Raw genomic sequence first — 143756 nt, 5'->3', positions numbered from 1 at the left:
AATTAATATTTAATATAATTTTAAATATTTAAAAAATTGGCAGTAGTCTCTCGACGTCGGGCGAACGCCTCGCAGTTAGACGGCGTCAAGCGATGGTCGGCCGCCACCGCTGCGCAGTAAGCGACAATAAGCAGCAAGAGCCCTTTGTAAAAATTAATAGATGAAGAAAAAATTAGAATAAAAAATAATTATTGATCTATATATTAAAATCAATAGATTTATTTATATAAATTGTCTAAATAATAATAAAAAGATTAAATATGATATATTTATAAGTATAGTAATAATATAATAAATTTAAAAATATTATTTTTACTATTTGACTCAGGTCAATTTTGATTGTGATATCAATCTTGATTATGATGTCAAATATAATAAATTTCTATTAATTGAAATCAATTTAAGATTATTTTTCATTATTATCATTATCCTCCGACAAACTCAACGGGAGTTTCTGAACGTTAAGTTTGAGTGCTAACTTGGTGAAGCGACTGTCTGGATAATGACTTGGTAAATATATAAACAATTTGATCTTCAATAGAGATGTAAAAAACTGAAAGTTGTCGAGTCAGCACACGCTCACAAATAAAATGAAAATCAATTTCTACATGCTTGGTGCGGGCATGAAAAATAGGATTTGCCGTAAGATAAATTGCTCCAATATTATCATACCAGATTTTAAGCGTAGCAGTTGGGGAAAAGTGTAATAATGAAAGAAGATATTGTAGCCAAATAATTTCTGATGTCGCGTTAGCTATAACTTTATATTCAGCTTCAGTACTTGAGCGAGAGATTGTAGGTTACTTTTTTGAAAGACAAGAAACAAGATTTCACCTAAGAAATATGACATATCCACTAGTAGAACGTTTATCTATGTGAGATCCAACCCAATCTGCATCACTGTAGGCAATCAACTCTCGTAAGAACTAATGATACAAAAGAAGACCATGTAGAACAATACCTTTGAGATATCGAAAAGAATTCTCTTAACATCTTCCCAATGATGTTCAATAGGAGCATGAATAAATTGACAGTCACGATTCACAGAGAAAGCAATATCGGGTCGTGTAATGGTGATATATTGTAGGACACCAATAATGCTTCGATAGATCTGGGGGTCATACATTGAAAAGGAGGATGAAGGTACAGTGAAACCACATTCAATGATCAGTGTAGAGATAGGACATGGACCGTCCATTTTAGCTCTTTGTAGAAGTTCAGTAATATATTTTCTCTGAGAGATAAGACAACCTTCAGAATGTGAGAGAAACTTTATGCCAAGGAAAAATCGAGCATTGCCAAGATCCTGAATAGGAAACTCCTGACGAAGAAGATGGAGTAAAGTAATAATGTCATTTTGATCACTACCAGTTATTAATATATCATCCACATAAATCAAAACAAATATTGAAAACTCCTCATTATATTTGTAGAATGGTAAAGAATCAGTTTTTGAGCCATAAAATCCCCGAGTATAAAACCAGGTAGATAGACGATGAAACCATGCATGAGGTGCTTGCCGAAGACCATATATAGATTTCTGAAGTTGACACACATGTGCTGGAAATTACGGGTGGATGAATTCAGATGGTTGCTCCATATAAACAGTTTCTTCAAGGTGTCCATGAAGGAAAGCATTGGAAATATCTAATTGTCGTATCGGCCAATTGGAGCTAACAGCTATAGATAGTAGCAATCTGATAGTTGTAATTTTGATGACTGGACTAAAAGTATCATTGAAGTCAATACCTAGTTGTTAATTAAAGCCTTTAACAATAAGGCGAGCTTTATAACGTTCAATAGATCCATCTACACGATACTTAATTCGATAAACTCATTTAGATCCCATAATATTCATAGATGGAGTACGAGGAACTAAGCTCCAGGTTGCATTGCGAAGAAGAGCATCAAATTCTGTAGTCATCGCAACACGCCAATTTGGATCTTTGACTGCCTGTTTAAAGCTCAAAGGTTCAACAAAATTTAAAGAAGCAATAAGAGCACGTGGAAGTGGATAACGAGTGGAAACTAGTTGACATCGTGCATATATATCGCTTAGAGGAAGCATTCGCTGAGGAGTATCATCATCAGAGCTACTCAGAGATGAGTGGTCAGACGGATGAGAATCAGAATTGAAGAGTGGATCACCACTAGCCGTTAAGTCTACAGGAATATATGGAGATGGAGTAGAATCCAAGATACCATCCCCCCTTGTACTTTCAATATGTCCTAATAAATTAATATGTGAGTATTCTAGTATAGTACTCGGTGATATTAGATAGGTGCCTTGATTATCTGAAAAAGGATCCGAGGTAGCAACTGCAAACAGAAAAATAGATTCATCAAAAGTAACATGTCAAGAAATATATATCCGTCCGGTCGAAATATGGAGGCAACGGTACCCATGATGTAAATTACTATAACCAAGGAAAACACATTATAGAGAGCGAGAGTTTAACTTGTGTTTAGAGTAAAGTCTTAGCCAAGCATAATATACGCAACCAAAGATACGAAAGAAAGAGTCATCTGGAAGACGATTATAAAGTCTTTCTAATGAATACTTATTTTTAAGTAGTGGAGTAGGTAGACGATTGCGGTTTGGACAACATCATTCCAAAATTTAAGTGGAACTGAGGTATGATTAAGAAGAGCTAAGGTAGCTTCAACCACATGACGATATTTTTTCTCGACCGATCCATTTTTATTCAGGAGTATAGGGACAAGAGACTCGATGGAGGATGCCAGAGGAAGTAAGATGACGATGAAGCTCTTGATACTCTCCACCCCAATCAGAATGAAAAAAGAGTAATTTACGATCAAAATACGCTCAACATGCATTTGAAAACAACAAAAAAATATTGAAAAGATAAGATTTTCTTTTCATAGGAAAAATCCAAGTGAACTTACTAAAGTTATTGATCCTATCTGAGAGCTTGCGGGATGAAGCGCTGGGCTATGACGAGCGATGATGAACAATAACTCTGATGTCGGCGAATGGAGGAGGATCCGAGAAAATCACAGCGGACTTCACAAGAATAATAGATCTGAGAAAATCACAGTGGATCTGCGAACAATACTTCACAAAAATGTGTTGGACTCCATGGTTGTTTTGATGTGATCAACCAAGTTTAGGTTAGGTCTTGTTTGTCTGATCCCTGCGTCTAAGTGTGTAGGAGCTTAGGAACGCAGGAAGTCGAGCGAAAGACGTAGCTAGCGAGAAGGACGACATAGGAAGGGAGCCGACGGGCTCGGTGCGTCTGAAGGACGAGAGATATGTGGAAGAGTACTCCAGTGGGCGTGAAGAATGTGCGTGACGTTCGAGAGACGTAAAGTCGGGATGGAAGACTGCTCGAGGAGAAGGCCGGGAATTGGGTTCGGGTGAGCCCTATTCCAGTTGGCCAAAATCACCCAAGCAAATCGAACCAGAGCAAGCCAACCGGGAGTTGACTTGACAAGTGTTCGGTCAACCGAACGCCATGATCGGTCGATCGAACCCCTATCTTCGGAAGCCAGCCGTTGCAGCCACGTCGGCAACCAGCCGTTGGCTGATCGGTCGACCGGACCCTCTGATCAGTCGATCGAACCGGAGATAAACCCAAGACTCAGTCAAGCATTCTGATCGGGCCAGCTCAGGGAAAGACCGTTGGATGATCGGTCGACCGAACGCAGGCTCGATCCACACAAACTGCATCTAGACGGAAGGCTGGCCAAGTACACAGGTTCGATCGACCGAACCTGGGGATCGGTCGACCGATCCCTCTCGAGTCAAAACCTGATCCCGAAAATCAGGTGATCTGATAAGTTCTGGAACCCCTATATAAATGAGCCTCGAACAGCTATTCGAAATCAACTCTGTACTTAATTCTCTAAGCAACTACTGTGCTTTCCAATTGTGTAAAAGGCTTCTTCGCCTTCAGAGAAGAAGACTCTTTTAGTGTGCTTTTCCACCGCATTAGATTAACAACTCCTTGGATTAACAACTGTCTTGGTTGTAACCAAGTCAAAACCGCCGAGTCGTCTCTCTTTGTTTCTGTTATTTAATTTAATTACTCTTGTTGCTTTTATTTTTGAGTTGAAGTTCGTTGAGGAGGGTATACTTTTGATTGCAGGCAATTCACCCCCTCTTGCCGGCCCCGCTGCACTAACAAAATGAACTCTGGCGAGCTACCCCTGTGGAAAGGCGAACTCCGATGAGGAACACCGTGGATCAGCGAAGGCTTGGCGGTCCAATGAATGATCTCCTCTTTTAGCGCACTATGAGACCAACCAATAAAGCGTTAACGACTTAAGACCTGGGTGGGAATCCCTGGCTAGGCCCTCCGACGCTCAAGTTGGTCTCTCGGAGAAGAAGAAGTACGGGAAAAATGAAATTAGGGGTTGATTCTGATGCAATGCGTATGTTTGCATATCTTGCCAGTGGAGAGGATTTCCCTTTTTATTCCACCTCATCTAATCTCCACAGTCATGAGGTGGACCCCGGTTCGTTAGAGTTTGTTAGGAGATGATGTAAGCTGAAACTGTAATAATAGTTTAAGAAATCTTTTTCTTACCCAAGATGTACCTTCTTTGTCGTTTAGCATACCTATGGAGACTTCTAGAAGCTATTTATCACCAAATTAATTAAGTTGTCATATGATCACATATTCTTATGGTTCACCTGTCACATACACTTATTTAGTCACATAAACCTATTCTGTTTAAGTGAGGAATATCTTCTGTTGTATTAGTTTTGACCGGTATTTTATACTCGATATGTTATTTATACTCGACCAGGACTCTACTATTATAAATATGCTAGAAACCGTGTAAGATTGAAACCCTTTATGTTTGATCGACTTTCCATGTTTGGCGAGTCTATTGTGCCCGCCGATCACACATTATCGATCTAGCTTAACTAATCGGGCGTGTGCAAACCCTATTGCCCGGTCGACCTTCCCTCGATCGGTTGTATGCTAAGGGTCGTGGGAGACTAAATATCTCTGTGCTTGGCTGGTCTATTGCTCTTGACCGATCACACCTTATCGACCGAGATTAATCGGTTGGGCGTATATAAACATTCTATACAGCTTAAGGCTGAACGCTTCTATGCTCGGTCAGTCTCTTCCACTTGCTCGGTCTTTACTTGCCGAACTCATATGCTCGACCAGTCTATTACGTTTGACCGGTCTTTGCCTGTCGAACGTGCTATGTCTTCATTCTGCATGAAGCTAAGTACTTCTATACTCGGGTGGCTATTTATACTTAACCGATCTTTGTCCATCGAACTCATATACTCGGCCAGGGTTGTTCTACCGACCGCGTTAAGCTGAGTCCTTTCTGGTGCTTTAGGTTCGTACGTCCGCTAGGTCGTCCGGGATTACATTATCGAGCGAGTTACATATATGTTCGTCCAGGCTTGTTCTACCGTCCGTGCTAAGCTGGACCCCTTCTGGCGATTTGGGTCCGTACTTCTGCTCGGTCGCCCGAGATGACATCCTCGAGCGAGGTAATCTTGACCAAGCCTCCTTACTTCTTCTTTCTTCTCCTTATATCCCCTTTCACATTATTACACGAACTCCACTCCTTATAACCCATATCACTAGCCTTCCCTTCAAGTCTAATCGAAGGAGGTGTAATCAACTAACTAGACTTAAGTCTATTTTTGACCTCTTGATACCTTTTGTGGCGACCTCGTGATAACTTTTACAATGATCTTGTGACATTTTTTATAGTGATCCAGTGACTCCTTTTATAGTGATCCTGTGACTCCTCCTACAATGATCTCGTAACTCCTTTTGGCAAGTTAAATAGAGTTGTGCTCTTGCTTCATTCTCTATTCACATTTGCTCCTCGTAGTCTCACTTTCCTTCCAAGATTTACCAAGAGTCATGGCTTCCGAACCCCCTTTCTAGGAGCGACTTTTGTTGGAGAAGGAAAAGCTTCTAAACGAGGTCGTGCAAGCCCTAGATTCACATCATTCCCCTCAACAGGAACCAGGGGTGCGTTTGCTATTAGCTCAATCACAGGTTCAGTCAGAAGTGGCTTTGAGGAATAAAGTCTACTCGGAGTTGAAGCAAAAAACTGAGGAGCTGGATACTCTAAGGGTCCAACATACCTCAAAGGTAGCCGATCTAAACAGAAAAGCTCATGTGGATGATTTACTAATATCTCAGCAGCAACGAGCTCTGGATCGGTAAAAAGCTAAGACGGATCTTCTACAAGCCGAGTTGGCCTAGCTTAGGTCAGAGAGGATCTTTCAGTCACATGTTTATGAGGGGGAACCCCACAAATGCCAGAGGACAGGGCAAACCTCTCCTCTTTGTCCAAGTTGTCATTCTACTTTCAGCCCCCATTTAGTTGGGGACGCACAATGTGACGTCTATAAACGGAAATGAGATTCCGTTGGACGACAGATTTTTTTCGACCTACAACAGTACCAGGCAAAATATTCCCCCTTCCTTACTGTGGATATAAAGTTACTAGTAGTGATATCAGAGTCTCATGTGTATACTTGAGAGCATGAGCATGTGTAAGCACGTAGCTTATTGTGTAAAAAATAACTAAATAAGAAATTTTGTGTATGAGCTCGGGCGGGTTTGAACTTGGTCAATTTCTGAGTTCCGGTCTGTCTATAAGACAGATCGACATCATAGTCTGTTGATATATTTTGAATTTTAACAAGTCATGATTTAATAATGTCATTTTATATTTTCTTTCCATTCTTTCCTTTATTACACCTAGGAAGTCGAATACCTTTTTCAAAATCCTCTCCTCGTTAATTGGTCCTTCAATGGAAAGAGAGTATCGGCGGTGTACTATGTTGCAGTGCTGATCCAAGAAGGATTTGCCCTGTTATGTCCATCATAAATGCCCGTTTATGGATTTTTGACATGTGTGACCCCTACTCTAAGGCCCATGATCGTCGATCACATTTGTTGGGCAATCACTATCAGTTCATAAAAGGTTTGAAATAATTGAGTATAAGAACTGAAAATAAAATTTATTACCGACAAACAAAAAGGAAAATGAAGTCTCTTGTTCCTCGAACTTTGGAGAAGTCTTTCAGTGTCGTTGGAGCCATTTCGGAGCAGCACTTGAATATGAAAGTTGTTGTCAATGTTGTTCTGAAGTAGCTGGTTGAAAGTCCTTATATAGGCTCATTCCAGGTGCTTGGAACCCCTTCGGGAGCTTGGACCATTGCTAACTTGGCGATCTCTTGTCGAAAATTTATCCGTGAAGTTTATCCACTTCCGGATGCCTGGACCCCTTTTAGGTGCTTGGATCGTTGACCTGGGTTAGACTAGTCATTGCGCTCCAACTCAGTTTCGAGATAACTTTTGTGGTTCAGACGCCTGGACCAATTCCAGACACCCAGATTTCTAGGGTGCCTACGACATATGTCCAAGAGACACTGGTCCAGGCACTTGAATTAGCTCTGAGTGCTCGGATCCCTTCCGGGCGCCTAGACTCCTTTTGTCAACATTTTGAATTCTTGCAAAAAGGAGTTAGTCTAGGCAAATAAAATATATTTATCCTGCAAAACAGAGTTAGCACAAAAAAAATAAGAGTAGTAATTAGATTCTATATCTCCGAGACCAGGATCTAGTCAAGGTCTCAACTTAGGTTTTTCAAAAGAACCTAAGTTGGACCAACGCCTACAGTTTCATCAACCGAGAACGCGTCCTCACTAGATCTCTCCTTCAGTTGCTTACCTTCACTTACCACTTGCAGTCGCTTGACTTGTCTTTAACCTACCAGGTCTTCCTGTTAGTTGTCAGGTCCCGCAGACCCAACTAGAGTTCGGCTAGTTGTTAGGTCCCTCGGACCCAACCAAACTTCCCGCCAAATATCGGGTCCCACGGACCTATCTGGACTTCATACCAGTTATCGGGTCCCGCAGACCTAGCTAGATTTCAGCTTGGTGTCAGATCCTTCAGACCAGTTAACTCCTACACATTTGATAGAAAGGTTAGACACACACTACATTTATCTTTAATCTATTTCTCATACATCAAAATCAGATTATTAGTGTATCCTACACTAATAGATGATAGGGTTAAAAGAAAAAATTGGAGGTTTAAGAACCTAGAAGACGATTGTTCTGAGCCGTCTGATCAAGGGCTTTGGAAAACAGAGATTCATCGCGATCGTTGAATTTAAAAAGGTTGTTGTCATATCAAACTCAAACATGCATATGTCAAATCACTCCTATGGCGGCATGCAAAGGCGACACGTGCCATTTAGTTACAGGTGGCATTAATGAGGAGGCAGGGAGCATGATTACAAGGCATGACCAAGTGTGCTTTACATTAATGGGTGAAAATCTGAATGATTTTCGAGAAATTAGGATGACATCGACGACAATTAAAGGGTATTACAGTCAGAGCAGAGATCAACAAGGAGCCAGCAAATTAGCTAAGGGTTGCGTACAATTAAGCTGAACGACGACTATAAACCCTTGAGTCAAAGAACGTTGAGATTCGAATGACGGTTATAAACCTTTGAGCCAAAGAACGTTGACAGCAGAATGATGGCTATCACCATTGGAGCAGTAGACATCACAGTCGAACGACGACTATAAACCCTTGAGTCAAAGAACGTCGACAGCCGAATGACGACTATCAACCCTTGAGTCAAAGAAAATCGACAACCAAATGGCGGCTATACACCCTTGAGTCAAAGAATGTTGATAGCTGAATGGTGGCTATAAACCCTTGAGCCAAAGAATGTCGACAGCCGAGCGACGGCTATAAACCCTTGAGTCAAAGAACGTCAATAGCCGAACGTAGGTTATAAACTCTTGAGTCAGAGAACATTGAAGCCGAACGATAGTTATAAACCCTAGAACACCTGGTCAAGAAGAAAAGAGCTCCTGAAGATACTAATCATCCAGTCAGTCAGACTTGCAGCCTCCTTTAACTAGACTTGAGGGGAAGACTTGTGATATGGTGATGAAAGGGAACCCCATTAGTAGGTGAAAGTAGAAGAAAAGCAATGGATGTGGAGGTCAAGGTCAGAACAGTCAAAGGACTAGGCCCATGAAACAAATCAATTAAGCCGAGTGACGACCCCGTGTGCTCGGTAGGGGTGTGACAACCCGATTGGCCCCAATCGTGCCCGAACGACTGCTCTAGGACAACTCACAATTAAGGTTGATAACCCAGCAACAACTCTCCTTGACCGCTACCCTCGAGCGGGAGGCATGCCCAGTAGGACAAAGGGCAGCACTCCGACAACAGTATAGCCGAACGAAAAGTAGGACAATAGTTTTGTGCATTACGTCTGGACGAGGACTATCCGACTAAGTAGCGGCTGGTCGACCGTGTGTGGACCTACTAACTATCTCATTATATCCTTTTAGGAGTTTGTGCCACTGACAACAAAGCATGCCCAATAGGTAAATTGTACTTTAGAAGCTTCCATGCTATCACATCAGAAAGTTGCATGGTTGTTTAAGGAATGTTGCTAGGGATATTTTTTGACTTATCTTTTCCTAGGATGCCTAGGAAAACATGCCTATGTTTTGAGATGCATTCATGAACATTACAGTGACACTATAAAAGGAGGTTCCTATCTGCATGTAAAGGTATGCACAACTCCATTTTCTACACGCTCTTGCTATAGTTCTTCATTTTTCTACTCACCAGAAACTAACTTGAGTATCGGAAGACTATTGTTGGGAACCCCTTCCCTGCCTGACACTAACGCCTCCTGTGTTATAGGTTTACGCGGAGTCCTCATCTTGTCAACTTTCCAACAACATCTCTAGTTCACCATCATCTTCATTTTTGGACAGGATCCGTTCTTGTTTTATTTTTAATGTAAAATTCTTCATCGTCATTAGGAGGAAGAAATAGGATAATTTACTGCTTTGTTTTGGGAGTATCAGTAAATTAGAGAAAAATCTTTAATCATAACTTTTAAATTTGCATGCAGTCCCTGATAAAAAAAAACTTTGTTTTCACTCTCTGCATGTAAAGTTTTATTTGCTTCAACTATCTCATGCAAATATTGTTACCTAATTGTCCCTCAGATTTTTTTTAGGTATAAAAGATCTAAAATTGAGTATAATTCCTCTTAAAGTCAGTATTTTATACTAGAATCGAGTATATTTTCTATCAAAATTATCCCTCATGTTTTTTAGGTATAAAAAGTCTAAAAACGAGTATAATTCTGGTTAAATTCAACACTTTACATTAGAATCAAGTATTTTTTTAAATTAAATTGAGCACAGATATTTTCCTGCTTAATATAATTTCTCCTAAATTCAGCATCATTTAAAAAAAATCTAGTATATTTTCCATTCAATTGAGTACCATTTAAAGAAAATCTAATATATTTTCCATCTAATTGAGGTGGAAAAAGAATCGTGCTCAATTTGATAGAAAATATACTAAAATGAGTATAATTCTTCTTAAAGTTAACACTTTATACTAGAATCGAGTATATTTTCTATCAAAATTGCTCACCATATTTTTTAGGTACAAAAAGTCTAAAAATGAGTATAATTCTTATTAAATTCAGTACTTTACACTATAATCGAGTATATTTTCTATTAAATTGAGCATGACTTTTTTTCTTGCTTAATATAATTTCTCCTAAATTCAGCATCATTTAAAGAAAATTTAGTATATTTTTCATCCAATTGAGTACCATTTAAATAAAATATAGTATATTTTCCATCCAATTGAGGTGGAAAAAGAATCGTACTCAATTTGGTAGAAAATATACTAAAATGAATATAATTCCACTTAAAGTCAACACTTTATACTAGAATCAAGTATATTTTATATCAAAATTGCCCCTCATATTTTTTTAGGTGTAAATAGTCTAAAAATCGAGTATAATTCCTATTAAATTCAGTACTTTAAATTAGAATTGAGTATATTTTCTATTAAATTGAGCATGATTTTTTTCATGTTTAATATAATTCCTCCTAAATTTAGTAATATTTAAAGAAAATCTAGTATATTTTTCATCCAATTAAATATCATTTAAAAAAAATTAGTATATTTTCTATTTAATTGAGATAGAAAAAAAATTTACTATAGAAAATATACTATATTTAATTTAACATACTGAATTTAAAAATAATTATATTTATTTTTAGATTTTTTATAAGAAAATATCTTTTTGAAAGAAAGATTTTTGTCAGGTGGCTATGTAAATTTTTCATGTTGTCATGTCTTTCGCGCAGCTCCGATTCAGTGGGAAAGCCATCAGTTTTGGGGGAGGATTGCGGAAGGCGTGGAGACGAGGAGGGCGGATTCCTGGCCACCGCCCACCCTCGATATCTCGAGTCTCATGTTGCTCCGGCTAGTTTTCGAGTCCTGAGATGGAAATGAGCGCAGCTGTGGATGATTCTCGCGTGTTAAAATTCTTTGCTGCTTTGGAGCTAGGAGCATCCTTCCTCCGTTCCTCGCCCGCTCGATGGTCGAGGGAGAGACCCGTATCGTGACTGTTCGCGATGTATTTTTGGCTCTGGCACAAGAGCTCTTTGATAGGGTATCTATCATAAAATACCAGCAGCCAGATGAGGACCTCTACGCGTTGGTGTCCATTGTGAACGACAAGGATGCAATGAACATGAAGGAGGAGTACGATAAGCACATATCAGTGATGGCCCAACGTGGCGGAGGATCGTTCTTTTCTCACATTATATTATCGGTATGCACTATGATGCTGACGACCGGGGAGGGGAGCTGAGCAGAGGTACATTGATGCCATCAGCATCCTCAACCGGGGAGGGAAGCTGAGCAGATGATTATATCCGTAGCAGGGGGCACCCACCATCTGCATGAGAAAGATCCTCAGTCTCCACCATCTGCAGAAATTTATTTTGTGGATGCCCACAGGAGCAATTCTTCAAGACAAATCTAGATTTCTAGGTAATTTCTTTCTCAGAGGAACCATGGTAAGCCGGATGCAAATTTTCAGGACACTCACTGGAAGCATGGATCACCAAGTGTCGAGCAACATAAGTAACAGAGATTCATTCATCTCAAACTGAGACATTAATTAGGCCATGGATGTATCTCAATGAACAACATTCAATGCTTAATGAATCACACAATCATTTTAAACATGGGCGGGCATCAACAGCAAGCAGGTTCTACTCAAAGGTTCTACTCAAACACTATCTTGACGACAATATGATGAATGCGATCACTTCTAATTGCATCACTCCAAATTACTTACATTACTACCAGGATGAGCTATATTATTTGCAAATGAAAGTTCGGTAAATTAGAGAAAAATCCCCAATCACAATGTTAACTTTGCATGCAATTCTCATGTCCAAAAAACTTTGTTTCCACTCCCTGCATGCAAAGTATTACTTGTTTCAACTCCCTCATGCAAATATTGTTACCTAAATTGCCCCTTAGATTTTTTAAGTACAAAAAGTCCAAAATTAAATACAAAAAGTTCAAAAACGAGTATAATTCTTCTTAAAATCAGTACTTTATATTAAAATCGAGTATATTTTCTATCAAAATTCTCCATCTTATTTTTTAGGTATAAAAAGTCTAAAAATAAGTATAATTCTTGTTAAATTCAGCACTTTACACTGAAATCCAACACTCTATACTAGGATCGAGTATATTTTCTATCGAAATTAACCCTCATATTTTTCGGTACAAATAGTCTAAAAATGAGTATAACTCCTATTAAATTCAGCACATTAAACTAAAATCGAGTATATTTTGAGGTGAAAAAAGAATTGTACTCAATTTGATAGAAAATATACTAGATTCTAAGTTAATATACTTAATTTAAGAGGATTTATACTGATTTTTAGACTTTTTGTACCTAAAAATATCATGAGCAATTAGATAAATATGTTTGACTGGGGAGTGAAAACAAAGATTTTCATGGATGGGGACTGCATGCAAAGATTTGTTTGCCGATAGAGACTGCATGAAAGTTTTCTAACTCAACGTACATTAGGAATTGGTCCAAATGCAAATGTGCTAGGAGTTGAAGATAATGCGATAAGGTATCATAATCAGCTTTCTACAGATGGCTCCTACCAAATGCCGTATCATCTCATGAGCTTGTCAGTTCAATGATCGGAAATGGGCCAGCCACCGATATGTTGAGTTGATATGAGCAGAAAAGCTTAGGCTGCTAAACCGAGAAGGAAAAGTTGCTTTGGATGAATGAGTTGCTGAAACACTGAGCTGCCAGAGTGCAAACTCCTAAACGCAGAGTCCTGAGTGCAAAAAGGAAGATCCCAAGGCCCGCTTAGGGGTGTAAATGAGTCAAGCCGCTCGCGAGCTATTCGAAGCTCGATTCGATAAAAGTTCGTATGAACTCGTTTAATGAGGCTCGTTAAGATAAACAAACCAAGCTCAAGCTTCACAATATTCGGCTCGTTAGCTCGTGAACATGTTCGTTAAGCTCTTGAATCAACTTTTAAATAAAAATAATAATAATTTTGATATTGAATTTATAGATTTTACACTCTACTTATGAAAAACATAGATAAATATATCAAATTTATTTATTAGAATAAAATTATAAATTTTAACCAGAATATTATAATTTTTAAAAATATATATAATTTAATTTTTAATGAATATTTAAATTTATAATTTATATTTATTAAGTTCGTTTAGGCTCGATAAAAGCTCGAATAATCTCGTGAACAATATATTTGTTAAATAAAACTCGAGCTCGGCTCGATTATAAACAAGTCAAACTCAAACATCCAAAAGTTCGGCTCGATTACACCCCTAGGTCTACTTAAACAGATTGATCCTTCTCTGGCTGGGCAAAACCACTACAAAAATGCAAATCTGGGTCTTCTAACCTATGGATCCACGTGTGAGAGAATCCCTCCCTATGCATTTAATAATATTATTTATGCATATGCAACAATATAAAGCAACTATAATACTTTGAAACTTCCAATGTGGGACTAAACCGATACACAAAGATCTTTCCTCCTCTTCTATTCACATATATCCAACCAAATGCAGGTTGGAAGTCCAAGATTCCCCAATGCCTGGGTTGGTGATGAAATTACGAATGCCCTATCATCTCAAAATAACATTCCCTCGTTCGCTAGACTCCCATTCGAGTCTCAGCGCACTACAAGGCATTTTCCTCGCGTGGGATTAGCGCTAGGCATAAATCCGCTTGTGCTTAGGGCGAATAGAGGGAAGGGCCCCTTCAGGATTAATTGAGCCCAAGCTCCAGACATCTGGATTATAAAAAAAATTGAAAATCTTGTCAAAGCAGGTTCTTCTGGTATACGTGCCGAAGTTCCTTCTGAAGCAGTTTCTTTTGTCATTTGCCTTCTTACCAAATTAACAAAGAACCAGTTGTTTCTGCTGGGACTCAGGTCCACAGGTATGCCTTACAAACGCAAGCTGCGGACCCAACAGTAGACGGATAGGAGAAGAGTTGCAATTTCAGATGAACCTGGTGCAGAAATTACTCTTTCTCCAAAGAGTAATCTGAATCTAGAATATTCCTAGGCATGTAACTTAATGGCTGTAATAACTGTGATCTCTCACGGAGACATCATAGTATTAATTTTATCATTCTGTCATGAGTCATGGCAAGGATACAGTTAATTGTTTGTTGGGAATATTGGTGTTGTCATCTAGTATTCTGTCATGAGTCATGTCCACCATAATATTAATCGTATCATTCTCATGAGTCACGACAAGGATACATTAAATTGTTTGTTGGGGTTATTGGTGTTGCAGTCTACATATTTACAGCTAGTTAAAGCAAAGGTGCATCTGTAGCATGTATGTTGAGGATTATTATTTTTCTGGTGAGAGTAATTGAAGTTTTATCAACCAATCAAACTATGTAAAGTCTTCAGTATCTTGCTGTTACTTTTGCGTAAACCTCTTAGCAATCATATACAGACAGGATCTTCCATCAAGTCAAATCCTGATTTGGAACCTTGTAAATCAATTAGCTAGGTATTTTACCTATTGCTCGTAAATCCTTTTATTTTCTTATTTATTCTCAGGTACTACCTGTTGCTACCTGAGATATGGTATCTTGCAAGTTTCAAAGTTAAATTCTCTTCCTGTTCTGTTGTGAAGTTCTAACTTGAAGCCGTATGCTCTAGCTACTTCAAGAATCAATGTTACTTGGGGTGTATTACTGTTGAACCTTCTTTCTTTCTTTTGCTTGGACTAGAGTCACCCGGAACATCAATATTTTTATCTTTCTGAAATGTTAATTAGATCTCTTCAGAATCATAATAATTTCTTGGTGTTAAATATCTACTGATTACAGTGTGAAATCGTGTATCAGTTCATCAGAGGAAAAGCTCAAACAGATTCTTATATGACAGTTCAGTATATGTAGTAGTTGAAGATAGTGAATGCACATGCTTAAAGAAACAATACTTCAGGATCCAACTACGGTGTTGACTTCACATTGCAAATTTAGTCTTGCGTGAAATTTTTCTTCAATACTTCCACCGTTGACTTTTGTCATTGTTGAAAACCGACCTGGATGCTGGCCATGTCAAGGCAAATTAATGTCATGAATTGTACAGGCTTTAAAATGACATTGTTCCTACAATTATTGTAATTACCTTAGCTGACTTTTCTGGAGTAGCTTACCTGTCCCTATAAAAACAAGAAAGAAATCCAGGTGACCTCATTTCAAAAAGTCAAATGTTAAGGTCAAACAGGTCGGGAACAGAGGAATCGACTACCCAGGCCGCCCATGATCTACCATTGGCTCGACATAGCTGTCAAAATCTGGGCCATATCGAGGTTGATGCTTGGCTTGAATGTCAAACTGGGTCCATGTTTATTTAAGCGGCTATATATATTTTCTTAAAATTATAAAAAAAAACATCTATTTTTTTAAATAATTTTTCCCCTCATTTTTAATTATATTTTGTAGATATTATCTGATTTTTTCTCAATTCAACATAAGTGCTAATCATGGGGATATCTAGGGGTGATCAATCGATTTAAATCGAATCGACCGAATCAATTAAACTAAAATCCAAATTGACTAGACTTTTTTCAAATCAACTGAATCAATCGAACTTTTCTAAAAAATCAAATTAACCGAATTAATAAAATATCGGTTAATTCAGTTTTCGACTGAAATAATAGAATTTTTCAGTTTAGTTTGATTTGATTCCGATTTAATTTGGTTTTGTTTGATTATGTTTAGTTTCGATTTGGTTGAATTCAATTTATAATATTGATTTGATTTGATTTGATTTAACTTAAAATATTGATTTAATCGGTTTAACTGAATTTTGATTTTCAAAATTGAAATCGAACCGATTAAATCAATATTTCAAAAGAAAAAAAAATTAAAATTTTGAATTAACCTAACCGAATTTTTAACTTCGATCAATTTGGTCAGTTAATTTGATTTAACTAAATTTTTACTCATCCTTAAATCTATCCCTTTTATTTTGAGGCTCAATTCATAAGTTAGACAGATTTTAATTATTTAGTTTTTTTTTTGTTTTTACAAGTTCAGTATAAATTTTACTATTAAGATGCTGATGTGCCATGGATACAAAAGTTAACCATAACATTTGTAAAATTGCTGACCTAGTTTTGATCAGACACTCATCACCATCCATGAAAGGCTGCATGTTAGTGGTGTGAAAAGTTGAAACATCTTGTAAAATATGGCAAATCAGATCCATTTTTCACCAAGCTTAAAAGTCCTTGTACATCGGGGTATCGATATTGGAACAACCGAACAAGATATATTGATGTTGTGTTGCATCTGTTGGTCATCCCTAACAACAAAAATGATAATAATAGGAGTTGATCCCTATACTTGTCTTTATGTTCCGAAGCAAGGCTAGTTTATGCACTCCTTATTCAAAGTTTCCACCCCAACATGGTAATGCTTCAAGACAATAGTCTTTCAAAACAACACTAACTCACTTTAATTACGCTCAAGTCATTTTCTATAACAGAGTATTATTTGAGACAACTACCATTAGAATTCTAAAAAGTAGCCAAGGACAAGGAGAAATGTACACTTCCCCTCTCCTATTTTCCTTGCTTACTTTATTTACCTTTACGTTTGTTGTACTCCATCTTTTAGAAAGTTGTCCCCTGAAAGGTCAATGCAAGCTTTAATTTGCTCTCTTTTAAGTGCTCTAGAAATTACACCTTTCCTTTTTCTTATTTTCTTCTGCAGTGCTTAGACAAGGTGTGAAACAGATCATCTCAATCATATCCACTTGTCTCACAAAAGAGTTTTAGTTGTCCGAACCACAAAAAGTGATACATGATGCCCTTTTGGTGGAATGATTGGTTTCATTTTCTCAATTACCAGCTGCAGAAATATTGCATGCATACATGGCCTTTTGAATGCAAGGTTACAAGTTTTCGTTCATATCTGTGAATTCATGCAGTTCCTTTTTGACTTCCATAGGGTAATTTTATATGCAATTGAATATTTACAAAGTTTTAGGGTGGAAAGAGCACATTGGGCTCATGACCTTCCTGATCATAATTATTAATAGTTTGTCTAGCGACTTTAATTGGAAGAGAGACTCGAGCACTAATTCATGGCATGGCATGGACTCGGTCAATAATATGCAAGATTTGAGATCCATTAGACAACTATATTTCACGTTGAAATTGATGCAAAAGATGGCGAACAAGGTGTGTCTCAGCAAGTTTTGTCCTCCCTCGTAAGCATCACATCTCACACTACTGACCATGATTAGTCTTCTTCCCCTTCGAGGTGCCTTCCTATAGCTATAAATTAATCCCTTGCTTGCTTGTTATATATATCGACCCCAAGTTCGGACTCAACATCAACCCTAATTAGTTTCAGCTTTGTTTGCTTGTTTTGTGAAAGTTAGGAAGAGAGCTAGAGGAAGAGATGGGGAGGGCTCCCTGTTGCGACAAGGCGAATGTGAAGAAGGGACCGTGGTCGCCCGAGGAGGATGCCGAGCTCAAGGCTTACATTGAAAAGCATGGAGCCAGTGGCAATTGGATTGCTCTCCCTCACAAGATAGGTACACACACATATATGCATATTTACACTCCATTTTAGGATCTTCATGCATTCATTATGCACAAATAAATTCGTTACAGGCCTGAAAAGATGTGGAAAGAGCTGCAGATTAAGATGGCTCAATTATCTGAGGCCTAATATTAAACATGGTGGCTTCTCTGAAGAGGAAGACCAAATCATACTCAGCCTTTACATCAGAATTGGAAGCAGGTAATTGATCTATCATTATATAAGCCATTAAGTTAGGCCAACTATTGATCAGTGCTCTTTGCTTCAATTATATGCAATATTAGGTGGTCAATTATTGCAGCACAGCTGCCAGGGAGAACAGATAATGACATCAAGAACTACTGGAACACAAAGCTGAAGAAGAAACTTCTTGGCGACTACAAGCAAATTAACAGATCAAAAATACCTCCTCAGTACTCTCCAACCAATTACCAAGAACACTCCAATTTTCCTGAAGCACACTCAGATATCCTAACTCGTGCGTTAGCTGCGGAGGCGATGCAACTCCATATGTACTATAACAACGACGACGACAAGAGCCGTGCGATGGTTTGGCCTGTGTACCACCATGTCGAAGAGAGCCAACTTACCAATTCGATCACCTCTGCCAAGTTCGTGCAACAACACGCTTATCCCAACGATACTGCGAGTGAATCATCTGGTCCAGTTTCTGTCGTCGTCACGAGCGGTTCGACGATGGGGTTTGATCCGATGCAGGAGGAGAAGGATCAGTTGCTGGAGTTGGACTGCTTCAAGGAATTGATAGAGCAGGAAGGCACGAGCTGGTGGTCAAGTGATGTGGAGGGTTTTGGGGAGAAGGCGGCAGGAGCAGTGTTGAGTTGCTCGGCTGATTCTTTATTGCTTGATCAGGAGTACATGAATTTGATGCTGTGAAGCTTGTTGATATTAGAGCACTTTACTTTTGTTCCTTTGATTAATTACTGGAAATTACATTAAGTTCTTGGTGAATTTGGAAATTGTAAAACAAAATAGATAGAAAATAACGCCATTAACTTTCTGACGTTTTTTATAAAAACAAAATTAGAGATGGATAATCTGTTTAGTAAAATCTGAATTGTTAAGTTAGAGTCGGATCGGGCCGAATGGTAGGTGGCCCAGCTAAGACTAAGTTGCCACGGGCTTTCCTGATAAATATTATTTGATTTACTCCGAGAAAATTCTAGCAGCTAAGAATCTGCCACGTTCTTAATACTCATTGGATGTCAATCCCATCAAGCAACAAAGAAGATAGAGCGCGAACCAATAGCAAATTTGGAAAATCTAAAATCCGACAATAAAACCAATAAAATCTAAAAATGAGGAGAAGCAGAGGATTGACCGACCGTGGCCGTGGGAGTGAGCGCGATGACGAGCGGCGGCGAGGTGAAGAAGGAAGGCTGCGCCCCGCGCGCGTCCTCGAAGCCCTGCGACGCCTGCAGCCTCTCCCCAGCTGTCCTCCACTGCCGCGCCGACGCTGCCTTCCTCTGCGGCGCCTGCGACGCCACCGTTCACGGCGCCAACGGTCTGGCCTCCTGCCACGCTCGCGCTTGGCTCTGCGAGGTCTGCGAGGCCGCCCCAGCCGTCGTGATCTGCAAATCCGACGCTGCCACCCTCTGCGCCACCTGCGATGCCGACATCCACACCGCCAACCCCCTCGCCCGCCGCCATCAGCGCGTCCCCATCACCCCCTTCCTAGGCCCCGCCGCCTCCTCAAGCGCCTCCTCCCTCCAAGATGACGCCTCCGCCTATTCTCTCCTCCACCAGGAGGCGACGCCGGCGCAGTTCTTCTTCTCCGACGCCGACGCCTACCTCGATCTCGACTATGCCACGTCAGATCCGGACGAGCCCAAGGCCGTTAACGGAGCGGATCCGTCCTGCCTCCTCTCGCCCGGCTGCAGCTACTTCGATCTCAACGTGACCGGATCCAAGCCCGAGTCCGATGTTTCATCCTGCCACAGCGTATATATATTACCGCCTAACCTTCTGAAATATTACAATTTCCTCCCTGTTCGGATGGCTAATTAGAGGATACGAAATGAAAATACTTTAAATTATGGAGGTTAAATTGGAAAATAATCGATTAATCGGTTACATAATAACTCTATAGGAGTCATCGGCGGTGGTGCCGGATGTGTCCCAGGTGCCGTCAGCAGCAACGGCGTGTCTTCCGTGCACGGACCCGGCCATGGCGCGGGCGGAGCGGGAGGCTAGGCTGATGCGGTATAGGGAGAAGAGGAAGAGCCGGCGGTTTGAGAAGACGATAAGGTACACGTCGAGGAAGGCCTACGCGGAGGCGCGGCCGAGGGTGAAGGGGCGGTTCGTGAAGCGGGTCGAGGCGGAGGTCGACCGAATCTACTCGGAGGCGGTGGTTCTCATGGTAAACAAGGAATAAAATAACACTATAACTTTGAATGTTATAGCGAATAAATATTGTTTGACTTCGTTAATCCCGTAAACAAAAACAATATTGTTATATTTTTACAAAAGATAAGAATTTAAATCACTCTCGGCGTAAAATGGAGATCCGATAGATGATTTGATACTTTGGAATCGCAAGATGATTTTTTATTTTAACAGATCGACGCATTAAGATGATTATAATTTACGATTTGAAATCTCACATTATAACTCAATTTATAATTCATCATAATTCGTTATGATTAAGATTATTATATTAAAAATTTTAAAATTTATTAAAAAAAATTATACTTATATAAATTTTATACCTATCTCCTTAGGATATAGGATAATCAAAGCTTATATAATTCTTTTATATTTTACCTTTTTATATTTTTAAATGATATTTGATATTGTGCATGACGGTGGGGTCAGATAGTTGACGTGATCAGAGGTCAAGTCTATGGCGTGGTCAGAAGTCAAGCTCACGTGGTGGTCAGAAGTCAAGCTCACGTGGCGGTCAGAAGTCAAGCCTACGTAATGGTCAGAAGTCCAGCCTACGTGGTGGTCAGAGGTTCGAATTGCAGGAGGGGCCCGGTCGGGCCTAAGTGGTACTCCAGGGTTAGACCTACACGTCGAGTAGGAATTAGGAAGGTAAGGCTTGCAGGTCGGGATTTACAGGATAAAACTCGTAGAGCAGGATAAGCGGACCAAAGACGTACAGGTCAGGATATGCGGACTGAGACTTACAGGTCGGGATTTATAGGATAAGACTCACAGAGCAGGATAAGCGGATCAAAGACGTACAGGTCAGGATATGCGGACTGAGATTTACAGGTCAGGATTTACAGGATAAAACTCACAGAGCAGGATAAGCGGACCAAAGACGTACAGGACATGATATGCGAACTAAGGATTATAAGTCGGGATTTGCGGGATAAGACTCACAGAGCAGGATAAACGGACCAGAGACGTACAAGTCATGACAAGAGAATTAAGACATACAGGTCAAGGCTTATGGGATACGGGTCTGGACTTACAGGATAAAATATGAAGCAGGGCTGTGTATACGGGACGGGACTTGAAGAATGACAAGAGAAAGCCTCGGTTGACTGGGCGGTAGACGTAGGTCTGGATCTATCGAGATAGACCGAATAGCAAATAAAGGGCGGGATGTATAGATCGGGATTTACGGGACAACAAACACAAGCCAGGGAATACGCCAGGAAACGCATGTCTGTGCCTACAGGTCAAGATTTGCAGGTACAAGGACCCAGTCGAAGGTTAACAGGCCGGGACGAGCATACACTATACGACAATCAAGCCAGGAAATCATAACAACCCGTCAGAGAATAATTACTGCCTATCAGGGAATATGCTAATGGTCTAGGGCTCATTGCCCACTGATTCCTCCTTAAACTTATAGGAAGATGTCATGTGTCATTCACCGCCAGACAAATCCTAACACTCGACATTCCCTGACACTTGTCAGACTCCAGAAGTACCCACTACCATATAAAAAAGGAGGCTTTGTCTCTACGTAAGTACGCTCACTCATCTTTTCGCACTCGTCTTTTACTTTTCGTCCTTTCACTGTGCTTCTGGGGAAAAACTACCTTACTAGAACGTCGAAGGGCCTGACCCGGGGACTTTTTCCCTGGTTCTTGATCTCTAATGTGAGGGCGGCTTGTCTGAGTATGTGCAGAACCCTCACCTCTGTTGGTTGGTCCTAGGAAGATCGTACCCGTTCCACTGTACAAAAATTTTATACAAGTGTCGAACCTTTCCTAAACAACCTATTGTGTTCTTTAGAAATTAAATTAGGAATCGCAAACGGAACTTAACATTATTGATTCCAAATTTAACTTATCTATTCTTAATGGTTTATGATCCTGTCAGAACGCTGAATCGATGGACGCTGGCCACGTGGCGCTCTTCCAACTGATGACGTGGGTCTCTGACCGGCCGTATGGAGCTCCGGCGAACCTGCAAAGAAGTCGGGCCGGGAAGGGGTTCCCGGCGACGACCCTCCGACGCTCAAGTCAGGCAAGAGGAAATTATGAAGTGGCTTCCAATCTCAGAGATCGCGTACCTCCGGCGAAGTATGAGGACCCTTATATAGGGCTACGAGGAGGCTCATGCACATATACCGAGGTGAACACGTGTCCTCTTACCATACCTCAGTATGGGCTTGTCAGAGGAGCTTGCCTGATACTATACTGCTACAGTCCGAGCACCTCTCTGATGGGACAGCAGAACCTTCTGTCGTAAGGTTCTGCGTATGGCTTGGTTGTTGGACATGCCTGTTGTTAGAAAATGTTCCCCGATGTCCCATTGTCCTTATCTTCTTTTACCCGTGCCGAACTCCCACCCGCTCGACAAGAACCTTATCGGTCCGAGCGGGTGGGATGCCTGGTCGGGTGCTCGGCTCAGCTGAGACTGTCCGCAGCATTGCTGTTTTATGCCGTGGCCAAGCGGGTAGCCCGCTCGGCCTTCACCCTGAGCGTCGGAGACCCGACTCCCCGCCGGGTTGTCCTTGATTTTGTACTGATCCGTTCGGCCGGTTGACCCGACCCTTATCCGGTCGGCTTAACATCATACTGCCCTTGACTTTTGCCCTCCACGTGGCGTTGATTCCCCTCAAAAGGGGGTCCCCTGTCTGTACTGCCGGATCACTTGCCTCCCCTTCAAGTCTAGTCGAAGGAGGCGATTGGTCCGACTGACTGGACCGTTAGTTGCGCCGAGTGGCGTCTCCATGAAACTATCTTCCGCTCGACCCCCACGTGAGTAGCTACGACGTTCAATCAACGGCAATATTCCTCGGATCTCTTCGGAATTTGCGTCAATCTTCGACATTAAGGCCAGGCACGCGCTCTGTGCCTCGTTAAGGCGCTTATTAAATGCTCTCCCATGGTGGAATGTCACGTGGCATTGCTGCCGTCATCGTACGGCGACAGCGCCGCGGGTGACGAGACCGAGGCGGTTTGAAATGGATGGCGCGATGCGTGCTTCGGTTCTCGCGACCTGAATCCGACGGTGGAAGCCGCTCAGGCTCAACCCTATAAAGCCTTCGCTTTCTTCGCCTTCGCCGCATTTCTACTCTCGTGTGCCCAGAAGCCTCATTGTCGATCCTGCTCCGGTGATCTCGTTGCTGCTTCTTTTCTTTCCGGCGATTCCGCATTCCTCGTCGATCCTCATCCTTCTCTGTAAGGCTCTTATTCTGTTTTATCTTTGGTTCTTGTGTTTTCTTTGTGTTTCTTTCCTGAGTTTTGGTCATCTGGGCGCTGTTTCTTTTATCATCCGCCTCTCTTCGCCTTTTGTGATTTCGCCCGCTCGGACGATGGCTAGTTCCTCTCAGCCTCAAGACCAAGCCCTCGACCCTTGGTATACTACCTTGGAGTCGCGCTTCGATCGGCGCGACGTCGATATTCTAATAGAAAACTTTGATATCCCCTCTGATTTTGAAATCATCTTACCCTCCCTCTCCGCTCGGCCACACAAACCGTCGCGCAGAGCTTTCTGTGTTTTCCGCGACCAATTCACAGTCGGTCTGCGATTTCCAATTCATCCCTTCATCGCTGAAGTTTGCAATTTTTTCGACCTTCCGCTCGGAAGCCTAGTTCCTAACACTTTCCGCCTTCTATGCGGCGTTGTCATCTTATTCAAAATCCACAACATTCCCCTCCGACCGGAGGTCTTCTACTATTTCTACTACCCTAAACAGTCCGAGCTGGGCACTTACATGTTCCAGGCTCGGCCCGGTTTAGTTTACTTTAATAAACTGTCTTCTTCCAATAAGCATTGGAAAGAATATTATTTCTACCTCCGTATGCCCGAACGTGCCTCCTTCCGAACCCAGTGGCAGGTCAGACCACCAATCTCCCCTGAGCTAAAGAGGTTCAAGACCCGACCGGAATATCTTCACGCTGTCAACATGCTAGCCGGTCTGAAGCTCAATATCAACAAGTTCTTACCAGAAGGGGTGATGTACATATTTGGCCTGAGTCCGATCAGGACACCCCTCCCGAGCGGCTTCGGTAAGAATTTTACTTGTACATTCGCCTTGATTGCTAACTGATTTCCTCCTTTTTCCTTTGCAGCGGACATTGTCATGGAGTCCGTGATGGCCAGTATTTTGAAGAGGAAGGCGGCGGCTCTCGAGGCCGCGGCCGCTAAGGAGATGGAGGCGCTCGGCATCGAGCCGGTCAGCTCACATGAAGGGGAGAGTGGGACTCAACAGGAGTCGGCCGCTCAGGCCTCTCCCCAGGATGTAGCAAGAGGGGCCACCCCCAGCAGGGGACCAACAGTCCAAGAAGAAAACTCCACTCAGGAGGAAGAGCCCCCTCTTCGACAAAAGAGACGCTGAACGGAGACACCACTCCGCTCGGCCACTTCCGCAGTCCAGCCGATCGAACGGACCACTGCCGATTCTCGCGGCAATGCTCCAGCGGTCGAGGCGATTTAGTCCGATCGGACCCCATCCCAGCTGGATGCGTATGCAGATCCTCTCGAGGCCATTCTAGTCAGCGCCCTTCCACCCGCTCCCCGCCGAGTCGAACGTTCGGCCATTCTGTCCCAATTTTCTGCGCCGGCCTCCGATCCGTCCCCCGCTTCCGCTCATACGACTCCCGGTCGGCGCCGCACCATCAGGGTCTCCCTGCATCTCACCACCGAAGAGCTGATGCCCGAAGCCGATCGTCCAACCGTGCCCGAGCACATAATCACGATGAAGGGGCCCTTAGCCGAGATATGGGCCGACGCTCGGGCACGCGTCGCGCTGATCCCTCTCAGCAATCTGGCCAACAGCCACATGCAGCAGGCTACTGGGGTAAGCCTATTTTCTCAAGTCCTTTACGCATTCTTTCCGATCGGCTAATAACACTCTCGCTTATGCCAGAGATGGGTGGAGGAGATCGCGGTCTCCAATCGTCTGGCTATGGTAGACGAGGAGCTAAAGAGGTTGAAGGCTTCGGGTGGCCCGGTCGGCTCCCAAGGTCCCTCTTACGCCGAGCTGCAGAAAGAGCTCAAAAAGACCCAAGCTCTGTTGGAGGTCGAACGGAAGAAGACGGCCGACCAGGCTCACACTCTGGCCGAACTCGATCGCCAGAACAAATCACTGGATAGCAAAATAAGCCTGGCCACCGAGCGGAAGAAAACGGCTATCTCTGACCTGGAGAAGAAGAATGTCGAGGCTCGGGGCCTGGAACAAAAGGTTAAGGAGCTGATGGATCATCTGGCCGGCGAGAAGTGGCCCGATCGGATGAAGTGAAGAAGCTTGAGGCTGCCTTGCAAGAACATCAGGCAGCCGTCGATGCTTCCCGAGCGTCTCTTAAAGAATACCAAGATGCTGAGCCAGACCGGGTCGCCGCCTTGAGGCTGAATTACATCCGTTCGGTCGAATTCTCCGAAAAAATGTGCGAGCGGATGTATACTGCTTTCGAGCTCGCTATGACGGCCACCACAACTTATTTGAAGTCCAAGGGTCATCTTCCCGACGTCGTCCTCATCTCGGCCCAAGACCAGGCGACGCTCCTCGGCACCATCCCAAAGGACCTATACGATTATCTAGAATAGTTCTTATGTAATTCGGCCGCTCGGCCAAAGACTATCCTTTTTTGTAGTTCGGTCGCTCGGCCTTAATTTCTTTAATGCTATCCTTTTGCTTACTTTTTCTTTTACTAATCAATACGAGCGTTGTCCGCTCGGCTAGCCAACTACCGTTGTTCATGTTCCTTCACTTCTCCTCACTATTCGCCTCTCATCTCACTTTTCTTGTGTTCGAAAGGGGTTTTTTACGAAGTATGTTGCATAGCTAGTCCACTCGGCTGAATATATCCTGTTTCGCAAACGGGATTTTCGCCAGAGGTTCACGAAGCACTTTTGGTTACTTGGCCGATCGGCCAAACGACTTAAAAGTCGACATCTTTATTATCTTATCCCGTCCGGTGGGTTTATAGTCGACGGCGCGACTCTCGATTTTTAACGCCGGAGCTCGACGGTCTTCCGGCCGGAGGGTTTATAGTCGTCGGCGCGACTCTCGATTTTTAACGTCGGAGCTCGACGGTCTTCCGGCCGGAGGCTTTATAGTCGCCGGCGTGACTCTCAATTTTTAACATCGGAGCTCGACGGTCTTTCGGCCGGAGGGTTTATAGTCGCCGGCGCGACTCTCGATTTTTAACATCGGAGCTCGACGGTCTTCCGGCCGGAGGGTTTATAGTCGCCGACGCGACTCTCGATTTTTAACGTCGGAGCTCGACGGGCTTCCGATTCGGCTGATGATGCTTTCTACTTGTGCTAATTTTCTGATTTTTTACTCCTGCATTTCAAATAAACAGCCGAACGGAAAATACACAACACATATTACATTGGCACACCTTTCACCCCGCCCGGTAAGGCTAGAGGTGGTTCGCGCTCCATGGTCGATCCAGTTGTCGTCCGTCTTCATCCTCCAGATAATAAGCACCCGAGCGGAGCTTTTCGATGACTTTGAAGGGGCCCGCCCAAGGAGCCTCCAACTTGCCAACGTCCCCGACCGGCTTTACTTTCTTCCACACTAGGTCGCCGACCTGGAATGCTCTGGGGATCACGCGCAGGTTGTAGTTTTGCTTCATTCTCTGCCGGTACGCCATCAGTCGGACGGACGCCTTGGCTCGCTCTTCGTCGATCAAGTCCAATTCCAGCTGCCTCCGCTCGGTGTTGTCATCATCATAGTTCTGAATTCGGACGGACTCTACGCCGACTTCAACTGGGATAACTGCTTCGCCGCCGTACACTAAATGGAATGGCGTGACTCCCGTTCCTTACTTTGGGGTCGTGCGGATAGCCCATAGAACGCCCGGCAGCTCGTCCACCCAGCTTCCCCTCATATGGTCGAGCCGAGCCCGAAGAATGCGAAGAATCTCCCGGTTGGCTACTTCGGCTTGACCATTGCTCTGGGGATACGCCACGGAAGTAAAATGTTGTTCGATGCCATAACTTTTGCACCATTCTTCGAGCTGCTTCCCGGCGCACTGTCGTCCGTTATCATATACGAGCCGGCGAGGAATGCCGAACCAACAGATTATATGCTGCCAGATAAACTTTTTGACCATTTGCTCGGTGATCTTCGCCAGCGGCTCGGCCTCCACCCATTTGGAAAAGTAGTCGACCGCCACCAGTAGAAACTTCCGCTGACTGGTCATCATAGGAAACGGACCCACGATATCCATTCCCCACTGATCGAACGGACAGGATACCGTAGACGCTTTCATTTCCTCTGTCGGTCGGTGGGAGAAGTTGTGGTACTTCTGGCAAGAGAAGCACGTCGCGACGGTCCGAGCGGCGTCTTCTTGCAGTGTTGGCCAGAAGTATCCAATCAGCAGGATCTTCTCAGCCAGCGATCGTCCGCCCGGATGTCCTCCACACGATCCTTGGTGCACTTCCTGGAGGATGTACGCCGCGTCTTCCGAGCTCACACATTTCAGAAGTGGGCGGGAGAAAGCCTTCTTATAGAGTTGGTCTCCAACGAGTGTGAACCGTCCGGCTCTCCTTCTTAATAGATGGGCTTCCTCCCGGTCAGACGGTGTCGCACCCGAGCGCAGAAACTCCATGATGGCTGTCCTCCAATCGCTCGGGAATGTGAGACCCTCTATCCGGTCGATGTGCGCCACCAAAGATACTTGTTTGATTGGCTGTTGGATGACGACCTGTGATATTGAACTTGCAAGTTTGGCTAACTCATCTGCCGCCTGGTTCTCTGCTCGGGGTATCTTCTGGATGATGACTTCTCTGAAGTGGGTCTTGAGCTTTTCAAAGGCCTCAGCGTAAAGCTTGAGCCGAGCTTTGTTAATCTCAAAAGTGCTCGAGAGTTGCTAGGCGGCCAACTGAGAGTCTGAATGGAGTGTCACCCGACCGACCCCTACATGTCGGGCGGCCTGCAAGCCGGCTATGAGCGCCTCATACTCCGCTTCATTATTGATGGCTTTGTAGTCCAGCCGGACGGATAGGTGTATCCTTTCTCCTTGGGGAGAGAGGAATAACACACCAATCCCGCTCCCGAGCCAGGTGGACGATCCATCCACAAATATTTTCCACATAGCTTCGTGCTCGGGATTTTGCACTTCGGTAACAAAATCTGCTAAGGACTGCGCCTTTATCGCCGAACGGGGTTGATACTGAATATCAAATTCACTCAACTCCGTTGTCCATTTGATGAGCCGTCCGGACACTTCTGGGTTCAGTAGCACTCTTCCCAATGGGCTATTTGTCCGAACGATGATTGCATGTGCTAGGAAATAAGGACGAAGCCTCCGAGCAGCGAGGACCAAAGCAAAAGCCAGCTTCTCGAGCCCAGTGTAGCGAGATTCAGCGTCTTTTAAAATATGACTCAAGAAGTACACGGGTTCTTCTCCGCTCGTCCTCACTAATGCCGAGCCTACTGCCCGCTCGGTTGAAGATAAATAAATACAGAGCAGCTCCCCTACGGCTGGCTTGGCTAGCACGGGCAAGGAATTCAGGTATGTCTTCAGCTCCTCAAACGCCCGATCACATTCTTCGTCCCAGTGAAACTTAGTAGCTTTGCGCAGGATCTTAAAAAAGGGAGGCTCCGGTCGGCAGTCTTGGAGATGAATCTTGACAACGCAGTTATCCGATCGGTCAGGAGCTGTACTTCCCTCAGATTTCTCGGAGACGGCATATCTTGCAACGCTTTTACCTTGCTGGGATTTGCCTCTATGCCCCGCTCGGTCACTATATAGTCCAAGAAACGCCCGCCTTTTGCTCCAAATAGACATTTCTGAGGATTGAGCTTGACTCCATACTTCCTCAGTGTTCGGAAGGTCTCCTCCATGTCCGTAAAAAGATCGGCCGCTCGGACGGACTTGATGAGAATATCATCCACGTACACTTCTAAATTGCGTCCGATCTGCTCCTTGAATACTTTGTTCATCAAGCGCTGGTAAGTTGCTCCTGCGTTCTTCAATCCGAACGGCATTACATTGTAGCAGTAAGTGTCGTCGGCTGTGACGAAGCTAACCTTCTCTTGATCCTCCCGGGCGAGCGGCACCTGATGGTAGCCCTGATAAGCGTCCAGCATGCGTATTAACTCGCACCCGGCTGTGGAGTCCACCAGTTGATCAATCCGAGGTAGAGGGTAGAAATCTTTTGGGCATGCTTTGTTGAGATCCCGGAAATCGATACAAACCCTCCACTTGTTGCCCGGCTTGGAGACTAGCACTACATTTGCGAGCCAGCTTGGGAACTAGACCTCCCTTATATGACCGGCCTCCAAGAGCTTCTCAACCTCCGATCGGATGATGGCGTTTTGTTCGACACTGAAGTCCCTTTTCCTTTGCTTCACCGGTCGAGCATCCGGTCGGACGTGAAGTTCATGCTGTGTTATACTTGGCGAAATCCTCGGCAGCTTATGCGTCGACCAAACGAAGACATCGCAGTTTTTATGGAGACATTTGATCACCTCCTTTTTCTGGCTTGCCTCCAGATCGACCGCGATGAATGTGGTGGCCTCCGATCAGGTCGGGTGGATCTGCACCTCCTCTTTTTCTTCATAAACCAAAGAGGGTGGTTTTTCGGTTATGGCGTTTACCTCGATCTGTGGCGTCTAACGAGCGGAATTAGCTTCGGCTTGGACCATCTCGACGTAGCATCGCCGAGCCGCCAGCTGGTCTCCTCGCACTTCTCTGACTTTATCTTCGACCGGGAACTTAATCTTCTGGTAGAAGGTGGAAACGACCGCTCGGAACTCACTGAGCGTTGGTCGCCCCAAGATAACATTGTATGCTGAAGTAGAGTCGACCACGACGAAGTTGGCAGTCCGCGTCCTTCTGAGCGGTTCTTCTCCCAACGAAATAGCCAGTCTGACTTGTCCGACCGGCAGAACTTCATTGCCCGTAAACCCGTAAAGGGGGGTTGTCATGGGCAGCAACTCGGCTCGATCAATTTGCAGTTGGTCGAAGGCCTTTTTAAATATAATGTTGACCGAGCTTCCTGTATCGATGAAAATGCGGTGAATAGTATAGTTAGCTATTACCGCTTTGATGAGGAGGACGTCATAGATTCGATAGAGGGGGGGTGAATATCGATTCGAAAATCTCGAGTTAAAACGCAGCGGAAAAGTAAGGAAGTAGAGAGATGAACACGGTTGATTTTTACTTCGTTCGGAGCCTGTGACGACTCCTACTCGAAGGCCCGTACTCCTTGAGTACTTTCATTGGGCAATTCACTAGCAATTCGGATAATTACAATTTACGTACAAATATTGCTAATGAAAGAAAAACAAAGCTATACCGACAGATAATGAATTAAAAGAAAACCGGAGTGAGTCGTCGGAGCTTTGTGAACGTTGTTGGAGCGCAGAGTAGCAGAGTGATTGAACTCAGAGTTCTCAGAACATAGATATATTGAAGCTCCTGCCTGGGGCTTCTTTTATATGCTGCTCCGGGCGCCTGGATCCCTTCCGGGCGCCTGGAATGTGACGTAACACTCCCAACCAGCATGCTCCAAGTGTCAACGTCATCCTGGGGATAAAACTTGCCTCCGGGCGCCTGGATACCTTCCAGGCGCCCGGACTTCCGGGCGCCCAGAACCATCCCGGGCGCCCGGACCCTTACTGTTTCCTACCTGCAAAACAGTGTTAGTCCGAGGCAAATAAAAACCCTGCAGTACAGATTGTAAGCACATTTTTATAGATACGCTAAGTAATAAAAATTAACAACAAGAGTATGACTTAGATTCCGTCTTTCCGAGACCGGAATCTAGTCACGATCTCGAGTTAGATATCCGAAATGGATCTAAGCCGGATCGACGCCTAATGTTCCCTTCCCGGGAACGCGTCCTCACAGTCACTCCCACCCGGTAGGACTTCTCGCCAGCTGTCCGGTCAGCCCGTCGACCCGTCTGGACTTCTCGCCAAGCGTCCGGTCAGCCCGTCGACCCGCTTGGACTTCTCGCCAGCTATCCGGTCAGCCCGTTGACCTAGCTGGACTTCTCGCCAAGCGTCCGGTCAGCCCGTCGACCCGCTTGGACTTCTCGCCAGCTATCCGGTCAGCCCGTCGACCTGTCTGGACTTCTCCTGCACACTCGATCAAAGTGTCAGACAACAACAAAACTAACTTAACCTATTTGTCATTCATCAAAACCTGGGTTAAATCGTTAGTGCTAACCGCACCAACAATCTCCCCCTTTTTGATAGAATGATAATCTGGTTAAGTTAGTGAAAACATATGCAAGAAACAACATGCATTTATGTGGTTTTAAAGTTAGTTTGTATTTTCAAATTGGTTTAGCTAACTTAACCACCTAACCCTCCCCCTTTGGCATTCATCAAAAAATAAGCAGGGGTAAACAAGCATAGTGTAGAGTAATAACAAGTTTAGTTCAAAAATTCAAAGATACTGATAAAAGTATAATTTTTAACAGCAAGTTAAAAAAATAGTCAAATTTTCAAGCATAAGTGTATAAGTTCTAAATTTCAAGATCAAGTTTTAAATTTTCAAAACAGGTTTCAACTTTGAAACACTTTTCAAACATAAGTTTTCAAAATCAAAATCCCAAAATTAAGTTTGAAAAATCTATTTTTCAAAACTGATTGAAATTTATTTTTCAACACTAAGTTTGTAAAAGATTCAATTTTCAATAAAAAGTAAAACTCAATTCTTAAAAACAACTTAGTTTTATAAGAGTTAGTTTTCACAGACTAAGTAAAAAGGATAAAAAGTTTGTGATTTTAAAACAGAAAATTTTGAGTTGATTTTTAAAAAATTTCACAATTTTAAACAAGTTGATTTTGACGATTGATTTTTAAACTTTGATTTTCAAAATTAAGTTTAAAATTCAATTTGAAAAACTGAATTAGTTTTATTTCTCCCCCTTAACCTGACATTAAATTTTGAAAATATTTGCTAAAAATACTCAAAGTAGAATTTTTTTTTTTTTTTTTAAATTGAGGTAGAATTTTCTAGAGAGATTTTTAAGAGAAGAAAAAAAAATAACACTTGAGGAGCAAAAAAAACCTCCCCCTGAATTTGATACTCCTTTAATTTATTAATTTTTCTAGTGGATATAGAAAGAAAAAATTGAATCTCCCCCTTAAGTTAATACTAAGGTTTGGTTGTGTTAAATTTCAAAGCCCTAACACATTTGTCTAATTTACTAACACTTATATCTGTATCCTTGGTATAACTGTTTATTTGAATTTGATTAATCAATTATTAATTAATTTTAGATTCAGGCGCTTAACTTTAGTTTAAGGTTTAATAAGATAAGATTTTATTAATTCAATAACAGTTAACCATTATCAATAATTTATTGATTAATTTTTACTTGATTTAATAAGTTAATGCTTAATAAAATAACTTAAATTTCATATTAATTGATTGAGTTGTCAATTAAAGTGTTAGTTATAATTATATATATATATTTTTACTTCCTTTTAAGTGGGATTTGAAGTTAGCATGAAGTTAAAATTATTAGACACAGTTAAATAAGGTTTAATTCAAGTAAATTTTAGTTCTCAAATGAAGTTAAACTTAAACAGTTAAGTTCTACTTCTTAATTACATAATTAAGTTTAAAGTTAACGGAATTTAAGTTTTTAAGTTAGGTGTCTAAGTTTTAAATGGATTTAAAAGAATTATTATTATTATTATTTTTAAGGAATTTCTAACAGGATTTATAAATTAGTGTTTAAAAGGATTTTAAAATGATTTCTATAATTATTTAATTAACATATGTTCAATTCAGTTTTGATTTTAGATTTAAATTAATATTAGTGATTAATTTAGGTTTAAGTTTTAAGTTTAAAATTTTTTTAAATTTTAATTGTAATTTCAATAATAAGTTTTAATTTAAGTTTTAATATTCAGTTAGGTTAAATTAAGTTGAAAAATAATTTTAAGAAAAATAATGTTTAAGGAAAAAAATTAAAATACTTTTTAAAGTTTAAGAATAGTTTTTTTAAAATTTAAAATGGTTTTTAAAAGACGTTTTAAATAGTTTTGAAAAGATTTTTAAAAGGGTTTTTCTAAAATAATTTTTAAAAGAATTTTTAAAGTTTTTAAAATGATTTTTAAAAAAGATTTTAAAGGAATTTTTTAAAGTTTTTAAAATGATTTTTAAAAGAGTTTTTTTTTTAAAGAATTTTTAAAATAGTTTTTAAAGAATTCAAAATAATTTTTAAAGAATTTTTAAAATAGTTTTTAAAGAGTTTTTAAAGAATTTTTAAAATAGTTTTTAAAGAGTTTTTAAAATATTTTTTAAAGAATTTTAAAAATAGTTTTTTTAAAGAGTTTTTAAAATAATTTTTAAAGAATTTTTAAAATCGTTTTTAAAGAGTTTTTAAAGAATTTTTAGAGAATTTTTTAAAATAGTTTTTAAAGAATTTTTAAAATAATTTTTAAAGAATTTTTAAAATGATTTTTAAAGAATTTTTAAAATAGTTTTTAAAATAGTTTTTAAATAATTTTTAAAATAATTTTTAAAGAATTTTTAAAATAGTTTTTAAAGAGTTTTTAAAATAATTTTTAAAGAATTTTTAAAATAGTTTTTTAAAGAGTTTTTAAAATAATTTTTAAAATAGTTTTTTAAAGAGTTTTTAAAATAATTTTTAAAGAATTTTTAAAATAGTTTTTAAAGAGTTTTTAAAGAATTTTTAAAGAATTTTTAAAATAGTTTTTAAAAAAATTTTAAAATAATTTTTAAAATATTTTTTAAAGAATTTTTAAAATAGTTTTTAAAATAGTTTTTAAAGAATTTTTAAAATAGTTTTTAAAGAATTTTTAAAGAATTTTTAAAATAGTTTTTAAAATAGTTTTTAAAGAATTATTAAAATAATTTTTAAAGAATTTTTAAAATAGTTTTTAAAGAGTTTTTAAAATAATTTTTAAAGAATTTTTAAAAGAGTTTTTTAAAGAGTTTTTAAAATAATTTTTAAAATAGTCTTTTAAAGAGTTTTTAAAATAATTTTTAAAATAGTTTTTAAAGAATTTTTAAAATAATTTTTAAAATAGTTTTCGAAGAATTTTTAAAATAATTTTTAAAGAATTTTTAAAATAATTTTTAAAGAATTTTTAAAATAGTTTTTAAAATAGTTTTTTTAAAGAGTTTTTAAAATAATTTTTAAAAAAAAATTAAAATAGCTTTTAAAGAATTTTTAAAATAATATTTAAAGAATTTTTAAAATAGTTTTTAAAATAGTTTTTTTAAAGAGATTTTAAAATAATTTTTAAAGAATTTTTAAAATAGTTTTTTAAATAATTTTTAAAGAATTTTTAAAATAATTTTTAAAGAATTTTTTAAAATAGTTTTTAAAGAATTTTTAAAAGAATTTTTAAAGAATTTTTTAAATAGTTTTTAAAGAGTTTTTAAAGAATTTTTAAAATAGTTTTTAAAATAGTTTTTAAAAAAATTTTAAAATAATTTTTAAAATAGTTTTTAAAGAATTTTTAAAGAATTTTTAAAATAGTTTTTAAAATAGTTTTTAAAGAATTTTTAAAATAATTTTTAAAGAATTTTTAAAATAGTTTTTAAAGAGTTTTTAAAGAATTTTTAAAATAGTTTTTTAAAGAGTTTTTAAAATAATTTTTAAAGAATTTTTAAAATAGTTTTAAAAATAGTTTTTAAAGAATTTTTAAAATAGTTTTAAAAATAGTTTTAAAAGAATTTTTAAAATAATTTTTAAAGAATTTTTAAAATAGTTTTTAAATAATTTTTAAAATAATTTTTAAAGAATTTTTAAAATAGTTTTTAAAGAGTTTTTAAAATAATTTTTAAAGAATTTTTAAAATAGTTTTTTTAATGAGTTTTTAAAATAATTTTTAATATAGTTTTTTAAATAATTTTTAAATAATTTTTAAAATAGTTTTTAAAGAGTTTTTAAAGAATTTTTAAAGAATTTTTAAAATAGTTTTTAAAATAATTTTTAAAATAGTTTTTAAAATAAATTTTAAAGAATTTTTAAAATAGTTTTTAAAATAATTTTTAAAATAGTTTTTAAAATAAATTTTAAAGAATTTTTAAAATAGTTTTTAAAGAGTTTTTAAAGAATTTTTAAAGAATTTTTAAAATAGTTTTTTAAATAGTTTTTAAAATAGTTTTTAAAGAATTTTTAAAATAATTTTTAAAGAAATTTTAAAATAGTTTTTAAAGAATTTTTAAAATAGTTTTTATAGAATTTTTAAAGAATTTTTAAAATAGTTTTTAAAGTATTTTTAAAATTTAATATAATTTTTAAAGTTAATTTAATTAAAATAATTTTTAAAGTTAATTTAATTTTTAAAATAATGTTTTTTTAAAAAAATAATTTTATTTTAAAAAAAATTAGTTTTAATTCGAAATTTAATTTTTAATTAATTCGAAATTTAATTTTAATTTGAAATTCAATTTGAAATTTGAAATTTAATTTTAATTAATTTTAATTTAATTTGAAATTCAAAATTTAATTTTGATTAATTTTAATTTAATTTGAAATTTGAAATTTAAATTCAATTTGAAATTCAATTTGAAATTTAATTTTAATTTAATTTGAAAATTAATTAATTTAATCCTTATTCATCTCACCCGATCTAGATTATCAGTCAGGGAATCTTATAATTTTGTGAGATGATTTAGATTTAATTACAGAGTTTGGTTTAACTTGTGTTAGATTCAGACTTAGCTTTGGTTTCCACAAATAGGCATTCTTCGGATAAACTTCTAAGCTTGGTGAGTCACAAGGACATCATTAGAAGTAACCAACCTTTCGAGGTTTTCCGAATAGTCCTATCCACGGAACTTAGTACTAAATCTCGGTCTAACTGGTTAGGATTCATTTAAGGGTAGCTTCGGTCAGTTCCACTTGGCCAAATGCACCAGATCGAAGCCATATCTTTCTAGACATGCGATGCCCAAGCTTCCCTAACGTACTATCATCCAAAAACTTCACCAGTACCATGATTCCAGTTAAACTTGGTGTCTCTTTAACTAATCCTAATTACCCTGCCGGGTTAGTTTGTTTTGGGTTACCCTGTCGGATATGTTAGTTTTGGAGGTGCCAGCTATTCTGGAGCCTCCCCCTGAATTATTGGCCATTAGTTTAGATTTTGGTTTTAGGTTTGTATCGATTCTTTTTATAGTTATAATCAACTTGGTGATAATCTAAATTTTGTTGAGTTTTGAATTTTGATTTTAATTTTGATTTATATTTTAGTTTTTGATCTGATTTATTCAAGTTTATATAATGTATTTTATCTTTAGGTATATAGAATTGATTAAGTCCTACTTGCATGGTTAAGCACGCTTTCGGGACCCAAGCTTGTTTAGTTGCTTTGTGTTGGGTTAATAATGATTTAAAGGTTTTGTTTGAGTTTGACTTATATCCAAGTCTGGTTTTATTATAGCATGCCTTTTGGTTATTTAGAATTAAATCTAAATTTTTAGATCTTGTTGTGAATTTTTCCAACATTTCCTTTAACTTATTAAGTTCATTTTTTAATGATAAATTCTCCTCCTCAAGTGTTCGATCTTGAGTTGGATTCGAATTTTTTAATTGTTCCTTGAGGTTTTGATTTTCCTCAAGAAGCGATTTATTTTTATTTTCCAATTTAACTACTTTTTTATTCAAACACGAGATAATTCTAAAGAATTTACGATTTAAGTTTAGGTATACCTCTTTGGAACCTTCGGAAACGAGTACGGACTCGTGGCTCGATTCGGGTTCGGACCCGTCTTCCGATTCCTCTGATTCGTCTTCCGTTTCAGCTTCGCGAGCCATCAGCGCGAGGTGACTTTGGTGCTTTTCTCCTTCCGATTCGTCTGAGGAGGAATCGTCCCATGTTGCTTTGAGGGCTTTCTTCTTTGTTGACTTTGGTTTGTCAAGTTTCAATCTTGGGCATTCGTTCTTGTAGTGCCCCTTTTTGTTACATCCGAAACATGTGACATTTCTTGAGTCGGCTGGCGAACTGATCTTCTGAAGATCCTGTTTGCTGAAGCTTCTCTTTTTCCTGGTGAACATTTTCCTTACCAGGTTCACCAGGTGTTCTTCGTCTTCAGAGTCTTGATCGGAATCTTCTTCAGATTCGGGCTTGTTCTTCTTTTCTTTAGAGGAACCTGCAAATAAAGCTACACCTTTCTCGACCCCGGCGTTAGTTTGCTCATGAAGTTCTAATTCACAAAAGAGTTCGTCCAATTTTAATTTAGATAAATTTTTTGAAATTTTGTAGGCATCTACGATTGATGCCCACAAATTGTTTCGCGGAAAAGCATTTAACGCGTACCTGATTAAGTCTCGGTTCTCCATTTGGTGGCCTATCGCGTGGAGACCGTTGAGGATATCTTTGACCCTCGCGTGGAGCTGACTTGCCGTTTCTCCTTCCTGCATTTTTATATTAAAAATTCTATTTAACAGCAAATCTCTCTTTGTTACCTTTGCGTCGCTTGTTCCTTCGTGCAACTCGATCAGTTTATCCCAAAGCTCCTTAGCGTTTTGATGCGGTCCGACCCGGTTCAGTTCTTCTCGTGTTAGTCCGCAGTGTAGAGTATTGATGGCTTTGTTTTCAATTGATGCCTTTTTCTTCACATCATTTGTCCAGTCTTCAGGGTCTAGTATGTTCCCGGAGTTGTCTACTAGAATTTTGTAAGCCCTTGTGACGCTCATCCATTGGTCGTAGTCTGTCTTCATGTAGACCTCCATTCTCCTCTTCCAGTACGAAAAGTCATCCCCGTTGAACAGAGGAGGACGTACTGTGCTGAAGCCTTCTTGTTGAGACATTATAACCTACACACACGAAATTAACTGGAAAAATATCCCAAGACTTCGTCTTGGATTAGCAGTGCGGGAGAAACAGAAACTCTAAGTTGGTGTTGCACCAATTTAGATTTTAAATGAAAAAAAATCTTCCAAAAAGATAATAATATCAGTTTTTTAAAAAAAAATTCACCCCTATCTGTTTGGTGGTTGCACCAAATCAGAGCGGAACCTTGCTCTGATACCACTTGTAAGACCGTTAGATTCGATAGAGGGGGGTGAATATCGATTCGAAAATCTCGAGTTAAAACGCAGCGGAAAAGTAAGGAAGTAAAGAGATGAACACGGTTGATTTTTACTTCGTTCGGAGCCTGTGACGACTCCTACTCGAAGGCCCGTACTCCTTGAGTACTTTCGTTGGGCAATTCACTAGCAATTCGGATAATTACAATTTACGTACAAATATTGCTAATGAAAGAAAAACAAAGCTATACCGACAACTAATGAATTAAAAGAAAACCGGAGTGAGTCGTCGGAGCTTTGTGAACATCGTTGGAGCGCAGAGTAGCAGAGTGATTGAACTCAGAGTTCTCAGAAAACAGATATATTGAAGCTCCTGCCTGGGGCTTCTTTTATATGCTGCTCCGGGCGCCTGGATCCCTTCCGGGCGCCTGGAATGTGACGTAACACTCCCAACCAGCATGCTCCAAGTGTCAACGTCGTCCTGGGGATAAAACTTGCCTCCGGGCGCCCGGATCCCTTCCGGGCGCCCGGACTTCCGGGCGCCCGGAGCCATTCCGGGCGCCCGGACCCTCACTGTTCCCTACCTGCAAAACAGTGTTAGTCCGAGGCAAATAAACCCTGCAGCACAGATTGTAAGCACATTTTTATAGATATGCTAAGTAATAAAAATTAACAACAAGAGTATGACTTAGATTCCGTCTTTCCGAGACCGGAATCTAGTCACGATCTCAACTTAGATATCCGAAATGGATCTAAGCCGGATCGACGCCTAATGTTCCCTTCCCGGGAACGCGTCCTCGCAGTCACTCCCCTCCAGTGACTTACCTCACTTACCTGCCAGACGTCCGGTCAGCCCGTCGACCCGTCTGGACTTCTCGCCAAGCGTCCGGTCAGCCCGTCGACCCGCTTGGACTTCTCGCCAGCTATCCGGTCAGCCCGTTGACCTAGCTGGACTTCTCGCCAAGCGTCCGGTCAGCCCGTCGACCCGCTTGGACTTCTCGCCAGCTATCCGGTCAGCCCGTCGACCTAGCTGGACTTCTCCTGCACACTCGATCAAAGTGTCAGACAACAACAAAACTAACTTAACCTATTTGTCATTCATCAAAACCTGGGTTAAATCGTTAGTGCTAACCGCACCAACAATCATGTGGCACTTCAACTCCCTCAAGGTCCCTGGGCCCGAAGCTGATTTCAGGCCCCCTCGCCCGTTCTTGACTACAGCCGACCGCATGGATTTAGAGCTGCCTGACACTCGCCTTCCTTGCTCTGTTGGAGTCACCTCCGGTCGGTCCGCCAGCGATGATGTTGATTTCGCCTCGGGACGTATTGCTTCTATTTTCTTCCTCTCGTGCGGACGGCCTAGGTCGTTCCTTAGACATCCGGGGATTGTCCTCGTGCCTCTGAGGATGATGCCGCTCAGGAGACTGTCGTCGATCGGCTTCACGGTGTTGTTGTCGCCTGTCAGATGATGGCGATCAACGGTGGCCACTCTGGGGAACTGGGTGGACGATCAAGGGAAGGCTTTGGCAATCTCTTGTATTATGCGTGTCAGTCCGGTGGAACGAGCAAAACATGGGGGTCCATACCTTCTTTTTTGGTTTGGGCCTCTCGGCGGATACCTCTTGGATGGTGTGGGACCTTGCATGTTGCTGAGGGCGGGCTGCTTCAGCTCGCGGTCCTCTGGGCGGTTGGTGGCCAGTGAGCGGCTTCCGCTCGGCAGGGGCTAGCCGCTCGGTTGGAGCCTCTTTCCTTCGGGCCGCCTGGGCTTCCTCCACATTAATGTACTCATTGGCCCGGTGTAACATATGATCATAGTCTCGAGGTGGCTTTCGAATGAGTGAGCGGAAGAAGTCACCGTCAACGAGGCCTTGCGTGAACGCATTCATCATTGTTTTTGAGGTGACCGTTGGAATATCCATAGCCACTCAGTTGAATCGTTGGATGTAAGTTCTAAGCGGCTCCCTGGGCTCTTGCTTGATGGCGAATAGGCTGACACTGGTCTTCTGGTAGCGCCGACTGCTTGCAAAGTGATGGAGAAAGGCGACGCGGAACTCTTTAAAGCTGGTGATGGATCCGTCCGACACCCGGCATTTCACTCCATCTGTGTATTGATGTAGTGTAGCTGTGTTGTCGAACTTACCTAGATGATCGTCTGGGTCGGTGGTTCCGTTGTATTCACCGATCGCCGGGGCCACATAGTGCTTTGGCAGAGGGTCCCGCAGGATGGCTTCTGAAAACTGCCGGTTGATCCGCTCGGGGGAGACGCCCGTTCGGGGAGCCTTGCCTTTTCTGTTGTCTCGCATGGGTGCCTCGTCGGATGAAGATCCTCGATCACGGTTAACTGTTGCGACTTCAGGAGGCGTACAGAATAGGGCCCGATGAAATGGAACCGTGGCAGGTGGTGCTTTCGCTCGGCCACCTGACGCTGACGTTGCTTGTTGCTCCATCCGCTCGGCTTGTGCCTTCTGTTTCTGTTGCTCCACGAGCTTAGCTGCTCTTGCCTTGATTAGAGCGTCGAGCTCCTCCTGGGAGAGCATCATGGTGTGCGGTCGTCCAGCTTCATCCATCTCTTTCTCTCGGATGCAGGTGCGTTCCCACAGGCGGCGCCAGTTTAAATTTGGATTGCAAGCAGAACTTAACACTATTGATCCAATCCACCTATGTTATAAAGTTGATTAAATATTTATTTCTAAAATCGGCTCCCAGGTCAAACATGGCGAGGCACTAGGCTTTCTTGGGTATGGGATCATACACCACTGCCTCGACAAAACCTTTAATAGAAATTCAATATTTAATTTCCTAAAATAACATTAGGTTTAACCGAAAAGAACAATCGAATCACAAATCTGAAAAACAAAACAAAAGAAACACAACTTCGAAATAAATCCGAAACTCTAGAATCATATGCCTCTTGTGTTTGGAATTCATACAAAGAACTAGCATGATGCGAAAAATAATTACTAGTTATACCTCTTCTTTGTATGTTAATAACCTTGAGATCTTCTGCCATATTCCTCGCCTCCTCTTGGACGTCGTGTGGGCGGCGATCCTCCAAGATGAACACCATGCAAAAGCTCCTCCTCCTTCTCTAAGTTTCAACCACCACCACCACCAAGGAACAAAGAGAGCAAGGGGAAAATAAAAGGGAAGAGGACCGTCCACAAGAGGGAGCACAAGCAATAGAATAAGAATAGATGCAATCCCTACTTCTCCTCTTCTTCTCCTTCTCTTTGTATCCGGCCATACAAAACGACCACAAGAGGTGGCCGGGCCTAGCATGAAGAGAAGCAAGGGCCGACCCTTAGGAGAAGATTAGAGAGAAGAGAGAAAAGAATAGTATGCACCATGAGGCCTCTCTCCCCTTCTTTTATATTACTTGCCCAAGGCAAATAAGGAAAAGATTTTTACAAAAAATTAAAATTTTCCTCTTATTTTTCCCTTTTCCCCTTTTATTTTTCCTTTTCCTTCCTCTTGATTGATTCAATCATTGATTGGATCAATCATTGATTGGCCGGCCCTTTAAAAAAGGAAGAAAATAATTTTTTTTGTAAAAAATTTATAAGCAATGAAGAAAAGCTCTTATAAAATTTTACAACCTCTCTTTTAATTCCCTAAAGTGGATGTTAAAAAAGGAAAATTTTAAAAAATTAAAACCAAGTTTTAAAATTTAAAACTTCTCTTCTAAAATTTCCTTTTTTAATAGAAAGTTTCAAATTTAAAACTCCCTTCCTTTTTTCTAAAACCATGAGGATGGTTAAAAAATGAAAACTTTAAAACTTTAAAACTTTCTTTTAAACTATGTGACTTAATTCAAATAAGGAAAGTGTTATATTTTAAAATCTCTCTTTTAAAACTTGTAGATATCTACAAAGAGAAGATTTTAAAAAATTCAAAACGCCCCCTAAACTTTGAATTATGTGGCCGGCCCCCTTCTTGCTTGGCCACCAAGCAAGGGGTCAGCCCCTTTGAGAAGGAAGTGGTCGGCCCCTATGGCTTGGTCACAAAGCCATGGGTTGGCCCCCTCTTGGACACCAAGATGGGATTTTCATGAGTGAATTTGAGGCTTCATTGAGGCTACGACAAGGACCTAGAGGAGAAATTGGTTTTGGCCCCCCGACGAGCTTGAGTATCCCGTGTTCGCCCTAAACACACAACTCAAGTTCATCAATAATAACTCATTCCACTAGAGTTATTATTGCACTACCGCACTAATCCCAAATTACATTATGGGCTCCTTCTTATTATGAGTGTGTTAGTCTCCCTGTGTTTAAGATATCGAATGTCCACTAATTAAATGAGTTACTGACAGCTCACCTTAATTAATTTCTTAATCCAAGAGTAGTACCACTCAACCTTATCGTCATGTCGGACTAAGTCCACCTACAGGGTTTAACATGACAATCCTTATTAGCTCCTCTTGGGGACATTCTCAACCTAGATTACTAGGACACAGTTTCCTTCTATAATCAACAACACACTATAAGTAATATCATTTCCTAACTTATCGGGCCTATTGATTTATCAAGCTAAATATCACCCTTTGATAAGTTAAAGAAATAAATACTAAATATATGTGCTTGTTATTATATTAGGATTAAGAATACACACTTCCATAATAGCTAAGGTCTTGTTCTTTTATTAAGTCAGTATAAAAGAACTTACCTTAAATGGTCCTACTCAATACACTCAGAGTGTAATGGTCCTACTCAATACACTCAGAGTGTACTAGTGTAATTTATTAGTCAAAATAAACTAATACCTAATTACACTACGACTATTCCAATAGTTTGTTCCTTTCCATCTTAGTCATGAGCTACTGTTTATAATTTATAAGGAATTGATAACATGATTTTCTGTGTGTGACACCACACACCATGTTATCTACAATATAAATCAATTGAATAACTACACTTAGCATATAAATGTAGATATTGACCAATGTGATTCTTTTTATTTCAAATATAAATGTTTACAAAAATCTAGACTTTTAGTATAAACTCTAACAACCTCATCATCCCAGTCATCACCCCCCGTTATCTGCTCGTGGGAACCCTTCCAGTAGGTGCCAGATCAACTAGGTGTCCTTGCGACTTTCCGTCAACACCAAGGACAACCCAGCCAGCCTCCGTCCGACTCAGCTTTTGGACGGGATCAAATTTGGTGCTGTCTGTGGGAATCTTCTCCACCTGTTCCGGAACGTGAAGATGGAGGACTCTGGCAGAATCAACGTAACCATGACAACGGGAGAGTAAGAAATCTTCAAAAAGGCCAAGAAGCGTGCGACCTCTAAAAAGCAACAAACTGTCGTCTCCAGACCGCGAAAGTTACCTGAGGTTTCTAAGGACCGGTTCACGCCTCTGATCGAGGTTCCAAGAGAAAACAACCCATGGAATTTCCTCTTGCCTTTTATAAAGAGTCCAACCAGGGTTATTACCAGCCTTCCCTTGTTCGCCCCGAACATCCAACTTGAGTTCATCAATAATAACTCATTCCACTAAAGAGTTATTATTGAACTACCGCATCAATCCCATATTACTATATGGGCTCCTTCTTATCATGAGTGTGTTAGTCTCCCTGTGTTTAAGATATTGAATGTCCACTAATTAAATGAGTTACTGATAACTCACTTTAATTAATATCTAGTTCCAAGAGTAGTACCACTCAACCTTATCGTCATGTAGGACTACGTCCACCTGCAGGGTTTACATGACAATTCTTATGATCAGTCCCCTCGGGGCGGTGCGATGGTTAAGGCATGGGGTGTTGTCACATGAGGTCTTGGGGTCGAAACTCGGCGTGACCGAGCATAACCTCCCCCATGTCTTGGCCATTTGCACTAATGGCTAGTAGTCACCCGTGATTTACCTCCTCCGTGTTGGCCTAGGGACGGGTTGGCGGGGGCGCTGGGGGCGAGCGAATCGCCTTTTGCCACATGACAATCCTTATGATCTCCTCTTGGGGACATCATCAACCTAGATTCCTAGGACACAGTTTCCTTCTATAATCAGCAACATACACTATAAATAATATTATTTCCCAACTTATCGGGCCTATTGATTTATCGAACTAAATCGCACCCTTTGATAAATTAAAGAAATAAATATTAAGTATATGTGCTTGTTATTATATTAGGATTAAGAGCACACACTTCCATAATAACAGAGGTCTTGTTCTTTTATTTAGTCAGTATAAAAAGAAACTAACTCAAATGGTCCTGCTCAATACACTCATAGTGTACTAGTGTAATTTTATAGTTAAGATAAACTAATACCAAATTACACTATGACTATTCCAATGGTTTGTTCATATTCATCTTAGTCGTGAGCTACTGTTTATAATTTATAAGGAATTGATAACATGATCTTCTGTGTGTGATACCACATATCATGTTATCTATAATATAAATTAATTGAACAACTACACTTAGCATATAAATGTAGACATTTGACCAATGTGATTCTTATATGTTTATATAAAAAGCTAGACTTTTAATATACACTCTAACACCTTCCACCAGCATGATACGGAATAGTGCTCGGGAGGTTTCATACCTCTTGACTCTCGCACTTTCTTGGAAGAACTCACACAAGTACTGATCAATCTCCCTAGCACTCATGTTCTCATGATGTCTCTATAACTCGAGAGACATAGAAGACAGCATGATGCATTGTACATCCAATGCATCTTTCATATATTGAGAATAATATGATTGATCTTTATCTAAAGTGTTGGGCACAGGCTCCTTTATTGGTTCATCTTAGAGCACGTAAATTTTTCTTTTATGTCTCAAGACGATTTTTAGTTTTCTATACCAATCTAGGTTGTTGGAACTAAGGAGGGTATTCTCTTTCTCGAGAATGCTTCGCAGTGAAAAAGTATTTATGTTTGTCATCTAAAATATAATAATTTAAAGCAGAGTTTTAGTATTTGTAGAATATATTTAATAAAGGATTTTTATAACTCCTATTATTTTATTCAAGTTCAACAGGCCCCCACTGTTAGAATTGAGAATTGGTTGGTAGCAATTCCTAATAAGATCGAAATCTTGAATCATATAATATGCACACAGCTGAGCTGTATCTACATTCTACATTCATCAAGTAGGTCCTTAACTTGTCAATCACAAATCTATGTGACTTTCGCTATATTCCTATTGAGTCATATATTCTCAACACTTGCCCCTCAAATCAATTGATCTTAGCTGAGTTAAATAAGTCAACGAATTCGAGTTAAGTCAACCTACTAATAATTATAATAAATTATAATAAATTATACTAACTTATTTAAAAACTCTAACTATTATCATAGTTATTAGTGGAGGATTTTTAACAAATCTTGACTTTAATATATTTAAGGGATTTTATAATTATTAAAAATATTTCACCATTAATTAACTTCTTATTCATTCGCATAATCTCATTATGAGATTTATCTCCATTAATCCTTGTAGTCTTTTAAGACAAATCGATCTTGGAGATTTTTAATATGTTAATATATGTATGCCATAAGGAATTCATATCTAAATTACAACATATATTACTTTACATGTTTTAGACAAAATTCATTTCTATCATGAATTAAGGCATATAACTTGAAATAAAGAAGTTAAGATTTTTTTAAAATCTCTCGAAACACTGATTCCTCAAATAAATTTTGAAGAAGAGGCTTCGTGCTATATGATCCAACCATGAATTGCTCTAATACCACTATTGGGATTGGAGTGTAGCAGAATATATATATATATTAAAATTAGATTCCCCCCCCCCTTAAATCATGGATTTCTTCATGGTACATATAGTTTTAATAAAATAACACAAAATAAAACATATCTTGTAGTCCTCAATAGAGTGAATGATAGCACAAATAAATGAGAGCCCCACGTGTGACTCCTCTAGAGGTATCCACACACACTATATTACGAACTTGACACGATCCGTTAGGTGCTAGCCTCTTAGATCAACAAAACCTTTTGGAAGCACTATCGATCTCTTTCGATGGAAGAAAGTAAAGAAGTCTTTGAGGGAGAAGTGGAGAGAGAGTTCATCAAAGAATCTTTCTAAGGATGACTACTTATAACCTTCAAGAAATATGAAGAGGTATGACTTCAAATTCTCCATTAATCATCATGATGGTGACTGTTCAAATTCTCCATTAATCATCGTGATTGTGACTATTCGAATTCTCCATTACTCATTATGATTGTGACTATTCAAATTCTCTCTTTTTTGAATCAAATAAATTCATATTTGATCTTAATTTGTTTTAGCTTCCGATATTTTAGGATTAATTAATAATCCAATTGATTCTAATTTAGAAATAGTAAAATTGATTAATTTCAGTATCCACTAAAATAATCAATTATAGATAACGTTCATGTCTACGTATTATGCGTGTGACCCTCTAGATTTTATACACGAATGCAGTGCAAATCCATACACAGACGATAACCGTCTAGCAATGATTTTTAGTCACATAACGTGATAAAATTAATATTAATCATAAACTATAAACCACTATGAACCGATTACTATGAAATTCAATCTTTTCATCTAAGCCTACATCCCATTTAATTCGGTACATTATGCATCATCGCCAAATTAATTGTTTTACTTGATTTCCAAGATATAATAGACTTCTCTTGAATGATATCTTTCCTCCCATGACCATGAATTTTGAGTCACTAATATCTTTATCAAGCGGCTAGGATATTAACTCCTAATTCAAGAGAGCGATGATCCTTTATTACTCAACACTATTCTCTCTACACTTTGTCATATATACACTCAACTATTGTATTAATCACAATCCGATTAAAGACAGCTTTAAATGACATCAAAGTACATAACTTCATGCATAGAATAAAGGTCTTTAGTCAAAAGATCAATTATACTTATTTATAAGAAGAATGACCAATCATGCTTAATATGTAGTCTCCTCTTAAGCGGGTCGTGTTCAATGTACCTCTAAACTCAAGGAACCTCCAAGTATAACTTGGATATCCATCTCTCAATCTATCTCGACCTAGTTATACTCAGCGTTGATCTAAATATCTATGTTCCCTCTAAATATCTATCCGATCAATGACTATTTTCATATTAATATACTTATTAATCTGTAAAATTTTATCATTAATCATGCATATATGTAAATAATTAACGATAAATATTTACTTTTATGAAATAATTATCTATAAAATATATAAGTATATGTGCACACACTAACACTAACAAAAGTACTGGCAATTTTTGAAAGGATAAAATGAAAAATAAATCTACAAAAAGTTACGTATTTTAGACAATCCCAAAACACCTATGCAAAGCGGGTAAAATGCATAACGAGCTATACAATTTGGGAAATCGCTAATAAGAAAAAAAAAAAGACAAAAATGAGGAATTGGAGACGAGGACAAAAAAAAATAAATTGGATTGGGACTCAAAGTGCCGAATCCAGCCCACGAGTGATAGAGATGTGCACATGCACTTTGATTTCCCAACCACGATTCCACCTAAAAGCTTCTATTATTGTCCTAATTGGCCACCAATTATTTATAATCACATTAATTCGAGCCATTTTGTTTTTTCCAAACTCGACGGTGTTTTAAGAATTTGTACTTTTTTTCTTATGAATATTCTTCCCATTTTGGTGAAATAATCAGTGATGTGGTGCGGTGTCATTGATTGGTGTGCGGTCCAGTCCGTAAGTTAGATATGGAGGGTACAAAAATGAATTAATATAAAAGTTATATCATTTTAGGAAACTATAATATTATGGCACAATACATAAATGATTGGCAATGCACCGAGAACAAAGCCCCCACTGACTTCTCAACCCTAAATTATTGAGAATTGTATCTTTTTGTTCCGACTAAATTCTCCACGAACGTGACTGATATAAAAGAAGTTACAAGGGAAAAGATTGCGAATACACTAGTTGACATGTCATGCTATCTCTCTAGTTTTAGTATCCATCCTTCCCAAAGATTGGATTGATGCAATTAGTATTTGTATAGATATTTATTTCAATATATTTTTAGATTAATTTTCAACTAATATAAAATATTTTATTGACTATGTTAAAATAGAAATTTAAAATTTGAGATGATTAAAGAAGAACTTAAGCCTAACAATACTAATAGTAATGATAAAGGCACCCTCCAACCAATGATTGCGCCTTCAAAGCCACATGGCATGACAAGACATTCCAAGAGCAAGTTTAGTTTAGACCAAATGTGAGACCTACAACACACCTACAGTGCCAAAGCCATAATATACAGCTAGCTAGCCGAATAACAACACAGAAGAAATAATGACAATGATTAAAAAGTTCAGTCTAATTGGGCCCTGCAAGGTTTACAGGCTGTGCTCGAGCGTCTTCTTGCAAAACTCCACGAAGTGGAGATCACAACAAGACTCGTGCCAAACACATCTTTCTATGGTGCATTGCAATTCAGGAGTCACTTGTCACCTCCAAGTGATGTCCACAGAGTGTCTTATTTGGCTACTATTCCTTAGCTAGCTAGCTAATAATTATGTCCATACGAACAACCAAAGTTAAAATAATGGTAATAATAGTAGTAGTATAATTTATTATTTTATATTCACCTGCATGGCTGCCGACTTGAAGCCTATTTATACCTTGCTTTTGCTCATCGATTGCCTGTGCAGCCGGATTTGGTTGTTAGTCAGCCATGAGGAGGGCCTTGACTCCCGTGACAAGGAGGGGAAACAGAGGAGCAATGAGGGAGAGGAGGCCGCTACACCATCTGGTGGTGCGAAAGCTCACGAAGCTTAAGATGGTTGTGCCTGGCTGCAGGACTGCTGAGTTGCAGGTACTGCTCAGGAAGACAACCGAGTATGTTTCGTACCTGGAGCTGAAGGTGATTGTTCTCAGAAAGATATTAAGCCTCCACGAGGCGGCGTGATGAACTCTATTTTTGTTTTCTTTCAGTTTTAAGTCTTGTGCATATGATATTTGTGTTATGGGGATGAACAGTGGTGTACAGGGTGCTTCTCTGTAGCCCTAAGCAGTAATTATATTGTGCTTATCTGCATGGTAATTTAAGCATGTTGGTGTGGATCCTAATAAGACTAAGCGACCCACATTTGAATGCATTTGTCAAATGTTCCAGCACCAATGTAGTATAAATTGACAATGGTATGAAGAAATGAACCCGGGAAAAGGGATTTCCAGAGTGAAAAAGAATCTCCTGCTCTCGCATTATGGAAGTCCTTCCACAAGAAAATGAAGCGAACAAAACATTTCATAGGAACATTACAGAGTACACTAATTGGATCTCTAAAGTGACAAATATATACTCGGATTTGTTCAAAAGAGAGAAGATTAAAGGACGAGAATACATATGGAAAATGCATGATCGAGGAACAACCCTGATTTTATTGGGAACCAGGCAAGAGGAACCTGAGTCTAGTTAAATATACTTAAAACACTAGCTAGCACCAATCTTAGGAGTTACTAAGATCATCTCACTGTAGCATATAACTACTAGAAGTGAATGTTTTATCGATGTCGAGGCTAAAACAAACATGAGCAACTAGCTAGAACAAGAAAGGAATCTCCAATTTCTACAAACCCTATAGTAAAGCTACATGATAGGACAACAATTACACATTCTAGCACCTTTTTTACCTGGATCTTGCCAACCTACCTCCAGCCAACATCACATGTAAACTAGAGGATAAATTTTCCCAAGTGAAAGCGGAAACTCGATGAATGTCAGTCTACATTCAAGCTTGTAATGTCACAAAATAAAAGATTTCTGTAGTTGCTGTCAGAGCTCACCAGCATAACTACTTCGGCACAAAACAGCCATATGAGCACTCACTAATCACACAAGCTGGTAAACGCACTTATCAAAGATTCTGTGGGCCTATTAAGCATGTGCATACATTTGGTTTGTCCAGTGAACCAAAGGATGAAACGATAAGTCATGTGACATTAATTCCCCTCAAATAGCAAGTTATCAAAACATCTATGTAAGTCCTAAAGCAACACTTTAATTTACAGCCAGTGCTCACAATTCTCTAGCAGTGTTTTTCCTTTTGAAACCGCTTGTTTATCTAGCAGTGGCAATTGTGACCTCTGACTAGAGAATGATATGGACATGGTTGCAAAGCTCCTGAGGATTTTAGGAAGAGGTTCACTATCCTGTTTTCTTTTCATATTTAGCCTCAAAACTAACTACACAAGCAAATAATTTAAATTGTCTAAGTGTCGAGGAACTTCAACAATCATCATAAAGAACAGTGCATAATCAAAATACACTGAGTTCATTTAAGAAAAACATAGCCGATTTTCTGAACACATAATTATAATAAATTAGCAAATAATCAAGTGAGTATGCCCTTCAATCTAAATGATGAACCTAGATGACCACAATACTCCGAAATATTATGGTATCTTTGAAACTGTAATTGCATCCCTATATGACTGAGTACATGGAATCAAGTAAGCAAAGAAGCTAAGGAACATCATAGAGAAAAGCAATAACTACGAAGCCATGCTATACTAATACTTTGGTGGCAGCCTCCTCAAGTTCACAACAGACAGCCCTGAGTCTGTAGAAGGAAAGAAATTAATCTTTAGTACCTCTGTGGACTGCATGTCATCGAATAAGATCTAATAGAGGATGACTGAACACAAAATTTACAGTATAAAACCAAAAGATCTGAAAGCATATACCAGATGGAATAGAAATGGATTCAGTGTGGAAGCTGGATCTTCTATGGGTTCTGATCTCTGAGCAAGGACCAGGAAGATCTGCAATTTACTAAATATTCATTAACAAGTATCTTTTGAAAATGATAGAGACAAATCTAGACCTGCCGACGAATGAGGGCCGGCGGCAGAATCCGGCGACGAATCCGATGGGGGCGCGTCAACGAGAGGGGCGTACATGTAACAATCAGACGCGAGGTAATCCGCCACCGCCTTGGCGAGTCCCTTGCTCGAACGCCGCTTCGCGGGCTTTCTCCGCACTCCAATCCTCTTGTCTTTGTCCATTTCTTCCCCTCGCTGCTTGCTCTGCGATTCAGGCAACTCTCCGCCGGACCGGTGAAGCCGTAGTGAAGAAAGAAACAAACCATGCAGTGGCGAAGAAGACAAGTGGCGAAATATCGCCTTCTACGAGCGACACGAGTCAGCAACAAGAGCGGCGACATTATTAAACAATTCAAGTCTGAAGAACTAATTCCAATACTTTCTACTAATTCCAATAAAAGAATTTTAAATCTGAAACAGTTAAGAACGTAGAACAATTTTCATTTCACGTATTATACGGACAAAACAATACAGGTAGGGTGATACAATTTTATTGATTACTTGCTCAACAAAAATCCCTGATCCATGAAAAAGGAAGTATGTGTTTCTCTCTTTTAAATTTACCCGAGTCCAATGCTCCCCCTCCTATTACACATCGAATTCCCAATCGAAAGTTGGCAACAGAAACGAGTTCAAATAATCAGCACAGAAAATGGAATCATCTCCGTCGGCGCCGCATCCTAACAAGGTTTGGTAATCAAAGTATGCTTGTACGTCTTCTACGAAACTACACTGGGAGAATGGCGCGTCGTTGTAGTCGCTCACTAGGGTCGGCAGCGACAAGCTCTGATTCTCTGACGACGAAGTGCTCTCGAAAATCTGCTGCAACTCCGACGGTTGCAACAGCAGATCGAGGTCTGAAGGCAACGGTGCTAACTCAGGGCTTAAAGAAGGAAACTGGGACTTGTTCTCCGAGCTACTGCTACTTTGTTCTTGTGCAGGGCTCGAGTTCTGGATGAAACTCTCATGGATGTCGCCTGGAATTGCCACTGGCACTGTACCAAGATGGTCGGCATTGTTGGTGCCGACGCTGCAGCCGCCAATTTTGGGGCGATGCGCTCCGAGATATCGACTGCTGTCGAAGTTGGTGACCGCGTTCGTGCCGCGGTATTTGATGGCAGCAATGTCGTAAGCAACCGCAGCCTCTTCTTCAGTAGCTGCGATCCAACAGAAGAAGTTAAAAGAACACTACGCTGAGCAGAGCAAGATCTCAAACTTTTAAGTCCAAGATGAAAGAATAAAACAGGCACGATTGTGAATTGATTGATTTGACAGAATCCTTCGTGATTTCGATTTTGGCTGAACTTTGGAGACCGATGCACCTACTTCACCAATTCTAATTGTTTGATCATTACTGGATTTACTATACTTGGAAGCATGCATCAAATTAAACAGAGATTAGGGACTTAGTTGTTGCCTACCGTTACTGGAAGATGATGGGTGTTGGTGATCAATTTTGCCTACCTTTAACCTACTGGATGCCAGGGATAAAACTTGTATGAAGGTCCCTTCACATGAAACTAGATCGGCCGGTGGAACCAGTTTAGTGAAACCCTTGACCCAACACAGTGACTGGTGACCAATATTGACCTACTTTAATTAAAGGTGCTTTTAACTAAGAACTAATAGTCAAAGCACTTGTCGACAACAATAAATGCATCATGTGAGTTTTCATTAAAAGATATTTACTACACAAGTACAACAAGTTATGGAAAAGTAAAACATTGATACTACTACATGTCAAAAAGTAGCATGCTCGGCCACTTTTTTAGAGAAAGGAGTGAAAGATTACAAACCATATGTTCCAAGGTAGAGATACTTGTTGCCAAACACACGACCTATCCGAGCTTCCCATCTTCCATTGTGATGATGTCTGTAATGATTCAAAAATTAGACGATGAAACAATGCCTTGTACTTGTTAGACTTTTATTACCTTGCGACGCCTCTGTATTTTGAAACCCCTCTTGAGAAGCCATTGCTTTTCCTGTTCATGTCATAGAACTTGAGATTTTAACAGGATTAGTTGAGTCAAGGAGATGGGCATGTCATTTTACTAACCTCCTCAATGAGCCAATGTACTCTACCTGGGACAGACCTTCCATCTTCTGCAACTCTTCTCTGTACAATGATATCTGCAATTCCGGTTCTTGATTTTTTTTCTTTCAATTTTTTATTGAAAAAGGAGTACAACAAAAAAGAGAGGAAACAAGAGACTTGTATCTGAAAAAGAAAGGAGAACTTTACATCGAAGTTGAGAATGGTATCATGTCCCCAGTACTTTAAGGCAGCCAAGTCATAGGCACGAGCTGCTGCTTCCTCGTTATCATAAGCTCCTAATAATCCAAAATCAACATTCAATTGCTTGCTTTTCTGGAATGATTTTCAAATAACTAACAAGAATTATCGAGTCGGACTCACCGAGATAAACTGCAGCACCCGTCGATCCATCAAAAAAGAAAACAGTGTTAGAGAATAAAACATCGCATTTTAAAAAACCAAGAAACAAAAGAAGCAAAACAGAACATGCCCTGTTTCCCTTTCTTGTTCTGGGCCTCGTTCCAGATGTTCTTGTCCCACAAATGAGCCTCGTATCTCCCCGTCCATCGATGCCTGTGAACAATTTTGTTTTGCATTTGTCAGTTAAAATTCTTCTGAGAGAGTTTTTTTTTGAAAAAAAAAAAAGCAGAAACAACTTTTAGTTTGACCTGGTGACTCCACGGTAAACAGAGCTGCGGCGAGACGAGGAATCACGTGGCGCGACACTTTTCCTCGTTCTCTTCATCTTGACGGGCGTAACAGCGTTGCCGCTGCTGCTGCTGCTCTCTGGTTCCTTCTTCTGGCTCTTCCCCATCGCAACAATCAATAGATGGCTGAGGAGATTGGAGCTTATAAATGGAGGAGGAAAAGCAGAGCAGGAATGGAGCAGCAAGTGAGTGTTAAACACTTAGCAGAGGAAGGAAACGGAGAGGTGAATCGAATGGTTTTGGAAGTGAGAGTTAAATAGAGAGGAGATGACCCCGGCATTAATGATAAAGCTGTAGTTGCTTTGTAACGTCAGGATTCGTATCGTAAGTACAAATTTTAGAAAGGTCAGGGCTTCATTTTGTTTTTTCCCAAAGAAAAATCCAAGAAGCGCTTTCTTTTTTCAATCATAGTTTTTTTTTCCTCTTTTTTTTTTTTTTACCTTAAGAAAAAAAGCTCCATTCTATTTCTACTCATTGAACGATTGATTATAAGTCTATAATTAATTTTAATTTTTTAATAAATCAATTTCAAATTTAAATTTTGATTTGATAGGACAATTTGACTTATTGAATAATATTGATAGCCTATCATCTGCCTTTAAAATTAATATTGTAATAGTTATAAAATTATAATTACTATCATATGAATTTATTTTGTTTAATAATATTATAATTTTTCATCTTAACAATAGAAAAAAAAATTGATCAAATTCTATTGAGTCTCGTTCATAGTGATCATTTATTAAAAAAATGAATCTAGTTATAACAATCGGATCAATTTTCTTATACGTAATTGATATTAAAAGTATCTAATAAATTATGAGTTCAATAGATCTCATTTAGCATAAAAATGGATATTCTTTGTTTATTATCATATAATCACTCATTCATAAACTCAATTGATCGATCAATTCAAAATTTAAATTTAAAATTGGCGTGTCAAAAAGCAAAATCGATTTAACAATGAACTTGAAGGTACATATGTAATTAACAATGAACTTGACAATTCCAATTAAAAAGAATGTCTTATTTATTTCTGATCAGCATTAGTCCGGTTACGATATACTATAAGTTAAAATAAATTTGTATAGTCACAATTGTTATAAAATAGTACTTGTTAGAGTCTCCATATTGATGTTAGTGATTGAAACATTAATGTCGATGTGAATACTTTTACTAGTAATATAGTATTAACGTGTTTAATTCTTTGAACGTATTAATACTTACAGATTAAAAAATAAATAAATAAAACAACATATTAGCATTAACGAGTTCACATTGATGCCAATGTGGATGTTGCTATAATTAAGTATCAGTTATTATTTCATAATTACTATAGCAGCTTCAAAAATAAGAATAATTTTAAAAATAAAATATATAAATGAGACATCTTTTAAAAAAAATTAAAAAATAGATCCGCTACATTAACGGTCCCCTAGTTCCAGTCCCACGAATATAGAGGGAGTTAAATACAGATACATAGACATTAAGCACATGAATGACACATTTTTTTCAAGATTCTAATGAAAAGGACTATTTGCTCCTGGGATCAAGATGCAATGATTAGATTCTTTAAGCAATTAACTACACATCTACGATTTAAATCCCAACTATAATGCAATCCCAACCATAATGCACTGTAAGATTTTCTTCCAATGGAACAACAAATTTAAAAACGCTAATTGCTTAAATGAGTCTCTGTGAGTGTTTCCCAATTTATCTGGTAGTTAATAAAAAATTGTCGTGGGATCAGATAGGTCATCTCCAGGATTAGTCGGTTTGAAGCGCTAGATATTTAAATTACAAACAAAAAAAAAAGTAACACACCCCCCTATTCAATCATGTACAATTACCCAACTGTCCTTTAATATTGTTCAGTATTATTATCTCCTGATTAATTTCTAAACTTTTCGGGTGCATTGTAATAATTATAAAATTATAATTACTACAACATGAATTTTAAGTAAGTAAATCAAATCAGCATTATACCAATTACAAAATCTCTTTCAATCCGCATTATAATAATTAAGGTTCCGTAATTATTGTAATAGTTATAGTAATTACTTAAGTGATACAATATTCATATTGTAACATCTATAATATCATAACTGTAAATTTTCATTAATATTAAATAGATTAAGTATATATTATAACACTTATAGAATCATAGCATATTATTATAGTAGCTATTCGATTTAAGACTTAAGTTAGGGATTTAGATGGTAGATAATAGTTTACTGTATTAAAGGATCGTTGGATAATTGTCGACGGCTGAAAAGTTATGATTAAGAAGAAAAGGGCGGCTTTGACTTTGCCAGTTAACTTTTACCCTCTACCTTTTGTTTTCTGGCGATTAAAATGTGATTAAATTAGCAACGTCAACTGTATGCGTCGTCAGACGAATTAATTTTTTAATAAATTGCGAAAGTAATTCTTCGCAGAATCACGTGCCATGTGATATGAATTCGTATAAAATACATAAATTTTTTATTATATGTATTTAGAAAATTAAAAGTTATATAAGTTCGATGCTTGTTTGGCAGTGATGAATGAGTTGCATGCAAGGAGTTCCCACTAATGAAAAAAAGAATTTAAATTTGCATGAGATGATATTATTAGAGAGTTCTAAATGGAAAGTAATAAATATAATTCAACTTGTTTTCTGGTGGCAAAGGTGCAATGGTCACTATAGTTACCCCACACACGTACTCTGAAAAAGAATAAATCACGGGAGCTTAATTTTGTATAAAGAAAGAAATAAAGATCACATCATACATCATTTAATTAGTCAATATAAACATTATATCAAAGCATGAAATTATAGCATGCGAAAAAAATGTGCAAAAGAAAATATATATATATAACCGTACCGTTACAATCTTGTCTCAAAAATAAATTTGGAATAACTGTTTCACTTAATGTTCATTCCTTCCATTTGTTGATTTTGAGAAGGATCACAATCACTCTTACAAAATATCTCTCCTTTTGAATTCATTGCAGAGATGGCGCTCACATTAAGCACCATCTCTGCAATGAATTCAGGAGAGAAATTTTCTAACAGTGATTGTGATCCTTCTCACAATCAACAAATGGAAGGAATGAACATTGTAATGAAAAATTTTCAAACAAATTTATCCTATCGAGTAGCTTAATTCCTCTAATGTAAAACATTCCACAAATGTAATTTTAGACGACTTCTAAATTTACTTAACCAATTACTTCTAAATTTTTGAATAACTATTAAGTGTAGGATCGAAAAAATTTAGATATGGGAACATGTGATTAGTATTTTTTTTTCTATGTATCTCAATTAGATCACAACTCTTGTGCATAATCGACGGTTAAACATTCTAATAATCCGGATTCTGATATCAATTTTAGGATCGAAAAGAATTTAAATATCTTCACAATGATATGATATTGTCCACTTTGAGTCTAAGTTCTTATAATTTTATTCTTGGATTCTACCCAAAAGGTCTCATGTCAATGGAGATATTTTTTTTCTTATATATTTTTAATATAAAATTATATTTATAATCTTATAACTCTAATAATTTTAGTGTTTGGGGGCATTAATGAGGGTTGATGCCCCAAGTCACAGTTAACAGATCCTTGCTTCCTGACGCCCATGACTAGTACACTCCACTCCGATGTGGAATGCAATGGGTGATGATGGCAGGCCACTGCGTGAGTCATGTCGGCCGTGGCCCGTGCAACTTGCAACTGATCGAACACACAATTCACATTGACGCTGGAAGTCAGTTATCGTGTGGCGTCACGTCTCCACCACTTTATCGACGCGCCTTCCCAACTAAATATTTTTATTACGCTGCCGATAATTTCGCAATTGACAAGGATTGAATGAAATAACACGATTTTTAATCAGGAATACTGCAACGAAATTATATACATGCATACACTTTTTTCAAAGAGAAACAAAAAAGGATCACAACAACAAGTTAATTTAGGTTAATTTAAGTTCGTGGTTAATAATATGTATTGGAATTCTTGAGTTGTTTAAGAGGTCTACGTGGATTGATTTGATTGATCAAATTAAAGGGTAATTAATATAGTGAGGTTGTGTAACAGGACGTCCTTTTAATAAAGTTTGCTGCTCCTTTCTTTATTCTTAATTGTCTGCTAGATTAAGACTCTACTTATATTATATTCGGTAAGACTTTTTATAGTATTATTATTATTTTTAAATGAAAATATTAGACTTAAGTTTGGGTCGTACTTCTTGATACGATTCGTGTATAACGATCCAAATCGACAGACAACGATTTTAGCAGTCTTGGTTTTTTAAGGGGAAAAAAACCTTCCAAGCTTTCGTCTAAAAATGGTTAAAAAGAAACGGAAATTAATTTAAAATCCGAGTGGAAAATCTATATATACTTACCTGTGAATTTTTTGTTCGTGCAGTCCATCTGGTATTAAGGTTGATCAAATTTAAATTGACTTGAGTTTAAAATTTGATATTTGATTAATATATTAGTAAGATATCAAGTATGTTAAAGTTAATCGGATATATATTTAGTGATGTCAGAAGTTTAACAAATAGTTGATATAAGAAAAATCGAGTAGGTCAAGGATGACCATATATTTGATGGTAACAAAATCAAGTAGGTTAAGATTGTTCGAATACCTGACAATGTCAGAATTCCAATGGGGAGCTGAAGTCAAATAGGTCATGGTTGACTAGATACTTGATGATATTAGAAGTCCAACAGAGAATTGATACGAGAAGTTAAGTAGATTAAGGTTCATCGGATATTTAACTATTACAAAAGTATAATAGGGAGTTGGTAAGAGAAATTCAAGTAGGTCACGGTTGACCGAACACTTAGTGATCGGAAGACTAATAGAAAGTTGACACAAAGACGAGAAGTCCAAGTGGATCATAGTTAACCGGACACCTAGCGATAGAAAGTCCAACAGAGAATGAACATGAGAAGAAGAAAGACTAAGTAGATCATGGTTGACTAGACACTTGGTTATTGGAAGTCCAACAAATAGTTGGTAAGAAAAAAGTCTAAGTGAATCAACGGTTGACATGATACTTGACAGTCGAAACTTGAGTTGACTTGAATTTGAATTTCGATATATAATCAATATCTTACTATTTTATTAAAAATCTCCCCTCTTTACTAACTAACTTTGGTGAAGCCTAAAATGTATTTACGTTAATGTCCTTTTTTCTATTTACACTAAAAATAATTTCAAGGCTTATTAGTAATTCCACAAGCGAAACAATTTATTAATTTTCTCTGATTGCTTTATATAAAAAAAAATATAGTTCTCTTTAGTCCCACATCTTAGAATTGACAATACTATAATCAAAGAAGCTTCTATAAATATTTTAGGCCGACGATGTTAAAAAATATACTTTTCTTAGTTGTTTTTACTAGGACAAGTATAATATTAAAATAAAATAATTTTTTGCATAGAGAAGTCCGTTACAGTAGTTTGTTGCTCGAATTCTCTAGCCTCACTATTGTATGGGTCTGACGATCCAAATAATTAATTCTTAGTTTATAAGGGTGACACTAGAAAATCCAAACAATTCAGATTTTCAAATACCCAAATAATTTATATATTATTATATTACACACTATTTTATTAAAAATCTCTCCTCTTTACTAACTAACTTTGGTGAAGCCTAAAATGTATTTACGTTAATGTCCTTTTTTCTATTTACACTAAAAATAATTTCAAGGCTTATTAGTAATTCCACAAGCGAAACAATTTATTAATTTTCTCTGATTGCTTTATATAAAAAAAAAATATAGTTCTCTTTAGTCCCACATCTTAGAATTGACAATACTATAATCAAAGAAGCTTCTATAAATATTTTAGGCCGACGATGTTAAAAAATATACTTTTCTTAGTTGTTTTTACTAGGACAAGTATAATATTAAAATAAAATAATTTTTTGCATAGAGAAGTCCGTTACAGTAGTTTGTTGCTCGAATTCTCTAGCCTCACTATTGTATGGGTCTGACGATCCAAATAATTAATTCTTAGTTTATAAGGGTGACACTAGAAAATCCAAACAATTTAGATTTTCAAATACCCAAATAATTTATATATTATTATATTACACACGCAACGCGTGTGCACGATCACACTAGTGTTAATAAGATATTGATGTTGGGACACTTCGGAACTAGAGGGGAGGAGGGGGTGAATAGCTTCTCATGCTTTGTCGATGATGATATGCAGCGGATAAACTCGATGCAAAACTCCCCAATGCTAACAAGCTGGATTTACTTGGTATCCACATCAAGCAGAGGTGCCTAATCAAAGGATCCGACCCTCATGCACACTCTTCACTATGAAACACTCATTCTCGGAAACAATCTGGAGGCAGAGAAGTCTCGTACAAGCTCACACACAAAGAAATACAAGAAGAGGAAAATACAAGCTAATACAAAATGTAATCTTATAAGATTACAATCATGAAACTCTAAGAGATTAAGCCATAAGAGGCTGCTGAAGGGTTCTTAATCGATTAGCCGAGTCGATTAAGAGCCTTTCTATTCGCGCAAGAACAAACCATAAGAGATTAAACTTCCTTGCTTAATCGCTTACCGCAGCTTCTATTTCACACAAAAGACTTCTTAAGCGATTGCCCTAATCGCTTAAGCTATGCCTAATCGATTAGCCTAATCGATCAGGAACCTCTCTGTGCACTCGTAAAAATGAGCTTAAGCGATTAGGGAAGATATGCCTAATCGATTAGCCTAATCGATCAGGAACCTCTCTGTGCACTCGTAAAAATGAGTTTAAGCGATTACCCTAATCGCTTAAGCTATGGTAATCGATTAGCCCAATCGATATCAACCCCTAACTTCCAAAACAAAGTCCAGGGTTCCCTTACCCAATATCCAATCAATTGTGACCTGTTGAGACTTCTTATTGCCTAGTATCTGGTCAACCTTAACTTGCTAGGACTTCTTAACCAAGCGTCCGGTCAATTCTTTAATCCACTTGGAGTTTTCTCCTTGTGCCAAGTATCCAGTCAATCCCTTGACCTACTTGGACTTCCAATCACCAAGTGTCCAGTCAACCATTGACCCACCTAGATTTTCACATGTCTGGCTTTACTTACCAGGACTTTCTCACTACTTAGCTTCACTCACTATGACTTTCATTTACCTTCACTCACTAGGACTTTCTACTTAGTTTCACTCACCAGGACTTCTCATTTGCCTAGCTTCACTCACTAGGGTTTTTCACCTGGCTTCACTCACCAGGACTTTTCACACTAAATGTCCGGTCAACACTGACTCACTTAGATTTTCTTCTTCTGCTAATCTTCCCGTTGGACTTGCCCTTGCCTAACTTCTAGTTAGGACTTTCCAATCAAGTATTCGGTCAACCTTAACCTAATTGGCTCTTCTTCACATCAAACTGGTCAAACCTTGACTAATCTTCTCATAATGGACAATTGCACCTGTAATCTCCATATATTTCAAACATCAAGACTCAAGCTTAGTCAAATTGGTCAACCTTGACATAGAAAATTTGCACCAACAGTTGAGCAAGTTAAGATTGACTGGATACTTGACGATGTTAAAAGTCCAACAGATAGTTGGCACAAGAAGAGTCGAGTAAGTCAAGGTTAACCAGATACTTGATGATAACAAAATCAAGTAGGTTAAGGCTGACCAAATACTTGACGATGTCAAAAGTCCAATAGAGAATTGAAGTCAAATAGGTCATGATTGACCAGATACTTGATGATGTTAGAAGTCTAATAGGAAATTGGCATGAGAAGTCATGTAGGTTAAGGTTCATCGGATACTTGATGATTACAGAAGTATAATAGATTGGTAAGATAAATCCAACTAGATCATGATTGACTAGACATTTGGTGATCGGAAGACTAATATGAAGTTGACACAAAGATGAGAAGTCTAAGTGGATCACAGTTAACCGAACACTTGATGATTGGAAGTCCAATAGGGAATGAACATAAGAAGAAGAAAGTTCAAGTGAATCATACCGGATCGGACACTTGGTTATTGAAAGTCCAAAAAATAGTTGGTAAAAGAAAAACCCAAGTGGATCATGGTTAACTAGATATTGGCGGTTGAAACTCGAAAGTCCAATAGGGAGTTGACATGAGGTGTGAAGATCTGGCAGAAGAGGTTGATCAGATACTAGGCAACAATAAACTTCTGACAGAGTAAACTTCTGAAAATTATAACTTTTGACTCAGATATCGAAATGAGACAATTATTTGTGAGAAACAGAGCTCATTTAGAGACTATATTGTTACTACTTGCTAATTAATTGAAGCTCATTTTAGGCGAACATAATGCTTCAAAATCGATTGGTGCAATTGATTGGAAGCTATCAATCGATTGGTGCAATCAATTAACAACATAAAATAGTCATTTTATAGGTTTAAACAGTAGAAATTGACAAGACAATCGATTGGTGAGCAAGGCTAACCGATTCGTAGGCAAAAATCTGCCCAAATAGCAACTGTATAAGTAGGGTTTTGTTTGGAGAAGAAGTCACTAATTCTTAGGGGGGTTTTGGAGCAAAGTGTTGTTACATTTTTGAACTAACAAGAGGCATTCTCAAGGAGCAATAAGCATCCAAAGCAAAGCTCAATTGTGTAAACATGTTTGTCTTTGTATTTGCTTGTGTTTGTTGTAAGAATAGATTGTAAGAGGCTTTTCCGCTTCCGAAAGTTATTTGAAAAGGAAAAGTTCATAGTGTAGGGAAATCATTGGAGTAGGGCCTTGGACTAGTCGCCTAAGAGGCGGATTATTAGAGTGTATACTAAAAGCCTAGCTTTTGTATAAACATTTAGAAATAAAGAATCACAATGGTCAAATATCTACATTTATTTGTTCAATTAATTTATATAGAAGACAACATGGTGTGTGGTGTCACACACAGAAGATCATGTTGTCGGTTCTTTATAAATTATAAACAGTTACTCACGACTAAAATGGAAAGGAACAAACCGTTGAAGTAGTCGTAGTGTAATGAAGTATTAGTTTATCTTAACTAATAAATTACACTGATACACTCCAAGGGTATTGAGTAGGACCATTTTAGGTAAGTTCTTTTTGTACTGACTTTATAAAAGAACAAGACCTTAATTATTATGGAAGTGTGTGCTCTTAATCCCAATATAATAACAAACACATATATTTAGTATTTATTTCTTTGACTTATCAATGGGTGAGATTTAGCTCGATAAATCAATAAGCCCGATAAGTTGGGAAATGATATTACTTATAGTGTGTGTTGTTGATTATAAAAGGAAACTGTGTCCTTGTAATCTAGGTTGAGAATGACCCCAAGAGGAGCTCATAAGGATTGTCATGTTAAACCCTGCAGGTGGACTTAGTCCGACATGACGATAAAGTTGAGTGGTACTACTCTTGGACTAAGATATTAATTAAGTGAGTTGTGAGTAACTCATTTAATTAGTGGGCATTCATTATCTTAAACACAGGGAGACTAACACACTCATAATAAGAAGGAGCCCAAAATGTAATTTGGGATTGGTGCGGTAGTTCAATAATAGTTCTTTAGTGGAATGAATTATTATTGATGAAATTAAGTTATGTGTTCGGGGCGAACACGGGATGCTTAATTTCATCGGGAGACCAAAACCAATTCTTCCTCTCGGTCCCTATCGTAGCCTCTTAATTATAGAGTATTATACCCACCTATACCCACCTTCTTACTCATCCTATAGGGGTCGGCTAAGCTAGCTTGGAGTCCAAGCTAGGGTCGGCCAAAGGTATGGTTCATGGGTTCATGAGGTGGCCGGCCCTAGCTTGAACCCAAGCTTAGGTGGCCAACCTTATTAAAATAAAAAGGAATTTTAATTTTTTAAAATTTTTCTTATGTGGATTCCATGGTTTTAAAAGAGAGTTTAAAATTTAAATCTTTCCTTTTATAGCTTTCTACAAAAGATTAAGAAAAGATTTGAAATCTTTCCTTATTTATAGATTGAAAGGTAGATTTTAATTTTAAGAAAACTTTCCCTTTTTAACCATGTTTATGATTTAAAAGAGAGTTTAAAAATTAAATATTCTCTTTTATTAGTTTCTACAAAAGATTAAGAAAAGATTTGATATCTTTCCTTATTTGTAGATTGAAAGGAGATTTTAATTTTTAGAGATAATTTTTCTTTTTGAAAATCATCCACATGTTTAAAAGAAAGATTTTAATTTATAAAATTTCCTTTTTATAAACCACCATGAAGGGAAAAATTATTAGAGAAATTTTTTATAAATTTCCGGAGACAAATTAGTAAGTTTTAATTATTATTATAATTAAAACTCTCCTTGTTTATAGCTTATAGATGTGGTCGGCCATGTAATGTGAGAAGAGGAAATTATTTTTAATTAAATAAATTTTCCTTTTCATGGAAAAAGAATTAAGGAAGTTTTTATTTAAATTTCCTTATTTGTCAAGACCAAGGATTATAAAAGAGTGGGTAGAGGTGCCTTCATGGCTAACGACTCTATTCTTTTTCTTGCTCCCTCTCTTCCTTGGTGGTGTCGCCGGCCCCCTCTTTTTCTCTCCTCTCCTTATTGTGGCCGAAACTTCTTCATTGATGGAGTTCTCTTGGTGGCCGGATCAAGCAAGGAGAAGAAGGAGAGAAAGGAAGCCTAGTCTCTAGCATCCCTTGGAGCATTGGTGGTGGCCGAACCTATCCATCAAGAAGGACTCTTGGTGGCCGAAACCTAGAAGGAAGAAGAAGGTGATTGGTGGTTCTCATCTTGGAAGATCGTTGCCCACACAACGTCCGAGGTTAGAAGAGGAATACGGTAGAAGATCAAGATGTCATTAAAGTTCACAAAGAAAGGTATTACTAGTATTTATTTTCCGCATCATGCTAGTTTATTTTTCTTTGTATGAATTCCAAACACAAGAGGCATTAGATCTAGTTTTTCGAATTTATTTTTCGAGTTTGTGTTTTCTTTGTTTTTCGAATTTGTGATTCGATTGTTCTTTTTGGTTAACCTAGAGTTATTTAAGGAAATTAAATATTAGTTTTCCTTAAAAGGCTTTGTCTAGGCGGTGGTGGTTGCTCCCATATCCAAGAAGGTCATGTGCCTTGCCATGCAGTCCTGGAAGCCAATTTTGAAAATTAATATTTAATGGAATTAATAACATAAGTGGATTTGGATCAATAGTGTTAAGTTCCGCTTGCGATCCAAATCTAAACCATTAAGAACAGATAAGTTAAATTTGGAATCAATGATGTTAAGTTCCATCTGCGATTCCTAATTTAACTTCTAAAGAACACAATAGGTTATTTAATGAAAGGTTCGACACTTGTACAAAATTTTTGTACAGTGGAACCGATACGATTTTCCTAGGACTAACCAACAATTGGTATCAGAGCTAGGGTTTGCCTCTGTGTGTTTAGAATTTAAATAGGTTATGAACATGTCATACATAATTTAGGCAGGATAATAGTAGGATGTGCTAACTTTTTGGTTGCAGACTCCAACTATTACGGCTTATAGATGTTGTGTGTGATTGGACCCTTAGACATGTCAAGGGCATTATTATATGTGTGCATGATTGTATGTAACTAATACAGCAGGAGCTGTATTAGCCCTAGGATTTTAGAATTTTATTTTCGATCTAGATTTCATGTACATTTCCTCGTGGAATATAGGATCGACATATATAAAATTCTATTTTTGTCGCGGATCGGATGCTTGCGAGGCGTGGTACTTTTGAAGCACCAGAGGTGCAGTGGAATAAGAAGCAAGATGGATGTGACGTCTCGACCCGATGGCGGTGGCTAAAGATGGTAGCAGCTAGGGTTGGAGCATACCTAAGATAGTGATGGAAAAGGCCATAATAGTTGGAAAATTAATTTCTAAATTTATTACTTTTATTTACTGTGATGTTTATGTGCATGTGATGTATGCTAGCATTGGTTAAAATCCTCATTTTTAAATAACTAAGTGGGAGAGGGATTTTAATAAATTTCACGGTCTCCATTACAGGTTTGTAAGTAATGCAACAAGCTTGCATAGGTTAACCGACATACGGCACACAGGCCGACATACGGCACACAGGCCGGACAATACCAATAACTCAACGGCCCGATGGCCGGAACACAACACAACAAGCACAATACAAATCATGGAAGTCGTAGGTCAACCGAAGGTGGGGGTGGCAGCAGTGGCCGCCGGAGGCTGAGACAGCGATGGTAGCAGCCGATGGAGGCGACTGCGACAGCAACGAAGACCACCGGAAGCGACGTTGCCCGCTGGAGTCGGCTACTGGATGTGGTCGCTGGAGGTGGCCGCCGGAGGTTGTGGCGACGATGACAACAGCCGATAGAGGCGGCTGCGACAGTGGCGACGACCGCTGGTAGCGGAGGCGACCTCTTGGGCGGCGTCGACGACGCGCGACGCCAGCGGCAGCGGCGAAAGGTATCGAGGTCGTAGGAAGGAGGAGGTGGCCCCGAAGATGGTCGTCGTCGGCGGATCTGTCTAGCGGCCACGGCAGAGGACCAAGGAGGAGCCGGAACCCCTTGTTGTGTTGGCTGAGGCGGAACATAGCCCGAAGCAGCCCTCCTCCTGATGTTGGCGGCACCCGCACGAAGAAGTCGGAGGAGAGGAGGTAGAGAAGGAGAGTGGTCGGTCGCCGGTGGCTGATCGCCGACGCCAGTGTCGGCAAGGAGTTTGAGAGGAAGCCAGTCCCTTTCTTCGTGGCGGCTCAAAGCACCGAACCCCCCCCCCCCCCTTCGGTACGATGAACAGTGCACCCTTAAAACAAGAACCCTGCTCCAGCCAAATGACCAAACTACCCTCCTTCTTCCTCTTTATTCCCTCTCTGCCCTCAAGCAATATCTGTATCACAAGCCTCCCCTTCAAGTCTAGTCGAAGGAGGCGCAAGTCCGACTGACTGGACAGTCTATCGCAAAGGGTTGAACCGCTCTCGATATCAAAGTCAAATCACTGAACTCATCGTATAAGGGGACACGAGCGATTGCTGTCATAATAGCATCGCACGAGAGAGGGTGGTGATGCTGAGCGAACTATGCAAAAATAGTACCGAGTCAGATAACCGGCCAAGTGCCTAGCGAGCGGCGCAGCATCAAGCGAGCGGCGCAGCATCAAGCGAGCGACGAGTAACATGATAGTCGCCGAGCGACATGCGTGGTGCCGAGTAGACCGAGCGAATGGGCGATGCCGAGCGCGCCCACGAAAGTGACAACCAGTCGATCATAAAATGCTAATCGGGCAAATGGGTGGGCGATGCCGAACGAGCGATCGAGGAAGTGACGACCAGTCGATCATAAGATGCTGACCCAATAATCGAGTAGTGCAGAGTGGGACAGTGCCAAGCGCACGACCACGAAGATGTCGACCGGGTGATCAGAAGGATGTCGATCGGGTGGATAGACGCCGGGTGAATAATGCTAAGCGCGCGATCGAAAAAGGGTCGGCCAGTCGATCGAAAGGATGGAAGTTGAGCCCCGAAAAACGTCGGCCGGATGACTGAAATGTGATCGGGCAATCTCGAAATATCGACATGGTGACCGTAAAATGCTGACCAGACGACCACAATGATGTCGAGCGAAGCAAGCACGTGGCTAGGTGGACAATCAGGCTAAGGATCAGGTTGCTATCAGAGTGTCATCCGAGCGACGAAAAATAATGCCGAGCGACTACCAAGTAAACTCTCGACCGAATGCCAAGTGAGCGCATAGGCAAATACTGAATGAGCGATGAAGCAGCGCTGGGCCGGAGTGGAGCCTGAAAACTTAGCGGGAGTATAGCCTGTGAAATCGAACGCGAATGGAGACGAAAAGTCGTGAACCGAACGGACGCATCGTGCGTGAACCGAACTGGAGTGTAGCCCGTGAATCGAAGGCGCATGAAAGTAAAAGTAGTGAGTCGAATGGGGGAAGTAGAATATCTGAAACTGGTCCGAGACCAGTGAAGAACGCTCGACCCCGAACGAGGGAGATAAATGCTCGTGAAGACTGCTCGACCCCGAACGCGGGAGATAGATGCTCGTGAAGAATGCTCAACCCCGAACGGGGGAGATAAACGCTCGCGAAGACTGCTCGACCCCGAACGGGGGAGATAGATGCTCGCCAAGACTACTCGACCCCGAACGGGGGAGATAGAATATCTGATAAGCTGGTCTGAGACCAGTGAAGACCACTCGACCTCGAACGGGAGAGATAGAATATATGAGGTGACAATCGCTCGACCCCGAACGGGGGAGATAGAATATCTGATAAGCTGATATGAGACCAATGAAGACCATGTTGGTGCAACCTTAGGTCAAGGTTAACCTGGTTGACCCGACTCGAGTTGACCTGACTCGAGTTGTATTTTGATGTTTGACGAGATTAGAAAAGTTGTATCTTGATGTTTGACAAGAATACAAACTTGGGAGATTGTGGGTGCAACCTTCGGTCAAGGTTGACCTAGTTGACCCGACTTGAGTTGATTTGATTCGGTAAAGTCCAAGTATGGAGACTTGGCACGGGAAAAGTCCAAGTATGGAGACTTGGCACGGAAAAGTCCAAGCAGTGAGCTTGGTACGGGGAAAAGTCCAAGTATGGAGACTTGGCACGGAAAAGTCCAAGTAGGGAGCTTGGCATGGGAAAAGTCCAAGTATGGAGACTTGGCACGGAAAAGTCCAAGCAGGGAGCTTGGCACGGGAGAAGTCCAAGTATGGAAGCTTGGCATGGGAAGTCGGAGAGGGCTCGGCAGCTCATTCTCCGGACTAGGTCAGAGAGGGCTCGGGAGCTCGTTCTCTGGACCGGACGTGGAAGTCGGAGAGGGCTCGGTAGCTCGTTCTCCAGACTAGGTCAGAGAGGGCTCGGGAGCTCATTCTCTGGACCGGACGAAGTCGGAGAGGACTCGGTAGCTCGTTCTCCGGACTAGGTCAGAGAGGGCTCGGGAGCTCGTTCTCTGGACCGGACGATGGAGTCGGAGAGGGCTCGGTAGCTCGTTCTCCGGACTAGGTCAGAGAGGGCTCGGTAGCTCGTTCTCAGGACCAGGTAGGATTTAGGGCTGGGAGCTCTAAACCTGGATCGGTCTGGTGACCGATCCAGTGATACGCTGGTTGACTGATCGGTCTGGTGACCGATCAGTAACCAAACAGTGTGTTTCTGTGAATTACCTGATCGGTCTGGTGACCGATCAGTAATCATACAGAAGCGAAGAAGATCGGGAGAAGAAAGAGGGGGATCGGTATGTGGACCGATCCACCTGAGTCCTGATCGGTCCACAGACCGATCAGAGAGTTGGGCAACTCTCTGTGAAGCGTGCTGATCGGTCTGGGGACCGATCAGAATAGGTCTTGATCGGTCGCAAGACCGATCAGAGAAGGTCTGGACCGATTAGGGTGGAGCCTGATCGGTCCAGCTCTAGCCATTGAGTCACAACGGCTAGATTTCTGCTGTGTCTTCTACCCTCTTCACAGGTTCGCAGGTTCAGGGATATAAAGGGGTCGAGTGCCTCTACAGTAGAGTGACTGCCTCTCTTTTCTTTCTGATCTTACTGCAATCAGAGCTTTACTGAGCTCTCATTTTCCTGAAGCTTCGTGGAAGCTTCCTTCGGCTGGTTCCTGCTGTTGTAGGTGTTTCGTGAAGTTGCTACTTCATCCAGTCGATGAGAAGGCAAGCTGTGTTTTTACATTCTTACTGCCTTTGTATTGTGCTGTATCTTTGTACTCCTATCTTGCTGTTGCAAGAAGTTTGTGGCGAGGTTTCTCCACCCAGAAGGAGTTTCTATTAGCCGGTTTTCCGGGGTCTCATCCACCGACGGATTGATAGGCTTCGTCCACCTTACGGACACACCGAGGAGTAGGAGTATCATCTCCGGACCTCGTTACATCATCGTGTTTGAGGTTTGATCTTCTCCACTTTCGTTTCTACATTGTATTTCCGCTGCGCTAACCTAAATTGTAGGAAGAAACGATAATTTGAGGTCGGCTATTCACACCCCCCTCTCTAGCCGCTATCCGAAGGTCCTAACAGACCACTCGACCCCGAACGGGGGAGATAGAATATATGAGGTGACAATCGCTCGACCCCGAACGGGGGAGATAGAATATCTGATAAGCTGGTCTGAGACCAGTGAAGACCACTCGACCCCGAACGGGGAAGATAGAATATATGAGGTGACAATCGCTCGACTGTCTTCAAGCCGAAGTTTTTATAGTCGCCGGTTCGACTCTAGAGTTTAACGTCGTCGCTCGACGGTCTTCAAGCCAAAGTTTTTATAGTCGCCGGTTCGACTCTAGAGTTTAACGTCGCCGCTCGACGGCCTTCAAGCCGGGGTTTTTATAGTCGTCGGTTCGACTCTAGAGTTTAACGTCGCCGCTCGACAGTCTTCAAGCCGGGTTTTATAGTCGCCGGTTCGACTCTAGAGTTTAACGTCGCCGCTCGACGGCTCTCAAGCCGGGGTTTTATAGTCGTCGGTTCGACTCTAGAGTTTAACGTCACCGCTCGACGGTCCTCAAGCCGGGATTTTATAGTCTCCGGTTCGAGTCTAGAGTTTAACGTCACCGCTCGACGGTCTTCAAGCCAGGATTTTTATAGTCGCCGGTTCGACTCTAGAGTTTAACGTTGCCGCTCGACGGTCTTCAAGCCGAGGTTTTTATAGTCGCCGGTTCGACTCTAGAAATTAACGTCGCCACTCGACGGTCTTTAAGCCGGGGTTTTTATAGTCGCCGGTTCGACTCTAGAGTTTAACGTCCCCGCTCGACGGTCTTCAGACATAGCTCACACCCGGCCGATCGGCACCGGGTCTTCGGCATCGAGCCCTTGGCTCGGATAATATACGCCCGACCGATGAGCACGGGGTCTTCGACATCGAGCCCTTGGCTCGGATAATATAGCCCGGCCAATCGGCACGGGGTCTTCAGTATCGAGCCCTTGGCTCGGATAATATACGCCCGGCCAATCGGCACGGGGTCTTCGACATCGAGCCCTTGGTTCGGATAATATACGCCCGACCGATCGACACAGGGTCTTCGGCATCGAGCACGTGGCTCGGATAATATACGCCTGGCCGATCGGCACGGGGTCTTCAGCATCCAACCCTTGGCTCAGATAATATACTCCCGGCCGATCGACACGGGGTCTTCAGCATCCAACCTTTGGCTCGGATAATATACGCCCTGTCGATCGACACGGGGTTTTCGGCATCGAGCCCTTGGCTCGGATAATATACGCCTGGCCGATCGGCATAGGGTCTTCAACATCGAGCCCTTGGCTCGGATAATATACGCCCGGCCAATCGGCACGGGGTCCTCGCTCAAGAAACTATGATAAATATTATGACCGAAAGAGAATGTAACTGAAAAACTGACATGCCGACCAGCAAAGGATTTGACTTAATTTCTCGACTCCCGAATATCCGTGGAGTGAGGAGGATACGATATACTCGTCGCAACTCATCAAGGCCATGAGGATGACGAATCTTTCCGGGTCGTCCGTCTTCACGTTCCAGACCAGGTGCGTTCCCATAAACGGCGCTAATTTAATTCTGTCGGGAAGCTGAGAAGATGAACCTGCCGGAATGACGTGTCTGGAAGGTTGACCGCATCCCCATGACCCGGCTGATGAGTTGTCTCCTGTGTTGACCAAATCATCCGATGTCTTCTGGTCAACAACTCCTGCAACCAGTGACCGGGTTGCCCCGATCCCTGGTACCTCGATGCTCGAGGTGGGTCCCGCGAACATATAAGCATCCACATAATAACAGGATAATAAAATAAGTACAAAATGAATACAGCAACGTACCCTGGCCCGGGGGGGGGGGGGGGCGCCCTCGGATGGATGGATGAGCTGGTTTGCGGCGCTGATTGAGTCACCGCGGACGTGAGGAGTAGATAGACGTCCACCAGATGAGTAACTGACTCCTGCGGCTCCAAGCCGGACATGACATGGATATGTCAGACGACGAGCGGTCTAATCACAGCATTGGCTCGCAGGCCAGAATAGGGACACGAAAGTCGAAGTGCAATAGCGACACGATGGCCGAACACCCTCTCGGCTCGCAGGCCGACAGACGACACACAGGCTGGACAATACCAATAACTCAACGGCCCGATGGCCGGAACACAACACAACAAGCACAATACAAATCATGGAGGTCGTAGGTCAACCGATGGTGGGGGTGATAGCAGTGACCGCCGGAGGCTGAGACATCGATGGTAGCAGCCGATGGAGGCGGCTGCGACAGCGATGAAGACCACCAGAAGCGACGTCGCCCGTTGGAGTTAGCTACTGGATGTGGTCGCTGGAGGTGGCCGTCGAAGGCTGTGGCGGCGGTGACAGCAGCCGATAGAGGCGGCTGCGACAGCGGCGACGACCGCTGGTAGCGGAGGCGACCTCCTGGGTGGCGTCGACGACGCGCGGCGCCGGCGGCAACGGCGAAAGGTATCGAGGTCGTAGGAAGGAGGAGGTGGCCCCGAAGATGGTCGTCGCCGGCGGATCTGTATGGCAGCCACGGCGGAGGAGCAAGGAGGAGCCGGAACCCCTTGTTGTGTTGGCTGAGGCGGAACCTAGCCTGAAGCAGCCCTCCTCCTGACGTTGGCGGCGCCGACACGAAGAAGTCCTAGGAGAGGAGGTAGAGAAGGAGAGTGGCCGGTCGTCGGCGGCCGATCGCCGACGCCAGTGTCGGCAAGGAGTGTGAGAGGAAGCCACTCCTTTTCTACAGTGCGCCCTTAAAACAAGAACCTACTCCAGCCAAATGACCAAACTGCCCTCCTTCTTCCTCTTTATTCCCTCTATGCCCTCAAGCAATATCCGCATCAATTACAAATATTCGTTATTACAAAATAGTTGTTGTTTTTAAAAAATGTTTTGTTTCCACTTTTTTTAAAACACATATATTATTACAATCGACTTCCTTCTTCGTTATCCTTAGCCATTATTAACCATAATATCAAAGAGAATTAATTTGTGTAGTCCAAAAGTGTCTTAGTACGGCCCACTTTGTTAGGCCTGCCAACACAATTTTCTCACTCAACTGTTAAAGTTGGAAACTTGAAACTATATAACATATAGAATTGCATGGAGCCATAGTTTGACAATTATACAATTACAAATTCTATAACAAATTAAGTCTACGTTTGGAAAGGAAATAAGATTGTGGCATCCACGTCCATGCTAGCTCAACAGGTTTATTTTGTTTTCTAACCAAATTGAACCAAGTCAATTCCATTAGATTAATGTAAAATTCTAAGAACGTTTTAGAAGCATTTCCTACTACATACTCGCTAAAATGGTCCTTCTACAAGTTAATTAGCCATAAAGTTAGAGGAGTGCTAGAAAAAAAGTTGGCTAGCTAAGTTAGTCGTCAAGAGTTAAAAGATGCTATAATTAGCTTTGTGATAATAACAATCCAAACCCCACAATCAATTGTAAAGCCAGAAGTCGGTCCTTGTTCCTACCTTTATAGTTAGGGAGAATATGTTAGGTAGCCTCAAGCCTCACCCACAACACTTGCATCCGTGCTCCTTCGTACCGATTAATAGTTAAATTAATTGGCCAGCGAGTAGGGGAAGGTGACCAAGTGGTTGTTATCCACTACACCTATCTCCTCCTTTCATGCCCTCATTTGGTAATTTAATAGTTAATATTTTACCGGATTGATCATCTAAGATTTAATGTTATCATCTAATTAATCATTTGATAATCAACAACATTGATAATGAATTAGAGAATAAAGTGATAATAATTTAACTTTGTAATTTACTTATTACTTAATTAAAATATTTTTTATTGGTTTAATTGTTATAGATTCACATGTTACATATTCATTATATTAACATTTTTTTTATTACCACATACTTAGATTTATTTTAACATTAACAATCACATTTGATCATGTCTGAAAATCGATGAGATGGAAAGTTGAGGATGTGACACTCCTGCTGACCGTTTATAGACTCCGCTCAGACCTATGACACAGATTACATCAGTACCGAGTCAGGGAAGGGGTCTCCGGCATTGGTCCTATGACGCTTAAGTCAGTTATTGACGATAAAGTAAAAGGCGGAGCAAAATATACAGTAGTGAGAACAGTGTTTATCGTGTATTGCATACCTCCGTCGATGCTTGGACCCTCCTTTATATAAAGCTCATGTAGTATGTGTGCACGCTCTCCAAGGTGAGCACCCTTCCCAAACTTTCCCCTGAAAAGACTTGTCAGTAAAGTGTCTCTGACACAGTACCTTAACGGGTCGAGCATATCTATGAAGTGACAGTGGAAGTTTCCGCTGTACGATCTACTAGTTGTTCATGTCCGATGTCGGTGTCACTAACTCTCAAAAGGATATCGATAGATACCAGCGAGAGTATGTTGCTAGGCTGAGTGAGCTGGACGCTCGACCAGAGCTTCACTGTTCTTGTGTTTCGTCCGCTCGGTCGGGGCTCCACTGTGTTTGTGTCGCGTCCGCTTGGCTGGAATTCCACTGTGCTTGTGTTATGTCCGCTTGGCCGAAGTTCTGCTATGCACGTCGAGTCCCACATGCTTGGCCGAGCGGGGTAGCCGCTCGGCCGAGTCCCACTCTACCAATGCCGAGTCCCTCTTGCCTGGCCGAGCGGGGTAGTCGCTTGGCCGAAGTTCCGTTCTGCCAATATCGAGCCGGTCGCTTGACCCGACTGGGGCATGCTCGTCCGACCGGCTGATGTTATCTACGCATTAACCGTCTTAACTTTAACTTTTATCATGACAGCTATCCTCCGCAGAATGAAACTCCTCATCATCACATCAACATTGTTTACTCATTGAGCTTTATTCTGATTTTATATTAATTAAATAGAAAAATACATTTGCTCATTACTACGTCCAAACAAAAATTAACACACTATCAATATTATAATACACGTCCCTCTTGATTGTAATATTTGAATATTATAATATCCATACGTACATTAATATCAATATGGGTACCTTTAGACTTTAGTAGCAGGGTTTTTTATGAGCATCAACCTATGTCATGTTTTGGATGATGCTAGTCTCACTCCTAGTTAATTTTACAGTCAGTTATAAATTAATTTTGTATGTAATCTAAAAATTAACCGTGATTAAGACGAATATAATTATCTTTTAGCGCCTGCCCTCGAACTGACCTTAACCGCTGCCTGTGACGCCGTTCGACTCACATGCGACCATTATTGCCATGACAAAAGGCACCAAATCGTGGCCCCAGAATTTTAGCTCCAGAACGCTGGGACCGACGATGAAAATCAGGATGTAGTCGGATTTGATCGTTTTTTGAGTTCGACCCGTGAGTGCCTCGACGATGACAGCTGCTTCAACCCGATAATAATTTAATGTGGCAACACAATAAATTATTATCGGGTTAATAATTTAATGCATATAAATATCGAAGAGATAGAGGGAGTCGCGCTCTCCCTCTCGTAACCGAAAGGTCTCTCCTGTCGTTTCTCCTCTGGTTCGTCTTCTTCCCCGTTAGCCGTTCCGCGACGACGGAGGACGACGAAATCGGTCTTCTCATCTTATTCTCACGGGGCTTGTGTGATTCTTCGTTGATAATCATCGTCCGGTTTCGGTTTCCGCTATTGAATTCGAGGGATCCCGTTGGAGGGCGTCGTCCGGCGGCGATTAGGGTTAAGAGTCTGGAACGCGGGACCTTTATGCGATTCCACCTCATGCTTCACAGGTTGGTTGATTGATTTGTGCTCGAAAGTCAAAACCCTTCTGTTATGCACGTCGGAGAAGTTTTATCGCACTCACATTTCTGAATGCTTTCCTCTTTTTTTTTCCCCCCGTTCCGGTATAGTTCTTCCATGGCATTTTCTTGGCGTAGTCAATGCGTGTTGATTTTGTATATTTTAATTGTTGATTTCTTGGTTTTTCTAGGTAGAAGTTGAATTGTTCTTCGTTTACGACCTTGTCGATGTTGATTTGTCATATGCATGTAGGATCTAATTTGGTCGATGAAAAAAGGATGATTTAATTGCAGATGTAAACTTTTGATTTCGATTTGGTCTTGTGGTTTGTATTTTCACATATTTTGACTGGCGGCGGGGACCTCAAACTTTGCTTGATTAACCACAGAACCTTGTCATTTCCTCAATTTATGTTTAAGACCATTGCCAGTTTCCTAGGATCAGAAGTCACCGTATGTTTCCAGTTTTCTCTTACCGTTTATTACCTCTTTCCTACTATTTACCATCCTCCAAATGTTTTTGTCTGCGATGAAACCGAAACCCGACAGAACAAGAAACATACGCGAATATTAAATTTTAGTGCATGTATTAAAAAAATGCCCACAATGACACATGATCATTCATTGTTCGGCGAATTTTCTGTGCGTATTCCCACGTCTGTTGCTGGAATCTTCATTATTTCTTGTACCCGCTTTGTTCTCTTTATTGTGTTTGAATACTCACCATCTGTTCTTTAACAATTTCGAGTACCTTTTCTCTAATTTTCAATGTCATGAAGTTCTTAAGATGAAGTTGGTCCAGAAACTATCATACCCTTTCCATTCTTTAATTAAAGTGAGTTCTTATGTTGCACTATGCTTCTTCAGATTTTCTTCTTATCATCCTGCTGTAACAGAAATATTTCTGTTTTTTTTTTCTCCTTTTTAATTGCAATTTTTTGGTAGTGAAAATTTTCTTGGATCTATGAAATATTGTCATATTGTTTAAATAGATTATTTTTTATTATGAACTCATCAACGTGGCATCATCTAACGAGGTCAGTGAATGGATACAAGTAAAGTGAAGCCCCCCAAGGCTATGCCGCTGCAGAAGATTTATCAGACACAAGATAATCTCAGGCTGCCGTTGGTTCCTTCTGAGAAGAACAATGCAATCGCTGCTACTCGCAAGGTTCGGGAAGTTGCCTCTAGATACAAGGATAGGATTTCCTCTGCTCCAATCTCTAGGCCTAGTTCACCAAAACGATTCCCCTCTCCAAATGCCGTTTACACTTCCCTTGCATCTGAAGCATCACAGACTAAGAGGGCCCAATCTGCTGAAAGGAGGAGACCGGTGACCCCTACATCAAGGTTTTCGGCACCCTCATCTCCATCCAATCGTTCCACGCCCTCTTCGCCATCCTCGAGGCCTACAACTTCAATCCATGATATGGCCACAGGTGCTCATAATACTCCACGAAAAATACTTAACAACAAGGTGTCAGAGGGTTTGTGGCCTTCGACGAGGAATGTATCATCTTTCCAATCAGAGCCTCCTGCAGTTTCTGTAAGCAAAAGTGAAAAGTTTGTTGCAAATTCCTCAACAATGCCAAGTGTAGTGGCCGAGAGAAAGTTGACTCCTCTGAGAGGAAGGAGCACATCCATCCAGCCAATGGAGTCAAAACCACTTGAAAACTCAAATGCAAGGGTCATTGATCATCACCGGTGGCCTGCTATGCATGGTGGCAGGTTGTCTACAAATGTCTTTTCTATGATTGCGGATCCGAATGACAAAGTTAACAGGTCTCTTTCCTTGGTAGCTGCATTGCGTGTTGCTTCACCAAAGAAATCTGAGCCTTCTTCTGAGAGTGAAACAACAGCTCCTCAGCCTTCCTCAAATGAGGTATCTGAGGAACTATTCGATACTAAAGGTGGAAAAGTAAAGCAGGATGTCAAATCACCTAGACATTTTTCTTCAACACTTATCGAGAGATCAGCCTCTGTACCAAGGCCAATTAGAACTCGGTCATCACCCATCCCAGTTTTAAATTGCCCTACATCCCCAAGTAAGGTTTTGTCGACATCATCGATCACCAGGGGCATGACTAGTCCATCCAGGACCCGACCCTCAACTCCAATCTCACCATCCGATGATGTGACTAATAGAGCCTCATCTACCACTAGGGGCATTTCCAGTCCACACAGAATGCGGCCATTAACTCCAATCTCACAAGCTGGTACTTCAATTGGTAGGGCAATATCTTTGTCGGCATCTTCTAGCACTAAGGGTCTGACCAGTCCATCAAGGACGCGACCATCAACTCCATTTTCTCCATGTGGTAATGCAACCAGTAGATCAGGCAACATATCCTCATTTTTTTCAGCATCGTCTACCGTTAGGGGAATGACCAGTCCATCCAGGATACGACCATCAACTCCATTCTCGCCGTCTGACAATGTGACTAATAGAGCTGGTGGCATATCTTCTGTCCTTACCTATAGCGTCGATTCACAGAGAGAGAAGAATGCAAAACATCTAGAAGATGCTCATCAACTAAAGCTGCTGTATAATTCAAGCATACAGTGGCATTTTGTCAATGCCGAGGCAGAAAAGGCTCTGTCAGTTCAAAAAATCAGTGCAGAGGTAGTAGTTTTCTGCTGACAGTGTAGTTACTTAATTGCATGAACATTACTTGGAAGAAAGTGTAGGTTGTGTTTGCGATGTCTATGATACTTTTTTTTTTTTCCTTTTGACAGTAATCCCAGCAAATTTTGTCGTTCTTGAAATATAACTTAATTGGTTTTTCCACGTACTAAATGATGCATGATATATGTACTAATCTTATTTCTGATATATTCCACGTTTTATGGGATTTTGTATAAATACTATTAGACATTTAATGCAGAACTGCTGTTTCGTTTATTTGAATCTCTTGGTCCTCAACATAGGTAGCATCATCTCTGATATTCTCACACTACACTTAAATACAATTTCTTAGTAAATTTTCTGCTTCATAGTTCTGTGGTGATAATCATAGAGTACGTACTACTTGTGCTATATATCGTAATTTGATTCAATGGAGATTTTTCCGAAACCTGGCCATTTTATTCTTTTATTATATATTTTTACAGAAATGATATGCAATTAACTTTGGAAACATGATTTTATTTTACTTTTGATTGTGATGCAGAATGATCTTCTTAGTGTATGGGATAGTATCTCAGAGTTGCGTGATTCAGTTGCTATAAGAAGGACCCATGTCCAGCATCTGCAACTGAAGATGAAATTGGGTGCGATTTTGAAAGAGCAGGTAGATGTGATTCATTTAGTTCCTATCACTGATCCACTAATGATGTCTCATGTATATACGTTCCTCTATTTACATTTTTTCTCACTTCTTTTATCATTCTTGCATAAGATTTAAAGTGCCTTTTGGACAATAAGATCTTGAAGAATGTTGAACTTTCATCTAATTTTTTTTGTCGAGTAAAGGCATATACATGGAAATAAATTATAACGTATCTCATACATGGACAGCTGGACTTTTGATTGCTGACACTGTTTTAACTTGAATCCAAATATTAATATTTTGTCAATGCCGCTGAATCAGAATTTGCACTGTTATTTTTTTTTTAAGTAAAAGTAAAAGAACATGCATGGAACTAAATGATAGGTATCTTATGCATGGACACAGGGACTTCCGATTACTGGCCCTGTTTTAGCTTGAATCCAAATGATGATATTTTGTCAATGCTACTAAATCAGAAATTGTACATCCAATGAAATGTTATTACTCGCACTATTTTATTGCTTCATTGATGATTTTTTTGAACTGTTTTGTAGATTGCATACCTTGAGCATTATGTGACCTTGGAGAGAAAACATGCGAGTTCCTTATGCGGGACAATTGCGGCTGTGAAAACTGGTACATCACGCCTTCCTGTTACAGGAGCAAGGGTATTTGCATAGCAATGAATCACTAGCCATTTAATTTTTTTTGTGTAATTTCATTAAAATAAAATTTTTAGTTTTCTTTTGATTTTCTATGTTTCAGGCAAATATACTTGATGTGAAGAAAGCTATTACTTCAGCAGTTGATATTATGCAAGCAATGGCCTCCTCCATTTGTTACTTGCTACCTAAGGTGACTTGTTGACTAATTTTCACTTTATTTGCTTCTTCTTAATTTGACAAGTGAGGATTCTTAAGATATCTAATCATGCTTTTATTGATATTTTAGAATTGTACTTAATTTTTTTTTTTTGTAAAAGATAGCTATGAGAGTTCTTAAGCGCTCATATTGAGGTGAAGGTGGGTTTCCAACACAAGACCTTGCCAACAACTTCCTCTAAGATCCTTACCAACTGAGCTAGTTCGTACTCTCAAAGTAGAATATGCCACCTGTGCATAAACTTCTAGGAACTTTTTATAAACAGTTCGTATGGGTTAATTCTGCAATAGATAATATATCCCAACATGTTGATTGGATTCTAGTTCGTGTTTTTTTTTGCATCTTTTAAATATCCCGTGAAAAGTTATGAATTTCTTTAGAAAAGTATAAACACTTGTTTATGCCTGCATTGTTCACATGTGAAACGTTTCGATATCAAGTTATAATCGCAATTGAATTGACAAATTTAACATTTTGATTTGGTTGCAATAACTTAATTCTGGAGATCGTGAAATCATTTTCCTGGAACTTGATAGGGCTCCTGGTATCCTCAAGTTCACTTTGACCATGTGGATACAAGTTTTTTTTTCCCTTTTCTCTTTTTTAATTTGAAGATGAACTGAAGATTTGGATATGGTTATCAGGTCGAGGGCACAAAGACTCTAATTTCTAAGCTTTCAGCTATTGTAGCAGCGGACAAAATTTTCCTCGAGCAGTGCAGAGATTTACTAGGTTTAATAGCAGCAATGCAGGTCGGTTGGATAAATGGTTATGCTATAAGCACATTAGCAAAATCCTTTTCTCTTGCATCTGCATAAAACTTGACGGTATACTTCAGATATAGACATTTTTGTATATACAGTCTGAGCTCAGACTCAGCCCATACTGAGTTATTTGGCCGCTCATTTTCAGATGGCGGGGGGAAAAAATCTAAAATAATTTAATCCTTCATTTCTTTCAACGTCCAACTTATTGCAATTTTATTCTCCACTTATATATATTTCACCTTTTGCCACATGGTACAGATGGAGTCTTCCAGCCTAAGAGCACATTTGATACAACTTAGACAAGATTCCAGTCAATTACATGAGGCAACAACAGCAATTCCAAATTCGTCAGATGATGTGAGCTCGTTCTCCATGTGGACGACAACTTTGGGATTATAACATTACGTTTTAGGCCTGTTTCCAATTTTCTATCATTGGTTTCTTTCTTCTTTATTTATTTATTTATTTCTTCTTCCCCACTCTTTCTAAGGGCAAGCCATATTCTTTTTCAATGTAATTTGTCACTTTGACAAAAGTAAAAAAGTAGGATAGTACGGACCAAGGGTTGCACAAGTCTTGTAAACATCACGATCCTTGTGCATATAATACTAACAACTTGTTTTTATGGCTCATTAGATATGCTGGGGCATTAGTCTCTGTTCGTGTCCTTGATCTGTGATTAATACCAACCTTTTTGAGTTGTTACGAGATTGTACTGCACCTGTTTTAATCTTCTATGTAGCTTTCCTGTGAGTTGTTACAAGATTATAATTCGAAGAATCATCAATTGACAATCTATAAATGCGAAACACAATCTATACATAAAATTTTAATTTCAGATGAGGCTTATAAAATAAAACATGGCTTCGAGTGACAATTTTCTTAATTTATGTGCCAATTTGTACAATGTTTAAACGTCCATGTTTTTAGTAATTTTCGAAATTGACGAAAGGAGGTATTTAAAAAGTTATGGAATCATAACTTTCTGATTTCTACCTTTGTTATTTTAAAAATCTTTTAACCAAAATGGAGCTGATTTTTGAAATATGATATTATAATAGTAAAATATAATACTGTATTTTAAAAATCAATAACATAATTTGATCGGCTGTTGATATGGGTCCTTTAAAAATCTAAAAATTAAGTGTGATTTTTGAGAATTTCGTAATTGTAATTGCGTCATTGGTCAATTGCTGTAATTTTTTTTAATAAGTAGTAAAACTCTGATAAGTTACACGTAAAATCGCGAACGGAATGACATGCTAAATAAACCGGAGCGGGTCTGATGCGACTCGAAACGGCCGCTTCGAGAGGGAGAGAGGAAAGGGATCTCGACCCCAAGGAGAAACCACGGTGCCGCAGCGATGGAGGGCGGCGACGAGTGGTTGGCCGCGGACAAACTCGAGCATCTACTAGCCTGCTTCGTCATCACCCTTCTCGTTGCCAACCTCTCCGGACGCAGCCGCCACGCCTTTGTCCGACGGCGAAGCGCCGCCCTCGGCTCCCTCGTGGCACTCGCTGCGGGGACCGCTAAGGAGGTCGCGGACGAAATTGGGATCTGGAGATCGGCCGGAGCCTCCGCCAAGGACGCCGCCGCCGATGTCCTCGGCGTGCTCCTGGCTGCTATGCTTCTCGCCGTCTTCGGGAGGTTACGGTCGTCATCTCGCCGGGAGGTCGAGATGATTGGCGATGATTCTTTGGTATAGAACCGCACACAACCAACAGACCTGAACTCTTTTAAATCGAGGATCTACCCTTTGTGTTGTCGACGATCTGGTAAATTTGCTTCCTTTCTCGATTTTAATTCGACGCCATCATTGATTGCCATTTGATTCCTTTCTCGATTGATTGCCGTGTTTTTGTGGTTGCATAGGATCCATTCATTCACCTTCTTACAAAATATTTAACAATACAATTTATGGATGCCTAATGCTGGCATCTGATTAATCTGTGCTCACATAATCCAAGTTTTTCTCTAGTGGGATTTGGGGGGATTCAAAATTGTAGAGAAAAGGGTTCGATTAACATTTGAAGAAGAATGATATTTCTATATGGTGTCCCTATGGATCGATTTTCAAGCGAAATGCATCCTGGAATTCAAACGGTTAATCAGATATTTAACTTTCGAATTCAAACTGTGAATTTTTTTGCAGTACGATGATAAATTTAAGAATGCTAACTGTGCTGGTGGAAAAAAATTTTCAGGAAAAACTAAATATCTGGATTAAAAAAAATAAAGAAATAAGTTGGTGATGATTTTTCAAATAATTGTTTTATAAAGAATGCATACATCTAAATGTTTCATGTTACGACGAGTCCGTGCGGATGATCCGCGCCTAATGTGAATTTGTTTTTATTTTTTTATTTTTTAATGGATAGAAGAAAATATGCTAATATGCGAAAAAGTCTATGAGCCGCCCCTTGATAATTTTTTATTAAAATGACAAAAGGACTTAATTTTAGTCTGCCCCTTGTTATTTTCGAATTGTTGAACCGGTTCGATCCCTTCGAATAAGTAGTGGGACTTCTCCAGAACTTTCCGCAAAATCTCTCCGGATAGGTAGCGCTGCTCTCTCCCAAATGGCTGCCGTGCTTAGAACGCCGTTGGTGTTCCATTCTTCGCCGGCGGCGGGTCCTCGCTCCACTCACCCCAAGGCCCCTAGGAGTCTTCTGTCCTTCTTGTCGACGCAGAGGGCTTCGTGTGCGTTGAGGCTACAGCGATCCCCTCTCGCTGACCATCCTCTCCGCTTCCAACGGTTTCGCCTCTTCACCGCATATGGGGACACGACGAGAACCGAACAGGTGGCTGAAGTTGTGGAAAAGGTATTGTCTTTTCCCTTTTTCTCCAATTATTTTAATTGAAATCTGGAGATCTTGTTGTCAAATTTGTTGTTTTAAGGGAGTTGCAAACAAGTGAGCATCTTTCCAATCAGCTAGTTAGGCAGAATATCTATTCTGCAATATTGATTATGTTAAAATTTTGAACTCTATAGACTAGTTGATTTGCCTGAGTGTTTTTTTCCTTCTCTAAAATGGATATATATACACGTGGTGCATATCTTCAAGATGGTATAATTTGTCAGGATATGAAGAAAATGGACGGCATGAGAATCTCAGTTTTTTCAGTACCTTCAGTCTTTATCTGATATCCTCTATAATCATCAGTAGGCATGTCTTTCTTATGTCTTTGAATTATGTTCGATGGCTCACTACATGATTCACAAGCAATGGCGCTAGCAGAAAGAATCTCGATAGGTTCTGTTTTTTTTTCTTAACTTGATTGATTTTTTAATTCCAATTTGTTTATAGTGAAATTTGAATAAGCCAATATAATCGTGATCGGTAACCAGTTATTTTATAGAAGAATCTTGTAACATCCTTTCAAATGTTGTTTTTGAAGCATACTAAGTTAAGATTAGATTAGATATATTGAAGTTTTTTAACAACTAAAGTTTAATTGCAATACAGGAAAAAGGACAACAATGATCTTACTAATTTGCTAAGCTGATCAAAGCAAGAACCACACTAATCTGATAAGAGATTGATACTCATGATGCCATAACTTGTGGTTAAGGACTGTTCTAGTTCCTTCTATAATGTCTTGCCTACCTAGATTCAAACTATTTAAGGTCAAAGATTTGGAGGTCATGTAGATAGGGATTGAAGGTTTCCTTCATGAGGAATCTTGTCGTATTCACTTTAATGATGCAAAAGCATTGAGTTACGTATGTAGGGTTTTATACCTTTTATTAGAACTAGCAAGGTTTTAACTTTTTAGGTCTTCTTGCTTACATACTCATGTAGGAGGAGGAAATGAATCAGCAATTCTTTGAGGTGTCAAATGTATTGAAAACTCCTTGGTCATCAAGAGTGGAAATTGCAAACATAGGTTTATCTTTGTTTAAATTCATTAAACCTTCTGTAAATTGGGTTCTTCATAATAGATTAAACTTTGTGTAGGTGATTGCTAGATCATATGTTAACATAGAATTGGTCTAAGAGAGCTGTTTATTTCAAGTTGTCATGCCATCCATTGACTTTGTTTACTTTCCCATCATGTGCTTGGCTGTTGCTGTATAAAATGTGTCTTCGGCTTTCACTGTTAGGAAAGGAACCAATTTTATCTAATAGATAGGTCACCGCACTTGTTTATGTAGGAGCCTCCTAACTTCAACGTGCCCCCTCCCCCCTTAGGATTCAAACCTTATATCTCCTACTTTGCTACTATGTTAGATTTGATTGACTAACCTCTTTTCTCAAAACATGAGCTATTAGTAAATGAACCAATTTTATCAAATGGCCACTGCACCTGTCATTGTGAGACCCATGGGCGAGAAGCCTCCTAGGTTCAACAGGATGGAATTTGGACTTGCTGGATTGGGATGAGTTCATACAAACTGAGTATTGGAAAGTGTCTGTATGAGATATTATGTAGCAAAATAAAGCAAGGGGAAACACTGAGGTAGTTGAAGGGAGGGAAAGAGGTGACAAATACAGAAATAACAAAAAATAGAGTATATAACAAAGATACTACAGGGTTTAGCATGTGGCTTATTCTAGGGCTGCAATTTAGGCCTTCTTTCCAATTTGGTAAGAGATACATTTTTTTCACATCTAAGACAGTGGTTTGGAGTTTATAAGAATCATATTTTCTTTGGGGAGAAAATTTAAATTTTCCTTAGCATGTTTTTCGTCATCTTTCTAACTCTAATAGATATACATTATGTCCTGTTCGAGGTCAATCTGCCACACGATAGAATTCCTTTAGCGCGCATAACCTAGAGTGATGTTATAGCTAGATATATATCACAATCAATAAACAACAATTGCTCAAGCAATTCTAGTGGAACGTGTTGGCTCAGCGGGGCCGGTAAGAGGACGCAGCGTCTGTTAAAAAATAAAACAAAACTTTTTTTCTGTTTTTCCAACTAAGATTAGTAGCACTATCACAATAATTATAAACTCAAATGAACAACTAATACAATTAAAAGAGGCTAACAGGTTTAACTTAGTTACAACTTAGGTGGTGGTTAATCCAAGACGGTTGCAAAACTCCACTAGAAATATCTCCTTTGTGTAGGCGGAGAAGCCTCTTACAATCTATGAAAAAAGACTAGGAAATTGATTATAGCAGTTGTTGTATATTTCCTAGGTCCAAGTCTTTTTATAGCTCTTGGAAAAACTTATCTGTAGCTTCAGGGTGCCTCAAAAGGGATTGGAGGGCGCCTCCAGCAAGGCGCAGTGGATAAAGTTTTATCCATTGCGAACGGCTATTTTGACTGGTCGAAGGCGCCTTCCATGCTCATGGAAAGCGCCCTCCATGAGCATGGAGGGCGTCTTCCGCCTGAAGGTGGCGGAGGCGCCGGCATGCCTCGGAGGCGCCTCCAGCAGTCTTTACAGTCTCTCTCTACTCCGCTGCTGCTCTGATCGCCTGGGTGATTGCGACCAACCAAAATAGGGCTCATCCGAACCCAGTTTCTGGCCTTCTCCTTGAGCCGGCTTTCGCTCCGGCTTTTCATCCCTCGAACGTCGCGTACGTTCTTCTCGTCCACCGGTGTACTCTTCCGCAGCACTTCGTCCCTCGGATGCACCGAGCTCGTTGGTTCCCTTCCCGTGCCATCCTTCTTACTAGCTGCATCTTCCGCTCGACTTCCTGTGCTCCTAAGCTCCTGCACACTTAGACACAGGGATCAAAACAAAACAAGACCTAACTTTAACTTGGTTGATCACGCCAAAACAACCATGGGGTCCAACAATTTCTCCCTTTTTTGATGTGCATCAACCTAAGTTCAAGTTAGGATAAAACAGACAGAAAAAATAAATTTGCAAAACCTTTTAAGTTTGCAAAACATTTTAAGTATTAAGTTGCAATATAAGAAATTGAAAATTTAAGTATAATTTGTAAGTAAAAGAAATAGCAAAATCAAACATAATTGATGAAAAAAAATGTAACTCCCCCTAAACTTGTATCTATTCCTCCCTCTTTGATCACATAAAAAACTAGGGTAAAACAATAATTTTAAAAATTTTGAAATTAAAAATTTTCTAAGTAATGAAATTTTCAAATAATTGACAAGTATTAAGAGCATTATTTATCTAATTTCACAAGCTTATCAGCTTATCAATTAAATATTCAATTTAGTAATTGGCTTCCAGGGTGTGGCGAGGCACTAGGCCTTCTTGGTTATTGGATCATCAACTACTTCTAGACGAAGTCTTTTAAAGAATTTAAACATTTAATTTTTCTGAAAGCCTTAAATCCCTAAAAAATAATGTTTAATCTAAATAAGATTTTGGAACCCAATATAGATTCCTTCCTATTGGGTTAATTAAGAATTTGGGGGGTATATATCTTCCGGGAATTCTTCTAAGTTGTCCTTGGTGATGTCTAATATACCAATTTAATCTACTATACTTTCCATACTTTGGTTTTTGACAACTGTTCAATTTTAAGCATGCATGGTCATTGAAGCTTTTGATTTGAATTTTTAAACTTTTATTTTGTGATTTTAAATTATCTAACTGTCTTTTTAAATCAACGTTTTCTTTTTCCAATTTTACTAAATCTTTCGAAAGTGCTTTAATGAACGAAAAAGAATACTCGGGTGAAAAAGCACGTACCTCACTTACCTTGAGTTCTGATGCTCCCCCGCCATCCTGCTTTCTTCCGATGATCCTCCCTCTTCATCAATGCTCATTGCTGAACTGGTTTCGTCTTCCTCTTGATGGGTTGTCATTAGAGCTAGTCCGGCGTAGGCTTCGATTTCAGATTCGGAGGACGATGACTTATCCCACGTGACTTTGAGATTATGTTTGGGCCGAGCTGGCTTCTTATTTTTTTCCTTGTCTTTGTTCTTCAGTTTTGGGTAATCATCCTTGATGTGTCCTTCGTTGCAATTATAGCATCGGACGATCCTTCTATTTCGAAGATGCTTTTGTGATTTAAATTTATTAGATTTAATAAATTTATTGAACTTTCTTATCATAAGAGCCACTTTGACTTTATCGATGGATGCTTCGGAGTCTTGATCTTCCGTCTCTGCTTTTAGGACAACATTGAGATTTGTCTTTTATATTTCTTTAGGATCTGCAATTCGAGATTTGTGAAGTTCAAAATTGGAAAATAAATTCTCTATCATACTTACCTCAAGATCTTTAGAGATGTAGTATGCATCTACTAAGGACGCTCATTTTGAAGTTCTTGGGAAGGTGTTGAGTGCATATCGGATTGAGCCTCGATTTGTTATTGATTCTCTGAGATTTCTTAGCTGAATGATAAGCTCTTTGATTCGTGCTTGGAGTTGCGCTATATTTTCTCCATTGTTCATCCGCAGATTTGTCAACTAGGTTCAGAGGATGTCTCGCCTTGCTAACTTCGCTTTCGAAGTGCCTTCATGTAGTTCTATGAACTTCTCCCAGAGCTCTTTGGCGGAGTCGTAGCTGTCGATTCGATTGACTTCTTGGGGCGGAAGAACGTTGAGTTAATGGAATTCTGCTTCATCACGAAGTCGGCTTGTTCCTTCTTCTTTGTCTTTTGGAACTATAAAACCATATTTCATTATTAATAGAATTTCGAAATCTGTTTTGAAGAATACCTCTATCCGGTATTTCCATTGTGCGAAGTCTCCTTCAAATTTTGGTGGGTGAATGCTTGCACCGACCATCGTCTTGATCTTGATGCTTCAGTCGGCGGTTAGTCCTTCTGAGGTGGTTAGGCTCTGATACCATTTGTTGGCTCAGCGGGGCCCGTAAGAGAACGCAGCGTCTGTTAAAAAATAAAACAAAACTTTTTTCTGTTTTCCAACTAAGATTAGTAGCACTATCACAATAATTATAAACTCAAATGAACAACTAATATAATTAAAATAGGCTAACAGGTTTAACTTGGTTATAACCTAGGTGGTTGTTAATCCAAGGCGGTTGCAAAGCTCCACTAGAAATATCTCTTTCGTGTAGGCGGAGAAGCCTCTTACAATCTATGAAAAGCTAAGAAAAGATTAGGAAATTGATTACAGCAGTTGTTGTATATTTTGTAGGTCTAGGGGTCCTTTTATAGCCCCTGGAAAAACTTATCTGTAGCTTGAGGGCGCCTCCAGCAAGGCGCAGTGGATAAAGTTTTATCCACTGAATAGCCTCTGGAAAAACTTATCCGTAGCTTGAGGGCGCCTCCAAAAGGCTTGGAGGGTGCCTCAAGCGAGGTGTAGTGGATAAAGTTTTATGCACTGCGGACGACTCATGGGGGGCGCCCTCCATGCTTATGGAGGGCGCCTTCCGCCTCAAGGTGGCGGAGGCATGGGCGTGCCTCGGAGGCGCCTTCAACCCTTGTTGAGGGCGCCTCCAGCAGTCTTTACAACCTCTCTGCTCCGTTGCTGTTCCGATCGCCTGGGTGATTGCGGCCAACCGAAATAGGGCTCACCCGAACCCAATTTCCATCCTTCTCCTTGAGTAGGCTTTCGCTCTGGCTTCTCGTCCCTCGAATGTCGTGTACGTTCTTCTCATCTACCAGTGTACTCTTCCACAGCACTTCGTCTCTCGGATGCACCATGCCCGTCGGCTCCCTTCCCATGCCATCCTTCTCGCTAGTTGCGTCTTCCACTCGACTTCCTGTGCTCCTAAACTCCTACACACTTAGACATAAGGATCAAAACAAAATAGGACGTAATTGTAATTTGGTTAATCACACCAAAACAATCACGGGGTCCAACAGAACGAACTCAATTGACAACTTGAATTGGAGATGATACAGGCAAAAATAAACACAAATGTAGAAAGTAGACATAAAGGAGCAATATGATATAAGATAAAATGAGGCTCAGCAATAGCAAAGGTTCATCAAGAATACATCTTACTATTTTATTAAAAATCTCCCCCCTTTACTAACTAAACTAATTTTGGTGAAGCCTAAAATGAATTTACGTTAATATCCTTTTTTCTATTCACACTAAAAAGAATTCCAAGGTTTATTAGTAATTCCACAAGCGAAATAATCAGTGATCTAGAGTTCGAGACTCAACTGCGGTGTATTATTATAAATTTTTCTTATTATTAATTTTCTCTGGTTGTTTTATATAAAAAAATATAGTTCTTTTTAGTCCCACATTTTAGAATTGACAATACTATGATCAAAGAAGGTTCTATAAATATTTTAGGCCAACAATGTTAAAAAATATACTTTTCTTAATTTTTTTTACTAAGATAAGTATAATATTAATTTTTTTTTTTTTTTTTTTTTTGCATAGGGAAGCCCGTTACTAGGATTCTCTAGCGTCACCCTTGCATTATTGCACTATTGCATGGGTCTGATGAATCTTACCCAAATAATTAATTCTTGGTTCTGAACGACATTAGAAAATCCAAACAAAATGAATTTTCAAAGACCCAAATAATTTAGATTTTCGAAAGACTTTACTCTAATTAATATAATTTCATTATAAAGGGTTAGTTTCAATGTATTTTGGTTCTTCACGCAACGCGTGTGCACGGTCACTAGTTGTAAATTAAAAGTGACTGTGTACGATGAATGTGATACATTAATTGCTACATAATAAGGCATAAAAGCATAGAGCATAAAAATGTCAATGTAATACTTCAGTTAAGTATCTACTAAAGGAATTTGTACCATTATCAACATAATATCCGCTTTAGTGTTAATCACTAATCAACGAATATGATTGTATGCATTCTCTGTGTGAGTCCCTGCACTTTCACACATGAGAGTGAATCATGTGCATTTCAAAATGTGTATGACCACCAAAGGTAGCTTGATCATGCTACATCTAGCACTCATATACCTCGACATAGGTAATATATGATCAAGATGATGAGAACCAGATAGCTGTTAAAGTGGTCTTGAATCATCATATAGGCTAATGGAGTAATAGATTCAATAACCGAGAAAGGCCTTATTCATAAAAAAAAAATAAAAAAATAATCCTATAGTGAATAGCTATACGAATTATGGTCTAGCACTATATAATTTATTGTATGGTACCACTCTAGTTGCACGAACACACATCATATCACATGTTTGCAAACCATTGAAAATTAGCAATAATATAAACAAAGAAGAACAATAATATAAACAAAGAAGGTAAAAGAATATCAAGGCAGTAGAACAACCGAAGTAAATAGACAACAAAATAAATTGCGTTCTTCATATGTTCTATTATGTTGTGTTATACTTCCACGAAAACATAAACATACAACTATTTGCAATCACCGTGTCTACTGATATGATACCTATAATGTATAGGTCACCTCAAACCTCGAAGTTACCACAACATTCCTAATTCCCATCAAAAACAATTTAATCATCAATCACAAATTGGGTTCTCAATTTGAGCAATCTATTCTCAAGTAGCATAGCTTCTACAAATTGCTCAACTAACTCGCCATCATAGTTAACTCTCCAATCCAAAAACCTCTCACTATCCTCTCAACTCAACATGGATATAATCAATCATTTATATGATCAAAATAATCCAAGGTCCTTTCAAGGTTGCTAATACACACTATTGTAACTAATTTTATAATCTTAATCCTACATAAGTAATTTATTTATATCGAAAAATTCAATAAATATCACCTATGATTCACACTATTGTAATTTTATAATATTATAACCCTATGAAAGTAATTTATCTCTATCCAAAAATTCAATCAATATCACCTATGATTCGGTTACAACCTCAATCACCTTTGTAATGGAGTAGTAACTGATATAATTGCCATGATATCATCAATCTAAATTTATTGTCACTACGATCGAAGTGTCCCTCTTTACATCATGATGCTGCGATGGTTACTTCATTTTGTGAATATGGCCTTGTTTTATGTTCATTTAACTCTTGATTATCTTTCATGTCATTTAATGGTGCAATTTTCTTGTTTATTCAGTTCCTATATTTTGGAGTGATTCCTGGCACATTCATGCTAAGATACCTATTGTTGCAGGAAGATTCTGATGATGAAATTTCTTTGGAGGATGGAACAACCAACACCCAATTCATTGATACCGAAGAAACAGTTGCTTCAACTGTATTGCTCTCACTACAGTCATACAGAGATGCTTTGGCTAATAAAGATTTATCAAGAGTTGCTGAAATCGAAGCCATTCTTCTTTCAATTGAAGATGAGAAAAACTCTCTTTCAACTAAAATTGCATCTTTATCTCAAGTATTATCAACAGAAAGGGACAGAGTTCTTAGGATCAGTGCTGATTTTGACAACTTTCGAAAAAGGACAGAGAGAGAGAGACTTTCTTTGATGGCAAATGTGCAAGGTGAAGTGATAGAGAGCTTATTGCCTGTTTTAGACAACTTTGAAAGAGCTAAGTCTCAAATAAAGGTTGACACTGAGGGAGAGGAGAAAATCAACAACAGCTATCAAAGTATTTATAAGCAATTCCTTGAGGCTCTGACATCTATTGGCGTGGAGGCTGTGGAAACTGTTGGGTCTCCCTTTGATCCGTTGGTAAGCTTTTTTCTGCTTTCTGTTTTGTTGATTTGGCAATCATGTTGGGTTTGCTGTTCAACTGGTAACGAGCTACCTTTTATTGCCAATTTGAGAAAATTCTTTGGTCCCATTGCTGTTGAATCATTTTTTTTTGTTGTATCCATTTGATATTGGCAACTACAAGGGATGGATTTACCATAATTTACCCTAGATTTCTCTAATATCAGATTAGAAATAGAAAATGAGATATTTTATCTTGATTAATCATTATAAGATCCATCTTTGGAACACACCTAGAGGTCTTTTAAAACTTCTGGTTTCTTTAATACATATGAAACTCTTCTGGGCATATATGTTTTTCTTTGCTCACTGGTTGGTGATTTCCTCTTGAAGCTTCACGAGGCTATAATGCAAGAGGAATCATTGGAATTCGAGGAAGGCATCATAATTCAAGAATTTCGTAAAGGTTTCAAACTCGGGGAGAGGCTGTTGCGTCCGTCCATGGTGAAGGTTTCTGCAGGTCCAGGCCCAGAAAAAGTGGGGGATGACATTGTAATACCAGATGAAGATGGTGAAGCAGTTGAAAACATCGAAGACGATATTGATTCCTGAACCATGGAAATTTCACAGTTTCATTCTGATTGATATATACAGTCTATTTTGCTAAATATAGATGATATATTTTTTTCCGTAAGGAAACTTGATGGGTGAATTCTGTGAAACCTTCTCCTGCAGTGTTGTAGTCATCATTACTCATCTATAGCTAATACGGAATTTTGACTGTTGCTTAGTTCAGCCGATTAAGCAAGAGAACTGTCAAGTTCATCCGGCCTGATTCAAATATTGAAACAGTTAGCTATATATATAATTTTTACTCATTTCAGAGGTGCTCTCATGTAGCTGAGATTTTTGTGTCGGTCAGCTTTAATGTTTCAGTAGATTTGTGTGGTTGCAGAACAAGCAAACCAATTAAAATGATAAACTCCAGTGAGAAAACAAATGATCCTTGTTAAAGTCTCATAAATAGAGTTGACAGATAGGGAAATTCATCAAAATAAGAAAACAATTTTTTTTTTGTTGTTATTCCATGCATGCTTGGGACGTCGATCTTAAGGAACAGCTCGATCCTTGCCGCCGTCGGCGTCAGCGCTGCCGGCATTGGACGACTGGACTGTCAGCGCCGATATGCTCGGAGACGGAGGCGCGTCGCCGGCTGCCGGGTGGCGGAGGTTGAGACTGAGGGGAGGCCGAGGACGGCAGGTGGCGGAGGAGATGGCGGAGGCGAGGGAGATGGGCATGAGGCAGAGGCCTTTCCCCTGCAGGTACTGCATCGCTGAACCCATGTCCTCCTCCAGCAACTTCGCCACCTGCTGTTCCGCCGCCGTCAGGCCGTCGTTATTACTCCTCAGCGTTCCCGCTCCGCCTGCTCTTCCGGCTCCGCCGCCGCTCTGATATCAACAGACGCGTAGAGGAGTCATTTCAACAAATTAAAAGTAAATAAAAAATGCGAGGAATCGAGAAGATCTATGCCTCCGAAGACATGTCAGCGACAAGCGGGGCGACGGCGGCTGCTCCGCCCAATCTGCTCATGCTCAAGACCTGAACGCTCAGCTTAATTACTGCCATTATCGCAGAGATAAAGACTACATTAAATTAAACAATGGGGAGTTTGCCTTGACTTGGAGCTGGAGAAATTTAAGGTAATCGATGATCTCGTCCAGCATCGATGCCTTGTCCGTCTGCAGTGCATCGACGGATCGAAAATAGAAACAAATTATTCATTTAAGGTATTGACGCAAAATGCCAGTATGAAAAAGAACCTTGTTAGAATTGGGCACCAATTCCTGCAGAGCTTTCATACGCTCTGCGATTCTCTCCCTCCGAAGCTGTGGCGCAGAAACAAGATGCAAAATGTGACCATAATACCAAATCTTGGAACAGAGCAATAGGCAAAGAGCATCGAAGATAATTTGGTGGGAAAACAACCAAAACAAGTATAAATCTGATTAGCAACGCAATGTTTTTCTTATATATATATGGAGCTTAATTACTCTTTCGGCAATGCTATGGGGATCGGTCGCTTGCCCTCTTCTGGCCCTCACCCTCGGCTTGGGTGGCGCAGTACCTGCGCCGGCGGTACCTGAAGCCGTCGCTGTTATCGCAGGAGCCTGCCCGGTCAGTGTAGCAGCTCCGTAATTCTTAAACAGTAAAAATGACAGGTAGTTAACATCCTAACACGATCCTTGATTGGGTTAAAATAGCTAGGGAAGCAAAATTGATGATCATGAGAACCTGGGAATGTTGGAGAAGCTGCTGATGAAGAGACGCTTGCACCGCTCGTGGAAGCGATCCGGCGAATCCATCGTCATACAACACCTCAGCCTCCTTCCAGACCATTAAAAATCGAAATTTTAGCCCAAAATGAAGGGTTTTACTGGGGCAAGTAGAGACGATGCAAGGAATGGATGCCATACGGTGGGATCGGGCGATTCGAACGGCGGGTCGAGTTCTCCTCGGGATCTGTCCCCGAAGATGGCAGAAGTCGAGATCCCAGAGCCTCCGCTACCGCTACCGAGGGAGAGGGGCAGCCGGAGGAAGCCCCCGGGCTCGCCCCCGGAGGCCGCGGCCGTAGGATGCAACAGAAGCTGCCCACCGAGCTGGAGAAGCATCGACGAATCCTCCGGCGAGGCGCCGAGGTGCATCCGGTGCCGCGAGGCGAGAAGAGACGAACCGCCGTACGGCGCCGCGTAGTTCAATCCCTCGTCGTCCGGCGACTCCTCCGAAGACTTCGCCCCGAAAAGCGACCTGGGGGTCCCCAACTCCAGCGGCCAGGCGGCGGAGGAGAAGCCGGACATCGTCTGCTCGAAGAAATCGTCGTTCTCGGCGCCTCCACCTCCGCCGCCGTTCTGGAGCTCCGGCTGCAGCGCGGCGTGGGACGGCGCCATCCCTTCCGTTTCCTTGGTGTTCGGTTGCATCGCCAGCGCCGCCAGCTTCCCCGGGCAAGGTTAGGTCTCGCTGGCTCTCTGCTTCAATCTTCTGGGTGGCGCGGCCAGAGGTGGGACGAAAGTGGTCGGCCATGATCCTAATTTATAATACAAGATCAAACATCAAAAGCTCAACTGACTTTCCAAAAGCTAATCGCAATCAATCATAAACTAAAATATTACACGAATCAAATTCCGACTTCATTTAAATAGAAATATATGAAAAAATAAGGGGAAATTTTATTTTATTTTATTTTTAAAAGTGACTCTTCTTTTATTATTGGGCATCTTATTTAAATAAAAAGAATCTTATTTTATTTTTATCCAAAAAGTATTATTAATGCAAGTTATGATAGAAATTATTTCAACTTATTATAATTAAATTCGGATATTTCCGACCGTGTACTCGTTGCTCTTCTCAATATCGGAACAACTGATTTGATGGTTCTAGATAAATTGACCCTTAATCTTAATCGTCTAAGGTAATTATGATTCATGGTTCGAAATCGTCGGTTCACGATTTGTCACGATTCACCATTGTTCAAGATTATCATGTTAAAAAAATTAAAAATAAAAAATAAAAATTAAACATTAAAAATTAAAAATTACAAATTATAAATTATAAATAAAAATTTATTGGAAAAAAGGATATGCACTTATTTAAGTTGTCTGCATATTCCCTTAGGAAAATCAAAGCTCACGTAATTCTTTTATATTTTTATTCTTTTACATTGTCACTCACTTCTATTTCTCGTTCCTATCGTATTTGTTCCTTCATTATCAAAATCTTCAACTTCGTCATCTGAAAGTTGCATTCCTTGGATTTTTTTCTCCGCTCTAGTACAATCGTCCAGTAATGTTTGGACGTCCAATGAGTCGGGAGATAAAGTTGATTGTCGTTCATCTATATGTTGCCGCCGGTACTGAACGTCAGCTCCACAGTAACAGTTGACACTGAACAAGCTAAAATTTCTTTGGCGATCACGGAGAGAACGGGAAAGCTTTGAGCCTTTTGTGACCACGACTTTAAGATATCGAAATTTTCGTTATCTGATTCATTAAAATCAAAAGAAGTCGTAAAATAATTCTCAAGTTCTTGTGTGGAACTTGAGGATCCTTGTGGACATTTTGTCCGTTCTTTTAATAAAAGTTATGCTTTTGTAAATTTTAAATTACTACTAGTAGTTTGTTGTATTTCAGAAATATTAATTTGTGTTCCATGTTTTATATAATATTGATTATAAATATCATATAAATAAATTCTAACATTATATATAATATTAACTGGATCAAGAGAAGAAAGGGAAGAAAAATCTTTAATTAGAATTAAAACGTCGTAATATAAATTTAACATTTCTTGTAAAACTTTTAATTTAAATCTAGAATGTAAAGCAAATGCAATTAAATAAATTTTAGGAATAAAATAAAAATATTTTTCTCATTTAGTTTTGATAGATAAGAGGTAAGAAAATAAATATTCATTATTATTAATATGTTCATTTAAAACTAATACTATATTACAAAAATTTTCTAAAACTAATTGAGCAGTGAAATAATAAATATAGAAAGTTGTTCTGTTACATCATTAAATACTTTTAAAATTTTACAAATACTACTACAAATATTTCATTATTGTGAAAATAAATATATATTATTATTAGTATTTTGTACAAAAAATGAACATAATAATTCTTTATATTGAAATGATTCTTGTAATAATTGTTATGTTGAATTCCAACGAGTTGGTATATCACGTAGAAATTTTTTAGGTCTCATTCCATTAGTTTTACAAAACCTATCTCATTATTTCATTATAGATGGATGAGACTATAAATAAAAAATTATAATTCTAATTGGTTTAATATAACTTTCTAAAATTTTTAAACCATCTTGAACACATAAATTTAAAACATGGCATACATAACAAATATAAAAAAATAAACCGCCAATAATAGGTTGACAAACATATTTTAGATCATCTATACAAGTGGTATTGGAACTAGCATTATCTAATGATATTGAAAATATTTTATGAGTTAAGTCATATTCTTTTAAAATTAAAAATAATAATTGTGCGTGTTGGTGCAATATCCCTCAGGTCAAGGTTGACCTGGTTGACCAAGATTAAGTCTTGGTTTGGGTTTCGATGTTTGACAATACAAGACTTCGATGATATGGACAAGTGCAGGTGCAGTTGTTCATTTGGGGAGATTATTTGGTGCAATTCCCCTCTGATCAGGGTCTGATCAGGTTGGTTAAAGAAGAGTCTAGATAGGTCAAGGTTGACCAAATACTTGACTGGGAAGTCCTAATTGGGATGTTAGGCAGAAGAAAAATCCTGGTGAGTGAAGCCAGGTGAAAGACCTAGTGAGTGAAGCTAAGCAGAAGGAAAATCCTGGTGAGTGAAGGCAGGTGAAAGACCTAGTGAGTGAAACTAGGCAGAGAGAAAATCCTGGTGAGTGAAGTCAGGTGAAAGACCTAGTGAATAAAGCTAGGCAGTTGAAAATCTTGGTGAGTGAAGTCAGGTGAAAGTCCTAGTGAGTGAAGCTAGGCAGTTTAAAAGTCCTGGTGAGTGAAGCCAGGCAAGGGAAAATCCAGATGGATCAAGGCTGATCGGACATTTGATGTTGGAAAGTCCAAGTAGGTCAAATGATTGACTGGATACTTGACACGAGGAAATCTAGATGGGTCAAGGTTGACCAGACATCTGGTGAAAAGTCCAAGTGGGTCAAAGGGATTGACCGGACACTTGGTGAGGGAGTCCTAGTAGGTCAAGGGTGACCGGATGCTAGGCATGATGAACCAACAGGTCATGGATTGATCGGATGTTGGTTTGGGGGCTTGGGACTTGGTTTTGGGCAAAAAAACCAATGTCTGGATCGATCAGCCGATCGATTGGCTGATGCCCAATCGATCGGCCGATCGATTGGGAAGGTCCCCGCGACAAGCCTCAAGTAGGCAAGTCGCAGAGCACACAGAACGTCTTTGGATCGATCGGTGGATCGATCCAGAGACCCAAATCGATCAGTGGATCGATTGGGGTGGCGCGTTTTTACGCGATAAAGGCTGGATCGATCAGCCGATCGATCCAGGCATTTCCCGCAGAGCACAGAGGCGCTCTGGATCGATCAGCTGATCGATCCAAAGCCTCCCCGATCGATTGAAAGCAATCCAATAGATCGGGATCCGACCGTTGGCATCGTATTTAGCTGCAGGCGTTCGATTCCTTCGGTAGAACTCTCGGCCATTTCTCCCAATCTTCACCAGGGATCACAGAGCTTATCCACAGGGTTCTCACCGCCAGTTCTTGAAGCTCTTGGAGGTTTTTCCAAGTCAAGAGGCGGATCTACAACAAGAGGAAGAAAGCTAGGGTTAGGGTTTTCTATACTCATTGTAAACTTTTGCTTGTAGTTGTGTATCCTTTCCCTTTCTTCTTGTAGTGTGAACTTGTAGGGCTTCTCCGCCTTCGGTAGTTACCGAAAAGGAGTGTTTATTAGTGGAGGTGTGTGTGTGAGTGTGTGGATCCTTGGACTAGTCACCTCCTTTGGAGGTGGATACCAAGTAAATCTACTTGTTAGCGTTGTGTGTATTGTTTCTTGTATATTTCCGCTGCACATCTTTGAAGAAACAAGCAACGCTGACCACGAGCATGTGACGAGCTATTCACCCCCCCTTTAGCTACATTTCGGTCCTACCAAGTGATATCAGAGTGAGGTCGTTCTTCACCAGAATCATCGCCGGAAGGGTCAACAAGCTAGAGGGTGAAGAAGTTGGAGCAAAATTCTTCAAGTCAAAGAATTCATCAAGCTCAACTTCAACATGGAATTCCAAGACGGACTTGGATTCGATACAAGGATGCCTCCATCATTTACTTCAACAAGCTTCGATCTTTGGAAATCAAAGATCGAAAATTTCTTGATGATGGAGATGGAGCAATGGTTTGCTCTCATGGAAGGATTCGAAGCTCCAACAAACTCCAAGGGCAAGCCTCTTAAGAAAAGCAAATGGAGTCAAGAGCAAGTTCAAAGGAGCAAGGCAAATGATAAAGTGACCAAGGTTTTGGTCAATTTGTTGCCAAGCAATATTTTGGCTCAAGTTGGAGAATTCAAAGATGTCAAAGAGCTATGGAACAAGTTGGAAAAGATTCATGAGATCCCCTCCACTGTACAGGATCAAGAAGAATCCAAAGAGGGTGACTAATTGGATCAAGGCCAAGAGGAAGAGGACTCCGAAGTTGAGAGATGCTCAATTTCTGAAGAAGAAGTCCAAGAAGCTTCATCTTCAAAGGAATTCAATGAAAAGGGCAAAGAGGGAGTATACTCTTTGTTAAACATACAAGATGAAGATGAAGAAGCCTCCACCTCTAGGATTGAGGGGGAGCAACCTTTGGTGACATCAGATCAAGAAGAAGGAGAAGCTTCTACATCCGGGTCAAATGGAGAAGAAGACAATGCATCCTCCACAAGTCAAGTCAAATCTATTGGAGGAGCATCATTGTCAGATCAAGAGAAAGTTTTTTCCTCCGGATCAAAAGAAGAAGATGTTATCCCTACAAGCAAAGGTATATCAATTTCAATTGTTAATAATAAAGATCATATTATTTGCTTTGAGTGTAGGGAAAAAGGGCATTACAAGAGCAAGTGCCCCAAATTGGCCAAGAAAAAGGGTCAAGTGGCACTAAAGGGCAAGGTGAAGCCTAAGGAGACCACCCCCACAACAAAGAAGAGCAAGGAGCACATTGTGTGCTTCTCTTGCGATCAAAGAGGGCATTACCGGAGTCAATGCCCTAAGGGGAAGAATGTGGTCAAGACCCAAGGAGGAAGCTCAATTCAAGGGGGAGCCTCCAAGGTAAAAAAGAAAGATATCATTTATTGAGCCTACCCCCTTACATTATGGTAAAAAGCATGACAACTCAAATTTTTATCATTTTAATGCGATTTACCATGAAAATAGGAGGCATGATAAAATTAAGGAAAATAATGTAGCTTTTCATGCCAAGACCACTCAACCTAGGTTTAGGAAGGTAGCTTAGAACATCACTTGTAAATATTTCTCTTTTGTTTTACTACTCATTTGTGAGTCGTCAATGTTGTAAGAGGCTTCTCGGCCTGAAGGAGACTTTTATAGTGAGTTGCAACTACCGTGGATTAGCAATCATCTGATTGCAAACCAAATAATTTCTTTTGTGCCTCTTTTCTTTCTTTAATTAATCAGTTTCTTTTTATGCAAGTGTTAGTTTAATAAAGCTATAAAGTTTGAGAAGATTTTTTTCTATTATTTTTATACAGGGCTATTCATCCCCTTCTAGCCGGCCGTCAGGGGTCCTATAATTGGTATCAGAGTCAAGTTCACTTTAAGAGGACTAACTGTCAATCAAAGCACAAGAAATGGCTTGATTGAGCATCTACCCACCTAATTTCAAGGGGAATTCATGATTTGGAAAAGAAAAATGGAGGTATTATTCAAAATGGACTTTGATTTATTACTAATCTTAAAGTATGATTTTGTAACTCCAAAGGACAAAAAAAAATATCAATGGATAAAGAAAGATCAAACATACTTCGTAGCAAATGGACGAGCCGAATTCCATCTACTAAGTATGTTACCTCTGTAAGAAGTCAACAGAATTGGTGTCTATGAATCAGTAAAGGGGTTTTAGGAGAAGTTCCTTGAACTACACGAAGGTACGTCTAAAGCCAAACTCACGAAACGGGACTTGCTTCGCAATCAGATCAACAACCACTGATTAGAAAAAGACAAAACCATTACACACCTTCACTCAAGGATCAAGGAGCTCATCATCGAACTCACGAATCTAGAAGAAAAGGTAACCAATCGAGATTCGCTAAGGTACTCACTTAATGCCTTTTTTAGAAATTCTGAATGGGTATCCTTAGTGGATGCTTATTACATCTCTAAGGATCTAGAGGTAAGTATCTTAGAAGAATTATTTTCAACATTTAAAGTTCATGAAATAAGATGTGTAGATCTGAAGAAGGAGACAAAGTACAATATTGCCCTAAAAGTAAAAGTGGGTGAACCTGATTCTGAATCTTCTCTCGATGATGACGAAACGACATTTATGGTAAGGAGATTTAAAAAGTTATTTAAAACTAATAAATTTAATCAAGTGCAGGATAAAAGAAGAAAAAGAAAGATAAAATACTACCACTGCAATAAAAAAGGGTACGTGAAAGACAAATGCCCTAAATTAAAGAGCAAAGACAAAAGACCAATTCAGACAAAGCATCAAAATCTAAAGGCGACGGGATGAAACGTCATTCGAATCGGAGATCGAAACTATCGTCGAACTTGTGCTAGTGGCAAGTCACCAAGAAGAAGGAGACGAAGCAAGCTCATCCTTAATGAGCATCGAGAGCATCGATGAAGGGGGAACATCGTCAGAGGAAAGCAATGCTATAGGGGGAGTATCAGAAATCGACAAGATAAGTCAGGTACGGTCCCTACCTCCTGACCAATTATTTAAATTTATAAAAATACTATTGAAAAGTTCCTACAAATTACAGATAGAAAATAAAAAATTATTAAAAGAAAATGAAGAATTAAAATTAACTTTAGCAACATCTTGTCGAATAGAGGATTTCAACAAGATAAAAATAGAAAATATAAAATTGAAAAGAACAAATTAAAAATAATACATACTTACAAGTTAGAAAGTATAGGGCCAAATTAGAAGAATATCACAAAATATATCCCTAAGAAATTTTTAATTAATCTAGTTAGAAGAAATCTATTTTGGGTTCCAAAGTCATGCTTAAATTAAAATTATCGTTTTGTGTATATTTTTTAAAATTTTTGAAAGTTAGACCTAGGGCTTTCAAAAAGAAAATTAAATATTTAATTTCTTTAAGAAACTTTGTTTAAAAGGGATTGTTGTTCCAATAATCAAGAAGGCATAGTGCCTCGCTACAGTCTAGAAGCTAATTACTGAAATAAATATTTAATTGGCTAACTGTTAAAGTACTTAACTGTTATAAAATTATCTAACGCTTTCACATAATAATTTTTTTTCGAGAAATAAAATTTCATTACTCATTTGTTAAATTGGTCTTGCAATGCTATTTTCTGTAAAATTTATTTTTCTATGGAACTTTATCATTTTCTCTATCTAAGAGAATTATTCAGAACTTAAAAGTTTTCTTTAATTTTCCAAAAATTGTTTATCAATTAAAAAATCTTGATTTTCAAAACTTAAAACTTCTTGATTTTATTCCTTAGACTTTACATAGATTACCCCATTTTAATATGATCAAAGAGGGAGAACTAGAGGTTAAGTCTAGGGGGAGGGTACATTTTTTTCTTATTTTTGCACATATTTTTTTATATACAAAATATGTACTTACTATTTATGCATCCTTTTTCTTTTCCCCCTTGACGCCTCTGGAATTGCAACGAGAGTATGAAATTGCCTCGGGTTCTTATGCTGGTGGTGGTTGTCTGTGAGCAGATCATTGCTGCTGCCAGAGATGTCCAGGAAAAGACAGAAATTTATGTACCTTATAACATCCTTCCCTTGGATGCCGCCGGTTCTTCACAATGCATCATGCAGCTTGAAGAGGTACTGATCTTACACTTCATGTCTGTACTGCTAAGTTCCTTTTGATGATATGCGTCTTGGTAGTGAACTCTCGGGAGAAACATTATTCTGCAAGATTTAAACAGACTAGGAAACATAAACTTACTGCCCCAACTTTGACAGATTAGAGCAGCTGTGGCAGCCCTGAAGAACACGCGAGGTTTGAATTGGCCTTCTGTTGATAAGCAAAAACAGAAAACAGGAGAATTGGATCTACTTGATTGGTTAAGAGTCACGTTTGGGTTTCAGGTAGAACATTTTCCAAATAAGGAACTATTTCTTTTTCCTTTTCTTTTGGTCCTCAAGAATGTTAGTATCACCACTTCCTATTACTTTTTTGCAGAGAGACAATGTAAGGAATCAAAGAGAACACTTGATTTTGCTCCTTGCCAATGTTCACATAAGGCTATCGCCGAAGCCAGAACCTCTTACCAAGGTATGTATGCTTCTAGAATTAGATTACCAATCACTTTAACACCTTCACTAAAGTATGTTAAGTTTGTAATATGACTAATGTTTATACCTGCTGTCTTTGTTTGCTTTCGTGCGCATAATTGGCACCACATAACCTAGTCATATATTGGTGAACTTCATGGCTGCCCATTAATTTGTTTCATATTGCCTTAAAAAAACACCATCATCACTTTGAGGGAAAAAAACTTGGTTTTAAGGTAATGATGGTATTTTTGTTAAGCCAAGGCAAAATGTATTGGCCTTCTAGTATGAAAATAACAAGTATGATAAATAGGTTCACTCAAGAGGTTACTTAACTACATGAAAAAAAAAAACTAAAAAAAGTAAAAAACAAATCCGTGCAGATGATGGATATTTATTTTTATAACTATAATTCACTAGATTTGCTCAATTTCCTAATGTTTTCCGCTATCTGAATATGTACTTTGTAGTTTGTACTAAAAAAATTGATAGAAGTTAAATATATACTGAGCAAAGTCAAATAAATTTTAAGGAAGACCTCAGTTGACTCCAACATTAATAAATTGTTTTATCAGAACTGTAAAGGAAATGAGATCTATTAGATTCAGCCATTCAACAATATTTAAATTCTCTCCTCTTTTTTTCTAAAAAAATAATAGGTAAACTCAAAGTCATGGTCTAGAATTTTTCTTATGTTGTTTAGGGTCCAAAGTTAGTCCTATCATCTTTGGGGAACTTGTTTATTGTTTATGCCCCAGTTGCTTCTTGGGTGCTTCTTTGGCTTTTATTCTGATTATTTACCAAAAAAGTCCTTTGTGTATACTGTTATCATTGTGATATGCTGCCATGATAATGTGTCATCATGTGGCATTCCCTTAACATTGTGTTATTCATATAGCAATATCAAGTTTTCAATTAGCAAAGTGTTCTATGAGGTTAGTTGCCAGTAGATGGTAAAAATCAGTTTCCTCTTGTTCTTTTTCTCCACAAAAGAATTCTGATTATCTAAATGGCATCTTAAATTGTCCCCACACAAATGGTATAATACACATCAGTTGTTGAGCAAGTCTTGATTACGCAAACTAGATATCAGATTATCTCCTGACTTCCAATGCAATAATTTTGTTACATGAAAATTCTTTAACTAAAGCAATATTCCTATCACAGTTGGACGAACGTGCCGTGGATGCAGTTATGAACAAAATATTCAAGAACTACACATCATGGTGTGAATTCTTGGGGAAGAAACGTAGCTTACGGTATGTATCATATACTCCCTTCTATTTTACCTATTTGATTATTGTAAATATTTTAGCTGTCTAATACTTTATATTCTACAGGCTTGCACAAGGTTTACAACCACAAGAAATTCAGCAGAGAAAGATTCTCTATATGGGTTTGTTTCTCCTTATTTGGGGTGAAGCTGCGAACATTCGCTTTATGCCAGAGTGCTTGTCCTATATATTCCACAACGTGAGTCCTCTATATTGAATTTGCCTTTTTAAACCTCCAACGGCATGATCTTTTTATGTCTTAATTAGTTTGGTTTGTGCTCATGTAAATCATGATGGTATCAGATGGCATATGAGCTACATGGACTATTGGGAGGCAATGTCAGTGTTGTGACAGGAGAGAATGTTAGGTCTTCATATGGAGGAGATGATGAAGCATTCTTGAAGAAAGTAATCAGCCCAATTTATCGTGTTATAGAAAAGGTTCGGATGAAGGAAAAGACACCATGAGTTGAATAACTAAGTGACATTCATGAGTTGAATAACTAAGTGATGATGTTATATACATGTATTGTTACTCTCCAGGAAGCTCAGAAAAGCAATAATGGAAATGCCCCACATTCAGCTTGGTGCAATTATGATGATCTCAACGAGTACTTCTGGTCTGTGAAGAGATTAGATTCATAAAGAAATAAGCGTCATATAATTTTACATTTTATTAGTCATTTTGTTCGTGAGCTTGATTGGCATAACTATTAGGTCCACTGATTGCTTTTCTTTGGGCTGGCCCATGAGAGATGATGGAGAGTTCTTCAAATCTATACGGGAATCAAGGTCTGCAGTCCAGGTATTTCACAGACATGGAAAAAAAACTAAATCATCTGATAGAGTTTTCTAAATATATTGCCACACTGATAAAATTCATTTACAGGGACGCTCATCTAGGAAAGTGCCTAACAAAAGCATGGGGAAGGAAAATTTTGTTGAGACTAGAACATTTTGGAATATCTTTCGAAGTTTTGATCGCATGTGGACATTCTACACAATTGCATTACAGGTATTATCATGATTATACATTGTTTTTTACAACAATCGGGTAATAATCCAATTTTGGAATTTGTTCAGGCAATGATAATTGTGGCTTGGAGTGGTTACCCACTGACACAGATTTTTCAGGAAGATATGTTGTACCCAATATCTAGCATTTTCATAACAGCAGCAATTTTACGCCTGCTTCAAAGTATGAAGTCTTTGGAACTTTATCTTAATTTTTTTTATATATAGATTTTGTAATTAGTAAAAAGCTTCATTATAAAGTTAATCCCATCTGTTTCATACAAAATTCATGTACATGATATTGGTCACACTATTGTTGAACCAAAATGAGAAAAAACTTTTCTAAAGAAATTGATAAAAAAGATTAACTTCTGGCTATAGATCTACCTCTCACCACACAATGATTGGTAGAGATATTATGCATGAGATGGCTCACATATATTATCAATACTTGGTTAGATGAAAGAACCAATTCATTAGTTTGTCAGATCTAGGTCCAAAATTCTTAAGCAGAAGGTTATAGTACTCTTATATAAGTTTATAAATTTCGTTCATTAACTTGTAACACTATGTAAGACTAGAATGGAATTATCTCCCCAACAATAAAGTTCGATGGCATGTCAAGATCTTAAGTCCAGCTCACAATCTAACAATCATCCTTAGTCACAATTATCATCAAGAGTTTTCAATTATCTTACATTGCTTAACAGTAGGAAACTGCTGCTACTTTCTTGCTCAGATGATAATACATATCAATTTTTTTGGTAACCATTAGCCTGAAATGCATAAGTCTAAAGCAGTGATAGCTCACTCATTAAAGCTTACAAATCTTGTTCGTTCGCCCACAACATTTCATTGTTTGCACAAAAGTGATATAATATATAGTCACTATTTTCTGTCCATCTCATCTTAGTTGGAGAACCTATGCTAATTTCACTTGACATTCTGATATTCTGACAAATTTGTGTGTCTGGAAACAATCAAACATCATTTTGTTTGAATTAGCATCATTTACTGATTTGCCAGTTTGTATAAGGTTCTTGCAATTCCAATTTTGTTTTTTTTAAAGGGAATATTACAGAAATCATTAGCATTAACTTTTATTCAATCCATTTTATTCCTAAGATCAAAAACATCATGATTTCTTATTTGAAATCAGTATTTTTTAAAAAAAATATATATTTTTTATTACAGGTATTCTTGATCTTGTTCTTAATTTCCCTGGCTACCACAGATGGAAATTTACTGATGTCTCGAGAAATGTCCTCAAGATATTAGTGAGTCTTGCATGGGCCATAATCCTTCCTCTAAGCTATACAGATTCTGCATGGATAAAGTTGCCCTGGAATAACATTGGGCAGTACCTACATCAGCTAAATGGCATACCACCTCTATATATTGCGGCTGTGCTATTATATTTGTTGCCTAATGTCTTAAATGGATTTTTATTCCTATTTCCTATGCTTCGAAGATGGATGGAGAATTCAGATTGGGGTGTCGTCCGGATGCTCCTATGGTGGTCTCAAGTATGTAGGCACATGTTTTTCTATTTCTTTTTCGTAATTATCTTCATGGTTCTTAATTAAAGAGGTTGAATGTTATCTAGCTAGTGTTTGGGAAATTAGCCAGATTTAATTCCTATACAAGCTCTCTTTCACTCTCTATTTCTTGTGTCTTGATCAGCTAACTCTCCAACTTTTTCTCAGCCAATGATTTATGTTGGGCGTGGTATGCATGAAAGTCAATTTGCACTGTTCAAGTAAGTTTGTATGTAGTTGTTTTTGCAATATGTTTTTATTTTTTTTAATTGGATGTTTTTTTTCCTGAAGGTACACATTGTTTTGGGTGTTGCTGCTATCTTCCAAGTTTGCATTTAGTTATTATATGCAGGCAATTTCTCCCTCTTTCTTTTATATTAGTTTTCACACGTCATAGCATAATGCAAGACTAGGATTTGAAAGCATCCTTTCTCTCAACATGTTTGCACCATGTAACAGATCCAACCTCTTGTGAACCCCACAAAGGACATTATCAATGTTCATGATATACATTTTGTGTGGCATGAGTTTTTCCCCAATGGTGAGAATGCATAGTTCATGTTTTCTTGGTGCCAAGTTTACACAACACATTATTTAGATTTAAATCGTTGACACTGTTCTCTCTGCTGCAGCCCGTGGCAACTATGGTGCTATTATTTCACTTTGGGCTCCTGTGGTATTGGTATGCCAATATGGTTCTCTGTGGTCATTGCTAGTATTGTGTTTCATAATTCAGTGTATTTAACCTCAAAAAATCATTTATGCTATTTTAAAATTTTTCTCAGGTTTATTTTATGGATACTCAAATTTGGTATGCAATTTTCTCAACATTAAGTGGAGGTTTCTCTGGAGCATTTGGTCGACTTGGAGAGGTATGAATTTTGAAGCATCAATGTTGCTAGTTCAAACACAAAGACACTTCTTGCAATAAAATTTTCAAATATTTCTCACAAGCGAATCTGCAAGAGTTCATCAAGAAGCAAATATCTCATTCATTTCTTAGCGCTACTCTGTCATGATACCAGAATTGATTCTCCTACATGAAAAATCTCTTCTTCCCCTTCCACAGTTCCACCTATATCTCTGTTATGATGCCATGTCTTCTTACAAGCAAAGGTTTCTAGTGACAACTACCTATTGTGGAAGGTGCACCTTTCCCCTCTCCTTGGAGCTGTGGTCTCCTTGGTGTTGTTGACAACACTCGTGTCTGATTCTAGGTCTTTGACAAATGAAGATCCAAGTACCAGATGTTCTAATTATTTGATGTATATGCTATTGTACACCATACACCTTAGCTTACTTAGCCAACCCTGACAAAAGATCTTCTTAGCTTCTTCTTTTTGGTTCTTTCAAATGTTTGATTCTTGTGTTTCCCCAATCATGGGGAACAATTGATAGTATATAGAAAAAATGTGTTTTGACATGTTTATTATTGCAAATCGGTTAAAGTCCTGTGTAAGTAGATTTATTGCAGAATGCAGTTGCTTTGAGATGGTTTGAGACATTTGTGTGGGTGTTTGTATGCAGCCTTTGTCCATCAGCATTATGAACAAATACATGGGCTTGTCATTTGTCTATCACTTTTTTGATTTTTTTGACATATTTTTTTCATGCATTTTTCCATTTAAAATTGTATTTGATGTTGACACTGATTGAAATTTAATGTATTTACATATTCATAGTTTTTTCTGTGCTTAATAAATTGATCTATTTATGACCTGTTAAGTAGAATAATGACTGATGATAATGTATGAAGTGTTTATTCTTTCTGTTTAATAGTGATTGATAGTTCGACGCTTGACATATTAAGCTACATCATTTATTTATGTTTTGTTATTTCTAACTTATTCTAAGTCTTGCATTTATCTTCTTGTAGATTCGAACACTAAGCATGCTGAGATCACGGTTTTATTCATTGCCTGGGGCTTTCAACACGTGCCTTGTACCATCTGAGAAAGTTCGTAACAAGGGATTCTCTTTCTCGAAGCGCTTTGCTGAGGTTCTCATCAAACTGTAGAATATATTCTCATATTGGAATTTCAGCTCCTTGTTCTTACAGCTATCAATATTAGGCCTCTCCGAATAAGAGAACTGAAGCAGCAAAATTTGCTCAGCTATGGAATGAAGTAATATGTAGCTTTCGGGAGGAAGACCTTATAAGCGATAGGAAAGGCCTCAAACTGACTTATTTGCTTATCTTTTCACTCAATAATTGTTGGTTTAATTTCTTGGAGGCTCAATCTAGTTTGGTGATTCAGGGAAATGGATCTTTTGCTAGTTCCTTACTCATCAGATCCCAGCTTGAAGGTAATACAATGGCCACCGTTCCTGCTATCTAGCAAGGTAATTATTGACACTATTATGATGCTTTCTTAGTCTTGTTACTTTCAAGGTTTCCTTTTTCAATACATGTATTTATTGAGCAGATACCAGTAGCATTGGATACGGCTGCCCAGTTTCAAGCAAAGGATGTTGATCTATGGAAACGTATCTGTGCTGACGATTACATGAAATGCGCTGTTATTGAGTGCTACGAGTCCTTTAAGCTTGTCCTTAACCTTCTTGTAGTCGGGGAGAATGAGAAAAGGTTTGATCCAAGCCTTCTGTTACTGAATTTTGATAAACAATCATTTGTTACTTTTGAGTCTTCTATTTTGCTGATCTTTTCCCCTTTTGGTTTTCATACTGATGAAAATGTAAATAAGTTCTTTTTTTTTCACAGACCTATTTTGTCATGTTTAAATTCATATGAAATTTTCCTTGCTGGCTACAGGATTATTGGTATCATTATTAAAGAAATTGAAGCTAACATTGCAAAGAATACATTTCTTAGCAATTTTAGAATGAGCGCCCTACCAACACTATGTAAGAAGTTTGTGGAACTTCTGGATATCTTGGTGAGTCATATTATGTAAATTGGTCTCTCCATCCTCCCTGTTGGTAACTAGACTGAAAAGGAGGATTATAAACTCTTTCCTTTTCATATTGCAGAAAGAGGGTGATGCAGCTAAACTTGATACAGTTGTTTTATTGCTGCAAGACATGCTAGAAGTAGTCTCCCGTGATATGATGGTTAATGAGATCCAGTTAGTACAATATCATACTCATTCTGAATAGTTAATTTGGTACTTTTTTGTGGGAGAAATAAGTCATTTGATTGTCTTTTAACTTCTGATTTTCAACATTGATTTCAGTGAGTTAGTTGAGCTGGGGCATGGTAATAGAGATTCAGTTCCTCGAAGACAACTTTTTGCTGGCACAGGTTCAAAACCTGCAATAGTGTTTCCCCCTGTACTCACCCCACACTGGGAAGAACAGGTATTTCTCAATAAAATCAGTCCTAGGCTAATCATTATATTGATAGAAGCCATTAATTTTCTACTTCATTGCAGATTAAGCGGCTTTACCTCCTATTGACAGTAAAGGAATCTGCAATTGATGTTCCCACAAACCTTGAAGCTCGTAGAAGAATAGAATTTTTCTCAAATTCTTTATTTATGGACATGCCTCGTGCTCCTAGAGTTCGTAAAATGTTGTCATTCAGGTATCTACTCAATTTATCAATGCCAAGAAGATGGACTAGTACATGTAATACGTAACTTGTTCATGAAAGTTATCTCTTATCACTTTCATTTAATTTAAAATGTTTTGCAGTGTAATGACTCCATACTACAGTGAGGAGACTGTGTTTTCAAAAAGTGATTTGGATTTGGAGAATGAAGATGGTATCTCTATAATCTTTTACCTGCAAAAGATCTATCCAGGTTTAGTCTCTGCTTCTTGGTAGTTCATTTAAAAATCTATTTTAGATATTTCCACTGCTTCTTCTTTGTTGTCTCTGTATTTACATTAATCTGATTGATATAGATGAATGGAACAATTTTATGGAGAGAATCAATTGCAAACGAGAAAGTGAGGTTTGGTCAAATGAAGAAAATGTTTTGCAGCTTCGTCATTGGGCTTCTCTTAGAGGACAAACACTTTCTAGAACTGGTAAAAAAATTGATCACGTACCTGAAAGTATTATTATCAAATAGGACTTTTGACAACTAATTTGTATATGTATGGTTGTAGTGAGAGGCATGATGTACTATCGCAGAGCTTTGAAGCTCCAGGCTTTTCTGGACATGGCTCAAGAGAGTGGTTAGTTATTTTTTTAAAAATTTATTTTTAATATCTGGAAAAAGATCTTTTGCATGGTTTTTCATTTTCTCCAATTTTAATTTTCCTTCTGCAGAGATACTTGAGGGTTATAAAGTAGTAACCGATCCTACAGAGGAAGAAACGAGGAGCCAAAGGTCATTGTGTGCTCAACTTGAGGCTATAGCAGATATGAAATTCACATATGTTGCGACATGCCAAATTTATGGCAATCAAAAACGGTCTGGAGATCGGCGTGCAACAGACATTTTGAACTTGATGGTTAAGTATGTCTTGTTTTTGCACATCAAAATGACAGTTCCTTTACATAAAGAAAAAGAATGACATGTCTGTTTTTTTTGCTCATTCTTGTATGTGTGTTGCAATTGCATCTAATAAAAATTCCATAAATGTAGCTACCCTTCCCTTCGTGTTGCATATATTGATGAAGTTGAAGAAAGAGATGGTGACAAGGTTCAGAAGGTACACTACTCTGTGCTGGTAAAAGCTGTCGACAACCATGATCAGGTAACAATTTTAGTACAATCTCAGCAGCATTATTAATGGAACGCATGAAATATTGATATATATTTTTCTTCTTCCAGGAAATATACAGGATAAAACTACCAGGGCCAGCAAAGATAGGTGAAGGGAAACCAGAAAATCAAAATCATGCAATAATCTTCACTCGTGGTGAAGCTCTTCAGGCCATTGATATGAATCAAGTAATAAAAATTCTCTGAATTGGTTAATGATCTTTTTAGATTTTAGCTTATCAGGATTCTTCTTCTTCTTCTTCTTCTTCTTCCTGTTTTTGCCTTTTTCACGAAAACTTTAGGATAATTATCTAGAGGAGGCATTTAAAATGCGCAATCTTCTGGAAGAATTTAATGAAGACCACGGGCTACGCCAACCTACCATCCTTGGTGTCCGTGAGCATATTTTCACAGGAAGGTAAATTTAAATGATCAGTTCTAAAATTATGTGTTGTTCCTATCGTGTGGACAGATGATTTAGAGTGCTTTATTTTTATTGCAGTGTTTCATCTTTGGCATGGTTTATGTCAAATCAGGAAACAAGTTTTGTGACAATTGGACAAAGAGTCCTTGCAAGCCCCTTGAAGTAAGTTCATTGCTTCCCTTTAAGTTCTTTTTATATCATGTTTATTCATCATATAGCATGTTTTTGATCTGTTCTTATATAGGCAAAAATCTTCCTTCTTAGTTATCTTTTTATCTGTTTTTCAGAGTTCGGTTCCATTATGGACACCCAGATGTGTTTGATAGAATCTTTCACATAACTAGAGGTGGCATCAGTAAGGCATCTCGAGGGATCAATTTAAGTGAAGATATATTTGCTGGTGATGCTATTTGAAAACATTCCACTTAGATCTTGTTGGGCCTTATTTCCATTCTAACTCATATTTCTCCACTATCAGGCTTTAACTCAACCTTAAGGCGTGGAAATATCACCCATCATGAATATATCCAGGTTGGAAAAGGTCGTGATGTTGGACTTAACCAAATCTCCCTGTTCGAAGCAAAAGTGGCTTGTGGTAATGGAGAGCAGATACTTAGCAGAGATATCTATCGCTTAGGGCATCGTTTTGACTTTTTCCGAATGCTGTCATGTTATTTTACAACCGTTGGATTCTACATCAGCTCGATGGTAACACATGTTCCTTGTTTACATTTCAGATATTTACATTTTATTGCCCATCATCTGTTCATATTCTTCTCTAAAGATATTAATTTATGATTATTTATTAGCAAAGAATATCACTGCTTAATACTTCTTTATGCTACTTGCAGTTGGTCGTGATCATAGTTTATGCCTTCTTGTATGGAAGACTCTACTTGTCATTGAGTGGGATGGAGGATGCTATTATGACTCAGGCAAGGAAGAGAGGCAATACTGCTTTGGAGTCAGCAATGGCATCTCAGTCAGTGGTTCAATTAGGTTTGCTAATGGCTTTACCAATGATAATGGAGATTGCACTAGAAAGAGGTTTCAGGACTGCCCTTGGCGATTTCATCATAATGCAGCTTCAGCTTTGCTCTGTGTTCTTCACATTCTCCCTAGGAACAAAGTCTCATTACTTCGGAAGAACAGTGCTGCATGGTGGAGCTAAATACAGAGCCACAGGACGAGGATTCGTTGTCCGGCATGTTAAGTTCGCTGAGAATTATAGGATGTATTCAAGGAGCCACTTTGTTAAAGGCCTGGAGCTGATGATAATGCTGATAGTTTATCAGATCTATGGTTCAGTGGCTACTGATTCGATGGCTTATATTCTTCTGACATCATCAATGTGGTTCCTAGTTGGTACATGGCTTTTTGCACCATTCCTTTTCAACCCCTCAGGCTTCGAATGGCAAAAGATAGTGGAAGACTGGGATGACTGGAGCAAATGGATAAACAGTTGGGGTGGAATTGGTGTGCCAGCAAACAAGAGTTGGGAATCTTGGTGGGATGAAGAACAAGAACATTTGCAGTCAACCGGTTTGTTAGGGAGGTTCTGGGAAATAGTGCTCTCTCTGCGGTTCTTCATTTTCCAATACGGCATCGTGTATCATCTTCATGTTTCAAATGGCGACACAAACATCATAGTAAGTTTTTTCAGATACCTCAAGCTCAGTGTTCTAAATTATTTGTCTATGTTTGTGAAACTATATGCATCACAAAACACCCATTAGATGATCTAACATAATTAATCTTTTGCATATTTTCTGATGTTCCTGCATTGATCAGGTGTATGGATTGTCCTGGTTCGTGATTGCAGCGGTATTTTTGATACTGAAGGTCAGTTGTCTGACCACCAGCTTAGTAGATTCTCTCAATTTGGACAATACTTCTTTTCCATTTTACCAAAAATACTCGTGTGCAGGTGGTGTCGATGGGGAGGCTGAAGTTTAGCGCAGATTTCCAGCTCTTGTTCCGGCTGCTTAAGTTGCTACTTTTCATTGGATTTGTGGGAACTCTGAGCATTCTCTTCATCTTCCTCAATCTCACTGTAGGAGACATCTCTTGCAGCATCCTCGCTTTCATGCCTACTGGTTGGGCTTTGCTTCAGGTGAAGTATCATCAATTAAGCTTGTTAACTTGCCGATCACTTCGCTTTCATGTAGACTGGAGGATTTTAGAGACTAAATCCTCAAACTTGCGCTTGGTTTTCATTGTTGTTGGTGGCGGTGCAGATTTCACAGTCACTGAGGCCAGTGGTGAAGGGGCTGGGATTGTGGGGCTCCGTCAAAGCGTTGGCCAGGGGTTACGAGTACGTGATGGGGCTGGTGATCTTCGCGCCAGTGGCCGTCCTTGCCTGGTTCCCGTTCGTGTCGGAGTTCCAGACAAGGCTACTGTTCAACCAGGCCTTCAGCCGAGGGCTGCAAATATCACGTATTTTGGCCGGAGGGAAGAAGCACAGCTGAGCTGAGCTGAGCTGAGCCCGTCGTCCCAATGCGCCGTCAGTCATTCACACGTGTACACCAAAATGTACTCGATTCAGTGCATGCAAAATTCTGCGACTGAAGCTTCCCTTCTTCAATAAACTCGATGACATTTTTTCTATTGTTTTCCAAACCATCATAGATTTTATGAATTTTACCAATGGCCCAATTGTGGATGTCAATTTACCCAAGAAAAAGCAATGTTTTTATGCGATTTTCCTCATGTTAGAAGGCCTATACTAATTTTCTACAACTACTTTTTAAATTAAAAAAAACACATCTATTGCAAAATATAAGGAAAAACATAATATAGGTTTAATAATATTCATTTGAAGATACCGTGAATATTTCAATAAATTAAAAACGAAAATTGCCATAGAATAATTTACTCTAGGTAAAATCTCAAATAATTTTTGTAATATAAAAATTGTGGTCAAATATTAGTCAAAAATTTAAAAGGCTTTCTTTATTTTTTTTGAAAGATCAAGATGGTGTCCCATTTTGATTTTTTTTTAAAAGGTACTTTATCTCATGTATAATTATTCAATTTCCCTACATTATACTATTCTCATTCTTATTTCTTTTTTATATTTTTCACCTAAATCTTGAATTGGATATGCATTGTAACAGTTATGATTCGTAGTTAATGTATAGTTATAACAACTATGATTTTATAACTATTATAATATATTTTTTAATATTAAAATTATTTGGAGTCTTCGAAAAAAATTAAACAATATTTTTTAGTCTGAAACTAGATCGTTATTAATTTCACCTTATAATCAGTTGTTGATTTATGAACGAACTTCAATTTAATATATTGTGTATTCTATGATTTAATTTTAGTAAAAAATTATGATATCTCAAAATTTAGAATTTAATATTCATATATAACTTCTATAAAATGGTAGTTGTTATAACTAAGCTGGTCATGTTTACTATAATTTTATAACTGAAAAGTTACAATTTTTTTATTATATAATATGTTAAATCGATGCACTGATTACGGGATGAAATCATAACAACCTAGTTTCCAATTTAAAAAAGTATCGTTTAAAATTTCTTTTAAAACTACAAATAATTTTAATCTTAATTTTTTTTTTTCATTATGAAACTCAAAATGGCTAGTGCGTCTCCTATTAATTTAGAATTCAGACAGAAGATATATATAGGATGATAATGAAAACAGGCCTAAATAGTTGTGTTATTTTACATGTGTCTTTTGATTAAAAAATTAATTAAAGTGAGACGTTTTCGATGATTTAGCAAGGAAAAAACAACTGACCGCTTTTGATTTTTAGCCAATATTATTTGAACCAAAAGAATTAAATCGGATTAAATATCACGACACGGCCTCCCCTCTACTCAAGGGGCCAAAATTAGCACTCGGGTGGAAAGAGTTTCACAGGGCGATCTTATAGCACATCCCGTCTCTTCTTTTCGATTTTATCGAGGTTACCGATCGAAATCCTTTTCTCTTCTTTTTATTCTTATCGTCCTTGTTCAGGAATGTGATTCGATCCTCTCTGTTTTTCCCTCATCAGATCGAATGGCTTCGAACGTAGCTTCGGTCGCTATCTCTGCGCCATCTGCCTCCTTAGCGTCCCTTCGGGGGAACCCCAAGGTTTAGGTTTTCGATGCCCTTGTTGTTTTTTTTTTCTGGATCGGAGTTCGCTATTTGATTTTCTTGAGATCAAGTTTGTGCTGGTTGCTGAATCGCTTCGCTATTTCAGCAGCGGATTGGATTCGGAAAGAAACATGCGGATCTCCTTTTCAAGGGGAAGGTATGATCATTTTCTCTTTGATCTCGCCAGGTTGCCTATTGCAGCTTAAATTCTGGCTTAAGTTCCACCTGTAGTTAGCTTTTTTGTGAGCTAGTCACTGTCAACTGATTCTTGTTTCCTTCTCCTCTCATGACGATTTGGACTAATTTGGAGAGGTTGATATATACTTAAAGAAACATATACATTTTTAGGAAAAGTAACTATGATAATTTTTACCTTTTTGATATTTAAGCTATTTTTTTTAATATTTTAGGTATATTTGGTAATTTTTATCTCTTTATATATTTGTATTTTAGTCTATTTAAGAATTTTAGGATTGTGAGTGTTAATAATTTTTTCTTTCTTTTAGAATTTTTTTTTTTACAAGATAGGAAGCAAGTTCCGGATCAAATGAAGGTGAAACTGATTGCCATCAGACTCGAGGGTCGAGCATCGATGTGGTGGGAGCACTTGCGGCGCTCACAAGATAGATAGGGCAAAACCAAGATCAAAGATTAGGAGAAAAAGAAAAAGATGAACAATCACTTTTTTCCTTTTGGTTACACTCAAATTTTGTTCCAAGGATGGTTAGGTTTTTCCATGGAGGTTGATAGCTTCGGCTCTCAAGATGACCTTAATGAATTTGAAAATGATTTGGAGGAAGTTGTCGAGGTACTTTATGGTGATGACCTTGGACTTTAATCGTTCGTTAGAGTTTGTTAATTTCCAAGGATTCACTAGTGGAAGTGGTGGAAGATGCTATAATTGAAGAAAAATCTTGATCTCAAATTGGAGATGAGACCAAGGCGATTAATGATCCAATTTACGACTAAGATGAGACTGAGGTGATTAGATAGCCGGTATATGACGATTATGGAGCAGACGAAGTGTTTGATGATGATCTTTTATTCGTTCCGGATTTATGTTTTGTCTAACAAGGTAATTCTGAACTTTTTATCAAATTATATTAAGCAACTGATCGTAGACCATCTGAGGAACCCCTAGAAGGCAAGACCGAAGAGATTTGCGAACCAATTTACAATGATGACAGAGTTGACAAGGTGCAACAACTATTTTCAGTCTGTGCTGAATTTATTCCAGAAGATCTTCGGTCATCGGCAGAGAAGAGATTGGCGGCGGTACTATCGGTGGAAGAGGTTAGAGATGAGGAAGAATGCAGAAGATTTCATGGTGCATTTACAGGATACTACAATACTGTTGGCTCAAAAGAAGGATGGACTCCTCAGACATTTTCTTCACCATGCAATTCTTGGATCTGCTATCTGACATTAGTTTTGCGGACAAGGCTAAGGCATACAACCATTATGGAGATGATATAGAAATGGCATGTGTTGTTCTTTGTGCTTGCCTTTACCTTAGCGTCATCCAATGCAAAAGAAGAGGAAAAAGAACAACTTTCTACAACAAAGATGTCAGGAAAGTTGATCCTTCCTCAGTTAATGAAAGGGTGAATCTACATGATTTTCAGTGATAAGGTGAAATCTTCAAGCATATACAAAAGGGATTCAACAAATATTTCAGATTATGCTTTGCTTCTATTTGGTGGCAACCTTACACCAGGTGAATCTAGCGAGGGTATTGAAATGTTGGATGGCTACCTTCGTTTCTTGGCTCCTAAAAGCATGCTACAACTTATTTAGAAATTGTTCCACAAACCAAAGAAAGAGATCATAAAAGGGAGCCCAAAAAAGACCTTGATAGAAGCTCCCCTCCAATTTGTTAAAAAACCTCTAGTGAAAATTTTCAATGTTCTGGAAGAAGATTTGTTTGAAAAAATTGAAGCAAGAGAGGACGCAATGTATCAACACAAAGCAAAGAAACTACAACTCATGGCTCGAATCTCCGATGTGATCCACTGCGCCCTCCAACAAAGTTTTGCCGATTTGGTGCCAAATGATCTTCCTCAACAACTACCCCTGACACTACTCTAGACTCGAGGACGAGTTTTTTCAACCCGGGGCAACAAATGCAGGAGGATCCGAAGATTATTATTATTATTATTTTTGATAATTTTTACCTTTTTGGTTTTAAAGTATTATAGGTATTTTTAGTAATTTCTATCTTTTTATATATTTATATTTTGAGTCCATTTAGGAATTTTAGGATTATGAGTCTATTAATAATTTTTTCTTTCTTTTAGAATTTTTCTTCCTTTCTTTACAAGATAGAAATTGTGCTCTATATGTTTGGATTTATTTCCTTTATTTGTGTCGGTCCAGAGTCTATATAAATATCTGGTGGTTTGAGGAATAATCCTCGATTATTAAATAATTTTTTTTAAAAAAAAAATCTAGAGAACAACAGCTATCTCTTCTTGCTTTTTCCTCAAACCTCCTTTTTTGTTAGCCCGCAGTATAATTGTTATCCTGTCTAGCGCCAACTAGAGTCAGTCAATTCCTAATGGTATTTGCTTAACTTCATGAAAGCTTTCCTGCTTAACTTACTTGACTGTTCTCTGTGATACTCACATGTCTTTCTTCGACTTGGACAAACAATCTTATCATGATTTATTCAAGATGCTGACAGCTATTTCTTCATTTATCAAGCATTGCAAAATTTTAATTTTGCAAGAACCCACTGAATATACTTGGTCAGCAATACTGCTAATAGGTCTATGCTTCCTTTGGTATTTTTTAATCCTTTCATCTCAGAATGTTGCTAGACATAAATTAAGGCCACATGTATTTGCAATTTATACTCTACTCACTATGCATGGCATTATGTGTGTGCTTTCTTAATTGGACTCGGTTTATTTAAAAAACTGATGACCTATTGGCACTGCTTGCCTTTATATTATTGTTCTCAATAAAGGAAAGTACCCCACAAAGAAGTCGAAATTTTGCCAACATTACGTGTGCTATTCTTCTAGTTAACCTTTTTCACTCTTTTTGAAGCCACCATGCACTTTGTGTTTGTCGATCTGAATATGGCACAACTACTTGTGATAGATAAGAATGGTGCATGCTGAAACGTGTTCTCAATGTTATAATTATTTTTACCAGCCTGAGGAAGTGTGGCATAAGTGGAACTCGGAATATTCAGAATTTAAGGACTTCAGAAATGAGACAATTTGTTTCAACAGCTTGCGGTTGACATTAGAAAAGATAGTGAATTGAAAATTCTATAAAAACATCAGAAACTGGAAGAATATCTCTTTTGGTCCTCAGATTCAATAGTCACTTTTACCCTCGGTATTAATATATACTGTACCTGGAACATAATAGTCAACTTTTTAAAATTCCAGGTTTTCACACGAGTCAGTATGGCTGTCACAGTTAATTCTTCTCATTTTGAGGGAGTTACCATGGCTCCTCCAGATCCTATCCTTGGGGTTTCTGAGGCATTCAAAGCTGACACAAGTGATCTGAAACTTAACCTTGGTGTTGGAGCTTACAGGACAGAAGAACTTCAACCCTATGTGCTAAATGTAGTTAAGAAGGTAAAAATTGTTGCTTAATAATTTGCATTAGTTTCTTTTCTGATGTATTATAAACGCGTCATATAAAGTGCTGTTCTCTCACTGATCTTTGTGTTATCAATTATAAGTTAGAGATCGTTCAGTCATTACTTAAATTTCGTGACTAAAAAGTGCATATGCCATTTCACCTTATAGGTAGAAAAGCTAATGCTGGAAGGAGGAGAAAACAAGGAGGTACATTTTGTTTTTTGTCTAATTCAATTTTATTGTGTTGTCATTGCTGACAATTATTTCTTTCTAATTTTTTGTTTATTCTTGGCATTGCAGTATCTTCCTATTGAAGGTTTAGCTGCCTTTAATAAAGCAACTGCTGACTTATTACTAGGGGCAGATAATCCTGTTATCAAGGAAGGAAGGGTATGTCTCATATCATTTTGATCCTTTATTTAAACTTTTCATTCTCCAGTATTGATGTTAAGAAAATAAATCTTTGCAATATGATAAGTCTCTTGTTTCTTGGTGTACCTGGTATTTAGTACAGCAATCTAAGCTAGCATTGGTAATTCTGGCTGCAAGCAGTAGTTAGTTTTCAAAATTTTGGATTGCAACTAACTGGTACCATGGCATATCAATTCCATGTGTGAGTCTTGACATAGGTTTCGTGCAAAATTAGATAGAGTTCATTTAGATTTATCTTGGTGTTTTCCTAACAAACTATTAGCTTTGATTGTTCAGGTGGCAACTGTTCAAGGGCTTTCAGGGACAGGCTCTCTTCGTGTTGCAGCAGCATTTATACAAAGATATTTTCCTGATTCAAAAGTTTTGATATCCTCTCCAACTTGGGGTGAACAAATTTTACATTTTCTTAGAATGTAAATAGAGAGATGACCAATACAATTTATGATTTTAATCAATTTCTTATATGACTAACAGGTAATCACAGGAACATTTTCAATGATGCTAGTGTTCCCTGGTCTGAATATCGCTATTATGATCCCAGGACAGTTGGATTAGACTTTGATGGAATGGTAACAGACATTAAGGTAATGAATTTTTTGTCAGATGCTGGAACGTAGATCTGCTTCACATGTAAACTGTCAGTCATTTGGTGATGAAATGATGGTGTCATTTTAGAAGATTGAATGAGTTTTTTTTTTTTTAACTTTTTGAAAGTTTTGAATAAAATTGCTCATGTTTTATAGTCAAATTCTTTTTTTGCTTCCAGCGTTGCATTCAGCATCTGATCGATACTTTTTAGAGACGCTCTTTTTTGTTTGTTTTAGCATTTTATACTCCAAATGGCATCCAATGGTACAATCTCTCCTTAGTCTTTACCTAGTTTTTTGGTTTTTTAGTATAGTTGGTATTTGTAATCCTTGAATTATGTTAACCAGTGATCTTGGTTGATCAGTCTCGTTGAGTCTTCTTGGCAATTGAATTTATAATTTTAACTTAGTTCTAACTGTATAGGTACACCCTCTCTCTCTCTCTCTCTCTCTCTCTCTCTTTCTCTCTCTCGCTTCATATTATTGTATCATCACCATGGCTGGTGGTGTATAAGCCCCCACTATCCACTTTTATAGTTTGGTGCTTTCAGAGGGAGGACCATCGAGTTAATTAAATTATATATATTAGGTTATTTTTTGTTTTATTTTCGTTTATTATTGGAATAATTTTGGGCATTTCTGTATGTTTTAATAAATTCTAGCTCTCTCTTTCCTAGTATGAATATTTAATGCTTGTTTGCTTCCTTGTACCTTTTAGTGAGATAATCAATTTCTCTCTGCTTTAGGCAGCACCAGATGGATCTTTTGTCCTACTACATGGATGTGCCCACAATCCAACGGGAATTGACCCAACTCCTGAGCAGTGGGAAAAGATTGCTGATGTCATTCAAGAGAAGAATCATATTCCATTCTTTGATGTTGCATATCAGGTAATCTTGTTTTACAAATTTCCTTTCCTTTTCAATGTTCAAATTATGTTGAGTCGTGAAACAAACTTGTAGGGTTTTGCTAGTGGAAGCCTTGATGAAGATGCATTTTCCGTTAGACTATTTGTCAAACGTGGCATGGAGCTTTTCGTTGCTCAGTCTTATAGTAAAAATTTAGGTTTGTATGCAGAAAGGATTGGAGCTACAAATGTAGTTTGTTCATCTTCAGAAGCTGCAGTAAGGTATGTTGTGTGCTATACACCTAAAGTACCCCTCCTATTTCATCCGTTTTGCCTTCTATAATCAGGGTGAAAAGCCAGCTCAAAAGACTAGCCCGGCCAATGTATTCCAATCCTCCCGTTCACGGTGCTAGGATAGTTGCCAATGTTGTTGGAGACCCAAACCTTTTCAGTGAATGGAAAGAGGAGATGGAAATAATGGCTGGACGAATAAAGAACGTACGGCAAAGACTCTATGAGAATCTCATTCAGAAAGATAAAACCGGCAAGGACTGGTCTTTTATCCTTAAGCAAATTGGCATGTTCTCCTACACTGGGTTAAACAAAGCACAGGTACTAATATTCTAATATCTCATAATGTCATAATTAAATTAGCATTTCTTGTACATTATTTTTTTTTTCAGATTATAAACCATACATCACATGACAACATCTCATGGTGTACTTTTTTTTTTTTGTTAGAGTGATAATATGACCAACAAGTGGCATGTTTACATGACCAAGGATGGAAGAATATCTTTGGCTGGACTCTCTCTGGCCAAATGCGAATACCTCGCTGATGCCATTATTGATTCATTCCATAACGTCAGCTAGGAAAATTGACACTGGCTTAGAGCAATGCCCAAATTTACATCTGGAAAGTTTTGCAATTGATCCAGTTATTACTTTCAGTGCACTTTGTTTTGGTGTCAAGGATAGTTCATCCATTTACTGACACCAAATGATGCAAATAAAACATGACATTGAGAACAACAATTTTGTTCATATGACAGTTTGATATTGTGCTAAAAATTATAATTTCAATGCTTGTTATTTTTTTGAAGGAAGAAAGTTTCAGTATGTGCAATATGGTTTCTGGAGGAGTCATAATGACTTGCTTGATTTAGGGACCGGTAAAGGTGTTCGTTAGTGGTCTAATTAGAATTAACCGCAGCTGAGAAGATCCAGGTATTACCAATTGATTTCTAGAGTATGCCAAATTGATGTTTTGAAACTGGATTGGTCCTATCGACTTCTACCCTTTTTTATTGAATTGGATTTAAAGGGAAGAAATGTTATTTTCCATTTTCATAATCCGCCAGACATATGTAGCATCTGAATGGAAGAGAAGTTCCATAAGCAATATGACTGACTCAGAGCAGTCCAACTAGGAATCAAGAAACATCAAAATTCCAAAGGAAACAATTTTTAGGTTTCTGAGAAGCATGATTTATTTGATACAAATACACTTTCAGCTGGAAAACAGTAAATTTTAGATTAATTTCAAGAGAAACACAAATAAATTCTTTTTTTACTGTCATTTGAAAATGAACCTGTACCCATATTGGTCGAAGAAGTCACCTAACAATTTATCTTGCCAGGCAATTTTTAGTAACAGATCAATCTTCGTTTCAACAAAAATTTCTGACACTGGACTGGAATATCATTTTATGATTATGATTGGAACGGAAGATAAGACATCTTTATTTCGGTTGCAGAAGCTATTTGTTCCTAATTTTGTTTCAAAACTGCAAAAATCTTGAGAATAATCTGGGAGGAAACTTGGGCAATAAGTGAAAAAAACCTTAACCGTTCCACATTATCAATGCTTAATGAAGTGTCAACTTGCTTGCGATTCTTTGTTGTCCATGAATTTAATTTATCTTCTCCGTGTTGGTCTAGGACGGATTGACTGAGATGCTGGGATCTATAATAAATTTTATGAAAATTTAAATAGAAGGTAAATTATTTCATTTACTTCAATACAGGAAGTCTACAATGCTCTAATAGCTGAATATTACAATATTCAAAGCCTCTACTTTACCCCCAAAATATACATCTTTAATTGAACTACAAGATTCATTTTGAATTTTAGAATATGATAATTTAGTGAAAGATATTTGAACCTCCATATATCTCCTTATAGCTCGATTTTGTCAGAAGTTGTACGTTCAGAATTATTATTTTCATGCCTGTTGATAAGTTGAGATTTTCTTTTATTTATTGAAAAGTACAAAAAAAAAACTAATTTTCTTTCTCATTAGAATCGATTAAAAAAAACAGAGAATATGAAGACCTTATACTACTTAAATTTTAACACTTGAATGGCGTATTGTTATATTATTCATATGTTATGAAAACAATGTTTATGAATATACATATCTAATATATTAAATTAATTAATTGAACATCGTTGGATCCGTGGCGCAATGGTAGCGCGTCTGACTCCAGATCAGAAGGTTGCGTGTTCGATTCACGTCGGGTTCAGTACACTTTTTGAGGAAAATATTTCTGACTGTCGTAGGCACGTCCTATTAAAGCAGCACAGCATTGTTAAAAAGCATGTTACTTTTTCTTTAAAGATTCTACGCATGGGCTGAATTATTGTCATGAACCTGTAGATAAGCTGACACTTGCATCTTTTGTCCTTTCAAGAAGGTGCCCCCAATATCTATCACTATTTTTTATTCAGTGAAAAAAATGGATCTAAAAATATTGACGATTTGATAGATTTATATGAATATTTTTTAAATTTATAATAATGACCCGTAAAGTTTTTTTAATAGAATTAAATTGGTTATCTTTAAATTAGTCAATTTAAAAAATTGATTACCTTATACCAAGTAAGAAAAACGAAGAGGCTCATTTTGGTCATAAGAATGCTCTGATTTTGATTTATTATGATGGCAAAATTTTAGTGAGCTAAGATGGATTAACCCTTTTAAAAACCAGAAAATTAGATACAAAATCTTCTAGAGTTCTCTTTAGTCACATATCTTAGAATTGATAATACTACAAATAGAGAAGTTTTTTATAAATACCTTAAATTGATAATATTAAAAGGTACATTTTTCTTAACTTTTTAGTTAAGATTAAATATAATATTAAATTAATTTTTTATAAGAGAAATTTATTACAATAACCTGCTGTTGAGATTTTCGAACGTCATACCAATATTGCACTATTATAAGTAGGGATGCAGCCACATATAATTTTGATGGGGCAATTACCCCCAACTCAATTTTTTATAACCCTTAAAGAAATATACAATTATAACAATATTAGAGTTTTACTTCATAAAAAATAAAAATAAAGATAATCTTCAAAAATTAAAATTATTTTTTATAAATCAATTCTTCTCCCTCAAATCTCTTTCTATATTAACCCACTTGATATATAGCTCACGTAATACATGTGCAGAAACGTTACTTAGAAGAAAAAAAAACAGAAGCAAAATTTCTTTTTCAGGCTCTGAAATGCATTATACTTTATGAGCAGCCAACTTGGACAGGAGAGTGGTTTTTTGTTGTTCATCTCCAGCCTATTTGCTTTAACAAAATGTATTATTTGTTCTGATTTGCATCCTTCGAGACATTGTTAATGACATTTGAGCCCTTTATATAAAATAGAATAATATTTTTATTAGTAATGGACTCAAACTTATATGGGTAAAAATTAAAAGGGCATTTATCATTTATAAAATCATCAAATGAAAGCTTCATCTTCAAGTAAAGTTAAATGAATACCTCATCGTATAAACTATCTGTAAGTACATGATAATTTTAATATGATTAATTAAGTTAAATTAAATTTTATATATTTGATTCTTATATTAAGTATATAAGAATTTAGAAACATAAAAAATCGAACGAAAGACATAGTTAGTAAAAAGGATGACATGAAAAAGGAGTCGACGGGCTCGGTACATTCGAGAAACGAGATGTTACGGAAGAGTACACCGGTAGATGAGAAAGACTTGCACGATATTCGAGATATAAGAAGCTAGAAAAAAAGTCGATTCAAGGAGAAGATCGGAGTTGAGTTCGGATGAATTCAACTCCGAATAACTAGAGTATCACCCGAAGAAGACCAGCCTGGTTTGTCTTATGGAAGGCGCCTTCCATGGGCTGGAAGGCACCTTCAATGTTTCATAGAAGGTGCCTTCCAACTTATGGAAGGCGCCTTCACTAGTCGTTACCCAAGGATAAGATTTTATCCTTGTTAGATAAAATCTATCTGATGGAAAGCGCCTTGGACCACTTTGAATGCGTCTTCAAGCTACGGATAATATTTTCCAAGGGCTATAAAAAGACTCCTGGAACTAGGAAATATTCAACAACTGAACTACAAATCCTGTATTCAATTTCCTAGTATTTTCTGGGCCTAAAAAGAGTGTAAAAGACTTCTCCGCCTTCAACAAAGGAGATTGACTAATGGAGCTTTTTTCATCATCTTGGATTAACAATCATCTAGATTGTAACCAAATAAGTTGTTTTGCTTCTTTTTTCATTAGTTGTTCAGTTTTATTATTTTATTCATTTTAGTTGTGCTAATCTAATCAAATCAAAAGATCGAGAAGGGGTTATTTTTTTAGGAAATTTATCCCCTATTGCCAGTCCTCGCTGCACCAACAAGTGGTATCAGAGCTTGAACGTCTCAGAAAGACTAACCACTGACTGAAGCACTGAGACGATGGCCGGGCTGAGTATCTACTCGTCGAAGTTTGAGGGAGAATTTGCGTCATGGAAAAAACACATGGAGGTATTTTTCAAAACTGATTTTGAAATTCTTTTGATAATTAAATATGATTTTATAGCCCCTAAAGACCAACAAGAAGAAGGAAAAAGAAGAGTATCTCTCGACCAAGAATGAGCAAGTGGACTTCGTAGCAAATGGACAAGCCGAATTCCATCTACTGAGTATGCTAACTTCGTAGGAAGTCAGCAGAATCGACCCCTACAAATTAGTCAGCAAAATGCACGTCTATAATAGACTCCTATTATATTTCGAAAGATCTAGAGATAAGTTTTTTAGAGAGTTTATTTTCTATTTTAGAACTTCACGAATCTAAATATGTAGAATTGAAAAAGGAGCATAGTTAGAATGTTGCACTGAAGGTAAGAACAGATATCGATGATCCAAACTCCGAAGCGTCAATCGATGAAGATGAAGCGGTCCTAATGGTAAGAAAATTTAATAAGTTTATTAAATCTAATAAATTTAATAAGGCACAGGTTAGCAAACATTCTCGGAGCAAAAGAAAAGTATGATGTTATAACTGCAATGAAGAATGACATATCAAGGATGATTGTCTAAAGTTGAAGATAAAGGGAAAAAAGAAAGAGTTAGCCAAATTAAGGCATAAAAAATTAAAAGTAACATAAGATGAGTCATCATCGGAGACAAAAATTGAAGAATATGCTGGACTAGCTCTATTGACGGACCATCGAGGAAAAGATGAAAATAATTTAAAGATGAATATCGATGAAGAAGAAATATCCTCATAAGAAAAATACGATGAAGAAGAAGTATTAGAGCACGACGTAAGTGAGAAATATGATCTACCTTTTGAAAAATTATTTTAATTTTTCAAAATGTTTTTTAAAAATATAATAAAATTTGAAAAAGAAAATATTAAGATAAAAGTGATCTTAGTTAATTCATGTCAGAATAGTTGATTTTGTAGTCGCTTCGTTGCTGCTTTGAGCCTTCGAAATTTTACGGTCTTTGATTTATTTATAATATTTTCTCTGTTAAGGTCGCACCGCACTAGCTACTTCATTTAAAAAAAAAAAAAAAAAAAAAAAAAAAAGGGACCGTTTATATTTTCAAGCTGTCAAAAAGGGGCAATTTTATTAATTAAGACAATATTAATTATATTAAATTAAATTTTGTAATTAAAATAATAAATAATTATTTATTTTTTACTGAGATTTGTAAAATATGATATATCTATTTTTAATAATAAACATATCAAAATTATATAAATATACTTTCAGATTATTAGATATATTTATAGAAAATAAAATCATAAATAAATACTTACTATTGGAAATTACATCAATCTCATTTGATAAATAATTAATTTTTTTTATTTAAATCGAACCAAATCAAATAAAAAATAAAAAACTTAATTATTTATGAAGTAATTTCATACAATAGGGACAAAATTTAGAGAAAAATATTTTTCGTCCTAAATCTATAACAAATTTAGCAATAAAAAATCATCCCAGGTTCGCGATATTTGCCACCTAATAATTTCATCGCAAATTAATAACAAATAATATTTTATCATAAAATTCATTGTCAAATAGCAACGAAATTTAATTTTCATTCCAAAATCTACAATAAATAAAATTTTTGTTGCCACTTTTACAACGAAACTATGATTTGTTGTAAATTTTACAACGAATTAATAATTCATCATATATTATGTGACACATTAATAATTCACCGCAAAAGCTTAATATTTTATTGAACCAAATTTGAGATAAATCCAAAATTCATCCCTAATTTTGGGATGAATCCAAAATTCGCCTCCAATTTTGGGACGAATCCAGAATTCATCTTAGAATAGAAAATAATTAAAATTTAATAGAAATGAGTCTGAAATCCTAAATATAAACCTAGAGATCTCCGAATAACATGAAACAAGTTTCCATTTGTTCATCTTGTTCTCCTAATTATATAAATATCCTCATACATCATTTCGACCCAATGTATTGAGAGTAGTGATTTTTTTAATACGAATATGACCAATTTGACCTAATATTAAAAAAAATTATAAATATTATATTTTATAAATTAATATAATTTATTATAAAAACACTCAATATATTAGGTTAAAATTATGAATAAAGGTATTTTTATAATTAGGAAAATAATACGAACACATTGGAACTTGTTTCATAAAATTTTGATATTTCTAAGTTCATATTTATGATTGCTGATTATTTATTTATTTATTTTCAAATCTGGGACAAATCTAAGATTAGTCCCTAAATTGGAGACGAATTCATATTTATCCCATAATTAGGGATGAATCCATGGACTGTAATCAGGAGGAAACTCGAATGTGGTCGTCAAACTCTCAGCGTCGCCTGTGTCAAATCGGGACTCGGTAGAAGCGTACCAGGGCCTCGGGATGTCGGCGGAAGGCTGCGATGAACTTGCCATTGCAAAACAAGAAAAAAGGAGAAGGGATGAAGTGGCGGAATGGTTGCCGGAATACTAAAATGCCGAAAAACTTGAGGACGGGGAAGAATAGACATCGGAAGACACGAAGACAAGGGGAGAGGGGGAGACAGCTTACTGGAAAGGTCGCCGGACGAACGAAAGAGAAGGAGGTTGCCGAAGCACATAGGAGTTAGCATTGAAGAACCCGAAGATGAAGATGCGAAGGAAGAATCGGCGACACGCATGGGCCTATAAGCCTGGGGGTCGGCTGACCTGAGTTGTCCGATCTAGGTCACGAAAACTCAAGCCAAGATCTCACCGTTGAATTTGAACCGCCAAATATCACATCACAGCGATGTCCACCTATCACGTCAGGCGTGCGGCGGCAGTGGGCAAGACACATGACGCATCGCCACGGGTCAGCATTTAATGACGGCATGGGAGCGCGCTCAGCCTTAATGCACAGAGATTTGCACAATTTCTCATAAATCTGAGTGACGTAAGTGTAACGCCCCGTCCCTCCTGCTAAGGCGACAGGGGTTACTTGGACACATACATGCTTAATACAACGGAAGTCTTACTTAGAGAATTTAAAAACTTTTCTTACTTTAACATTACCATAGACATAAAAGAACCACATAACATACCCATCTTAATTTTTAAGTCTCAATACCCAAACACATACTTAATGTCATGGAGTCATAAAGTAAAAATATCAACATGACATATTTCTTATTAAACAAAAGCAGGTCTTTTCCTTTAGCCAATCCACTACCACACACATCCTTCTGGCCCCTCCTGCTGCTCCCCTAGTACATCCATTCCTTGCCTTTATCTGTGGTACAAGAAAGTAAGCTGTGAGCACTCATGGCTCAGTAAGTTCCTTTCCTACTCACAAAAACCGTAAAGCATATTAAAACCACAAGTCAAGAGGCATAAAGACAAATTTATCATATCAAGCAGCATATCATGGCATATCGTAACATAACATAAAGTAACATGGCATAATATAACATGATCATCAAATGTATCCTGGCATAGCATAACATCATCATAAATAGCATGACATACTCATAGAGTATAAGCAAGGTGAATCCCTAAACATACATCATGCAACATATGCAACATGTCTTTTGAAAAACTTATAATATACATACTTAAACATAATCTCAACATGATTATGGCCCCGACTTGTACCACATACATAAATGCGCGCGTCCTATGTAGGTCCAAGGTAGCAAGTCTTGAACCCTACAAGGCATACATACTAGGTCCGTTTCTTAGTCCATCGACCTAGGGGCACTTAGGAGCCCATCCCTAACGAGCCCCGTTTCTTAGTCCATCGACCCCGGGGCGCTTATGGAGCCCACCCTTGGTACAAGCCATACATAAAGTAAAATAGCATGTCATACATATCATAGTTCTTATCCTTTCATGCATATCATGTTTCTTAACATATCATAAAACATGCATATTTGGGCACACAGCACATGCATGAATCATAGCTTACATCATAAACATATCACTTATCATATCATAAAGCATGCATATTTGGGCACACAGCACATGCATGGATCATAAGCTTGCATAATGAACATGTCATTTTATCATTTCATAAAGCATGCATAATTGGGCACATAGCACCTACATGGATCATAAGCATACATAAAAGAGCATATCACTTATCATAAGAAGACATAACCATTCACGGAATCATTAAATAACATTTCTTGATTCATTACATAGCATGTGAGGTACATCTAGGTCACTAAACCCATATGGCCGAAAGTCATGAGTAGGGCATGATCTCTAGACAACACACAAACATAAAAATCTCATGATATCTTCACATACTAACATAAGAAAGGTTATAAGCATGTTAACCTAAATTTTAAAACCCTCCTAGGTTTCTAATTCTTTCATGGCCGAAACCTTCATGAAGAGCAATCAAGTTCTAAGCAACATGCAAACATGTAAACCCTAAACACATATCATATCATGTTTCATAAGGAACAACTTAGGCATGTTTAGTTTGGGTTCTAAGTTCCTTAAGCTTCTAACTTTATCATGGCCGAACCCTAGCATGTTTCATTCTAGGTTACAAGTAGCATGAAAGTGTTGAACCCTAAGCCAATATCTTATACATTTTCATGAGGAACATCATAAGTACATTTGTTTTAAATTCCAAACTTCTTAACTCAAGGTGGCCGAAACATATAAATCATGGAACTAGGTTTTTGGTGGCATAAGAGCATGGAAACCACAACTACATTTCATAGCATACATCACAAGAGACATCATAAACATATATAAGTTGGGTTCTAAATTTCTCTAGGCCTTTAAACTAGTAGTGGCCGAAACATATCAAGCATGGAACTAAGTTTCTAGTGACACAAGAGCATGGAAACCACAACTACATTTCATAGCAATTATCACAAGAGACATCATGAACATATATAAGTTGGGTTCTAAATTTCTCTAGGCCTTTAAACTAGTATTGGCCGAAACCTATCAAACATGGAACTAAGTTTCCAATGGCATAGGAGCATGGAAACCACAACTACATTTCATAGCATTTATCACAAGAACATCATAAGCATATACAAGTTGGGTTCTAAATTTTTCTAGACCTTTAAACTCAAGGGTGGCCGAAACATGTGAGCTTGGTTTTGTTTTTTTCATATGGCCTAAAGGCATGGAAACCCTACACAATTTTCATGGCAACATTACAAGGAACAACATGAGCAAACTTAGTTTAAAATCTAAGCATCCTAGCTTTAAAACTTAGTGTGGCCGAAAGTTACATGTAACCAAATTTCTATGTAACAAGCAACCATAAGAACATCAACTAGTTTCATATCATTTTATCAAGAAGGTCATGAGCCTCCTAGACTTGGTTTAAACTTTCCTATACTTCAAATCTCTTCATAACCAAATCTTCATAAGCATGAAATAGGATTCATAATCAACATACAATCATGACATAACATTATAGCTTCATATCTTGTCTTAGGAAAAATCTTAGCATACTTAGTTTTAGGTTTAAAACTCTCCTAGACCTTTAGTTCTTCCATGGCCGAACATTCATGAGCATGGAAATGGAGTTTCAAACAACATACAAGTAAGAGAAAAAGTTAACAACATCATTATCATAGGGTACATAACACAAGAATAAGGAAACATGCTTAGTTTGCGTCTTAAGCTTACCTAGTCCTCTTGTTCATGCTTGGCCGAGAATCTAGGGTTCATGGATCTAAGTTTTCATTATTCATTCTAGCATGGAAACCTTAGATTAACCTCTTATATAAGATACATGTCACAAACATAAATAATAAGCATATCTAGTTACAATTTTTCTTAAACACTTCCTCTTGTCTTGGCCGAAATTCTCATGAAGCAAACCTTAGGTTTTTAAACGATCTATCTTCATGGAAAATCATATAAACCATTGTACCACAGGTGAGGGGAAGCTTACCTAGTGTTCCCTTGTTAATCCTTAAAGAAATGGTACCCTTGGTGAAGAGGAAGGAGGCTAGCACTCCTTTTGATTTCTCTTGCTTGGAAGGGTGCACCTTGAAGGCTCCTTCTTGTAATTTAGTTTCCTCTTAGGGAGAAACCTAAACTTGGCTTGTGGAGATGAGGGAGGAGGGCTTCTAGTTTCGGCAATGGTGAGGGAGAAGGAAGAAAAATGAAACCCTTTTCTTTCTTTCCTTTTTTTGCTAAGTGGGTGGAAGATACAAAGATGAACTTTGCTTCCCTTTTTCCTTAATTCATGCATGTATTTTATTTTATTTTTTCTAATGAGAATATGTCCTCATTCCTTCCCCTTAATTCTTCTCTTCATTATCCTCTTAAACTCCACGAAAATAAAGAAAGAAAAGGAAGAAAGACTGTTGGTTGCTACTCGGAAAACCTATAGGTTCCACTGTACAAAAATTTTGTACAAAGGTCTGAACCTTTTCCTAGCTACCATGTGTTCTTTTAAATTAAATTTTGGATCGCCTGCGGAACTTAACACGTTTGATCCAAAACTTAATCTATTTGTTCTTTTAGGTTTTGACTTGGATCTCCTGCGGAACTTAACACGTTCGACCCAAGTCTCCTTAAGTTATTAATTCCATTAAATATTATTTCCATAAAAGGTTCCCAGTACTGACGTGGCGAGGCATATGACCTTCTTGGATATGGGAGCAACAACCACCGACTAGACAAAACCTTTAATAGAAAGCTAATATTTAATTTCCTAAAATAACTTTAGGTTAACCAAAGAGAACAATCAAATCACAAGGAAAAGAAAGAAACAAAAGAACACAACTTCGAAAAAACATATTCGAAATTCTAGAACGTAAGCCTCTTGTATTTGGTATTATTTCCATAAATAACTAGCATGATGCGGAAATAAAATTTACTAGTTATACCTTGTAGAAAAACCTCTTGATCTTCTACCGTATTCCTCTTCTAACCTCGGACGTTGTGTGGGCAACGATCTTCCGAGACGAGAAACCACCACGCACCTTCTTCTTCTCCAAGCAAGGTTCGGCCACAAGAAGAACCACCTCCAAGGAAGAAGAACTTGATCACCACCAATGCTCCAAAGGATCTTCAAGATGAGGCTTCCTCCTCTTTCTTCTTCTCCTTCCTAGGTCCGGCCACCAACAAGAGCTCCAAGAGATGTATGGTTCGGCCACCAAAAGAGAAGAAAGGAGAAAGGCTAGGGCCGGCCACAAGAAGAAGAAAAGAGGGAGAGAAAAATATTATGTTGTCTCTCTTCAAGGCACCTTAACCCCTCTTTTATAATCCTTGGCCTTGACAATTAAGGAAACTTATTAAAAATAATATCAATAGCTTTCCTTAATATGAATTAATGAGGAATTAATAAAATAAAAACTCCCCATTAAATTCATATGGCCGGCCACAATTTAAAGAGAAGAAAAAATTTCCAATCAACAAAAATTTCCTTATTTGTTCTTGTAAATTTAATTTCTCTTCAAAATCCCTTCATGGTTGATAAAAGGAAATTTCTATAATTTTAATTTTATCAACATGTGGATAATATTTAAAGAGAAAATAAAACATCTCTCCAATCTACAAATAAGGAAAGAGATCTAATCTTTTTCTTTAATCTTTTGTAGATCTATTACAAGAGAGATATTTTAATTTTAATTCTCTTTAAATTATATCTTCCACATAAAAATTAAAATTAAATTTATTTTTTAATTTAGTTTGGCCGGCCCTACTAGCTTGGGTTCAAGCTAGGGCCGGCCACCCAATTTTATACCTAGGCCGACCCTAGCTTGTTCCCAAGCTAGCTTGGCCGACCCCTATTGGGTAGGTTTAGAAGGTGGGTATAGGTGGGTATAGAACTCTATAAATAAGAGGCTACGATAGGGACCGAGAGGAGGAATTGGTTTTGGTCTTCCGATAAAATTAAGCATCCCGTGTTCGCCCCAAACACACAACTTAATTTTATCAATGATAATTCATTCCACTAGAGAACTATCATTGAACTACCGCACCAATCCCAAATTATATTTTTGGGCTCCTTCTTATTATGAGTGTGTTAGTCTCCCTGTGTTTAAGATATCAAATGTCCACTAATTAAGTGAGTTACTGACAACTCATTTAATTAATATCTAAGTCCAAGAGTAGTACCACTCAACCTTATTATCATGTCGGACTAAGTCCACCTGCAGGGTTTAACATGACAATCTTTATGAGCTCCTCTTGAGGACATTATCAACCTAGTATCTCTAGGACACAGTTTCCTTCTATAATCAACAACACACACTATAAGTGATACCATTTTCCAACTTATCGGGTTTATTGATTCAACGAACTAAATCTCACTCATTGATAAATTAAAGAAATAAATATCAAATATATGTGCTTGTTATTACATTAGGATTAAGAGCACACACTTCCATAATAATCGAGGTCTTTGTTTCTTTATAAAGTCAGTATAAAAGAAACGACCTCAAATGGTCCTACTCAATACACTCTGAGTGTACTAGTGTAATTATATAGTCAAGATAAACTAATACCTAATTACACTACGACCTTCCAATGATTTGTTCCTTTCCATCATGGTCGTGAGCTACTGTTTATAATTTATAAGGTACTGATAACATGATCTTCTGTGTGTGACACCACACACCATGTCATCTACAATATAAATTAATTTGAACAACTACATTTATCATAAATGTAGACATTTGACCAATGTGATTTTTATTTCTAGATAAATGTTTATACCAAAAGCTAGGCTTTTAGTATACACTCCAACAAAGACAACTTGTCTTTTGCTTACTCCTTTCCTTAGCCAAGAGGTAAACAAGAGGAAGAAAGCTACTTGATTTCCTCTTGTTCCCTCACTTAATTATATCCTCACTTTTAACTACCATTCTCATCCTTTCCATTCACATGTTATTCATTATCCTAGTGGTTATCATACATAACTTTATTTCTATCCTTTGTGAGAGATTCAAGGTTCAAACCTTCACCTCTTCTTTTTATTTCTCTTATTTCTTTTTCTTTTGATTCTTTTTTTATGCTCTAAAGCAAATAACACTCATATACTTATCTTATAATTTTGTAGGTGTTACAGTAAGTCTAGCTCGCGCTCGCCCAAGACAGCCCAAGGAAAGATTTCACAAGTGCAAATCTTCGTCATGTCGATCGGATCGAGGGAGAATACCTACGGTCGGACGACAAGTTTCAACAGGCCGATCAGCGAGGAGCGGTCTTATCCCGATCAGAAGCCAAGCTGATGTCGCAGGCCGATCAGGAGGAAATCTGCTCAGGTAATTATCCAGTCAGTCGGACTTACAACCTCCTTCGACTAGACTTGAGGGGAAGGCTTGTGATGCGGTGATGATGAAGGGCCCCACCCCGCTACCACAGTGGAAGTCAAAGGAGGTCAAAGTCAAGGCGGTTAACACGCAGATGGTATCGGACACTCGGGCGAAATATGCCCTGACCGAGGAGAAGGCTTCGACCTACCGTCGCCTTCGACACGGGGAGCAATCAAATAACCGATGCTCAAGGGAGACAATGTGCAAAAGCTGAGCTAAGCAGCTACCCCGCTGGGGCAACCGCTTTGCCAAATAGCCAAGCTTGATGTGCAAAGTTCAACTTCGGCTGAGTGGCTACCCCACTTGGTCTGGCAACAGGTTTCGACCGAGCGGCTACCCCGCTCGGCCTGGCAGCAGGTTTCAGCAATAACAAGGTGGATCTTCGATCGAGCAGACACACACTGAGGAACAGTGAGGTTTCAGCCGACCAGACATGCACCAAGGCGGCGAAATCCCAGCCAAGCGGTTAACCCGCTCAGCCTAGCAGTACACTCATGATATCCAGTAATATCCTTTTGGGAGTTGGTGCTGCCGACACCGGGCATGGCCTGCCAGAAGATTGTACGACGGAAGTTTCCACTATCTTCAGAGATATGCTTGGCCTGTTAAGGTATTGTACCAGGGACACTTTACTGACAAGTCTTTTCAAGGAAAGCTTTGAGAAACATACACGCGCGCTACCAGAGTCCTATATAAAGGGGGGGTCCAAGCATCGGCGGAGATATGCGATATTCACTGTTTGTGCTACAGTTTTCTTATTGCTCGGCTTTCTACTTCATCGCTAGTGAATGACTTTAGTGTCGGAGGGCCAATGCCGGGGACCCCTTTCCTGGCTTGGCACTGATGTAGTCTGTGTTACAGGTCCGTGCGAAGTCCACAGGAGGTTAGTGTGAGCGCCACATCCCCAGATTTCCGTCTCTTCGACTTTCGACAGGATCACTAGGAAACTTGAAAATAGAAAGCATCAATGGGTCTATCGGTTGAGGAGCATCATCAGAATTTCTAGGACACTTGTGATGTTTTGTTTGTACATTATCAGCAAAATAATAAGAGCAAAAAAGAAGATGCTTATTCAACCATATACGCATTACATATTGACCCCTCAACTCTTGCTTTGTTACGAATATTATTATTTAATTTTGCTCAAAAACTGTTCGAATAGATACATCCATCTGTACTGCACAGTACCTGCTATTTGTGCCTCATATGGTAAATGTGCTAGTAGATGTTCCATTGAATAAAAAAATTTAGGTGGAAAAATGCGCTCCAGCTTACATAATTTGAGAGGAATGTCTATTTCTAGCTGAAGCATATCATCCATCATAATACACCTCACTGTCAAATCTCTAAAAAAATAGACTCAATTTAGTGAGTGCTTGCCAAACATTTTGATAAAGTAAATCATGGAAAGCTACTGGAATAAGTCTTTGCATGAATACATGACAACCATGACTTTTCATTTCAAACATTTTTAATTTGTTCATATCCACACATCGAGCCATATTTGAGGCATACCCATCTAGAAATTTAATTTCTTTCAACCAAGTATATAAAGCTTGCTTGTCATCTTTGTCCAATGTATAACAAGCCTTTGGAAATCTACTGGTTGTTTCATCCTGATACAACTCTAGTATGTTAACTAGTTCTTTTAATTCGTCACTTGATTTTGCAGTGTCTTTTGTTCTTCCAGGCACGTTCGTCACAATGTTAAAGATATTATCTAAAAAAATTTTCTCAATATGCATAACATCTAAATTATGTCGAATAAATAGATACTTCAAATACGATAACTCCAAAAAAATACTCTTTTTCTTCCAACCACACTTGCACATCCTAACAATATATTTATTTATGTTGTCGGAACCAGATTGAGATACTGGTAGAAATCCATAACTGTCTATTTGCTCAATGATTTCTTCACTTGAAGCATAGACTGGAGGATGTTTTCTGATTACAACATTTTTTAGAAAAATTTTCTTATTTCGTCTGAAAGGTGATCAAGTGGTAAAAATTTATGGTGATTATTAAACCAAGATACCTTCTCTCTGTAAGGTAATGAAAATACATCAGATTCAGTCATATAGTGTGGACATGTTAATTTACCAGTTGTGCACCATCCCAACAACATTGAATATGTTGGAAAATCATTGATCATCTATAATAATCCAGCATGCAATCTAAAATTAGTTTTACTTGCAACATTATAAGTCACCGATCCTATATTCCATAATTCATTTAACTCAGCAATCAGATGTTGCAAAAAAACATCTATATTCTTTTGGAGATTGGTTGGACCAGGAATAAGTACTGTAAGGAACATAAACTCATCTTTCATGTATATCCATGGTGGTAAATTATATGGTGTCAATATAACTGGCCAAGATGAATATTGTTGCCCCGACTGACCAAATGGCTGAAATCCATCTACAGAAAGTCTCAATCTCACATTACGTTGTTCTATTGTAAAAGAGGGAAATACAACATCAGGATGTTTTCATGCAGGGGAATCACAAGGATGACACATTACACCTCCATCGTGCTCATGCTCATGATGTCACATCATGTGGCAAGCTGTAGCAGCAGATGCATACAAATGTTGAAGTCTAACAGTTAACGGAAAATAGTACATCATTTTCCAAGCAATTTTTTCTTCTGCCCTGGTATACGAGTATCATGTTTATAACGGGGGTGTGTACAGATTTTACATTCACTCAGATCATTGTCTTCATTCTAAAATATCATGTAGTTGTTTATACAACAATCAATCTTCTCTATAGGCAAATCTAAATCTCTAACCAATTTTTTTGTACTGTAAAAACTATAAGTCATTATATTAGTAGGAAGCAATTCTGATATCAATTGACTTATGTCATCGTAACATCTTTTTAAAAAATGATGTTTTGTTTTCATATTCAATAACCTTGCAGTAGTTGATAGTTAGGAATGACTAGAGGGAATGTCTTTCCATATTTCTCTTTCACTAGCCTTTAATATTTCATATAGTTGTTGATATTTGTGTGTTGACGTTTCATTTATATTGAAATAATCAACTACAACATTCATCGTATCGTGAACCATTGATTACATTCTAATATCATTAGTTGATAATTCAAGCGCAGTAAAAGTTGTGGCAGATGATGAACCACCAGAAGGATCAATTGATTCATACAAATAAGGTTCTCCGTAACAGTACCAATTGTAGTAATTTAGTACAAAAACTATTTCTACATATATGTACTTTCACGATATTCTTATCACGGTAGGCTCTATTTCTACATTTCAAATGATTACACGGACACCATAACTCAGCACCATTCATACATTCGGGATGACTCTTAGCAAAGTTTACAAACTCTTCAACTTTATCAATAAAATCATCCCTAATAAATCTATTTTTTAATCATTTGTATATTCAAGTTTTGCTCATAGACATTTTCACCTAAAATTAATAAATTGAGAATTAAAAATTAGCTTAGATTAACATACTAATACAAAATAAACAAAAGGACTATATTATGTTATGGATTAACATACTAACATAACGTATATCTTAATTGAAACATGTTAAATAACATAAAATACAATTTATTAAATTATGTGTTAGTATGTTACCAACAGTCTCCTACTGGTCGGCACAGGGGTCGCCTGTGTCGGAAAGAGGGAGAGAGAGGACTTACAGACAATTGGGGAAAATGAAAGGTAGCAATCGCCGCGCGTGAGAAAAAATGCGAAAAAAACATAGGGTTAAGTTGGAATTATCGATGGAAACTTAATCTTGTCGGTAAACCCTAAAATTATCGATGGAGTTCCGTCGATAATTTTCGACAAAAATAAATTCCTGTCCATAATTCAGAATTATTTGCAATATAATTAAGTTTTTGTCGGTATTTCCATCTGTATTCCTGAATTTTTTTTTTGTTATAGTGATAATATTATTCAATATGATACTATTTCATATAGAATATCTTAACATCTTGCTTTTTACCTCTTTAAAGCCTCCATTTGTTCAATTTTAAAAATACATCTGATCCTAAATTAACGAACAATGTTAAAAAAGTATGGTTGAAAATTAAAAATAAAGAAATTCAAATAAAAAAACATTTTCTATCGTGTCTTTCAAAAAATTACTACGGTATTTTTCAACAACATTAAAATCCGTTATCAATTTCATGATAATGTACATTCCATTAAATCTATTAATTTGATCCGAACTTTGAAGAGAACTATTCGATCAACTAAATCATCAAATTCTTTTTGCACTTCAATTAAAGTCGAATCCTGAAATATTATGTTGATTTTTAACATGTTAAGTTAAGAAAAATTCTAAAAATACATTTAAAATTGATAACGAAAAATCTCATTTTTCATTTTGTTCTTAAATCAAAAGTTGTTTTTTAAGATATGATAATTAACAATAATAAAATAATAAGTACTATTTGAGAAATAATCCGAAATTATTGGGATTTTTTTAAAAAGAAATTTGAGTAAAACGAGGGCGTATGAAATTGTGAAGGGAGAATATTGATTAATTAACGATTTAGAAAACGAAATGGGACTAGGTTACGTTTCTCTCCCGAACTCCTTGCGCCGTCATTGTTCGCGTTGCCCCTCTCGCATGCGCCACCGACCGCCGGTCGCTGGGCGTTCGACGCCGACGACAACGAAGAGCTGAACGTCTCCGGTGTAGCCCCCCCCAGTCACCAATGTCGGACGCGACAGCGACAAGAGCGGCAGCCAGCCCCTCTCTCGGCCTGCTCGCGCCAAACAGCTCCGCCGCCGCCGCCCTACCCTCTAAGCCCCGGCGTAACTTGACTGCCTTCGCTGCCTCCTTGCACTGGACCATCGCCGCCACCCCTTCCCGAGTGTCGTCGCCAAACGTCGACGCGTTGTGCTGAACCAGCCATCCGCCACTGCCTCCCACTTGCGCTAACCACGAGCAAGACACCGGCAGAGTTCTTTTTCCCTACTGTTGTTTTCTTCCTTGATTCAACTAAGCAGCCGTTCTTGATTAAAAGTTAAGTTAAATCGAATAAATCGATCAAACTTATCAAATTTAAAAATTCAATTCGATTTATTTGGAAATTTAATTTTTTTTTTTCAAAAAATTGATTAATTCGATTTATGTTTGATTTTAATTTTTTTTATTCGATTAAATCGAATAGATCGAATTTTTAAACCAAATTAATTCTTTACCGCATAAATTTTAAATCGGATCAAAATTTTATTAAGCCAAATCAATTTTTTAGAAAAAATCGATTTATTCGGTTTGTTCGGTTTTATTGAAAATTCTATTCGGTTCGATTTTTATCAAAAATTAATTCGGTTTTGTTTGTTTGAAAAAAAATCGGTTCGATTTGATTAATTTGATTCGGTTCGGTTCGATTTTAATCGAATACTCACCTCTACCTATATTTAAGATGGATAATTTTTACTTGTCTTCTATATTATATTTGATCTTAGTGTATGATTATATTATTTATACTGAATGTGTAGTAGTTTTTTTTTATATTGACATCTACTCTACGTTACTTTTGGAAAATTTCACTCTACTTATACAGGTAATGTTCGCACCTCACATTGGGATGGTGAGATCCACTAACCAAGTGTGGGCTCCATCATCTTAACGTCTGAGGTTGGGGTACTACTTGTACAAATAGGATCGAATTAATTGTTACTTTTTGAGCTTAATCTTTTAATACTTGATCTTATATTTTGATCTATTTGATATCTGTACCGTCTTCTTTGTTTCTATGCATGAGTTGTATGAGTATTGGCGTAATATAATTATAGATTTATGTTGAGATATTTATACCTTATAGTGATGTAATGAGGCTTGTAACCATATGTTAGTAATAACTATAGTATAGTTATTTACTTATATGCGTGAATATATGTTAGTGAGACTATACCTTATATGGGACTAAGGGAGAGATATCTTACCCTAGCAGAATAATAGGAATATCCCATTATGTTATTTTCTTCGAAACTACTTGATTTGGATCTCGTTGTTTGATTATGTGTATGATGATACCATAAAATTAGTTGAGATATTATAACTAGATGACTAGTATTCTCTTGATGAGATTGGTTGACTAGTATTTTGTGGACGTGATTGTTTATTTTCTGTCGATACATTAGTAAAATCATATCGTAGTGTAGGATATCAAGTATCTTACTAGACATTTGTTTGTTATATTGGCTCATGCCTATATACTAGTGAGGTTAGACCGAGGTGTAGCTATAGAGCATTAATTATACTGAATTGATGATTCACTTTTTGCTTATCATTACGTTGTTATATTTTAATGACCATTGTCTCTCATTCGTGGTTGAAAAAGTCGCCAGCGGCCGTTAGTATATCTTGTCGATCATGTCTCCCATTTGTGGTTGAGAGAATCGTCAAAATTCATGATGTATATAACTGTCCATGTGACCATCTGTGGTAGCGTGCTCGCCATAGTCCATAGCTAGATAGTCACGTATATGCCCTATCTGCCCACGGGACCATATGTGGTAGAGTATTCTCTTGCAGACAATGACTGTTGACATATCTTAACTACCCACGGGCCCATTTGTGGTAGACCGTTCTCTTGCAGTCAGTGGCTGAAAAGCTAGATAGCTACCTCATCCTGTCCGCCCACGGGACCATATGTGGTAGAGTGTTCTCCCGTGAATAGTGACTATTTATATACCCTAACCATCCACGAGACTCATTCATGATCGCATATTGTTGTGCTAGTCAAGACTGATTATATGTTTGCTATATAGTGGTTATGTTTTTATTCATGCATGTTTGGATGTACCGTATGTATCCCGTCTATTGGTTATACTTGGTTCAACAGGTTAGTGGAGTATTTTAGTGTTGATTATGCTTTTGGTTAGCAGACAATTATATCGGTGCTTGTACTTTTATGTAAGTATTTTACTTGAGACTGTATCCTTTTATCTCCTCATATTTAATATCATGCACTATTTTTTTATACCCACTGAACTCACTATCCCTTGCTTGTCCTTTGTCTTTCAAGTTAGCAGATAGAGGGTGTGTTGTGTCGCTTAGAGGTCCTGGCTACCGGTCCCTCATCACACTCGAGATCGTATTTTTCCACGTTATGTTTTACTACTTTGTATTTACACTTGATTTTGTTTATGAATTTTAATCTTATAGTATACTTTTATTCTATTGTGATATTTATTGTGTTAAGTCGTGTTGGCATGTAGTCATTTATGTTTTCTATATTATATGGAGATTGTGTAAATTTCTCTATATTGTTATCACTATATTTTATCTTCTGTTATCTATTTATGCCCATGTTGTGGACTCATACCATATTTATTTCATATTTTATCACTAAGATGTATCGTCCATTTTATCGGACAAGTATACCTCTCGGCATTTCCAATAAATTCATCACACTCTCTATCCCAAAGTTGGACAAAAGCATTTCTAATATTATCTACAACTCGGGCTTAATCTTGAATCCCACCATAAATTTTTAAATAAATCCTAATATATCATATTAAAATAATATATTGTAGAAGATTATCTTATATTAATTAAACAAACGTCAAATTTCTAGTTATGTCAAAATGATCACATATTTCATAATAAAGTTTATCATCCAACGGAGTGGTCTTCTTGGGACATTTTTTACACGATAAATATGACCAATTTTTGTAAGACTCTACACCTATGATCCTTACATAAACCCAAAAATTATTGGTGTAATTTATATTAATGGTCTAACTGAAATTTTGATGAATGACAAGTGAGTTAAGTTAGGTGTTATTGTGATCTAACCTTATTATTGAGTATGCAGGATTGACTGATTTGACGGGTCAAGAGGACCTAGCACCAAGTAGGAAGTCCAATCGGGACATGCGATTCCCGAGTGGCAAAGTCCAGATATGGGATTCTGGCAGGAGGGAAGTCTGGATGTGCGAATCCGGTAAAAGATGGGAATATTCGATTTCCAACGGGAGGAAGTCCAGATGTGCGATTCTGGTAGGAAGACCTGGTGGGTCAGATTGACGTCAAGAAGGTAACTTGACATACGATAAGTGAAGGTAAGTCACTGGAGGAGAGTGACTAAGTGAGGATGCGTCTCAGTTGAGGGGACAGTAGGCGTCGATCCAATTTAGGTCCATTTCGAAAACCTAAATTGAGACCCTGACTAGATCCTGATTTGGAGGACAGGATCTAA

At 38.3% G+C, this 143756-nt stretch overlaps 9 protein-coding genes and 1 non-coding gene across 12 annotated transcripts; 8 read left to right on the top strand and 2 right to left on the bottom strand.

Annotated features, from left to right (window-relative positions):
• The first annotated feature begins 17745 nt into the window (after positions 1-17745).
• Positions 17746-18972, top strand: LOC122035207 (transcription factor MYB36-like). The gene is made up of 3 exons (XM_042594621.1): positions 17746-17968; positions 18048-18177; positions 18261-18972. Exons 1-3 carry the CDS (start codon positions 17833-17835, stop codon positions 18868-18870), a joined length of 876 nt encoding a protein of 291 aa, XP_042450555.1. The 5' UTR covers positions 17746-17832; the 3' UTR covers positions 18871-18972.
• Positions 18973-19285: 313 nt separating this feature from the next.
• On the top strand, positions 19286-20479 carry LOC122035206 (zinc finger protein CONSTANS-LIKE 3-like). Its single transcript, XM_042594620.1, has 2 exons — positions 19286-19935; positions 20084-20479. The coding sequence occupies exons 1-2, from the start codon at positions 19342-19344 to the stop codon at positions 20366-20368; spliced, it is 879 nt and encodes a 292-aa protein (XP_042450554.1). The 5' UTR covers positions 19286-19341; the 3' UTR covers positions 20369-20479.
• A 31158-nt stretch (positions 20480-51637) lies between these two features.
• On the bottom strand, positions 51638-54020 carry LOC122034102 (AP2-like ethylene-responsive transcription factor At1g16060). Its single transcript, XM_042593229.1, has 7 exons — positions 53875-54020; positions 53588-53820; positions 53414-53502; positions 53228-53301; positions 53103-53153; positions 52965-53041; positions 51638-52325 (listed from the first exon to the last, which is right to left on the bottom strand). Exons 1-7 carry the CDS (start codon positions 54018-54020, stop codon positions 51757-51759), a joined length of 1239 nt encoding a protein of 412 aa, XP_042449163.1. The 3' UTR covers positions 51638-51756.
• Positions 54021-75316: 21296 nt separating this feature from the next.
• Positions 75317-81275, top strand: LOC122035244 (AUGMIN subunit 8-like). 2 transcript variants are annotated; one of them, XM_042594660.1, is made up of 7 exons: positions 75317-75585; positions 76637-78217; positions 78765-78884; positions 79418-79531; positions 79629-79718; positions 80390-80497; positions 80771-81275. In XM_042594660.1, exons 2-7 carry the CDS (start codon positions 76640-76642, stop codon positions 80909-80911), a joined length of 2151 nt encoding a protein of 716 aa, XP_042450594.1. In that variant the 5' UTR covers positions 75317-75585; positions 76637-76639; the 3' UTR covers positions 80912-81275. The 2 variants fall into 2 exon arrangements, 1 of the variants encoding a protein (XP_042450594.1); XR_006126940.1 differs by lacking the exon at positions 80771-81275 and having other exon boundaries at positions 79418-79499.
• Positions 81276-81816: 541 nt separating this feature from the next.
• Positions 81817-92660, top strand: LOC122034210 (protein GrpE-like). The gene is made up of 4 exons (XM_042593357.1): positions 81817-82288; positions 83046-83335; positions 91466-91984; positions 92360-92660. The coding sequence occupies exons 2-4, from the start codon at positions 83093-83095 to the stop codon at positions 92576-92578; spliced, it is 981 nt and encodes a 326-aa protein (XP_042449291.1). The 5' UTR covers positions 81817-82288; positions 83046-83092; the 3' UTR covers positions 92579-92660.
• LOC122034100 lies at positions 81877-82218 on the top strand. Its single transcript, XM_042593228.1, has one exon. The coding sequence runs from the start codon at positions 81877-81879 to the stop codon at positions 82216-82218; it is 342 nt and encodes a 113-aa protein (XP_042449162.1).
• A 294-nt stretch (positions 92661-92954) lies between the features above and the next one.
• On the bottom strand, positions 92955-95042 carry LOC122034209 (bHLH transcription factor RHL1-like). Its single transcript, XM_042593356.1, has 7 exons — positions 94441-95042; positions 94259-94351; positions 94018-94164; positions 93787-93852; positions 93640-93705; positions 93497-93565; positions 92955-93414 (listed from the first exon to the last, which is right to left on the bottom strand). Exons 1-7 carry the CDS (start codon positions 94939-94941, stop codon positions 93076-93078), a joined length of 1281 nt encoding a protein of 426 aa, XP_042449290.1. The 5' UTR covers positions 94942-95042; the 3' UTR covers positions 92955-93075.
• A 7376-nt stretch (positions 95043-102418) lies between these two features.
• On the top strand, positions 102419-114576 carry LOC122033367 (callose synthase 5-like). Its single transcript, XM_042592370.1, has 38 exons — positions 102419-102529; positions 102671-102796; positions 102891-102983; positions 104150-104241; positions 104323-104455; positions 104560-104697; positions 104800-104876; positions 104974-105061; positions 105146-105271; positions 105340-105454; positions 106465-106796; positions 106977-107029; positions 107100-107160; positions 107268-107349; positions 107441-107490; positions 107594-107680; positions 108685-108807; positions 108881-108975; positions 109067-109151; positions 109235-109395; positions 109582-109705; positions 109800-109894; positions 110003-110126; positions 110201-110352; positions 110463-110572; positions 110676-110801; positions 110883-110951; positions 111046-111235; positions 111365-111476; positions 111554-111673; positions 111787-111902; positions 111987-112070; positions 112196-112308; positions 112387-112616; positions 112760-113557; positions 113700-113750; positions 113836-114021; positions 114146-114576. The coding sequence occupies exons 1-38, from the start codon at positions 102515-102517 to the stop codon at positions 114374-114376; spliced, it is 5163 nt and encodes a 1720-aa protein (XP_042448304.1). The 5' UTR covers positions 102419-102514; the 3' UTR covers positions 114377-114576.
• A 1123-nt stretch (positions 114577-115699) lies between these two features.
• LOC122034202 (aspartate aminotransferase, chloroplastic-like) lies at positions 115700-122602 on the top strand. Of its 2 annotated transcripts, none has more exons than XM_042593344.1 (12): positions 115700-115848; positions 115939-116018; positions 116131-116178; positions 119423-119617; positions 119792-119830; positions 119924-120013; positions 120332-120440; positions 120530-120639; positions 121389-121532; positions 121605-121771; positions 121837-122101; positions 122231-122602. In XM_042593344.1, the coding sequence occupies exons 2-12, from the start codon at positions 115944-115946 to the stop codon at positions 122360-122362; spliced, it is 1374 nt and encodes a 457-aa protein (XP_042449278.1). In that variant the 5' UTR covers positions 115700-115848; positions 115939-115943; the 3' UTR covers positions 122363-122602. The 2 variants fall into 2 exon arrangements, with proteins under 2 accessions (XP_042449278.1, XP_042449277.1); XM_042593343.1 differs by having other exon boundaries at positions 116128-116178.
• Positions 122603-123943: 1341 nt separating this feature from the next.
• Positions 123944-124015, top strand: TRNAW-CCA. Its single transcript has one exon. It is a non-coding gene; the product is annotated as a tRNA-Trp (tRNA).
• Positions 124016-143756: the final 19741 nt, after the last annotated feature.

The sequence above is a fragment of the Zingiber officinale genome, chromosome 11B (genome assembly GCF_018446385.1).
Source record: "Zingiber officinale cultivar Zhangliang chromosome 11B, Zo_v1.1, whole genome shotgun sequence".
NCBI classification, from domain to species: domain Eukaryota; kingdom Viridiplantae; phylum Streptophyta; class Magnoliopsida; order Zingiberales; family Zingiberaceae; genus Zingiber; species Zingiber officinale.
Note: the sequence above shows the minus strand (reverse complement) of the source record. Positions and strands in the feature narration are given on the sequence as shown.

Excerpts from the sequence above, each read along its gene's own strand:
- LOC122034210 (XM_042593357.1), top strand. The coding sequence starts at position 83,093 with ATGGCTGCCGTGCTTAGAACGCCGTTGGTGTTCCATTCTTCGCCGGCG. Across the intron at positions 83,336-91,465 it reads TGGCTGAAGTTGTGGAAAAG|GAAGATTCTGATGATGAAAT; the intron begins GTATTGTCTTTT and ends CTATTGTTGCAG. Across the intron at positions 91,985-92,359 it reads GGTCTCCCTTTGATCCGTTG|CTTCACGAGGCTATAATGCA; the intron begins GTAAGCTTTTTT and ends TTCCTCTTGAAG.
- LOC122034202 (XM_042593343.1), top strand. The coding sequence starts at position 115,944 with ATGGCTTCGAACGTAGCTTCGGTCGCTATCTCTGCGCCATCTGCCTCC. Across the intron at positions 116,019-116,127 it reads CCCTTCGGGGGAACCCCAAG|CAGCGGATTGGATTCGGAAA; the intron begins GTTTAGGTTTTC and ends TCGCTATTTCAG. Across the intron at positions 121,533-121,604 it reads TCTTTGATGTTGCATATCAG|GGTTTTGCTAGTGGAAGCCT; the intron begins GTAATCTTGTTT and ends ACAAACTTGTAG.
- LOC122033367 (XM_042592370.1), top strand. Across the intron at positions 107,030-107,099 it reads AGTCAATTTGCACTGTTCAA|GTACACATTGTTTTGGGTGT; the intron begins GTAAGTTTGTAT and ends TTTTTCCTGAAG. Across the intron at positions 111,236-111,364 it reads ATTTTGAACTTGATGGTTAA|CTACCCTTCCCTTCGTGTTG; the intron begins GTATGTCTTGTT and ends CCATAAATGTAG.
- LOC122035244 (XM_042594660.1), top strand. The coding sequence starts at position 76,640 with ATGGATACAAGTAAAGTGAAGCCCCCCAAGGCTATGCCGCTGCAGAAG. Across the intron at positions 78,218-78,764 it reads TTCAAAAAATCAGTGCAGAG|AATGATCTTCTTAGTGTATG; the intron begins GTAGTAGTTTTC and ends ATTGTGATGCAG. Across the intron at positions 80,498-80,770 it reads GTTTAATAGCAGCAATGCAG|ATGGAGTCTTCCAGCCTAAG; the intron begins GTCGGTTGGATA and ends CACATGGTACAG.
- LOC122035206 (XM_042594620.1), top strand. The coding sequence starts at position 19,342 with ATGACGAGCGGCGGCGAGGTGAAGAAGGAAGGCTGCGCCCCGCGCGCG. Across the intron at positions 19,936-20,083 it reads ATGTTTCATCCTGCCACAGC|GAGTCATCGGCGGTGGTGCC; the intron begins GTATATATATTA and ends ATAACTCTATAG.
- LOC122034102 (XM_042593229.1), bottom strand. The coding sequence starts at position 54,020 with ATGGGGAAGAGCCAGAAGAAGGAACCAGAGAGCAGCAGCAGCAGCGGC. Across the intron at positions 53,302-53,413 it reads ATACCATTCTCAACTTCGAT|ATATCATTGTACAGAGAAGA; the intron begins GTAAAGTTCTCC and ends CCGGAATTGCAG. Across the intron at positions 52,326-52,964 it reads TCTCTACCTTGGAACATATG|CTACTGAAGAAGAGGCTGCG; the intron begins GTTTGTAATCTT and ends GTTGGATCGCAG.
- LOC122034100 (XM_042593228.1), top strand. The coding sequence starts at position 81,877 with ATGGAGGGCGGCGACGAGTGGTTGGCCGCGGACAAACTCGAGCATCTA.
- LOC122034209 (XM_042593356.1), bottom strand. The coding sequence starts at position 94,941 with ATGCAACCGAACACCAAGGAAACGGAAGGGATGGCGCCGTCCCACGCC. Across the intron at positions 93,706-93,786 it reads TGGTGCCCAATTCTAACAAG|ACGGACAAGGCATCGATGCT; the intron begins GTTCTTTTTCAT and ends GATGCACTGCAG. Across the intron at positions 93,566-93,639 it reads TTCTCCAGCTCCAAGTCAAG|GTCTTGAGCATGAGCAGATT; the intron begins GCAAACTCCCCA and ends CTGAGCGTTCAG.
- LOC122035207 (XM_042594621.1), top strand. The coding sequence starts at position 17,833 with ATGGGGAGGGCTCCCTGTTGCGACAAGGCGAATGTGAAGAAGGGACCG. Across the intron at positions 17,969-18,047 it reads TGCTCTCCCTCACAAGATAG|GCCTGAAAAGATGTGGAAAG; the intron begins GTACACACACAT and ends AATTCGTTACAG. Across the intron at positions 18,178-18,260 it reads TACATCAGAATTGGAAGCAG|GTGGTCAATTATTGCAGCAC; the intron begins GTAATTGATCTA and ends ATGCAATATTAG.